Here is a 144,179-nt window from a genome sequence, read left to right on the forward strand (position 1 = left end):
ACAACTTGCAGGTAGCGTCACACAGAAGTGCCTCCTGTCCTTCAGCAATTGTTTGCCACTTGTGTAACCCCAGAGAAGATAGGTGAGGTGATTTGTGAAGTAAAAGTGCTTGCCACCAAATGTCATGATGCAAATTTGATCTCTGGGCCCCACATAGTAGGAATGAACCATTTCCTACAAGTTGCTGACACACACACACAGACACACACAGACACACACAGACACACATAGACACAGACACACACACACAGAGCAATTGTACACATGCTGGATAAATAAAATGTAAAAAAAGAGCCTTTTAAAAAACTTCAAAGAGGGGCTTTGATTTGTCAATTTCTTGTGAATTTCAGAAGCCTTGTAAGCCTCCCACTGCTGTCAGAACAGAATGTTTCCACCCCTAGGAAATGGCTGTACAACATTTACCCCACGGATCATAGCTTGAGCAAAGCCCACTGGACAGTGACAGACTTCCTCCTACAGGGCCACACCCACTTCAACTAAGCCACACCTCCTAATAATGCCACTCCCTTAAAGGGCCATTTTCTTTCAAACCACCACACTCATCCCTGCCTGATCTCTCACAGTGGTTCCTCATGCCGACTCTTGACGTTTTCTTCTAAAATTTCTGAGGTTATAGTTTGATACACCATTTCCTCCTTCCTCTCCTTTCCTCCTCCAATCCCTCCCATATACCATTAGGAACCCTCGCCCAAGGAGGGGCAAGGTAGCCCGCCAAAACCTTGAGCACTCCCCCAGTCTATTTCAACTGCTCCCTGGAAAGCGTCGTCCTTTAATTCGGCTTGTTGTCGTTTGGCTTGATTGGGATTTTTGCGTAGGCAGAGAGAGCTCGCGGTAGGAATATTCCTAACAGCCACCTTTCTCACTCCCAGCTTTTCTCAGTTGCCTGTAGTTCTTTAAGAAAGGGGCGAGGCCTTGTGGACTTTGCTCCACCCAGTTTTGCATCATCCTTGTTAGGCTCACATTTGGGTAGCCATATTAGTGAGACTTTATGGGTGCAGCTTCTGATGTTACCAGGAGATAGACGAGCTCCCAGCAAACTCCCTGATCTGCTGATTCTTACACTCTTTCCACCCTCTTTTCCTTAACATTCCCGGAGCCTTAGGTGTGGGAGTGTTTTGTAGATGTATTCATCGAGATTGGGCTCCACAGCTCTGTATTTTGATTGATTATGGGTTTCTGTAGTGGTCTCCATTTGTTACAAGGAGAAGTTTCCTTGGTGAAGGATGAGGGCTATACTTATCTGCAGGTATAAAGACCAGTGTTTATAGGTTGTTGTTAGTGATTATGCTGTTTTAGTAAATTAGTGGTTGTAGCGTCTCCCCCAATAACCATGATTTACTTCATTAGTATTGAGTAGTTAGCTATAGTTCCAGTACTAGGCATGGTCTCCCTCTTGTTGATTGGGTCTGTCTTAGTCAGTAGTCTATTGCTGTGAAGAGATACCATGATGATAGTAACTCTTATAAAGAAAACATTTAATTGGGACTGACTTGCAGTTTCAGAGGTTTAGTCTATTATTGTCATGGTGGCAAGCATGACAACACGCAGGCACGCAGACATGGTGCTGGAGAGGTAGCTGAGAGTTCTACCGGCAGCAGGAAGAGCGAGACATTGGGCCTGGCTTGAACATTTGAAACCGCAAAGCCCACACCCCAGTGACACACTTTCTCCAACAAGGCACACCTGCTTCAACAAGGTCACACTTCTTAATATTGCCACTCCCTGGTAACCTAGCCTTCAAATATATGAGCCTGTGGAGGCCATTCCTACTCAAACAACCACAAGGTCTTAAGTCCAGTTAGAGAGCTTCTGGTCACTGCCAAGGCACTACTGAATTCTTAGAATTATTGGTCATTAATGGAATAGTATAGAAGACCCGGATTTTAACCCACAAACCTATGAACACCTCATTTTTGATAAAGGAGCCAAAAGTATACAATGGAAGAAAGAAAGCATCTTCAACAAATGGTGCTGGCATAACTGGATGTCAACCTGTAGAAGAATGAAAATAGACCCATATCTATCACCATGCACAAAACTCAAGTCCAAATGGATTAAAGACCTTTCTATCAGTCAGAACACATTGAACCTGATAGAAGAGAAAGTGGGAAGTACCCTACATCAGATGGGCACAGGAGATCGCTTCCTATGTGTAACCCCAACAGCACAGACATTAAGGGCAACATTGAATAAATGGGACCTACTAAAACTGAGAAGCTTCTGTAAAGCAAAGGACACTGTCACCAAGACAAAAAGGCAACCTACTGACTGGGAGAAGATCTTCACCAACCCCGCAACAGACAAAGGTCTGATCTCCAAAATATATAGAGAACTCAGGAAACTAGACTTTAAAATGCTGATTAACCCAATTAAAAAATGGGGCACTGAACTGAACAGAGAATTCTCAGCAGAGGAAGTTCAAATGGCCAAGAGACACTTAAGGTCATGCTCAACCTCCTTAGCGATCAGGGAAATGCAAATCAAAACAACTTTGAGATATCATCTTACACCTGTCAGAATGGCTAAAATAAAAAACTCCAATGATAGCCTTTGCTGGAGAGGCTGTGGAGGAAGGGGTACCCTCATCCATTGCTGGTGGGAATGCAATCTTGTGCAACCACTTTGGAAATCGGTGTTTCGGTTTCTCAGGAAATTCGGGATCAACCTACCCCTGGACCCAGCAATACCACTCCTGGGAATATACCCAAGAGATGCCCGATCATATGACAAGAGCATTTGTTCAACTATGTTCATAGCAGTATTATTTGTAATAGCCAGAACCTGGAAACAACCTAGATGCCCTTCAATGGAAGAATGGATGAAGAAAGTGTGGAATATCTACACATTAGAGTACTATGCTGCGGTAAAAAACAATGACTTCGCGAATTTTGCATGCAAATGGATGGAAATAGAAAACACTATCCTGAGTGAGGTAACCCAGACCCAAAAAGATGAATATGGGATGTACTCACTCATAATTGGTTTCTAGCCATAAACAAGGGTCATGGAGTCTACAATTGGTGATCCCAAAGAAGCTAAGTAAGAAGGTGAACCAAAGGAAAAACATATAGTTGTCCTCTTGGCTATGGGAAGTAGACAAAATGGCCGGGAAGAAAATTGAGATCTTGGGGGTGGGGTGGGATGGGGGTAAGGGGAGATGGGGAAAGAAAAGGGAGAAGGGGAGAATGGGGGGAACTTGGGGAAAAAGGAGGATTGGGATAAAGGAAGGTTGGATAGGGGAGCATGGAAGCACAATTCTTAGTTAAGGGAGCCACCTTAGAGTTGGCAAGAGACTTGAACCTAGAGTGGCTCCCAGATGCCCAAGCCAAGGTCCCCAGTTAGTTCCTTGGGCAGCTGAGGATAGGGAACCTGAAATAACTCTATCCTATAGCAATACTGACGAATATCTTGCATATCATCATAGAACCTTCATCTGGTGATGGATGGAGATAGAGACAGAGACCCACACTGGAGCACTGGACTGAGCTCCCAAGGTCCCAATGAGAAGCAGAAGGAGGGAGAACATGAGCAAAGAAGTCGGGACCACGAGGGGTGCACCCACCCACTGAGACAGTGGAGCTGATCTATTGGGAGCTCACCAAGGCCAGCTGGACTGTGACTGAAAAAGCATGGAATAAAACTGGACTCTCTGAGCATGGCGAACAATGAGGGCTGATGAGAACCCAAGGACAATGGCACGGGGTTTTGAACCTACGTAATGTGCTGGCTTTGTGTGAGCCTAGCCAGTTTGGATGTTCACCTTCCTAGAAATGGACGGAGAGGGGAGGACCTAGGACTTACCACAGGGCAGGGAACCCTGACTGCTCTTTGGACTGGAGAGGGAGAGGGAGAGGAGTGGGGGGAGGGGGAGAAGGGTGGGAGGAGGGGGAGAAGGGTGGGAGGAGGGGTAGGGAAATGGGAGGCTGGGAGGAGGTGGAAACTTGTTTTTTTTTTCTCCTTTTCTCAATAAAAAAATGGAAAAAAAAAGAATTATTGGTCATTGATGTGGCTCATTGGAAGCTTGCATGGCACCTTCTGATATCATAATGGTAAAGGCATCTCTTGCCTAGCCTGAGAATCTGAGTTCCATCCCTAGGTTCCACATTGTGGAAGGAGATAACTGGCTTCTGCAAGTTGTTCTTTGAGCTCTACACTCACACTGTGGCATGTCCAAGTGCCTGCCTGTACACACACACACACACACACACACACACACACACACACACACACACACTCACACACACACACGATGCAATTCTTTTAAAGGATGGGTCCAGGGTCTCTGCCCTTTTGCAACCTCCCTCTTATTCTCCTTTTCTTCATTTATCTGTTTGCCCTTTCATATGACACGATGCAGCCAAATACTCCAGCTGCTGCTGCTATGTTAGTTTCGGCTATCCCACCCTCTAGAATTGTGAGGAAATAAATTTCTGTTTTTATGCATCATTCACTCTCTACTTAAATGGACTGAGATGCAATTTGTTATCTTTTTTCACATCACCCAGGCTAGCTTTGAACTTGATACTATCAAAGGATGATCTTGAACCTCTTTTTTTTTTTTCTTCAAGACAGGGATTCTCTGTAGTTTTGGAGCCTGTCCTGGAACCAGCTCTTGTAGACCAGGCTGGTCTCGAACTCACAGAGATCCTCCTGCCTCTGCCTCCCGAGTGCTGAGATTAAAGGCATGTGCAGTCGCAGCAGCTCCACTGCCTGCCCGCCTGGCCGACCTTGAACCTCTGGCTCCTACCTCTGGAGTACTGGGATTACAGTAAGCGCCACAATGCCTAGTACATGTGGTGCTGTGAGTGGAAGCCAAGGCTGCAATGCATTCTTGCCAAGCACTCTACGAACAGCCCTAGCTGGTCGCACTTTATTCTTTTTAAAATTAGAGTTATTAAATGAACGTTTTCTTATTTTTAGAGTGTGTTTTCTTATTTATGTGTGCTGCTGATTGAGCAACAGGTGAGACAAAAGAGTGCACGTTTTTATTACATTTATGTATTTGTGTGTAGATGTGGGTGTGGGTGGGCGTATGCATATTTGGAGATGAGAGAATACCCTGCGTGGGAGCCAGTTCTCTCCATTGACTCTGTGGGTCCCACTGCACGATTGAACTCAGGTCCCCACATTTGAGAGCAGCTGCTCTTAGTCACTGACTCATCTTACTGGCTCAGGCCACATGCATTTGGAACCTGTAGAACTGTCAAGTTCCCTCTGAGGAGAGAGAAGCGGCCAACACTGCACTATGCCCTATCTTAGTCTCTTTTCACAGTGCTATGATAAAAACACCCTGGCGAAAGCAGCTCGAGGAAGGAGGACTTCGTTTTAGCTTATATTTCAAGGGATCATCCATCATGACAGGGGGACCAAGGCAGCAGGGTCTTAACAGAGCTGACCACGTCACATTGGCAATCATGGAACAACTCACTTTCCCCAGTTGATAGACCCTCCTCCACCCCCAAGACACCCTTCACTTTAGGATGTGTGTTCTCGCCTCAGTTAAGTCACACAACAATCAGCACAACCCCTTATAGGTAGGTATGCCTAGAAGTCTAAATAATCCCCATAGGGGTTCCTGGAGGTTTGTCTCTTAGGCGATCCCAGATCCTGTCACGCTGACAATAAACACTGATCGGGAAAAATGCCTAAGGTGCCTGCTTTGTCACTAACCTATTATTTTCACAATGCTTCCTTTTTGTCTTGCTGGGCCTTGAACCCAGAGTTTTGAGCAAGTTTTGTCACTGAGCCACACTCCTCCCTGCCCCTAATGGAGTTATATTGCTTACTTAAGTAGCTCACAGTATAACGAGATCTGCCAAGAACATTTTTGTCTGTAGCTAGGCCACAGGAATGTCTCAGGAAGGGAAGACCCCAGCTACGAGCGCTTTAGAAATGTATGTCTCGTGGGTCTTCTCCAAGGCCGAATGCCAATGTGGCTTTACAAGGAGCCATGTCATATTGCGACTGTAGCCTTTGCTCCACTGAAATAGCATCCTGAAATGAATTGAATTAATCACTGGCCTTGGGGTGAGGGATCTTATTCCAGATTCCCGATCTCAATATGGCTCAGGGTCAAAGCTAGTATTTCAGGACATCGGGTCTTTCAGCTCTATCGCAGGGGTCACTCCTTTGTGATCTCAACAGAATGCCTTTGCCAAAATTGCCTGTGAGGCTTACTTGATCTAGTCACGAGATCCTAGTAGGTTATTTTGGTGTCTTAGGGTTTTGCTTCTTCTAACCTGGCGTTGGGCTTGTCTTTGGAGGCTATGTGACCCAGGTAGTAAGCAGTGCTGGTGACTTAAAACAATAAAAAAAAAAATCAATGCGTCTGTGGAGAGCAGTGAGAATGTCTCTGGAGGAATCTCACTTCTGTCACCTAGTGTTTGTAACAGTCACAGGAGAACAGGGCTCATGACAGTGTATGTCCCCTAGGGTGTTTCAGGAGGATTAAATGAATCTGAAGAGAGTCTCTAGGGTGGTGCTTGAGCTTCTCGGGGACTACATGATTCTGTCTCCAGGGCGGGGGAGCCTTTCTTCCTTCAGAGAGTTCACTAATACCATAACAGAAGCTCTGAAGGGAGTGGCGGCATGGTAGGTGACGGTGTGTTTGACAGTGCAAGGAGTGCCCCCTCTAACAACACCTACAGAAACCCTGTGTCAGAGCTGGTCCAGACCACTCAGGGAGGCAGGGATAACATTAGCATAACCCTAAACTCTCACACTCACTAACAGCATCGAGCTAGTGTCTACTTCATCTACTCAGGGCAGAGAGGTCATCTTTGTGATGGGGACTACACTGAAACCTTTCTAAAAAAAGACAAAGGTTTCTTTCTTTCTGTGTATGTATGTGTGTCGGTTTGAGTTTATGGACACATGCGTGGTGGTGCCTGGGAGGTCCTCTGGAACTGGAGTTTTAGGCAGTTATGTGACCTGTCAGATAAAGGTGCTGGGACTCAAACCCAGATTGTCCACACGAGCAGCGAGAGCTCTTAACCACTGAATCATCTCTCCAGCCCCCAGCAGAAGCTTTTATCGCAAGGATTTGCTGATGCCAAATCTGGAAGCTGGAGAGAACTGAGTTGAAGCGGGAAAGTGTATTCAAACAGGGTCAGAGTTCCTAGATAGGAAAGACTAAGTGTGTGTGTGTGTGTGTGAACACATGTACATATGTGTATATATGTTCTCGTGTGTATTAGTTAGGGTTTTGATTGCTGTGATAATACACCATGACCAAAAGCAACTTGAGAAGAGTTTATTTCTTCTTCAACTCTCAGGTCGCTTCTATCACTGAGAAAAATCAGGACAGAAATTCAGGGCAGGAACCTGGAGGCAGGAGCTGATGTAGAGGCCGTGGATGAACGCCGCTTACTGGCTTGCTCCTCACGGCTTGCTCAGTTTGCTTTTTTGTTTGTTTGCTTGTTTTCCTTTTTTTCATCTTACACCTTTTTTTCCCGTTTATTTATTTATTAAAGGTTTCTGTCTCTTCCCCGCCACCACCTCCCATTTCCCTCCCCCTCCCCCTATCAAGTCCCCCTCCCTCGTCAGCCCATAGAGCCACCAGGGTTCCCTGCCCTGTGGGAAGTCCAAGGACCACCCACCTCCATCCAGGTCTAGTAAGGTGAGCATCCAAACTGCCTAGGCTCCCACAAAGCCAGTACGTGCAGTAGGATCAAAACCCATTGCCATTGTTCTTGACTTCTCAGTAGTCCTCATTGTCCGCTATGTTCAGCGAGTCCGGTTTTATCCCAGGTTTTTTTCAGACCCAGGCCAGCTGGCCTTGGTGAGTTCCCGATAGAACATCCCCATTGTCTCAGTGTGTGGGTGCACCCCTCGCGGTCCTGAGTTCCATGCTCGTACTCTCTCTCCTTCTGCTCCTGATTTGGACCTTGAGATTTCTGTCCGGTGCTCCAAAGTGGGTCTCTGTCTCTGTCTCCTTTCATTGCCTGATGAAGGTTAATATTCAGGAGGATGCCTATATGTTTGTCTTTGGGTTCTCCTTATTTAGCTTCTCTAGGATCACTAATTATAGGCTCAATGTCCTTTGTTTATGGCTAGCTAGAAACCAAATATGAGTGAGTACATCCCATGTTCCTCTTTTTGTGTCTGGCTTACCTCACTCAGGATAGTGTTTTCTATTTCCATCCATTTGTATGCAAAATTCAAGAAGTCCTTGGTTTTTACTGCTGAGTAGTACTCTAATATGTATACATTCCATACTTTCTTCATCCATTCTTCCACTGAATGGCATCTAGGTTGTTTCCAGGTTCTGGCTATTACAAACAATGCTGCTATGAACATAGTAGAGCATATACTTTTGTTGTATGATAGGGCCTCTCTTGGGTATATTCCCAAGAGTGGTATTGCTGGGTCCAGGGGTAGGTTGATCCAGAATTTCCTGAGAAACCGCCACACTACTTTCCAAAGTGGTTGCACAAGTTTGCATTCCCACCAGCAATGGATGAGTGTACCCCTTTCTCCACAACCTCTCCAGCAAAGGCTATCATTGGTGTTTTTTATTTTAGCCATTCTGACAGGTGTAAGATGGTATCTTAAAGTTTTCTTCATTTGCATTTTGTTTGTTTGTTTTTCAAGGCAGGGTTTCTCTGTAGCTTTGGAGCCTGTCCTGAAACTAGCTCTTGTAGACCAGGCTGGCCTCGAACTCACAGAGATTTGCCTGCCTCTGCCTCCTGAGTGCTGGGATTAAAGGCATGTACCACCACCGCTAGGCATAGGTGGTTTGCTTTTTTATACAATCCAGAATTACCTTCCCAGGGATGGCACTACCCACAGTGAGTACGGTCCTTCCACATTGATCATTATTAATCAAGAAAATGCCCTACAGACTTGCCTACAGGCCAGGCTTATGGAGGCATTTTCTCAACTAGGATTCCATCTTCTCAGATCTGTCTAGGTTGGTGTCGTTGACAGAAATCTACCAGCACAGTATGCACGGGGATTTTGTGTATAGTTTACATATCTGTCTCTCTTAGCAGCTAGGGGCTCCTATAGGAACTGGCTCTCCCGGGCTTTTGCAGGTGACATGGGACTGAACTCATCTGTTGATGAAACTGGATGGAGTCAAAGTTAAATAGAGCCAGTTGCATACTCTCAGCACTCAGGAGGCTGAGGCAGGAGGACTGCTATGAGTTTCAGGCCAGCCTGGGTGATAGAATGAGTTCCTAGCCAGCCTGAGAGAAAGTGTGTGTGAGACTCTGTTCCAAAAACAAAACAAAACAAAACAACAAAAATAAGCGGGCCAGGAATGTTGTCCAGGATTTTAAAAGGAGCCACAAGCGAAGAGACAGGATAGAGCGGCTGAGGCTTCTGGGAACAGAGCCCCTGAATGTAGCAGAGACAGATGGAAGCACAGATCTGGCAAAAACCCTTGAGAAAAAGACGACAACACATCACCGGAAATGTGGAAAATTATTTTCAATTATATAGCACTAACAACTGCTGTTATTTTTTAAAAAAATTATTTTATTATTATTATTTTATGTTCATTGGTGTGAGGGTCAGATGCCCTGGAACTGGAGCTATAGACAGTTGTGAGCTGCCATGTGGGTGCTGGGAATTGAACTCAGGACCTCTGGAAGAGCAGCCGGTGCTCTTAACCGCTGAGCCATCTCTCCACCCCCTGCTGTTATTTTTGAAAGATTTATTCATTTTTACACTCATTTATGTTTATGCTCAGCACAGCTTGAGTCTGAAGGTCAGAAGGCTACTTGTAGAAGTGGGTTCTCTTTGAAAATGGCGTCGGGATTTCAAGAATCTGGAGTTACAAATGATTGTTAACTGCCATGTGAGTGCTGGGAACCAAACCCAGGTCCTCTGCAAAAGCAGTAATTCTTTTCACCACTGAGTTATCTCTCCAGTCCCCAATTGCTATTTTTCCCTGTTGTTTTTCGTTCAATTCAGTAGCTGCCCCTTAAGCAGCTACTGCCCTAATCAGCGACTGTAGTTTTGCAGCCACCAGTAGCAGTTCCGCTGCACTGACCGTGGAGGGCGCTATTCTGTTCCCCAGGCACCAGCTTTATCACAGCCACCAAAGGGGACTTCTTTATCTAGATCTCCATAGAACTCAGGATTCAAAGGTTAAGGTGAAATTCTGCCCGCTCAGAAAGGCTGAATAAAACAGGGCCTCCTTCTGCTCCGTCCCCAATTAAGAACCATAGCTACAGGGCTGGAGAGATGGTTCAGAGGTTAAGAGCACTGGCTGTTTTTCCAGAGGAGCCAGGTTCAAATCCTATCACCCACATGGCAGCTCACACCTGTCTGTCACTCCAGTTCCAGGGCTTCTGACCCTCACACAGATATACAATCAGGCAAAACACCAGTGCACAAAATGTTAAAGCCCTTCTCGCAGCAGGTTACAGCTCTGCTTCCTTCAAGGCTGCTCTTTATGTGGTTGACATCTAGGCCCTAGCCTTCCCAGGGCTTTCTCCTGTTTCACCCACTCCCCAACAAAGCCACCCAGTCCATGGATCTGCCTTGAAAGCCTGTTGCTGTTCCCTGTATTTAAATGTGGGGAGAGGCTGGGGGTGAGCTTCAGTGACAGTGCGCTTGCCTAGCATGCGCTAAATCTTGGGTTGAGTTCCTGCTGTGGCAGAAGAGAAGAGGGGACCATTTAAACCAGATGTGGTGGCACATCTGTGATCTGAGCATTTGAGAGGCGGAAGCAGGAGGATCTTCCATTCAAAGCAAGACCCAGTTACTTGTAGAGTAACTTTGAGGTCGGAGGTACAGAGTGGAACCCTATCTCAAAAAGGCCTATCTCAAGGCCTGGCGATGCACCTCATCGGTAGAGTGCTAGCCTAGAATGACAAGCTGTTGAGTTCTGTATAGAGCACAATAAAAAAAAAAGTAAAAAATAAAACCTACATATATGGCGAAACGGAAGCTCAGAGACTCAGCTTCATCTGCCACGGATGTACAACTGGTCAGAGTCAGAACATAAGCATACACATTTGTCTGAACATGGAACCTCTGTTATTTCCATTCTGTTACCTGGAAAAGATACTTCTGCTGGTATCTCCTGAGGCATCCCCTGCCTCAACTGGCATCATTAATAGATTTTTGCCAATGCAGGATCACAGTGGTTCTTTACCGCAAACCTTGGCAGAGCCTTTATCATACATATATTCATTCATTTCACTTGGACATTGGAACTTAGGTGTTGGGGATCCAGCACTGAACCAGAGACCCGTGGTCCTTGCTCCCTTGAAGCCTGCATTCCAGTTCGAAGACACAGACAACAGGGCTCCGTGCAAGTAAATACCTCTAGTCGCTCCAGATCCCATCAGGAGGTGTGATAAGGGAAGCTGGCCAGGGAGGTTGCTTCAACGGCAGCTCACAACATGTAGGTCTCGACCCCTTTGGGGGCGGAGTGATCCCTTTACAGGGGTCGCCTAAGACCATCAGAAAACACAGATATTTACATTATGATTCATAACAGTAGCAAAATTACAGTTATGAAGCAGCAATGAAGATAATTTTAAGGTTGGGAGTCACCACAACACAGGATGTTAAAGCGTTGGGAAGGTTGAGAACCCCTGGCTTAGAAGGCCAGATCACAGAACCCCTGGTTTAGAAGGCTAGATCACAAACCTTTCTCAGCAAGCCCAGGAAGCCTAGAGGGAGAATGAATATTCTGGACAGGAGGTGGCAGGTGCAAAGGCTGGAGGAGGGAGAGAGTCCCTTGTTTGCAAGGGACAATAAGAGTAAGAAGGCCAGTGTGGGGTGAAGCAGGGTGGCTATGAGCACGCATTCTGTTCGGCAAGCAGAGGAATCCTCACAGTTTTAGATGGGATCTGGACATGAACTTTTCGTATATTAACCTCAATCTGAATCCTACCTCAGTCTCCAGAGTTCTGGGATTATAGGTGTGAGCCAGCGCGCCTGTCTTTAGAATGCTTTAAAATTTCTAAAACATCACAGAGAAGCCCTGTCTTGAAAACAACAACAGCAAAGTTCTGAAACAGAGGGTCGGTATAGGCTACACAGTGAGACTCATATTTCAAAACAAAGCAAGCGGCTTTTGTAGTAGCTTGCCTAAGAAACAAAACAAAAGAAGACAAAACAAACCCCAACACTATTCTGACTGCTGTGTGGGCAACAGACTTGAGAGAAGCTAGAGTGATGGCGGTGGGAGACCGGTGCTAGAGTGATGGCGGTGGGAGACCGGTGCTGCAGGTGTCCCGGTGGAGAGGGCAGTGGTGTGGGCCAGGATGATAGCTGTTTATTGGGATGTGGGCAATGGCTGGCCTGGGAAGGACCAAGGAATTCGTGACTCTGCTTTAAATATATGAAACCCTCAAGTATTGATGCTAGGTAGACACTGCCCACACCACAGGGTTTAGGGTGAAAAGTGAGCTTTGGGGATCATGTCTAGACTCATTCATATAGCCTCTTCTTTCCTTTACATAGTTTTTCTAGAATAGAATCCCAGAAGTAGGATTATTGAGTAAAAAGATATGAGCATTTAAAATTCCCCAGGGCATACTGCCAGATTCGATTTTCAAGGTTGGTATTTATTTAGCGTTAGCAACCAGTAACCATGCATCAATTTAGTACTCTCCGCAGCCTGACATATTGCCATCTTCTCCACCTCCCGATTCATTTTCACTACAATAATTGGCAAAACACGACCACTGGGTTTTTTGAATTGTGTGCGGATTTGCTCATTAGGGAGCGGAGACAGCTCTCCACATGCTTGCCGCCCAATATGATTGTTTCCTGTCTGTCGCTGTCTCAGCTTATTGTTCCCAGTGTGCAAGAGGATGCTCGCCATGGCCTGGTCCTGCTCTGTGCGGTCTGCAAAACCCATTTCCTGATTTTCTTCTGCCCAGCCCCCCCCCTGGCTGCCCCTCCCCCATCTCTCTTGTAGGGACACGTTTCTTCCCCTGCACTGGACCAAAAAAAAAAAATCAGGGTAACTCAGAAACGTATTCTGATTTGTTAAAAATTCCTAGTTGTAGGCAAGGCATGTGTAGCTTGATTCTAGAGTGCTTGCCTATCGTGCATGAGAGCTCCATTTTATCCCTAATGCTACAAAAAAATGTAATGACATCATATAGAATACAGGTGTAAACGCTACATGCCTAAACCAGCTGGCAGACCTATAAAACTAGTTACAAATGAACATCATGGCCACCCCTTGGGAAATGGAAATTTGCTTGAGAAACCTTCCATGTGTCTCTCTGAAGCCACTAACCTCTGGAGCACTGGGATTATAGGTGTGTGCCATGCTTGGCTTGTTTTTGCAATTGCTCTTTCCTTCCTTCCTTCCTTCCTTCCTTCCTTCCTGTCACACGTTGAATTCACACTTGTTGGGCTGCTATGAAGGAGGAATAACCCCCATAGGCTCAGGTATTTGAACACTAGGCTCCCAGTTTGTGGCACTTGTTTGGGGAGGCTTAGGTGGCACGTCCTTCACCACCATGCCTGGCTTATGTGGTCCTGGAGATCGAATTTAGGGCTTCGTGCACGCCAGGCAAACGATCCATCCACTGAGCTACATCCTGAGTCCTCTCGTGTGTCTTCGTAAATTGTAGTTTACCCCTTCTCGTAGAAGCAGCTACTTTTTAAAAAATTTATTTTTACTTTATTTTGCTTTTACTTTATATATGTTTGTGTGAGAATGTTGGATCCACTGTAACTGGAGTTACAAACAGTTGGAGGCTGCCATGTGGTTGCTGGAAGAGCAGCCAGTGCTCTTAACCGCTGAGCCATCTCTCCAGCCCCCACTTTCTCAACTTTTTAACTTTCTATGTATCCCAGGCTACCTTGAACTTGTGATCTTCCCGCCTCTATCCCCCAAATGCTGGGATTACCGGCATGTGACATCATTCCTGACATCAACTTCTAAAAAATTTTTTTTGAGACAGGGTTTCACTATGTAGCCCCTGCTGTCTTGTAACTCTATCTGTAGACCAGGCTGGCTTGGAACTATCTGTAGACCAGGCTGGCTTGGAATTCAGGGATCTGTTTGCAATTAAAGGCGTGAGCCTTATAGTTGTATCTTTTTTTTTTTTTTTTTTTTTTTTTTTTTGGTTTTTCGAGACAGGGTTTCTCTGTGGTTTTGGAGCCTGTCCTGGAACTAGCTCTTGTAGACCAGGCTGGTCTCGAACTCACAGAGATCCGCCTGCCTCTGCCTCCCGAGTGCTGGGATTAAAGGCGTGCGCCACCACCGCCCGGCTATAGTTGTATCTTCATGTACACAATGCTTTTAGTTTTGTTTGGTTTTGGACCTTATGCAAATGGAATCATAGCCTGTGTATTCCTTTGTGTCCTGCTTCTTCTGTGCATGTGCACATGCATGCACATACATGCACGCACACACATGCATGCACACACATGCATGCACATACATGCATGCACATACACACCAATTTGCTGTTTTTTGAGACAGGATCTCCCATACTCTAGGATGGCCTAAAATTCCTTACACAGCTGAGGATGACCTGAATTTCTGATCCTCCTGCCTCCACCTCCTGGGTGCTAGGATTACAGGCATGTACCAATTTGTCTGATTTTATACAGTGTTAGGGATGGAACCCAGGGCTTCATGCACGACAGGCAAGCATTCTACTAAACTGAGCCACATCCTGAGCCTGCTCAGCTTTAGATTCACATGATTCAGATATGCTGCTGTGTGTTGTTGTAGTTGTGGTGATTTTGCTGTGTGTTGTAGTTGTGGCTATTTTTGTATAGTAGTTCATAATTTTTCCATTCTATTTTTTTGTTCTTTTGTTTTGAGAGCCTTAATATATAGCTCAGACTGGATTTGAACTCCTCAGCTTCAGGAATCCTCCTCAGCCTCCAGAGTTGCTGGGACTCCTGCAGCCCTTCGCCATATCCACCTTACCCATTATAGACGACAAGAACAATAACAAAATTGAGGGTTTCACTCTCCAGTCTAGGCTGGCCTAAGTTTCCTCCCCCACCACTACCTTTCAAGTTCTGTGGTTGCAGGGATGTGTCACGATGGCTAGCTCCACTCTGCTCTGGATGGACATTGTACAATGTGAGTCATTGCACGCAATGCGGCTGTCGACAGTTCCTCTGGGAGCCACATGCGTATTCCCCCAGGATGGATATGTGCGGGTGGTACTGCTAGATCTTCAAGATGTGGATCCTGTCAGCATTCAACAGCTGGAAGGGCCGTGGAGTTGGGCAGGGGATGTTCCATCCCCACACACAGAGAATCACAGGAGGGCAGGATGCCCTGGAGAGGCCTACAAAAGGAGTGGGTTCCTTGGGAGCCTGCCAGGCAGGCAGTCATAAAAGGTATTGAGGGAAGCTCTCAGTTGCCAGAACTGAAGTTCCAATGGGCACTGATGAAAAAAGGGGGGGCAGGATGTTTGCTTAGAACATTGTAGAATGAACGCTGGGAGAGGAGAGGTAACCACGGGAGCACGGAGCTGGAGTGGTGGCTCTGCAATAACGGGAATGTGGGCTTGTTGGTTCCAGGCCCAGAGACGGCCCAGCTGATGGCAAGCTCCATGAGAGCGGGCATAGAGTCAGCACTGGGCACGACACCTAGTGCTGTGCCTGGTGTGTAAGTAGGAGCTCATCACACAGGTGCTGAAGAAAGAGTAAAAGAAGGCAATGGAGGGGCAAGTGGGGCCTGGAGCATCCCGGGCGCTTGGTAGATATTAGCACTATTTTCCTCATGGCTCTCTATAATAGGTAGACTAGCCATCTGCTTGTGTTCCATGCCATTCCCTTGGCAAGGATTTCCTAGTGGATATTAGTGGGGTGTGGGACATACCAAGTCCAGTGAAGGTTGCTGGTATGTGTGTGTCCTGAGAAGTCGACGACAACTTTAAAAAGTTGTAAACATAATCAAATGAACTTTAACTGACATGGAGTGTCAACGGGATGAGATCTGTGAAGAGGAGACTCCAATAATAGGAATTGGTTATTATGTGATGTGTGGTATTCTGGGGAGAAAGATGCCTGTGATGAATGTATAATGTGTCACCTGGATCCCCCTCTGCAGTGCTCAGAATGAGAACGGCCCCCACGGACTAATGTATTTGAATGTTTGGTTTCGAAGGGTGGACTCTTTGGGAAAGACTAAATGTGGCCTTGTGGAGAAGATGTGTCACTGGGGGGCAGCCTTCAATGGTTCAAAAAGCCACCAGGCACAGTCTCATAATCTCTTTCTCTCTCTCTTTCTCTCTTCTCTTCCTCCCTCCCTCCCTCCCTCCCTCCCTCCCTCCCTCCCTCCCTCCCTCCCTCCCTCCCTCCCTCCCTCCTTCCCTCCCTCCCTCCTGCTGTAGAGAAGATGTAAGCTCTCGGCTACTACTCCACTGCCCCACTTACCTGCCTGCTGCCATGCTCCCCACCATGATGGGCTTGCACTCACCCTCTGAAACTGCAAGCAAGGTTCCAATGAAATGCTTATAAGTCCATTTAGTCTGGAAGTGCACACATGCCTTGTGCCCAGGGGATTCTTTCTCTTCCCTAATTACTCTGCCAGGACTTGCCTTCGGTGAGATTGCTCAGTAAGGTGAATCCCTAAAAGCATCACTAACTCCTGATGCGGTGGCCACAGGAGTTGTGAGGCTACCACAGCGAAAGCCAGATGCTGAACTGAACTGCAAGGTCCCACTAAGGAAGTACCTGTCATGAGTCCAGCCTCCTCGTCTGTATCACCTCAATTCTATAAAGCTTTTATTTTAAATTAGATTTTATTTAGTGTGTGTTGTACATATGTGAAGAGCAGAGAAAGTCCTGAAAGAATGAAGTCCTCCAAAATCAGTGTTTCTTTTTTCTTTCTTTCTTTCTTTCTTTCTTTCTTTCTTTCTTTCTTTCTTTCTTTCTTCCTTCCTTCCTTCCTTCCTTCCTTCCTTCCTTCCTTCCTTCCTTCCTTCCTTCTTTCTTTCTTTCTTTCTTTCTTTTTTTGGTTTTTTGAGACAGGGTTTAACTGCGCTGGCTGTCCTGGAACTAGCTCTTGTAGACCAGGCTGGCCTTGAACCCAGAGAGATCTGCCTGCCTCTGCCTCCCGAGTGCTGGAATTAAAGGGTGTGCATCACCACTGCCTGGCAAAATCAGGGTTTCTTGTTTGTTTGTTTATTTTCTCCTTCGGATTAATCCCAGGGTTTAGCACATACTAGGCAAGCACTCTTGTCAACTCTGTGTAATGTCATCATGGGGACAGACAGCCATGCCAAGGACTCCAAGGCCTCAGCCCCATGACAGTGGCAAAGCCTTTCCTGTTTGGTTTACTGCGATGGCGAAGCTTCCTTTGTACTCCGAGTATGAGTGTTTATGAATGATAGATCAGTGTGTGCAAAGACTAGCAACTCCAGCTTCCTTCTTAGGGATGTTTAAAGCCTGAAACTGTTTGCAGAGACTTCCTACCAAGACTAGGCAACCCATCCCCTGTGTTGTGTGTAATAAAAGCTTTAAAGTCCGGTTGAGGTGGTAGCAGAATCCCGTGCGGCTCTATCCTCTGTGTACTTGTTTTTATGTCTCAGTCCTTTCCTCAGGCCCTTGATACCTTCGTCAGGACTCCAGGACCCAAACCGCACAGGCCTCAGTCCATATGCTTGGGGTGTACAAGCTACAGGGCACACACAGCTATCAGGGGACAACTTGCAAGGGGAAGTTCTTTCCTTTCACTATGTAGGTCCCAGGGATCAAATTCACATCCATGAGGCTTGGTGGTAGGCCTTTACCCATAGAGCCATCTTGCTGGCCCTTCTAGCCTCAAGCCGAGGGTAGCCCTACCCCTTCCCTTGCCATGTTGGCTTTGTAAGTGGTTTGTAGTTCTGGTGTATCTTGTAGGAAGAGCAAATTGGTGGCATCAGGCGACATAAGCTCGCACTGGGTTCTGGAAAAGACAGAGATGTGGAGCTGCAAGGGCCGCAGCCTTCAAAGACAAAGAACAAATTTATATTAGCACTTGGGGGCAAAGGCAGGTTGTTGGATCTCTGTGAATTTGAGGCCAGCTTCATCTACCCAGTATGTTTCAAGCCAAGCCAGCCACAGCTACATAGTGAGATCATAACTCAAAAGAAGAAAAAGAAAAAAAAAAAAGAAAGATAAAGATAAGCCAGGTAATAAAAATTCCTTTACTTTTCTTCTTTTCTTTCTTTCTTTCTTTCTTTCTTTCTTTCTTTCTTTCTTTTTTCTTTTTTTTTTTTGCTGTTTGGAGACAAGATCTCTCTATGCAATCTGGCCTTGAACCTGGGACCCTCCTACCTCAGCCTCCCAAATGATGGGTCTCCAAGCCTGTGCCACCATGTCTGGCTTTAATGTTCATTTCAGGTGGGACTTGATTGTTCCTACACAGTTGCATGGTGGGACCACATTCTTTGAGAAGCAGAAGTGACTTGGGTCACATGTGGTCTGGGTATTTGGCTCTTGGTTAGTCACTGTAGTCCCCCTTGCTGCGTGGCCCTATTGAGCCAGAGAACAAAGCAGGGACAATGTGGCCCAATCCCCAGTGCTGTACACATCTATGGCTCTTGCCATCTCTGTGAGTGCCTGGACTTGCGTCCTTCAGAGCAAGTCTCGGAACATGAACCACCCACCCAGATACCCTTAGGCCTAAGGTATATCCATCTGGGCATGCTTCTGAAGATATTGTGGGTCATTTGTTTGTTGGGTGTTCTCAGGGTTTGTGAGCACCGACTGCAATGTATGCGAGCCCCTCATGAAACTGAGGGAAGACGTGAGTAAACTTTCGAGCTTATGGCTTTAGTAGAACATAACAATCACTGTTTTAGGTCTGGAACTCGAGCCTAGCGGTAAAGTCCTTGCCTAGCCTATGTAAAGCCCTGGGATTGATCGGAAGCAGAAAACGAACAAGAAACCCTGATTTTGGAGGCCTTGCAGCTGAGCCGAGCGTTTAGTCTCTACCAGCTCTGCTATGGCTAATCCCTTAGCTGTGTGCGTATGATGATAACGGTCTTTCCAGCACTGAAGGGCTGCTTCTGTTGACTCCCTGCTTGTGCCAGATGCCCAATGAATGGCCCCTTGACATCCGAGGACATCTGCCCTCCTTTCCTGCTTCTTGAGTACATTCTGCTTCACAAAACTTGTCTCCATAGTTGACATGTTGTGAACGGGTCGAACGGGTTGGTTCAGTGCCATTTGTGTGGCGAGTAAAACCAAAGCATGAACTGGACCTGCTCCTGAATTGGGGCTTTGATCTGTGCAGCACAAGCAAGGGAGGAAGCAGAAGGTGGTTTTAACAGAAAAAGTTTATTCCAAGAAGACACAAACAGCTCTAGCTCTAGAAAGAACACAGTTCAATTGCTGGCAGCAAGCCAGTAAGGAATCTTGAAAGAAACAAAACAAAACAACCAAAGAAAAGAAACACAAGAAACCACCTTTGTAATATCACCCCACAGAGGACTCCCTTCTAGTTTGCGATGGAATTCTCCAAAGACAAGGTTTGCCATCTCTCCTAGTTACTGCTTCTCCTGGAGTTGGAATTCAAGACGTAGTCCCATCCCTGGGGGTGGGCATTAGCCCTACCTTTCAGTGTAGCCCATCACTCTGCACATTCCCACCTGGAATTGTCTTCAGGGCACAGCGGACCCGGGAGCACGGACTGCAGCACTAACTCTACCCAACTCTATGGGGTCTGCTGCACAATAGGTTGTTCCTTGTCCTTGCTCTGCTTCTGGGTCCAAGGCACAGCCCTCCTTTCCTTCCCTTCCTAACTCTGCAAACCCTAAAGAAAAGGCAGAAATGAACCACTTCATGGGAACTCTGAAAAAGGAAACCCTGAAAATTACTCGAGTCTGATGTTTGAAAATTTAGGTTTCAGGAAATGAGTGGATCCCTGGGCTCAAATGACAGAAGTTAAGCTAAAGGGCCAGAGACGTGCATCTGTTGAGCTAGAAAAGATGACACTTCTGTCCCAGTAACTGAGTCCACATGCAATAATCTCCTGGCTCTGTGGATGCTGCCTGCCCAGGAATGACATAGAGGAGTTCTTTAAAGGGCTCCATGCGAGAGGAGCCAGCCCAAGCCAATGCGAAGAAGCTCTCAGAGGACAGGAAGAGAGATGCCTCAGGATCCCCCGCTATTTCCTTCCTTGACCAGTTTCGTTAGATCTGGTCCTGGACCAGAGGACCAGTGAGAGCGCTGTATATATGGTGCATGTGCTCAGGTGTGATTCACAGCCAGGTGCAGAAAACACGCACACAGGTGCACGCTTTCGCAGTACACCGCAATTCACACACGGTAAGTGTGAGAACTGTGAATCTGAACTCCAGTTTCTGAAAGCGTGAGAGAGTGGGATGAGAGCAGGGTAGCCGGAGAAGTGAAGGAAACAGGATGTGATGTGTCGGATGCCCATCGGTTGGAGGGATGCAATGAAGCACTTTAGCCGATGGGGATTCAGGAGGCTGGAGACACTGTGGCACAGATACTTCCTGTACCCCATAGGTTCCTTGCTGGGGTTCCATGCTGTCTAGTGCTAGGTCTCAATTGTATTAGGACAGAGATATGTGTGTATTATGGGTTTTAAAACCAGGCTGTGGAACCAGGAAGTTGGTGGTTTTTCCAGGAAATTGTAAACTGAACTGGACTCTTAGGGTGTATGCTATCAGACTTTTGAATGACAGCACCCTAAACTGGTGACAGCAGTGTGGGATATGACCAGATGGCCCAAGACAGGGAGAGCAAGGACAGGACAAAAGACCTAAGGAAACATTCCTACCACCTTACCCCAACCTTGGGCAAATAGAGGCACAATGAATGGGCTAGAAATAAGGTGTTCTCTATCAAAATAATTAGTGACAGTGGGACATAGAGAAAGACTGTCACATGCAGCCCCCCCGCCACCTCTTCGCGTCCTGATGTGAGCAGACCGGTTTCATGGTACAGCGTATGTGAGGCAGTGAGCGACAGCCTCTGGTACAAGACTCAACCTAAAAAACCTTCTTAGAAGCCTGGCAGTGGTGGCTTCTAGCACTCTGGAGGCAGAGGCAGGCAGATCTCTGTGAGTTCAAGGCCAGCCTGGTCTACAAGAGCTAGTTCCAGGACAAGCCTCAAAGCTACAGAGGAAGCCCTGTCTCGAAAAACAAAAACAAAAACAAAACAAAACAAAACAAAAACCCGTCTTCTAGTATTATATTTATCTATTTGTGTGTGTGTGTGTGTGTGTGTGTGTGTGTGTGTGTGTATCATGCTTACAGAGGTCAGAGGATAATTTGCAGGGGTTCTCTCCTTTCACTACGTGGGTTCCACTCAAACTTAGATCCCATTGATCATCAGGCTTGGTGGCAGACACCTTTACGTGCTGATTTTTCATGCCAGCCCTCGTCCACTTTTCACAATGGGGACGGTCAAAAAATGGTAGTGTGGATCGGGGGTCAGCCTTGCATGGTCTGTGAGCTGAGAATGGTTTTCAGATGTTCCAAAGGTGTAAAACGAGTGAATGAACAATCAGCCACAAGAAAGAATCTGCCACAAAAACCATAGATGACCCACAAAGACTAAAACAATTTCTCTCAGGCCCTTTGAAGGGGAAGTTCATTGATTTCCTGAAACGATGGGAAAATCCCAGCAGTCTCTGGTGAGAGAAGCCTTTGAGTCTAGGAAGGGAAACCAGAAGAGATCCAAGAGAAATGGGCACATGGAAGTAACTGGAGATATTGCTCAGGATGACTAGCCCGGCCCTCAAGGTGTAGTGCCCAAAAGTGCACAGGACAGTGAGGTATGTGTGATTTAGGAAAGAGGCCTGAGATGGCTAAAGTAAGAGCACAGGAAGGAATACTGGGCAAAGAATGTTCTGGAAAAGAAATCATATGTAGAGATAAGTACTGATTAGGGAACTCTTGTTCTTATCTGATCAGATAGAGATGGAATTTGAGCCCAGGGATTGGCAAAATGTCAGGTCAGGTGAAGTTTCTAGAATACAATTGAATAGCTCATAAGCATATAACAGTCTAAAGATTTCTCAAAAAGATTAGGAAGGTAAGGTTCTAGTAAATTCTAGGAAAGCTAACACTGGTTTGCCCTACTTTAAATAAAAGCAAGTACAAAAAAAAATCACACTAATAAGTAATTAAAGACCTAAAGGAGCAAACGACAAGAGGGGTCTGTTTAGTTTTGTTTCTCCAAAAAAGCCCCTAGAAGATTCCCTTACACAGGGAAGCTTTCCTACTAAAAAAGGAAATTTGCTCTATATAAATTCATCCTCCCACAGCTTTTAGGGGAAACATCCACTGTACAAAGTAGGGCACAGATAGCAAACATGGAGGGAAATGATTTTCTAAACTAAAAACCAGATTTTCTTTGGATTCATTAACTGAAGAACAAGCGTTCCTTTTAAAGCATATAGATTTTTTTTCTCTGAAATACCTGGGAAATTAATGAGCCAGACAAGTAGAAGCCAGTCATGGGTCCTTCATAAATATAATGATTTAAATGATAAAACATTCATCCCAGAGGCAGGCAACCTAGAATTGAGGCTGGGCCCTGCCTCAGACTCATTGTGTGACCTGCGGCAAGCCGTTTGACCCATCTGGGCCTTAATTTCCTCTATGAAATGAGGGAGATTGGTCCCTTTCAGCTCTTACACTCTGTGATTATAGGTAAATATAGAAATAAGAGAGATACAACAATCTAGAAATAAGAAATTCTCTTCCCAAAGTAAGCCTTGGAGTCAGTAGAAAAAAGTAGCAATGAAAGATAAGAAAAAGAATAAAATTTTAACTGCTAGCCAGAGTAAATATATCTCATTTAAAAATTAATGAAAATGTAATTTACAGTTGATCAGAAAACATCAGAACATACATGTTGGTATTTCTTCACCAGCACACACACGGAGGAGGAATGGCTTTGACGTGACCACAATGCTGTATTGGCATGCAGAACATTTTATAAAACTGGACATAGAAAATCTCAAGACCACATACGGAATAAATTTCTATAAAGCTTAGCATTACAAAGAGGCTGAGAGGGGTTAACTGGTTGTTCTGGTTTAGGTGTTTGTTTCCCTGTAGGGGGGATCACTACTATCAAATGCCACACTTTAGCCTTCGGGCAGAGCCTCAGAAGCAAATCCATTTCTGCAAGAGCCCTCCTAGAGAACAATCACGGCGGTGAGGACGTTCATTTAAGGACTGGTCCTACCAAATGCAACCATCACCACCACCACCACAGGTTTTGTTGTTGTTGTTACTATTTTAAAATCCCAAACCAGGCCAGATGGGCCTGATTCAATCTGGCACTTTCTTAATGCCAGACAAATGTGTAGCGGAGCAAGAAGATGCTAGACATGCTTCTTTGCCAGAGATTGGACTGCTAACTGTAACTAACGGTCAGAAAGGTAACCTGTTGCAGAGAGGCGTGGCTCTGGCGATTCAGAGGACTTAAAAGGTGTGACACCTCTCTCTCTGTCTCTCCCCCTCCTTCTCTCATATGTTGCTCTTGGTGATTCCAAGACCATCCTTTGAGAACCAGTGGCCTAGATTTGGGCCTTTACCAAACAAAGGTATATATTTATTTCACACAGTCTTCATTAGGCAAATTTCTTTTTTGCTAAACTTATTAAAGTGCCTCCAACATGTGTTCAAAAACCACTCGCAACCATAGTCCTTTACAAACTGATTTCAAAGTGTTTTAAAATAGTTGACTTGCTTGTTTCAAGTCACGTGAAAGTCATCACACTGTCTGCTGACTTATGACAAAGGCACTGTTTTGTACCTCTTTCCTACTCGCTTGTCCTCTTAAATCCTTCCTATCTTGGTCACTTAGAGCTGAATACATGCAAAGGCATTAGGGACTGGGGCTCTGCTTTAGAAAAGGTCTCATTCTCACACCAAGCTGGAGTCATAGCACACCACAGAGACGAACGGCAGGAGGGGTAGTGGAGGCCTGTGCTTAGTAACTAGGCCTCCACGCAATTTAATAATCACCACTGATACTGGACGACTGACATCGGTAAGAAGTGGACTCGGTAGAGTCACCTTGCACAAACAGGACACACTTCACAAACTTGTTAAATCTTTGTGTCTTTTACCTAAGTGGTAAGTAGTATTAATACCGTTTACACAAACATGTTAATGTACAATAGGAGTGCTTGATCTAGGCCTTCTCAGAGGCTTGTAAGTAGCTTTTTCTCAGAATCCCTTGGTAGGAAAATAGCACAGGGTTATCTAGATAATTGACCAGCAGCTACTAACTCCAATGATTCCAGGAGAAGACCAGAGGTTCTATACTCTGGAGTCAGCTGTCAGGGAGTCTGGTCTTTCCACGGTGAAAAAGAACTTGTACAACTAGGTGACGCCTAACATTCTGCAAGGACTTCATTCCTTTGGCTTAAGGCTGTTCCCCTGTTAAAATGCAAGCAACCCTCGAAAAAGGTAGCATGAAGCCTCCCAGTCTCAGAGTCAATGAATTCATCCCTTTCCTGAGAGCATGTTTTTCTTAGGAGGAGAACGAAGTAGGAGGCACTGAGGAGAATCGGTGCTGGGCCACAAGGACTACAAGGGAGAAGGGAGCAGAAAGAGCAAACAGAAGGCCACACGGGCAGACCTCAACTTCCTGTTGAAGTTCTCTGGCCCTCGTGCTCCTCCTGAACGGGGCGCTAACTTGCCAGCTGAAATGTTTGTGATAATACTGAAGATTCTTTAACGCATACAAAGGCTGCTGGCAACCAATGGAAAAACAGCAAGAAAACATTTGGCGCAAAACCTGCCCCCAAATCAGAACTACACTCAGAGGAAGAAAGAGCAACTCATACTACTTTACAGAGCGCAAATCACAGGGCCGTGGCAAGGGTAAGGCACTGGCGGGGGCCTTGAGAGTGGGCGTCTCCCCAATCGCCTCACCCTAATCCTGGCCCTGGCAAATCATAGCAAAGGAAAAGCTCACCATTGTGCCACAGACTTGGCAAACACAGAGGGCGGAAGTAGTGAGCAACAGAGCACTGAGTGGTACCGAGTCTTTTTCCTGACTGGTTCGGAGGTGAGGAGGGGGTCGGGTGCCTGGGGAGATCTGCTCAGAGTGACAGGTACACAGAGATGACAACTGGATCTCTGTTGTCTTGATGACGTAGATGCCAGGCAGAATGCTTGTTGGGGGAACCCTGGAGATTTGCCCGTCTTTGTACATTCAAGGTCATTTTTTTCCAGATCAACCTTGTGGTCGTGAGGCTACTGTGAATGAACTGGCTGCCTGAGGCCTTGACTCCTTTGTGGCTGAGCTGCTGGTCTCCTCGGTGCAGTTCCTGGGTGTTAGGACTGAAAGACAAGCTGGAGCCAGGAGGGAGAGAGAGGCCCAGGCAGGCCAATAGTACAGGCAATGGGGAGGATCCACAAGCAAAGCCAGCCTTTGTATTAAGACCAACATGCTCTCTGGCACTCACATCTGAACCACAAATACATAGCCACCAAATGCAAAGCACGTAGGTACACATTAACTGCCTCTGGGGGGTCTCCCCCCACCCTTGACTGGACCAAAGCTCTTCTAACAGGGCCACCTGCCACTGAGGGCTGGAGCTGGAGGAAAACAAGGGGATAGGAAGAGCCTGAAGCAGAGGCTGACCACCTGAACCCCCTTTCATTTCCCCCCGACTCACTGTGTGTGCCATCCTTAGAGGTCCCTCTCTTTCTTTCCGTGTGCCGTGTGTCACAGCAGCCTCAGCAACCTCCCTGAGACTTTCCTGAAAGGGGTCCCCCTCCCAATCCAGCCTCCTGGGCAGCACACATTGTCCTCAGGGGAGAGAGATTATGATAATAGGGACAGGAGAGCGGTTAAGTATTCAGAAAGATGCTTGGTGCTGTGCTAATCAATGACTGTTTTTAGTTACTATTATTATTTAACAATCAGGTTGTTTGCGTAGGACTAGGTCTACTCCCTGCCAAGCCTGGAGGGACAGAACGACTACTCCCAGTCCAAAGTGTTTCCTCTGACTGTAAAGTCTCTGCCCCAAATCTCTTGTGCTAGTTGGGCTTCTGGGGGTCATAGTGACGAGGAAATGTTCTAAACATTCCAGGCATACAGAGTCGTATAGAGGAGAGCAGGGGTTCAGGTCACTGAAACAACCTCAAGCAGTCTAAGCATTCAGTTTAGAATCTTTTGGGGGGAACCTCCAGAGGTAGCAAGATGAGGGGAGAGGCCAAACCCATGAGAAGGAACAAACAAGACACTTCAAATAAATCATCAGCAAAAGTAGCAAGCCCTATACAGTTTCATATGCTCAAACTTTAGAATTCAGTGATTGATTCATAACGGTTCTGTGGAGCAGACCCAGGGAACTTTTTCTCCTGATAGGCAGAAGCAAGGGCACTCCACTCCTTCATTTTCCTACAGAGGAGAACGCCTCTGTCTTTTGGAATTTTGAGTTAAGTCAGGTGTGGTAGTTATGTATAAACCAAGGCCAAGACTGAAGTCAGGGTCTCAATATGGAGCCTTGGCTTCCTGGAACTACCTATGTAGATCAGGCTGGCTTCAAACTCACAGAAGTCTGCCTGTCTCCATCTCCCAGGTGCGGTGGTTCAAAGTGTATATCCCGCATTCCCGTCTGACTCATGAAACTTGGCTTAGAAGATCTTCATGTTAAATGGTTTAAGCGCTTTCAGAGTTCCCCTAACTGTTGATTATTTAAGTGGCTTCTTTCTAGACCCGAGAGGGAAGTGCTAGCTGGAAGAGAGCTGGCGAGCTTGAGCTCTTTCCATTTGTCTAGAATTAGACCAATCGGAACTAGAGCCACCCAAGCAAGGACCTCAGCCTAGGATTTCTACGCCAGAGACCCGAGTCCTCTCAGTACTCGGGGTAGTTTTGCAGCCACTTTGCCTTGCTGGAGTGTGGGCAGTAGAGCTAACAGTTTGCTTCTCATTGGTGAGGAGTGTGACCTATCAAAATGGAGATATGCTTGTCCCTGGACTCCTTACTGCTTCCTCCGGGAGACTGAGCAAGGAATCTTTTAGGGCAGGGAGTGCGGGCGATGAGTCAAAGCCCATTTTTGTTTGTTTGTTTTTGCAAAGCACACTACAAGTTCAGTTCCTTTGGGCCCTTTGGGGGCAGAAGACAAAGAACTTCCCAACACTGGCCAGCAGGTTCTCTGTTCAGTGCTTTGCTCAGCTTGTCCTCAGCTCTCGGAGAGCAGGTGCTCTTGCAATACTTACAAAGTCGAGTTGACAAGAACAGCCTGTGCCTGTTGCCTTTGGAAGGGAAGGGGTAATTGTGATTGTTTTGGAACTCTTTCAGTATCCTCTTTATCCTAGCTGCTCCCCCCGCCCCCCTGCCGCGGCAAGCTGAAAGTTGGCCAAACAGCAGTACCTAAATGGCAAAACGTAGCCTTCTTGAATTATGGGCTGTCTTTTTGATTTCACGTAGATCTTTTTCAGTCTACAGGTTCTTGATCTTTGAAACAGAGTCAGATTTCCTTGACACAAAACCCAAAGAACCACAAAAAGCACACTCTGAATCGAACGGTGTGGGGCAAGGTACATTTCCGTTCTACTTCTGGAGCCTCGGATGATGCCAGTCCTTCGCCTAATTACTTCCTGTAATGAATGTTACATGCGAGTGAAATGAGAGTTCTTGGAGTCTACAACATGAGCTTGGCACAGATCCTGGCTACCCACATTGACAGACACTCGAAAGACCTCAAGGCGTGCATGCGAGTTACCTTGGCTAGATGCAAGCGAACAAATGTCCCGTTCGTTTGCAGAGCTTGGCTCAGCCAAAGCCACCCAGTCCCATCTTTTCTAGCTAATGGGGGAGGGGGGAAATCCTAGAAGTTTATTGAAACTCATCACCCTGATCTCCGCATAGACAATCAAACTGAAAAAGGCATGGAGTTTTAGACAGTCACACTCATGTTTGCACCACAGAAGCCATCTAATCAACCCCATGCTGAAATTAGTGCACGCCTCCTGCAGAGTTCTCTCTGGGGTTGAGGAGGCCTCGGTGTCTGTCTGGGTCTTCACATAGGGCCATCAAAGCCACCCCAGGAGAGGAGATAATCAGCAGTGGGATTGGTGCCTCTGTCCCCAGCCCTGGTTTGGAAGGTCCCCGATCTATTCTCCCACCGTGCCTTTCAGCAACAGGAGCCAATGGACAAAACAGCCAGGACATTGAAAAAGGTGGCATACGGGCTCTCAAATCTGAGGATCTCTTCTTAATGGACAACGCTGGGAGAATCTAAGAAGAACACCGATGTTCAGCCATGGTAAGCATGGAAACGCAGATGGCCTGAAGCCTATCAGAGTGCCTGGGGAACGCAGGTGTGTTGTGTTGGCCTCTCTGCTGTCCAGAGTGTGAGTTAATGTCAAAGACAGAATGTTTTGTCATTCCTGTGGTTGGTCCCTTTCTGAAGCCCTCTATCTTTCCCCTGCTCTCCTCAGACCTAGTGAATAAGAAGCAGGGCTTAGGTACTGGGGCTTTCAGTGGGTTCATAGTCTTTTGAGAACTGCGCAATGATTCTTCGAGCCAGAGGGTTCGTGGTCTTGAGCAGCTCAGCCGCTGAGGGGCGGGTCCTAGGAGTTGCCTTACTTCCCTTCTTCTGGAGCAGGGCCTTGAAATCATCATTTCTGCCAGCGTCTAGGCAGGCACTGCCACTTGCCCCTGTGGCAGCAGCAGACTCAGTGGTGGGAGAATCAGCTGTGTTCTTCACTGGTGAGTGGGAGCTGGGTCTGCTGCCTGGGAAGCCCTCCCCAGGCTCTTTCCAGCCCAGGAGCTTTCTTTTGGACCTAAACGAAGGAAAGACTGGTCTGAGCGAAGTCAGGGAATTCAGGGAGCAGACAGCTAGCAAAGCTCTGAAGAACTGACAACCAGGGATGTGCTCAAGATCATGCATATGACAGCCCCGTGCTCCCAAGCCCCTTGGGGGCCCCTCTGTTCCCCACATGCTTTTCAATGGCCACAACTAGAGTCACTTGCCCTATGCTACAGGTTCAGTCCTTCTCAGATCTGAGATCAAGAACAAACGTAAAGGGTCAAGACCAGGAGCTCAGTGACTGAATCAAGACAGCTAGGGATGTGGAACTGATTTGAGCTGCTGCTCCAGCTCCAGTAACTGGGCTCGTGGATCCAGGTACCTCATTACAAGCCCCTGCCTCATGTCCCAATGCCCACCTCTGTTCCCCCTCTGCCTGAGTCCCTGCTCTCATATGTTGTCCGGTGCTCTGTATCACCTAGTGACAGAATTCTGTGGTACAAGAAGTTCCATGAAGGGTTAAATGTCTCTCTCTGCAGATAGAGCTGTGAGGCAGCAGATGGAGACACAATAGGCCAAGCAGTTGCTAGGAGACGAGGGGCCTCTCTCAGCACCTGGTCCTCCCCTCCTCCCCCGCTTCAACCAAAGATATCAGTGAATTTGAGATGTGAGGCCCCAGACTGTGCTCACATACGTAGGTAGGTACTGAACTGAATCTCCAGTTGCAATTCCAGCGGCTGCTCAGAGGCAGCAGTTTTTCTTTAAGCAGAAAATGGGAAAGCAATTGCAATTATAATGAAGGAAAAGGATCCTGACCTGTGTATCACAGTAAATAAATCTTCAGTCGTGCGCGAAGCCACAAACACGTCATCGTCCTCCTCCGAGATCCATTCGGCTGTCTTATCACTGATTAAACTTTTCTCTTCGGCCACAGTCTTCCCTAGGTATAAGAACCAAAAGGCATGACTTTGGCCATGAGAGTTAGGACAGGGCACATGCTCTCTTGCCATTCCCCTCAATGTTCAAAGCAACTCTAGCTAGACAGCAGGACAGAGCCTTTTGATATCTCCATTTTGCTAGGAGGAACATGAAGTTCAGAAGGTTAATGATTTACCCTCAGGCCTTTCAATGCTCCCATGGTGAAGACTGGCCCAAATCCCTGTTCTCATGCTTGCTTTTCGTTAATACAGGTCATCTGAACATGCTCGTTTTCTTATTTATTAAAAAAAAAACAGTGCTGGGGATGGAACACACTAGATAAGCTCTTTTGGCACTGAGTTATATCCCCAGCCCCCTTGTTATAAATACATAATTAAAAACTCAAGATACTGAGAGAAGGGTAAAGCAATTATCCTCGCCCAGTGGGGGATGAGACTTGCTTGAATCGGAGGGAGCCTGTGGAGTTGGAGGAAGCATATTTGGAAATAACCTGTGGCTTTGACATGCTCACTTGCTTTCGTCACAGTGATTAACTTATGCTGAAAGTCTAAACTAGTTTAAAGAAGGTCATGAGATTTTAATGTTTAACATTAAGGGTTCAAAAATGATGCGAGACAGAGTTGAGCCTTGAGGACATTAATAAAAAATAAGAAAGTCATAAAAAAGACAACAAATCTATGACTCCACTCGGCATCCAGAACAGTCAGAGCCATAAACCTGTGGTTAGCAGGTAGGGAGGAAAGGGGGAGGGAAGGAGGAGGAAAGAGGGGATGAAGTGGAGGAAAGGGGGAGTTGTTTCAAGGGTATAGACTTTCATTTTCCCAAGATAAAAGACATTCTAGAGATGGGTCTCTCAACATGAATGTTCTTAAACACTAACGAACTGCATGGCTCAAGATGGCTAAAATTAAGCCCAGGATGGCGGCACATATCTACAATTTTAACATTCGGGGGTGAAGTGCTGAGACAGGAGAATTGTGACTTTCAGGCCAACCTAGGTAACACAGTGAAATTCTGTCTCAAAAAAGGAGTTGGTAGCCGGGCGGTGGTGGTGCACGCCTTTAATACCAGCACTTGAGAGGCAGAGGCAGGCGGATCTCTGTGAGTTCGAGACCAGCCTCGTCTACAAGAGCTAGTTCCAAGACAGGCTCCAAAAACCATAGAGAAACCCTGTCTCGAAAAAACAAAAACAAAAAAAAAAAAAAAAAAAAAAAGGAGTTGGTGCCAGGAAGGTAGTTCGGTTGGTAAAGCACCTTCCATACAAGCATGGAGTTCGGATCTCTGGTACTCACACTCTTGTGTATGCCTATAACCCTAATAATCCAGATCTTGGGGGACGGAGACAGATGGATGCCCAGGGCTTGCTGGCCAGCCAGTCTAGCCAATAAAAAGCTCTGATTCCTGTAGAGACTCTGTCTCAAAAGACAGGGTAAAGGTTGAGAGCCAAAGACACTCAACACAACCTGTGCCCCACCCACCGCCGGCCACATAGGCAAGTGGTTAAAATATAAGTGTCATGTGTATCTTACAATTAAAACAAAAAGCCACAGAAACAACACCAACCAAAGTGAAGAATCATTAACTAGCCTATTCTTATGGGTCCAGGAAGAGTTAGAATCAAACCTTCCAAGGAAGACTGTGTCCTTTCTTGTGGAAAACACTGGAAAAGTGTGCAGGCCATCATTTCAGAGTCCCACGAGCCTTCCAGAACTCTTGGACGAGGACTTCCGGAATACTGAGTCCCGAGTGTTAGTCTAAATTAGTCTGACTAATGAAAACTATTGTCGGCTGAGTGGGAGTCCCAGGGCAAGGGCTGCATGCCTGACTGGCCAGATGCGGTCGGGAAGTCCCAGTGTGCTAAGGCTTTGTTTGATTTGTTATCGTGGTGCCTGTGCCAAGGGTAGATTGTCCAGACTTAGCCTTGGGGATCTGTCCTGGGTCAGTCCTGATCTCCTGGACAGTAAGGCCAACTGGCAGTTCCTTTACAGAGTTAACTCACGCCCTCTAGATGTGCTCCCTACAGCTTTGGTCATGCTGGGGCAATTGCTCTGTCTTTCCAGAGTTAACTCCAACTTCACCCTCATCCCTCCTGCAACTGAAGGGCAAAGCCAAGACAGTTTACTAACCTGGAGAGACGGCCTCCTTTTCACCGTCAACAGGAAGAGCAGAAGTCATCCTTTTACCAGGTGCCTTCGGGTCCTCCTCAGCGGAGGGACACTTGGTATCTTCCTCTAAGGTGATGATGGGGCTGAAAGGCAGCCTTGGCTCGGCCATACAGGCATCCATTTGAGCTACAGGGGGGGTGAGAGGCAGGTAGAGCACACTGGGCTTTTTTGGTACAGGAGGTGGAATCTTGCTCATCTTTTTCTCAGCTTCTTCCTGGCTCTGGAGGCTGATTCTTTCTGGTAGGGCTCTCACTTTGGGGACCCCATCTTCTACACTGGCCTGGGGAGGTTGCTGTGTTCCTGAGAAGAAAGCACCAGAGGAACTGGCAAGAGGTGTGAAGACAAGGGTGGAGGGTGCTGTAGACTCCCCAGGGCTCCTGCCACTGGGGAAGCTAGGTGACTTTGGTTTCCGCAACACTGTGTAGCTGTCTTGGGGGAGCTGCTTCACGTGTGGAACGGAGCTCCTGGGTGTCATAGCCATAGTAGGAGACGTTAGCTGATACTCCCCAGGGAGCGAGGGTGGCCTGTGACCCAAGCTTGGAGGCCTTCGGGCCAGTGGTGGTTTCTCAGCTATGGGAGGTTTCACTTTTCTCTCTGGCAAGGTGAAGACTTCTTCTGCTCCAGGTTCCTCGGTGTAATCTGGGCTCTCAATGTCATCTTCTGGCTCAGACTTGCTGACTGACCTCAGGCGAACAGAACGGAGGTCAGACTGAGTAACCATGGGCATGATTGGCTGGTTTGGACTAGTTTTCTGTGCCAGTTTGGCTCCAAAATTGGTATCAGAGTGATGGCGGCTCACCTTGGTCTTGCTGCGGATGGAGATACTCATCCCCGACAGATCCAGGGTGGTTGAAGAGCTCAATGGTAGGTCAAATGATAACCGTGACTTGCAGATTTTTTCCATTGGTGACATCGGGGGCAGTGATGACTTCCTTTCTGGTACCACCGGACGTACTCGGACACTGGTGCTTGGAGGTGGTAAGTGGCCCAGGGTCAAGGACATGGAGACAGTGGGTGTGGGTGTCTCTGACTGGCTCGAGTAGCCACTGGAAGGGGACATCAGTCCAGTGGGCCTTCCAGGAGAGGCTACTTCCCTGGCTTCCACCTCAATGGAGAGCTGGGAGGGTGTTGTTGCTCTGGAGGTGGAAGGGGAGGCCAGAGACTCCGAGCTTCCCCGAACTTGAGTGCATTCAATGACTGTGGTGCCAGTGGCTGTGCTGGAGCTGGACAAGGATTGGTAGGTGTCACCAGACTTCCAGTCAGTAAGATACCAGTGGTGAGAGAACTGTGAACCTTCTGGATCTTTGAGAGTTGGCCCAGATGGATGACCTTGAGGATCTGGGTGAGATGAATGGTGCCCTTGGTGTTCCAAGGAGAGGCAAAGGCTCCTGGGCCTCTGGTCCTTGGGCAGTGCCAATTCACCTTCTGGTGGGAGGACTGGCTCATCTTTGACTAGTGAGACGCTTCTCATGGGTGGAGAGGGCTTCTTTTTGGCCTTCTTGAGTGAAATACTTTTGGATCTTTGCCTCCTGTGCTGCGCCTCTTGCTCAGTGCTGAGGGCTGCAATGTTGTCAGTACTGTTACTTCCTTCAGAGTTTGCACTGGCATAAGGCAGGATGCAGGCCTCACCAGCCTTCTGCTCTTCACCATAGTCCACTGAGGTGACACCTGAGTCCGTGGGCACAGAAAGTGACCGCTCCCGGAATCTGTTAGTTCCACCTGGGCCTGTTTCCAGTCTTGAGGTACCACGGGCCAGGAGGCCAATCTTGGGAGGTCTTTCTGGTATTTGCCTTCGTTGAGTGGGGTGCTCAGAGTAGCTGGGTAGCCCAGTGCATCCTGCTGGGTTATCACGGGTGACAAAGAGGGTAGCCGCCTCTTTAGGAACCAGAGGTGGGAGTGTGTTCAGAGAGACCCAAGAATTCCCAGAGGAAGGATTTTTTCCATTTTCACTGACTTGATTGCCCTGGCTGCTGGCACTTGGAGTCATGTACGTGAAAGCATCTCCCTTCCAGGAGGTGGAGAACGTTGACTCTGTTGGTCCATTGCAAGAACTGGGGACACTGTACAGCATTGCCATGCTCTCCGTGCCAGGAGGGTCTGGGCCACCACGTGCCTGGTGAGGGTCTGCAGGCTCACTCGATGAGTGCCTCAGTCCCGGCGAGGTGAGACTTGGAAACCGAGCTTCCTGCCCAATAGCAACTCTTCCCTGAACAACTTGTGGAGCCGAGTGGCCAGGCCTGATGTCTGAGGCCAGGCTGCCTACCGGGCTGGTGCTGTGCCCTGGAGATAGAAAACACATGTTACTGCTATAGCAAGGGATCCCCCGTCAGCTGTTTATAACCAGAACACCAGCTTTGTGCCAAGCAGCATTGCCAACAGCTTTGTCAGAATTCCTTGGTTCTTCCTTTTCACAGATGAGGATACTGGGGGAAGTTGGGATCTTGCCCATCGCCACACAGTGAGTCACGGGGTACCCTTGGATTGGCCAGATGGCTGCCAAAGACTTCCCAGCTTTGACGACTTTTTTCCAGAGTACACGTATCACGTGTGGCTACCTCGGGTTTCCCCCATACTTTCTTTCTCCCTGGGTTCACAGAACCAGCAGATCTCAGGGGTCGTCAGGCCTGAGGTGAGAGCAGAAATTTCTAAACTGACTAAAGCCCACAGCAGCATGTGGCTCACAGCCCCAGCTATGAATCTGGACTTTGCCTGAATGCTATATTTCTGGCATCTGCCACCTTTTGCCTTTGAACATAAAAGACTTAGAGTAATTCACAGATGTGATACCATTCAGATGTTCCAATCTCCAGAAGTGTTCTCACATCCACAGCTATTCTAACATTACTGTTACTGCTACCTTACTGACATGGTAATTCATAATAGCCAGAATTTGTTGAATATTGACTATATCCCAGGCACATGGCAGGCAGTCTACACAGATATCTTTAGTTACTACAGTGACTGTATTGGGTCAATACAAGATTACAATTCGGGGGATGATTCCCCACTTCTATTTGCATAAATTTGGCATATATGGTAACATTACTTTTTTTTTTGAGATAAGACCTCATTATGTAGTCTTTGGCTGGGCTAGAATTCATGGAGACCAAGCTGGCCTTAAACTGGAGATAATCTTCCTGCTTCTGCTACTGAGTGCTGGGTTTAAAGGTGTGTACTTCATATCTAATTTACAGTACATTTGTAATGGAAAACAAGGATGTGGTGGATTTATTAGCCCGAGATCCCTGCCCTCCAGACTCAATCGCTGGTTTTGCCAAGGGCCCCTGGTTGACATTAATCACACATTGGCTTTCTCAGGATAGTCAAAGCCCCTCTACCCAGAATTATTTCAGGTCCCCACTGCCACAATGGCACTTGCATGACAGGAGTAGTGGGAGATGGGGAAAGGGTTTGAGGGAATCAACTGTATTGGGGTCACCTGGGTCTCGCTGAGAAAAGTTAGAGAATCCAATAATGGTCCGCCTCCGCCTCAGGGTGGACTTGGGGTTCACGGCTGTCTCTGTGTTAAACAACGAGTGTCGAAAACTTGCATGTCTATCAAACTGCTGCCCTGTAGCCAAAATAAAGACACTTGGGTGCATCCTGGTTTCTGTTTAAAGCACAGTGAAAACTGGCCTGAGGTAGAGAGAAAGGATGACGGCAGTAGCGATGAGCATGAACAGCAGCATCCAGGAAGGTGGTACTTCTTCCCGCATCCCTCCCTCTCCCCCCAGGTTGGTGCTGGGCACACACTCTTGGTTTTACAGGCCACACCCAGCTCATTTGCACTTCTTAGGTGCACTGGGCAGTATTTTTCAGCCCCACACTGAAATAAACTGGGTAGCTTTTGAAACTCCACAATCTGAACTCCAGAACATTCAACTTTCTGGGAGGAGGGCCTAGGTAGAAGCATTGCCTAGGAGTCCTTGGGTGGTTTTTCAGATGCATAGCCAGGGGTGAGCATCACTGCTTGTGGAGAGATGGGCTGGGGCTAGCATTATTTGATTATGATTATAGGGTTTCTCCTGTGGTGCTGGGGACAGAATCTGGAGCCTTTTATATTCAAGGCAAGTACTCGACCACTGAGATGCACCCTGTACTCCTGGGTGTGGTTTTTTGTGAGTGAAGGACTCATTTGGTTATCCAGGCTGGACTTGCCCTCATCACCCTGCTTCTGCCTCCAGAGTGCTGCGATTACAGATTTGTGCCATAATGCCCAGACTGACTTCACAGGGACCAGGTGAAAATGGCATCTCTAAGAAGCGCTCCTACTGATCCCATCGTTTAGGAAGCAGTTGGATAGTCTGACCTACAGCTACCTGGCCACATTACCAAAACTGGCAGTTGGTGTTGACTGGACCCTGTCTAATTCTCTTAAGGTGCTGGGTCAGCTTTTAGTTCTGGGAATCTGTAGGGGGCAAAGTCAGGATGAGGAGATCCATGGGGCTAAACAGGCAGTTCCCCCGCCCTGTCTCTAGCTTAGTGGCTGGTTAAGCAGGACCCGTCCCCCACCAGTCACAGCACTCACTGCAGCCCCATCCCAGCAAATGGTTCCACAGGACAGAGTCAAGAGCAGCCCGAAAGTGAGACAGCCATTTAGACAGAGCACATCAGTGTTGCTTTGCGAATCTCCCAGCACAGTTTTTCCTCCCTTGGCAAATGAGCTCTACTTCCTGCCTCTCTTCCTCAAGATGACTCTAGGGGCGGTGGATCAAGCCAGATCCGGGGAGCATGGTCACGCGAGACAGAGCTACCCTCACTGCTCTCACCGACCTTTTCCACCACAGCAGGGCCCATGCTAGTCAAGGCCTCCTCCAGTCCCTTCAGATTACTGGCGTCTTGCTTCCATCAGGGCCCTGCAGGGGTTCCTGATAGGACTGGCCCTGTTCCTTTCCTTCCACTGGAGTGGGAAGTAGAAATGCCACACGACCCCAACCCGGAGACTGTGATTGTGCTGTCAACTTGACAGAACCTAGAATCACCCAGGAGATGTGCTTCTGGGCATTAACTGATATGAGGAGACCCAGCTTTAATTGTGGATGGCACCATTCCTCGGGCAGGGGAATCCTGGACCCTAGAGACGAAGAAAGGGAACTGAGCAGCAGCAAGTAGCCACTGTATTCTGCTTCTTGTCTGCGGAGACAATGAGACTCGCTGCTTCCAAGTTCCTGCTGCCTTTGACAAGCTGTACCTTGAACTGTGAACCGGTCTATACTCTTACTCCCTGCCCCCTTAAGTCGCTTCTGTCAGGGTTCCTAATTGCAGCAATGGAGAATGAAAAAAAGAGAGATGCAAGTATCCCCCCCACCACTACTCTCAAGGTCATCCTGGGCCTCCTGTGGCTCTTTCTTTTTTCCCCCCCGTGTGCCCTTTCTGTGCCCTTCCCTTGTCACACTACCGTTAAAGCACATGTGCTCGGATTCTCATCTCCTTCTGGCTGTTATTTGTATATTCCAAACCCAGAACTTTGGGTTTCTAACATTATCTTTACCTGAAACAAACAAAATTCTCAAACTTTGTTTTCATTTAAACTCAAAAGAAAACCCACGTTCAGAAAACTTTTGGCACATTCTGCAAAGAAACTTTTTGTTCGCTATTCCATGGTATCAGTTACAGTGACTGCAGATAGGGAATGAGGGAAGAGGAGCCATTGCCCCCTCTTCAGCTGGCTCTCGAAGTCCCCTCCACTCCCGGGGGAGTCATGACCTTGTCAGCAGCAGATAGAGTGGCCCTCCCTCCCCAGTACCCAGAGCATTCGGAGAGGATGGGCCTTTGGCATGAGGGAAACAAACAGGCGGTGCTAAGCAACTCTACCAGAGATGTTGATGGGCACAAGGTCGGACTGCGTGGAGCAGGGTTGAAGCCAGCGCTTCTCCTTTAGGATGGGTAGAGGGAAGGGGCCATTCCAGACAGTTTGCTTGTCGGCTGTAGGCAGGCTCAGGCAGGCCTCGGGGGCCCTCACACCCTGGGTCGTGGTCTCATCCTCGCTCAGCTGCCGTTTTGCAGGCTGTTGGGAGAGAGGGTGTGATGGAAAGGTGCGCTTCTGACTGGAGGAGCTGATGCCCATAGGATGACTGCTTAGGCAGAGCGGTTGGAGGCGTCCTCTTGAAGACGGGAAAGCACTGTACAGGGTGCCTGGCTAGGCACCTGCTGTGCGGGGCCCTTCCCAGGGGGACCTCGCAGTAGCCCTGCTTGTGAGCAGTGATGAACAGTAGCTTCCAGGGGATCACATAAGAAGTTCAAGATGCCCTGCCGGTGGGTGCACGCTGGCTCTCCCAGGTTGGGGAAGAGACAACTCACCATCAATACAAACTCCAGACGCTTGGTAGACTGGGGCCTTTGGCTGGCAGTAGGCTCAGGGGCCTCATCAGAAGAGCGGAAGGTCTGCCCCAGAAGTCTGGCCTCCGAATACTGTTCCTCATATTCTTCTGAAAAATAGCATAGTGGAGACACACTCTAGGGAGCCAGGTGCCAGGCTGGGGGAGAACAATGAGCCAGGCTCCTGCACTAAGCTGCCCAGCCTGACTCATATTGCTTCTTTGAGCTATTTCCTGGCCACTGGGTTCAGAAATGGAAAAGTGCTTGGTTCCCAGGACCATGAGGGCAGAAGAGGAAAGGAAGTCAGTAAATCCAAGCCGTGCTGCTTTGGGGCCCATGCCCTCTATAGTGGTCCCCACCTTAAGCACTCAGCCCGGAGAGCCAAGACTCGGGATGTAGACACCCTTTGCTAACGGTTCCATTTTCTGAGGCGCTGCAGCTCTTCGGGTGTTCTGCAGTGCTACCAAGGAACAATGTGCATGAAGCAAGAAGAGACCCACACTGAGAAGTCCAGTCTGGAACTCTGTCTTGGATCGCAAGAACTTTACGGTTTCTTGGTTTTCTGTGAGACAAAATCTTGCATGTAGCCCAGGCAGGCCTCAGAACTCAAGATCCTCCTGCCTCAGTCTCTTGAGTGCTGGAATTACATGCTTGTGCCACCATACCTGGATGCAAGAACTCATACTTGATGGCTTTTAGGTCTGGTTCCACTGTGGATGGGATCAGGTCTAGGCAGGCGAAAAGTAAGGGAACCGAAGGTGGTGGCAGAGAAGACAGCGAAGTTCACGAGCCAACGAGAGGAGGTAAGTATGTGTAAGATGGAGTAGGGTTGGCCAAAGCGATGGCTTAGATGAAATGGCGAGGAAAGCAAGAGCTCAACAGACTCTTGACTCTGGTCCTGGGGCTTGTTTTGCTCTCACGGCTCATTCTTTGCACCAGTGTTCCTAGTCTATGCCCCTCTTCAGGAGCCCTCTCAGGTGCCTTTTCAGTCTCAGGGCAGACACCTGAAGACCACTCCTTCCTTTGGACTGTGGCTACTGGGCATGTGAGAAAAACCCATCTCTGTCAGGAGGTGGAATGCGCTCTCCCTGAGCTCCTGCTCACTAGTCCTACTGGATTCTGGATTCTGCCTGTGGTCAGAACAGTGCAGTCACCCCCCTCCACCCTGCACTCTACCTCTTCCTTGCTGGACACAGGGCTCATGGTTAGCACTCAGCATCTCGCTTCTCTAAGGTCACCACTGCCCTTTGCAGAGATTAGGAGTTTTAGCTGCACCCCACTTGGGAGGCCCATCAGGGATTTTCTAGTCTGCACCCGACTTAGGAAAATTTTTTTTGCTGGTATGGAGAAATAAGAACTGAGAAGACCTTTTGTCCATTTAGTATTCATTAGACACCTCTGGGGGGGGGGGGTCCAGCTCTGTGTCCAGTGTGCCTGAAAAACTCAAGAGTAGTAAGAGAAACTCAAAAGTAGCGAGAGATGGCCTTTTTTAGTGGTGCTGGACATACAGTCTCGGGCCTTGCACATGCTACCACAGAGCTACACCTCCAGCTTGGGGACGTGATTTCTACGGAGAACCTCATTGCGATTGGGAGGTTATTACAGGTACAGAGTGTGTGGAGTCCGGATTAGGAGACCCTATAGATGACCCTTTGTTTTCTAGTGCCAGAATTCCAAGGCATGGGAGATATGACGACAGGAGTGCTGGAGGGAATATGTGTCTCCTTTGAGGGAATCTTCTATTCCCCTCTCTGTGACTTGCCTGGCCTCAGCCTGTATGCTTTCCACTTAGGGACTACTGAATCAAAAAGGGAGGGAGAGAGCAACAGCCCCAGAAACAGAGTCTTAGCATCATCAGTCTGGAAGGTGAAAAGAGAGATGCTTTGGAACTGTTTTCTTTCTTTCTCGCTGTTCCCGGTTTCTTCTTTGCCCCCCTCCTGCTGCGCAGCCGCCTCTGGGCAGCCCCCCTCCCTCGCAGTACCTTGCAACAGGCTCTGGAGATTGAGCTGCGCCTCACGAAGCAGTTCCTCTACACTCGGGGGCCTGCCCGAGGAGAGGAACACGTTCACTGGCTGTCGCCATGACGACCTCGAGTGGGCAGTCGCTGTCGCATTTTCCCGACCCGAGTTAGCTGCAGCTAGGGAAGGAGAGAGTGAGTGAGAGCGCAGCCGCGGGAGCCAGTGGGCTCGCTCAGTTCCCGAAGGCCCGCCCCTGCTGGGGGCGCTCTTTGGCGGCGCTTAAAAGGCGAGGGCTCGCTGTCCGCAAGATTATTCCTCGACAGATCCTGCCGCAGTCCGTTCCCTCCCGCTCTGCCTGCTTCAGACCGCACCACCGCTGCCAGCGTCTCACTTGTGCCCTGCGCCTGCTGCCTCCAGGACCCGCGCAGCCGCCCGCCTTCTCCGACCCCTGCAGCAAGGTAAGGCGTCCCGGGCCCGAGTCCCCCGGGTGGGTGTGGCTCGGGCTCGCTTGGCCCCGTCGCCTTCTGGCCGCACTTCGGTAGCTTCCCGCGCCCACCTCCTCATTTCTGCTTCCTCCCGCAGACCCTGTAACTCCCTGCCCCCAACTGCGGGACACTCAAAGCCCCAAGAACTAGTGACGATGTCAGAGGCGGCGGGAAATCTCAATAGCCTCCGCTTGGCGAATGAGGCCCTGCAAGAGGAGTTAAATGCCCTTCGAGGAGAGAATGCCCATCTGGGCCTGCAGCTCGGGAGAGCCTTGGCCGAGGTTAATTCCTTGAGGGGCCACATCCACCGGCCGGTGCCCATAGTGCCCGTCCTTGCCGGGGAGAACTTTGAGTACCCGCCCAGTGAGAACGAGCCCGCTCCTGAGGAGGAGGAGGAGGAGGAGGAGGAGGAGGGGGAGGAGGCGGAGGTGCCTTTCCTGTGCTGGCCTCCTCCGCGCACAGATCCCGAGGATGTCTCAGATGATCTTTTGATTAACGTGGTCCAGGACTATTCCAACCCCGATGAGTCCACTGACCCCCCTCTGTCACCCAACCTGTCCCAGTCGGAGCTGCACTCCCCCGCGCCAAAAGAGCTGGCCCTACAGGTCTTTCTGCCACCGCTTGAGCGGCCAGACATAGAACCATTTGCAGGCGACCCCGTCTACCTGGCTGAATTTCTGATGCAGCTAGAGACTTTCATAGCAGATCATGAAGATTACTTCCCTGGGGGCGAGGAACGGGTGGCCTTTCTGGTTTCTTTTTTCATAGGGGAAGCGAGAGACTGGGCTATCTCAGTCACTCAGGAAGGAAGCTCCCTGAATTCCAACTTCCCGCTCTTCCTGGATGAAATGCGTAAGGTATTCTGTGGCCCCATCCCCTCACGCGTGGCTAAAAAGGCCATCCGTAGGCTCAAGCAGGGAGATTGTACCCTAAGCAGCTACGCAGATGCTTTTCAGTTCTTGGCCCAGTTCTTGTCTTGGGATGACAATCGCCTCCAAAAGCAGTTCCTTAAAGGCTTGTCAGAATGTGTCCGAAGGGAGCTCTTTTGGTCAACTGAAATTGCAGATCTGGATGAGCTGATTCTCGAGTGTGCGGAGATAGAAAAGAAAGTGCGGGTCCCCAAGCCAACCCCACTCCCTGAAGTTCAAAGCAGCTTCTACCCTTTGGCTCCAGTTCTTAATGAGAATGGAAATGAAGCTGTGGTGGCGTGCCACATTGAGAATGAGGATGAGGGTGAACAGGCATGCGGGCACAGGCTTTATCTGGTGGATCAGGGAAGGCCCTTCTCACAGGAGCTGAGGGAGGAGGAGGAGGAGATGAGGAAAGAGGAAGAAGAGATGGAGGATGAGGAAGATGAGGATGAGGAGGAAGATGAGGATGAGGAGGAAGAGGAGGATGAGGAAGAGGAGGATGATGATGAAGAAGACGAGGAGGAGGAGATGAAGAAGAATGAGGACGGCGGTGAAGATAAATACGAGGAGGAAGCTGAAGTTGAGGTTAGGGTCCTGCTTCCAGAACAGGAGCAAGTGATAGAGGAGGTCCAGCATGAGCACGATCATGTGTATGTGCACGACTGCATTCACTTACACATGCATGCGCTTGCTGCCCATCATTATGGCCTACATGGAGAGGTGTTGGAGATAGAAGAACCTGTCCTTGTGGACACGTCGACCCAGACCGTGAGCTCTGCGACAGGCTACCATGCCGAGAATTACCTGAGCGTGGCACCTTCCATAATGCAACCGAGCAGACAGGGGAGCCAAAATCGCGTCCCACTTCTGGAGGGCCTTCCAGATACCAATTCTCCCTTCTACAGCTCACCACCACTGATTCACCATGCAGGTCACGTGGAGCAAGACCAAGTGCAAAGGCATCCCTCCGTGCTGTTCTGCCTCACTCCTAGACAGGGGGGGCACCGAGCTCAAGGCCGAATTCGCGTGTGAATCCTTTGGTGAGCTGGCCACAGGGAACACACCCTTCTATCGCATCCCTTGCTCTTGCTATTGCTGCTGTACCTGCCACATCTACTGACCAGTCCTTGAGAAAGCTCCAGACCCCACCTAAGAAGGGAGAGGTCAGTCGTCACTGTCCTCTTGCCATGTACTGTGCTCAATCCTTGCACAAGTTGGAGAGCAAGTTTCTGGGCCTGTTCTTGTAAATGCACTGGTCACCTTTGTCCTCTCCTCTAGTTGTCCCCAGCCTTTGCCTCTCTGTGTGTTCTTTGCCCTGTGTTCTTACGGTTTCACTCTGACTAGTCAGGACTTCACCCAATGCCTCACTGATCTTCCCCAATGACTTAAAGGACAGGCTACATTAACCTCCTGATGCCACTGAGGCCACTTCCTGGACAATGAGCAGGATGGCACCAAGAAGTATATACTTGTCATGTTTGCAGCAGAAGAGCCTGAAAAAGGAAAACTGACTTACACCCGGTGCAGCGAGAACACGAAGTCACACGTGCAGTGGACAGTCACTGAGGCTTGCTCTCTTGGCCTGATGGTGGCAACCTGATTCCACTTTGAGTGCTGGAGTCACCTTCCCTCAGACTCCTGCACCATGACCCTTGAAAAGAGGCCAACGCCTCTTTTCCCTTAAAGGGTTGGTGTTAGGGATGCGGGGGGTGGGGCAGCCGAGGTGGCAGCAGCGTTACGACTCAGTTTGACATCCTAAGGAGTGACTCTTGCTTTAGGTACATGGCCTTTTTCACCCAGCTAAGCTCTGGTCTGCAGACTTTGTCGTCAAGGTGGTGGAGGTGGCCTTGCTGCCCTGCTCTTCAAGCCCCTCTGACTCTAAGGAGTCTTTGGTTCTGAGAGAAGAGACCAGGGCTAGCTCACTAGAGACTGCACCCGTGCAGTGCAGCTGCCCAACACCCCCACGGCTCTCTCAGGAGGGACAATCTCTCTCAGGCCTGTTGCCGAACTTCAGTTAGCCAGCTTCAGGGGTAACTGCCTCCTTCACACTCCAGGGGCTTCTGGGGCACAAATTCAGGTGCCCTTAGAAAGACATCTGCTGTTCAGTTGGGTCCAGAAAATACTGCTTTTGCGGTGAAAGCCACAGATGCGTTATTATCAGCTCTGGCCACAAAATGGCAGCCCGATTCACTGCTGGCCACACTTGTCCCCATGGACACTGAACTTGCTGCACAGTGCCTAGCAGCTGGGCAAGTGCAGCCCAAGTGTCTGTGGCCAGCAGGAGGGAAATTCCATGAGAGCTCAGCCCTAGAATTTGAACCTAAGACCCGAGGAAGGAACCTGAGGAAGAGGAATCGGAAACAGACCCAGTCCTCAGACTGGTTTAGGGTGAGATCTCTGTTCATCTGCAAGAGGTAAGATGCCTGTTTGCTTATTACTTTTGTTTCTTAGCCTGAAGATCAGTGGAACTGGGTTCCTATAATCTGTTGCTACCTTTTACAGTGGTTTCCCCCAAGAGAAGGGTTAACATATAGTCATTATGGGAAATTTGGGAAGCAGAGAACACTCTAAGGACAAAAAGCCACGTGTAAACATGCAGAATCGCATAGCGCAGAAGCAGCAGTCGCTCATTTCCTTCTAGTGGGTTCTCACTGCCCTTTCTTAAAGCGGAGGTCATCCTGCTAGAGGGCCAACAGTGGGACTGAAATGGCTGTCACCTGTGTGCCATGGAATCATTTCACCCTCCCGAGCTGTTAGACACTTCAGTTGTTTGGCTTCCCCATTCTCACAGGGGCAGGAGTAAAAAACACCACGTGAAGATTTTGTTCTGTGTCTGTTTTTCAGCTTATTTCCTCAGGCGAGAGTTCCAGAAGGGAAAACACCGTTCTTCGAAGCTCTGGACCCTGTCTGTTGATGTCAGCATGCTGGTCATGCTGACCCTGTGCTTGTGGAGAAGTGCAAAGGGCAGGTGTCCTGTACCTCAAATTTCGGAACCCTCCTTGGTACAGGCCTTGTCGGACCCCGCTGGCTCTTCTTACTCTGAACACGTGCAGCCTCAGCCAGGGAGAGTGCGCACGAGCAGTAAACTGGTTTGTAGGCCTCTGGGGGGCTTGGACTTCCTTTGACCTTTTCCCTTCTTTCCCAGATCTTCAATATATTTTGTGTGTGATGTGACAGCTACAGGAGCTGTCTGAAGCTCTGAGTGCCTCCTTGGGTTGGGGATGGGGGTGGGTGTGAGGGGTGGGGGAGGGAGAGGGGTGGGGGGTGGGGGAAGGGAAGGGGTGGGGGTGGGGTAGGGGATGCATGCAGGGTATAAGGGTAGCCCAAGGACTCCCTGAAGCCTGGGAGAAACAAATACGTTACTGTTGTGACTATTGCTGTTGTATTACATTGTGTTGTGAAGAGCAATTGTTCTGTACGCTAACGCTTTTTCTCCCCAATAAAAAGCCAAAAAGGGTGTGTAAACCTTGTGTCTGTCTGTGTTACTGGACGAACAGAGACAGGGACCTGCGGTTACTTAACTTCCCAGGCAGCTTAGCTGATCTGTGCTAGCCCGAAGCCTTGAAATCTTCTAGGCAAAGCAGTGCTGGGAGGAGAGAGAATGGAGAGGTGGAGAAAGGGCGCCTTTCCACTTTGGGACACTAGATGGTGCTATGGGACTCCATTGAGCTAGCTGGAAACAAATTCCCAGAGCAGGCCAGCCAGAGGCAGCAAGACCTCTCTGTTTCTTGCTCCAAGACAGACCGTGGAATCAGAAAAAAACTACAGCCCATTCTGGTACTTGCTCAGCTCGCTCAGAAATGAGTTAAGACATTTTCCCCCAGAAGCCCTGCTACTTGTGTGTGCTGGGGTGGGCACTTAGGGGAGACCATTACCCTTCATCCCCATAACCACCCTGGACAGTGGGTTATTTATTATTCTCATGCTCTTCAAGTTAAGGATACAGGCTTAGAAGTCACTGCCCTGTAGGTGAAAGTGGGTGGCCTCTTCACAACCCTGGAGCTGTTGGTTTTCATACCAGAACAGCTCCTCCCATCCAACTGTCTAACAAGCCAGGTCTGTCTCCCGATTCTGACCTGCTCTCCTTCCTCACGGGTTTCTGGAGAACCAGTCCTAGTTACAGCGACATTTGACTTGACCCTTTGAGAGGAATAAAGGGAGAACCATTTCATTGCTACAATCCAGGAAGACAATGGTCAGTCGGTCTTTCCTTTAGAACTGAGGAACCCAAGTCTCAGGAATCTAAGGTCCGATGGGAGACTCTGGGTCCAGCGTACTGTATCTGGGGGCTCCAAGGGAATCAGCCAGGCGGTGGTTCTAGAATTCAGCAGAAAAGGCCAGCAAGGCTGGACCAGTGGCAGTGATAAGTACGTGGCTGATGGCCCATTCTGAGGAAGGACTAGGCTATACAGGCTGTGAGCGGTCCCCATGCTTTCTAGGACGGTAGGAGGTCAGACAGGGTACCCAGCAGCCCTGAGATTTTTCATGATGTAGCAGGCCGGGACAGGTGGGGTCAGTTTGTATAAAGACTCACGAAAGCAGGTGAAGGACAATAGGAAAAAGGACCAACTGTGTGCCAGCCCTGCGGGCTCCCAGGGCTGCCAGCAACCTCTTGCTGGCCACACCCTCTTTGCTTGTTTATACCTTTGCATTCACAGAACCAGCTCATGGCATGCATGGGACACACAGGAAAGTAGCAGCAGCAGCAGTTTGGTCCGTAACTTAAAAGGTGGGTGTCTAAACAAGCCTCTGCATGGGGAACTAGAAGTGACTACTAAGGATACCTGTAGATATCAAGATGCTTCGAGGACTAAAGGATGCCAGCTTCTAGAATGAAAACGCAGTCATGATTTACAGAGAGAGGAAAAAAAAAAAAACCAAACAACCCATCAAGTCTCACAGATGCCTGAGTGTAGGAGAGGTGACTTGAAGAAGCTAGCGAGAAGGCACACAAGAATGGGAACGGACGGCACTCAGTGCATACAGGCAAGTAGGCAGGGCAGCCAAAGACACCACTACATTTCTGGGTTGTTGCTGCCACCCAAAGGTAGACAGGCCCTTCCCGGGATCCTGGGCCCTGAACCTGAGGGACCTTTGCACCTCACAGTAGCAGCCCTTTGGTATGCCAAGAAAAATGCCAGAACAGAAGAAAGGAAGGAGGATGTGGGGGTGGAGGGCGAAAAGGATCTTGAGGGTTCCCAAAACCCTCTTCCCAAGAGATGGAGGAAGACAGAGATTCTGCTGCCTATGACACTGGTCCAACCGTTCATTGTTTACGCCCTCTGATGTTTAAATGATCTTTTAGCGAGGAAACAGATCTGAAAGTTCACACAGTTGGCTCTGGGTCACCCCCAGAGTGTGACATCCAGGACCTGTGCTCTTGATCTCTACCTACACCACCGATAGAATCAATCTCCATGATTCCTATTTCTGAAAAACTTCCTAGGCAATTCTAATGCCAGTCTAGCTGTGGGGACTAAGAAGCCTAGATGACATTTACTGGCCAGTTTCCCCCGTGCCCTCCCATACAGCTCCCAATGCAGGCATGAGGCCAGAGACATGGTTCTAATATAGAGTACATGACTGAGAAACACACGGAACAGCGATTCCTCAGCATATACCATGGTCTGGTGTAAACTCACCCCTCCCTGACACCTGCCCCAGCTTTTAGGAGGGTTGGTCCATAGGGTGGGTGCAGACATTTGTTCTGGAGAAGCTGGGCCTATCAGTGTGAAGCCTGTGCTCTCCATGGCCAAAACTGGCTTCTGGGGCTGAGGAAGGGGTGGCGTGGGCTCCTCCTAGGGATAAGCACCTAAAGAATGAAGTGAGAGACTGCCCCCACAAAAGGACTTCCAGCTAGCATGTCCTGCATCTTGCCCAGACTCGGGAAAGCTCAGCAGGCCATTTCTCCCCAGGGACCCTAGGCAGAAACACAAAGCCCAGAGTTCTCAAGTTGCCTTGGTAACAGGGAATCTACTTGGAAGAAAACAGTTTCTTAAAGGCTTAAAAGGGTGGTTATTTCCTTTGACAATGAGCAGGCCCTGACCTGTTCCCTGCACCCCCTCCCCTTCCTGCCTGCCACACACAGATGCAGAATAGGGGCCCCTTACCTCAGCAGCCCTCCTGATGGGGGATGGAGTGGGGTGAGGACTGGGAATTGGGCCCTGGCTGTTAATATGAGAATGTTAAAATGGAATGTGTGAAGTGCTGGCCATGGTTTGGGGGAGGAGCTTATCTCACAGGACCCACACAAGTCAAAACAAGGAGGGCCAGTTTCCTTGTAATTCCTTTCTCCCCCATTTAGGGCACAAGAACGAAATCTGGCTGGGGTATGGACTAAGTCAGACAATCTGGCCAGCCCAGACTCCCCATCCCCTTCGCTGAGTCCCGATCATCTCTCCCCTAGACTATTGTAGCTCCTTGCTGTCCTAAACAGCTCCTAATCTCTGCTCCTACCAATCAAGTCACTTTCCATGTATCTGAGGTGGTGTTCCAGGTATCTGAGATGGTGTTCCTCTGTGTGTGTGTGTGTGTGTGTGTGTGTGTGTGTGTGTGCGCGCGCGCGCGCGCGCGTGCACATGTGCACAGACACACATGCCTCCTTGAGCTTACAAATCTCATTCTCAATGGCACTCTTTCTGGAGAGGAAGCCTTCCGGACCTGATTCTGACATTCTTCACAATCTGATCAGGGGAGGCATGCCCACTCATCCTTCCTTCTTCTAGTCTATCTTCAGATATGTCGAATCACTTCCTTTTTCTACTTACACACCAGACCTTTTCATGCCCTGGGCCTTTGCACATCCCATTCTTCTGCTTTAAAAACTCATAAACATTCAGGATGTGATGACATGACCCTACTGTCTACTTTATATGGGAGACTGAAGCTGGATGATTGTTTGAGCCCAGGAGTTCAATACCAACCTGCACACTATAAAGAGAACCTTCTGAAGAGGAGAGTAGGGAAGGAAATGAGGAAAGAGAAAAAACGGAAAAGGAGAAGGGGAAAGGGGTGGAATTTACAAACATTCTTGGCTCTACTCCAGTGGCAATCCGCTCAGCTCCAAGATCACTTCACGAAACCATCTCAGATCCCAACAGCCCCTGCTCTTCTAAGCAACCCCCCCCCCCCCCCCCGTCCTCCTGGCTCCACTGAACCATGTGGCCAGAGCTCCACTTAGGAACAAGGGTGTTCTGGAGTGTAATATGAGCTCATTGCTGCAGGGCCTGTGCAGCATGAGAATGCGGACTTTCCCCCGTGGAATATGGATGCTCCTTTGGAAGGAGGACTGGACCCTTAGACCTGGCTGCTGCTGGGCATATGAAGCTGGGAGGTCCCTGAAAACACAGGGAGAGGAGACAATAGGGACCATAACCATCTGAGCAGGAGAGGAGGCTCATGCCCCTCCCTTCTGCCATCAGACTTCTGAAACAGTGGACCCCAAAGAATAAAAAATTTCTCCGGAATCCCAGAAGGGAAGGGCTGAAGCCCTGGTGTCAGCCAGAAGAGGAACCTGCCTCTCAGGAAGAGTTCTGACAACTTATGAGACCAATGTGCAGGACAGACCAGAGCCCAGACTATAATGGCTCAATGATTACCCGCCATGTCTGTAACCCCAAATATTGACTTGGACTCACTGTTCCTCTTCTCAGTGTGGCCACACTGAAAACCACTTTTATCTGGTTTTCATTATTACTTCTCTTTACTTCCTCCTTAATCTTAGTTCTTCTTTAATTGGTATATTGAGGATAGGCGGCGAAGCCGAGCTTATTCAGCCTGCCAGGCAGCTAGTTGCTCCTTCTCGGCTCAGCTCCTCGGCAACACCCATCATCTCTCAGAGGGCCATGACCTCCTCTCACTCTGTAGTGAAAAGCGACCTCCACGGGGTTTACACAAACTTAGCCTTGCCCTCGGCCTCTGCCATTCTTGTGATCACTTGATGTGATGCCCTTGAGTTGATCACTGCGCTTCTCTAAGTCTTGCTTTCCTTTTTTTCTAAAAATGGAGGTCATAGGAGAACATATTATTGAGCTCGTTGCTATGAACCAGCACTGACGATAATAGCCAATACCTAGCTGGCACTGACCATGGGTCCAGTCCAAATGCTTCGCATTCATTAATCATCACAACATTCCTATGAGCAGTGCTCCTAGTCCTACTTTGGTAGACTAAGACACCTGGCACAGAGGTGAAGCTGACCAATGTCATTAACATTAAGCACGCAGATAGGCAAACTTTTGTGCTTCAGAAATGAAGCCCAAGAGAGCTGGGCATGGTGACATACACCTGTAATCCAAGCACTGAGGCAGGAGGATGGCAAGTTGTAGGCCAGATTTATCTATAAGACCATTTTGACTGTAAAACCCAGTCTCAAGGAAAACAAAGCAATGACACACTAGGACTCAAGCATGGCACCTGGTAAGCTGAGGCAGGATGACCTCGGGTTCAAGGCCAGCCTTGGCTATATAGTGAGACACCCCTCCCTATCTCAACAAATAGGGAAAAACACACAAACAAAACAACAGAACGAGGCCCAAGGAACGTAAGTGGTCTAAGATCTAGGGTAGGTTCTCAGCTTTGGCAAGTAATGTGTGGACTCCTCTGGCAGTTTGGTAAACCTGGATCCTTTCTTAAAATAACATTTTTTTAAAGATACATTCTTTTGGGCTGGAGAGATGGCTCAGCAGTTAAGAGCATTGCCTGCTCTTCCCAAGGTCCTGAGTTCAATTCCTAGTAACCACATGGTGGCTCACAACCATCTGTAATGAGATCTGGTGCCCTCTTCTGGCCTGCAGGCATACATGCGGGCAGAACACTGTGTACATAATAAATATTTTAAAAAGATACATTCTTGTCTTACATGCATAAAATAAAATGAAATATATAGTATAACAAAGGAGATCAGTCATATGAGGTTCATTTTTTAAAAATCATTTCATAGTCCAGTTTTATCTCTAATAACAAAAGATTTGATGGCAAGTCTAGAGATTAGAGTCTGGTGATTTCTGAGATGTAACAACTGTATCACAATATGAAAATAGTTGTGATTTCTGTTGGAGAGAAAATCCTGATTTGGCTTATACTATTGTTGCCTACATTCAGACTTCAAGGAAATGCTAAAATTCTGTTCATGGTTCGTAGAGAAAAGATCAAATTGTTTTTCTACCCCAGTTCTCAGATCTCCTAAATTCTAGCTGTAGACTCACTAGAGATCCATGGAGTTCAAACTAAGGAGTCCTGCCAGAGGGCATCAGAGGAAAGACAATGACTGCCCTGTCAGCTGTGGGGACAAGCTGTGGCTGGCAGAGGGGCAAGTGTGTGGTTTCTCTTTCAAGAACTGTTTACAGAAATCATGAATTCTGGCAGCTCCCTCTTCCTCTTGGTCCTGAATCAGCAACCCTGGGTGGGGCTGTTGCTGTCATAGTTCGTTTGCATTTCTGGCTCTCTGCAAACCCATCCCAGAGAGTTGATTTTTTTTTTCACTTTTCTCACCAAGGAAATGTTGGTGGTGTTTATTTTGTTTTAAAATGAAGACCTGCCTGAAAAAGCCTGGGATAAAACCAGACTTGCTGAACATAGCGGACAATGAGGACTACTGAGAACTCAAGAACACTGGCAATGGGTTTTTGATCCTACTGCACGTACTGGCTTTGTGGGAGCCTAGGCAGTTTGGATGCTCACCTTACTAGACCTGGATGGAGGTGGGTGGTCCTTGGACTTCCCACAGGGCAGGGAACCTGATTGCTCTTTGGGCTGATGAGGGAGGGGGACTTGACCCGGGGAGGGGGAGGGAAATGGGAGGCGGTGGCGGGGAAGAGACAGAAATCTTAAATAAACAAATAAATAAATAAATAAATAAATAAATAAATAAAACATAAAAATAAAATGAAGACCTGTTTGCGAGAGACACAGATGTCTCATTAGTCTGGAAATAAGTAGACGTGTTATCAACCCTAGCACATTTTTTGAACTAATGAATGCCTTACCCTAGGACTTGGGCCAGACTTGGGGCATGCTGAGAAAAGGGGGAAAACTACCAACTGGGTCAGTCACCCCAGATCATCAGATAGAATCAGGCCTTGCCCCGTATCTCAAATGCCTTTTCCTGCCTTCCGGAGTCTCCCACCTGTCATTGGAGTCCCTGTTAAGCAGGACAGCACAGTACTGGTCACTGGGACCAAAGAGAGTATGGTCAGAACAGTAGGAGGCCTTCCTTGCCTCAGTTCCTATTCAGAACACAACGTAGACAATGCTCCAGATGATCAAGCCCCGGGCCTATCTACAATGCCTGGCTTGAGGGTCCCTGCTGTTAGAACCTGATGCCTTCGGCTCTGTTCCAGGCCCTCATACTTAGAAATGAGCCACTTTGGCTGAGGGCCATGTACTAAAAAGTTGCAGCTTAATTCCCACAGTGAGAGGTAGGACTGTGACAGCCCTGTGCACCAGGGCCGCTGGGCACTAAAGACGCTGATAGTTGAGGATAAATCTGCCTCAACACGAGGAACAGAAAAGTATGCTTTCTGAGACTCAGGCCGAAAGCTACATACACAGGAATGAGGAGAGTTACTTTCTTGCCTGTAAAGCACATGCACACGCATTCGTAGATGTTCAAACACAATGGGATTTCCAAAACTCTTGGTCAGACTGACCAAGAATAAGAAGAGACAGAAGGCTGTCAGTGAATAAACCTCGGAAGCAAACATGGCGATATTATAACTGACCTTATAGAAGCAAAAGGAATAGAAAGGAAGAACCTGAGAGCAATTGTATGCCCAAAAGACAACCTAGGTGAAATGACTAAATTTCTAGAAAGACACAAACTGTCAAAAATGCCTGGCAATGAGGCCAGCAACATGGCCCAGCAGATCAGTGTTTGCTGGGCAAGCCTGGTGCTCTGGCTCCTGTCCTTGGATTCCACCGGAGAAGGGGAGAATTGACTCTAGAAAGTTGTTCTCTGACCACCACACATTGTGGTGGTTTAGTAAGAATGGCCCCCAGAGGATCACGTATTTAAATGTCACTGGGGAGTGGAACTCTTCGAAAGGATCAAGAGGTGTGGTCCTGGTGGAGGAAGAGTGTCACTAGAGGTGAGCTTTGAGAATTTGAAAGTCCATGTCAGGTGCAGTCTGTCTGTCTGTCTCTGTCTCTCTACTGCCTCCAGATCAGGATGTAAAGCTCTCAGCTATTGCTCCGGAGCTGTTTGTGCTGCCATGCTTTCTGCCATGATGATAATGGACCAATCCTCAGAAACTATAAGCAAGCTTCCAACTAAATGCTTTCTTTTATAATCTTGTCATGGTGCCTCTTTATAGCAATAGAACGTGACTAAGACACACATGCTCTGTGGCATGCTCATGCCTGCACTTACACACACACACACACACACACACACACACACACACACACACACTATTGAAAAATAAAAAATTTGAAGTAGCAAAGAAGTTTAGAAACTTCAAATAATCTTATAACAACTAAAGAGACTAAGCTACCTACAAAGAAAAGCTCAGAGGGCCTGGGAAAATAGCGCATTGCTACTCTTATAGAGGACCTAGGTTCAGTTCCTGGCACTCACTTGGCAGCTTAGGTGCAGGGACTCTGATACCCTTTTCTCCCTTTCATGAACACTGCATGCATGTGGTGCACAGACTTACTTACATGCAGGAAAAGCATTAATACCAATAAAGTACAAATAAATAAATCTTTTAAAAATGAATGGATAAATAAAATATAATATATATATACACAATGGAATTTTTTAAAAAGAAAAGGCCAGAAACATATGGATTCACTGGTGAAGTCTACCAAATACTTAAAGAAAACATCAATTCTTTATATATAAACTCTTTCAAAATATTGAGGAAAATGTAACACTTTTCAGGTCATTCCATTAGGCCACCACTACACTGACACTAACACCGACAACAAACAATACAAATACAGACCATTATCCCTTATCAATATGAATGCAAAAATTCTCAATGAAATACTAGCATACCAAATCCAGTAATATAAAAAAGTAATCATATACCACTACCAAGGATAATTTATTTTAAGAATGAAAGATTGTTTTAACATCTGAAAATCAATATAATGCATCATATTGATAGAATGAAAAAAATCATGATCGATTTCAGAAGGCACAAAAAGGCTTTGGTATTTAAAAAATTCAATATCCTTTCATGATAAAAGCATGCAAACAAACTAAGAATAGACAAAGAGAAACTCACAATAGCATCACATTTAATGTGTTGAAACACTGAATATATTCCCCAAAGATCAGAAACAAGAGCAGGGTGTCTACGTTCTACTACTTCCATTCAACATTATACTGAGTGTGAATGAGAGATCCTCCTCACAGGCTCATGTGTATAAACACTCGGTCCCCAGTTGGGGATGCTGTCTGGGGAAGTTATGGAACCTTTTGGAGATGGAGCCTTCCTGGAAGAAGTGCATCACTGGGGGTGTGCTTTAAGGGCTCACCCACTTCCTGTTCCAGCTGTCTGCTTCCTTTAAACAGATGAAATGTGATCTCTCTACTTCCTGCTTCTGTTGCCATGCCTTCCCCATACGATGAACTTGATCGATCCCTCTGGAGCCAGAAGTTCAAATAAATCCTTTCTTCCTTGAGTTGCTTTTTGATCATGGCATTTTATCATGGCATCAGAAAAGTAACTAATATATACAGGTTGTAACCAGAATGATTAAATTAAAAAATTAAATAAAAGGGGTTGGAGAGAGTTCAGCAGTTAAGAGCACTGGCAGCTCTTCCTGAGGACCCAGGTTCAATTCCCAGCACCCACATGGCAGCTCACACCTGTCTGTAACTCCAAGATCTGACACCCTCACACAGACATACATGTAGGCAAAATGCCAATGCACAAAAATAAAAATAAACATATTTTTTAGTTTTCTAAGACAAGATTTCTATATACAACAGTCCTGGCTGTCCTGGAACTCACTCTGTAGACCAGGCTGGCCTTGAGCTCACAGAGATCCACCTATTTCTGCCTCCTGAGTGCTGGAATTAAAGACATGCACCACCATTGCCTGGTTAAATAAATTACCATTAAAAATCAAATAAAATACATACAGATTCGAAAGGAAGAAGTAAATTAAATTTCAAAGATGACACGATCTCATACATGAAAGATTCTAAGAAATCCACTAGAAATCTATTAAAAATAATATGTTTGATGAGGTTGTAGCCTATGAATTATTTAAAAATGTAGTATTATATACTTGTAATAAAATCTGAAATGAAAAATAAGGCAGGAGTGATGGATAGTGCAAGTTATTCAAAAGGCATCAACAGGAAGATATCAAGCTGGTGGTTAGCCTGGGTGACTTCGTGAGACCATGTCTCCAAATAAAAATTCAAAAAAGAGAGTTAGGTCGGTAGCCCTGATTGGCATATACAAGGTTCATTTGCTATCCAATGCTGACCACTAATAAAAAAGAAACCAAGTCTATTTAGGACATCATCATGGAAAAATAAAGCAATGTGGGCTAGAGAGATGACTTAAAGGGCAAAATACTACCCATACGAGCCCAGTGACCTGACTTTCTGCCTGGAATACATGTAGAAAGCAGATGTGGTGGTAAACATCTGTAATGCCAGTACTCGTGAGAAGACATGGGAGGCAGAGACAGAAGAATCACCTGGACACTTGTGGGCCAGCTATCTTGGAATTCACTGCTCAGCAACAGAAGCAAAAACATGAAAGGAGAGAACTGACTCCCAAAAACTGTTGTCCTCATGTCCACATGTGCACCGCAATATGCATGCACCTACCTAAACACACACACACACACACACACACACACACACACACACACACACACACGCGCGCGCGCGCACATGCGCACACACACACGCACATGCGCACACACACACGGGCACACGTACACACACACACCACACACTTGGAGGGCATTGAGGCAGAGATACATAAGACTTTTCCTTTTAAAAATTAAAATAAAGCTGGGCATGGTGGCACATGCCTTTAATTGCAGCCTGGTCTACAGAGGATCAAAATAAAACAGAGGGCTGAGAATATTGCTCAGTGGTAGCACACTTCATTTGCATGCATAAGACCCTAGGTTCAATCTGTAGTACCAACACCTCTTCTCCAAAGAGAATAAAACACACAGAAACAAAGTTAACAAAAGAGATACAGAATTTGTATTTTAAAAACCATGAAACATGGAAAAGATAACTATGAAAGTAAGCAGAAAGATATACCATGTTTATGGATTAGAATACTTAATATTATTAAAATAGCACCCATATTGATATATAGACACAACACAATTCTTGTAACACTTTCCTTTGTAGAAACTGACAAAGTCTACATGGAAATTCAGACGGCCCAAAATTGCCAAAGCAACCTTGAAAAAGAACAAAGTTGAAGGAATTACTTGCTGATTTTAAAGTTTCACACAAGTTTTTTGATTATTAAAATCTTAATTATCAGACTTAAAATTAAATATAGAAAGCAATATAACAGAATCGAGAGTCCAGAGGCAAGCCCGCTCATCTATTGCCAACTGACTTTGGACACAGATGCCAATTCAATGGCAAAGTCTTTTCAAAAAGTGGTGTTGGGGCAACTGTCTAGGTAAATGCAAAAAAGTAGAACTGTAATCCACTCTTATGTACACACGAAAGTAAACCTAAGTGTATCAAATACCTATATGTAGTAGCTACAACTACAAAACTTAAAAGGAAACATAGGTATAAATCTTTGAGCCCTTGGATTAGATCGCGGTTTCTTAGATATGACAATAAAAGAAAAATACAGGTTCCCATAGCCTGCCCGCAGCGAGCGGGGTGGGCCCTTTGTTCGCGAGCTAACCAAGCAGCGCAGAGTTTCGATCTGGGCACCGAGTGAAACATCATTGTGGTGAGTGAGTGCTGCAGCAGCTGGGATCATACCTCAGCCCGCCCACACTTCCTGGCCATCCTACAGGGGCTATACTGCCCCAACCCCCTCTCTCTTCCTATCCCACTCAGCTTACATCCAGATCCCCACACTCCCTGTCTCCCTCCCTCCTTTGGGGCATAGCGCCTCCCTGCCCAGCCTGCTAGGGCGCTGGGACCGAATCTGAACCGGGAGGACATAGGGGTGGCCAGTAGCTCCTTTGTTTCTATAGCCTGCCCGCAGCGAGCGGGGTGGGCCCTTTGTTCGCGAGCTAACCAAGCAGTGCAGAGTTTCGATCTGGGCACCCAGTGAAACATCATTGTGGTGAGTGAGTGCTGAGGCAGCTGGGATCATACCTCAGCCCGCCCACACTTCCTGGCCATCCTACAGGGGCTATACTGCCCAAACCCCCTCTCTCTTCCTATCCCACTCAGCTTACATCCAGATCCCCACACCCCCTGTCTCCCTCCCTCCTTTGGGGCATAGCGCCTCCCTGCCCAGCCTGCTAGGGCGCTGGGACCGAATCTGAACCGGGAGGACATAGGGGTGGCCGGTAGCTCCTTTGTTCCCATAGCCTGCCCGCAGCGAGCGGGGTGGGCCCTTTGTTCGCGAGCTAACCAAGCAGCGTGGAGTTTCGTTCTGGGCACCGAGTGAAACATCATTGTGGAGTAACATCTCTGGGGAGTGACATCACTGGGAAGGTACATCAGTGGGCAAGAAGACCTGATCCTATAAAAGAAGATCCAAAGGGGAGTATTGGGAGGAAGAGATGGGCAGACGCCAATGCAGGAATTCTCCCAACAATCTGAAAAACAACACGAAACCACCAGAAGCCAGTGACCCCACAACAGGAGGACATGAACACCTTAATCAAGAAGAAGTAGAAAAAACTGACTTCATGAAAGTGATTGACACCCTTAAACAGCATATAAAAAACGCCCTTATAGAAATGGATGAGAAGTATAATAGAAAGTTCGAGGAATTGAGTAAATCAGTGAATGATACCCTAGGAAACCAAGGAAAAACAATCAAGCAGATAAAGGAAACAGTTCATGACTTGAAAACTGAAATGGAGGCAAAGAAGAAAACACAAACAGAGGGCCGACTGGACATGGAAAATCTAGGTAAACGAATAGAGACTACAGAATCAAGTATAACCAGCAGAATACAAGAGATAGAAGAAAGAATCTCAGATTCTGAGGATAACATAGAGAAAATAAACACTCTGATCAAAGAAAACAGCAAGTCCAACAAACTCTCATCACAAAACATTCAGGAAATATGGGACACAATAAAAAGACCAAACCTAAGAATAATTGGAGTAGAAGAAGGAGAAGAAGTGCAGCTCAACGGTACAGAAAATATACTTAATAAAATTATAGAAGAAAACTTTCCCAACCTGAAGACAGATGTACCTATGAAGGTTCAAGAAGCATACAGAACACCAAATAGGCTGGATCAAAAGAAAACATCCCCTCGCCATATAATAATCAAAACACAAAATATACAGAATAAAGAAAGAATATTAAGAGCCGCAAAGGAAAAAGGCCAAGTTACTTATAAAGGTAAACCTATCAGACTTACACCTGACTTCTCTATGGAAACCATGAAAGCCAGAAGGTCCTGGATAGATGTTCTCCAAAAACTAAGAGACCACGGATGCAAGCCCAGACTACTATATCCAGCCAAACTTTCATTCACTATAAATGGAGAAAACAAAATTTTCCAGGATAAAAACAAATTTAAACAATACGTAGCCACAAATCCAGCCTTACAGAAAATAATAGAAGGAAAATCACTAACCAAGGAGTCCAACAATGACCACAATAACTCAGACATCTAGAGACTCTTCACCAGCGCAAATCAAAGAAGGAAAACACACAAACCCTACTACTTAAAAAGTGACCGGAGTTAACAACCACTGGTCATTAATATCACTTAATATCAATGGGCTCAACTCACCTATAAAAAGGCACAGGCTAAGAGATTGGATAAGAAAACAGGATCCAACATTCTGCTGTCTACAAGAAACACACCTCAACCACAAAGACAGGCACCTACTCAGAGTAAAGGGCTGGGAAAAGGCTTATCAAGCAAATGGACCTAAGAAACAAGCAGGTGTGGCCATACTAATTTCTAACAAAGTTGACTTCAAACTTAAATCAATCAGAAGAGATGGAGAGGGACATTTTATACTCATAACAGGAACAATTCATCAGGAAGAAGTCTCAATCCTGAATATCTATGCCCCTAATATAAAAGCACCCACGTACGTAAAAGAAACATTACTAAAACTCAAGGCAGCCATCAAACCGCACACACTAATAGTAGGAGACTTCAACACTCCTCTCTCACCAATGGACAGGTCAATCAGACAGAAACCTAACAGAGAAATTAGAGAATTAATGGAGGTAATGAAGCAAATGGACTTAACAGACATCTATAGATTATTCCACCCAAAGAGGAAAGAATATACCTTCTTCTCTGCAGCTCATGGAACCTTCTCGAAAATTGACCACATACTTGGTAACAAAGCGAACTTACACAGTTACAAAAAAATATTAGTAACCACCTGTGTCTTATCAGATCACCATGGATTAAAGTTAGAATTCAACAACAATGCTACCCCCAGAAAGCCTACAAACTCATGGAAACTGAACAGTCATCTACTGAACCATACCTGGATTAAGGAAGAAATAAAGAAAGAAATTAAAGTCTTCCTTGAATTCAATGAAAATAAAGAAACAACATACTCGAACTTATGGGACACTATGAAAGCAGTCCTGAGAGGAAAGTTCATAGCACTAAGTGCCCACCTAAAGAAAACAGAGAAAGCACATATTGGAGACTTAACAGCCCACTTGAAAGCTCTAGAAAAAAAAGAAGCAGACTCACCTAGGAGGAGTAGAAGGCTGGAAATAATCAAATTGAGGGCTGAAATCAACAAAATAGAAACACAGAAAACAATCCAAAGAATCAATGAAACAAAAAGCTGGTTCCTGGAGAAAATCAACAAGATAGATAAACCCCTATCCAAACTAATCAAACGAAAGAGAGAGAACACGCAAATTAATAAGATCAGAAATGAAAAGGGGGACATAACCACAGACACAGAGGAAATTCAGAGAGTCATTAGATCTTACTACAAAAGCCTATATGCCACAAAACTAGAAAATGTAAAAGAAATGGACGCTTTTTTAGATAAATACCATTTACCAAAACTAAACCAGGACCAGGTGAACAATCTAAACAGACCTGTAAGTCGCGAAGAATTAGAAGCTGTTATCAAAAACCTCCCTACCAAAAAAAGCCCAGGACCAGATGGTTTCAATGCAGAATTCTACCAGAACTTCCAAGAAGACCTAATACCTATACTCCTTAATGTATTCCACAATATAGAATCAGAAGGGTCATTACCAAATTCCTTTTATGAAGCCACAATTACTCTGATACCAAAACCACTCAAAGACTCAACCAGGAAAGAGAACTACAGGCCAATCTCACTCATGAATATCGACGCAAAAATCCTCAACAAAATACTGGCAAATCGAATCCAAGAACACATCCGAAAAATTATCCATTATGATCAAGTAGGCTTCATTCCTCAGATGCAGGGCTGGTTCAACATACGAAAATCTATCAATGTAATCCAGCATATAAATAAACTGAAAGAAAAAAACCATATGATCATTTCATTAGATGCTGAAAAAGCATTTGACAAAATTCAACATCCATTTATGTTAAAAGTCTTGGAGAGATTAGGGATACAAGGGTCATACCTAAATATAATAAAAGCTATATACAGCAAGCCGACAGCTAACATCAAATTAAATGGAGAGAAACTCAAAGCCATCCCGCTTAACTCAGGAACACGGCAAGGCTGTCCACTCTCACCATACCTCTTCAATATAGTGCTTGAAGTTCTAGCAATAGCAATAAGACAACATAATGGGATCAAGGGGATTCGAATTGGAAAGGAAGAAGTTAAACTTTCGTTATTTGCAGATGATATGATAGTGTACATAAGCGACCCCCAAAACTCCACCAAAGAACTTATACAGCTGATAAACAGCTTTAGTAATGTGGCAGGATACAAGATCAACTCCAAAAAATCAGTTGCCCTCTTATACACAAAGGATAGGGAAGCAGAGAGGGAAATCAGAGAAGCTTCACCATTCACGATAGCCACAAACAGCATAAAATATCTGGGGGTAAATCTAACCAAGGAAGTGAAAGATCTATTTGACAAGAACTTTAAGGCATTGAAGAAAGAAATTGAAGAGGATACCAAAAAATGGATGGACCTCCCTTGCTCTTGGATTGGGAGGATCAACATAGTAAAAACGGCAATTCTACCAAAGGCAATTTATAGATTCAATGCAATCCCCATCAAGATCCCATCAAAATTCTTCACAGATCTGGAGAAGACAATAATCAACTTTATATGGAAAAACAAAAAACCCAGGATAGCCAAAACAATCCTATACAATAAAGGATCTTCTGGAGGCATTACCATCCCTGACTTCAAACTCTATTACAGAGCTACAGTAATGAAAACAGTGTGGTACTGGCATAAAAACAGAGAAGTCGACCAATGGAATCGTATAGAAGACCCGGATTTTATCCCACAAACCTATGAACACCTCATTTTCGATAAAGGAGCTAAAAGTATGCAATGGAAGAAAGAAAGCATCTTCAACAAATGGTGCTGGCACAACTGGATGTCAACCTGTAGAAGAATGAAAATAGACCCATATCTCTCACCGTGCACAAAACTCAAGTCCAAATGGATTAAAGACCTCAATATCAGTCCGAACACACTGAACCTGATAGAAGAGAAAGTGGGAAATACCCTACAACAGATGGGCACAGGAGATCGCTTCCTATGTATAACCCCAGAAGCACAGACATTAAGGGCAACATTGAATAAATGGGACCTACTTAAACTGAGAAGCTTCTGTAAAGCAAAGGACACTGTCACTAAGACACAAAGGCAACCTACTGACTGGGAGAAGATCTTCACCAACCCCGCAACAGACAAAGGTCTGATCTCCAAAATATATAGAGAACTCAAGAAACTAGACTTTAAAATGCTAATTAACCCAATTAAAAAATGGGGCACTGAACTGAACAGAGAATTCTCAACAGAAGAAGTTCAAATGGCCAAAAGACACTTAAGGTCGTGCTCAACTTCCTTAGCAATCAGGGAAATGCAAATCAAAACAACTTTGAGATATCATCTTACACCTGTCAGAATGGCTAAACTCAAAAACACCAAGGATAACCTTTGCTGGAGAGGCTGTGGAAGAACGGGTACCCTCATCCATTGCTGGTGGGAATGCAATCTTGTGCAACCACTGTGGAAGTCAGTGTTTCGGTTTCTCAGGAAATTCGGGATCAACTTACCCCTGGACCCAGCAATACCACTCTTGGGAATATACCCAAGAGATGCTCTATCAAATGACAAAAGCATTTGTTCTACTATGTTCATAGCAGTATTATTTGTAATAGCCAGAACCTGGAAACAACCTAGATGCCCTTCAATGGAAGAATGGATGAAGAAAGTATGGAATATATACACGCTAGAGTACTATGCTGCGGTAAAAAACAATGACTTCTCGAATTTTGCATGCAAATGGATGGAAATAGAAAACACTATCCTGAGTGAGGTGTCCCAGACCCAAAAAGATGAATATGGGATGTACTCACTCATAATTGGTTTCTAGCCATAAATAAGGACCACGGAGTCTACAATAGGTGAACCTAAAGAAGCTAAGGAAGAAGGTGAACCGAAGGAAAAACATATAGTTGTCCTCTTCGCTAAGGGAAGTAGACCAAATTTCCGGGGAGAAAATGGGATCTTGGGGGTGGTTGGGATGGGGGTAAGGGGAGATGGGGAGAGAAAAGGTAGAAGGGAAGGAGGGGGGACCTGGGAAACGGGAGAATTGGGATAAAGGAAAGGTGGATAGGGGAGCACGGAACCACAATTCTTAGTTAAGGGAGCCACTTTAGGGTGGGCAAGCGACTTGACCCTAGAGGGGCTCCCTAGTGCCCAAGATGAGGTTCCCAGTTAGTTCCTTGGGCAGCTGAGGATTGGGAACCTGAAATGACCCTATCCTAGAGCAATACTGACGAATATCTTGCATATCATCATAGAATCTTCATCTGGTGATGGATAGAGATCGAGACAGTGACCCACACAGGAGCACTGGACTGAGCTCCCAAGGTCCCAAGGAGGAGCAGAAGGAGGGAGAACATGAGCAAAGAATTGGGGACCACGAGACGTGCATCCACCCACTGAGACAGAGGAGCTGATCTACGGGGAGCTCACCAAGGCCAGCTGGACTGTGACCGAAAAAAGCATGGGATAAAACCGGACTCTCTGAACATGGCGAACAATGAGGGCTGATGAGACACCAAGGACAATGGCAGGGGGTTTTGATCCTACTTAATGTGCTGGCTTTGTGGGAGCCTAGCCAGTTTGGATGTTCACCTTCCTAGATATGGACGGAGAGGACCTAGGACTTAACACAGGGCAGGGAACCCGGACTGCTCTGTGGACTGGAGAGGGAGGGGGAGAGGAGTGGGGGGAGGGGGAGAAGGGTGGGAGGAGGGGGAGAAGGGTGGGAGGAGGGGGAGAAGGGTGGGAGGAGGGGGAGAAGGGTGGGAGGAGGGGAAGGGAAATGGGAGGCTGGGAGGAGGTGGAAACTTGTTTTTTGTTTATGTTTTTTTTTCTTCTTTTCGCAATAAAAAAAAAAAAGAATATGTTTCATAGCTAAGACTCATGAGCCCCACTCTAGAAGCTGCTCAGGTTAATGTCTGAAAGGAAAGCTCCTGAGTCAGGAGCCCGGCTGTCTCTAATTCTCTTAATGCTGAAAAGTGGTGGTCATGTACAATTAGCTAAAACAAAGCCTCAATATAACTTCAGGTTAGACCAGATGCCTTGCTAGTAGTTTTAAAATAAATAACCCCAGAAAACAATCTAAGGTTTACAAAGACACATAGCTGGGCTGTTTGTTTCATTAGGTTAGGGTCAAAAATACAAAACAGCCTAATTGTTACTAGCTTCTCTTGCTAAACCTGGTTAATAAACAAAGGTGAGGATTAATTTTTTGCATCAATTCCTGACCTCAGCTTTCTGTTATTGGTAAATGGGTGTGCACCCTGAGAACTAGTGTTTATCTGTCTTTTATGTATAAAAGTTTACTTTGTAACTCCCTCTAAATCACCTTTCATAATTAAGTAATTTATTCTTTTTTTTAAACCACAATTTGCAGCCTGCCAACAAAAAAAAAAAAAAATAAAAGTTGACTGAGAAAAAAAAAAAAAAAGAAAAATACAGACAAGTTGAAATTGAAAACTTTTTGCTATAAATAGAGGTCAGCAAGGAACTCAGGACCACGATGGGTGCACCCACACACTGAGACAATGGGGATGTTCTATCGGGAACTCACCAAGGCCAGCTGGCCTAGGTCTGAAAAAGCATGGGATAAATCCAGACTAGCTGAACATAGCGGACAATGAGGAATACTGAGAACTCAAGAACAATCGCAGTGGGTTTTTGATCCTACTGCACGTACTGGCTTTGTGGGAGCCTAGGCAGTTTGGATGCTCACCTTATGAGACCTGGATAGAGGTGGGCAGTCCTTGGGCTTCCCACAGGTCAGGGAACCCTGATTGCTCTTCGAGCAGATGAGGGAGGGGGACTTGATCGGGGGAGGGGGAGGGAAATGGGAAGCGGTTGCGGGGAGGAGGCAGAAATCCTTAATAAATAAATAAATTAAAAAATAAAAAATAGCCGGGCGGCGGTGGCGCACGCCTTTAATCCCAGCACTCGGGAGGCAGAGGCAGGCGGATCTCTGTGAGTTCGAGACCAGCCTGGTCTACAAGAGCTAGTTCCAGGACAGGCTCCAAAACCACAGAGAAACCCTGTCTCGAAAAACCAAAAAAAATAAAATAAAATAAAATAAAATAAAATAAAATAAAAGATAAAAAAAATAGAGGTCAGCACCTAGTGGTGAAAGTAGCCATGAAACTCAGGTGGTTTCAGGTGGATCCTTAGTTTTTTCCCATTCTCCCTTGGCTCCAAGACAACCTCCAGAAAGTGTTTCAGACTCCCCTGTGGTCCAGAGACGGTGTCCCCAGGAGAAGTCAGACCCTAAGGACCAGAGCTCTGTGTAGCCCAGACTGGCCTCAAACTCGTGATCCTCCTAGCTCCTCCTCCTTCATCAAATCCTACCAGTAATTTCATGCAGAAAGTGAAGATACCCTGCAGAATACGAGAGCATATTTGCAAACTGTGTATATGATAAGAGGCTTGCATCTAAAATGTATAAGCATCTCTTATAAATCAATGAGATAAATAATCCAGGACAAAAGTTGGCAAGGGATCTTAAAAGATGTTTTTCCAAAGAAGATACACAAAAATACACCAGAAGATGTTCAACATGCAATCACTAGGGAAACAACTAAAAAAAAATACTACTTGACATCCACTAGTATATCTATAATAATGATGATGATAATGATATAATTAGATACATGGTAGTTGGGATGTGGAGAAACTAGTACCTTCATACACTGCTGAGGCATCCACTTTGGAAAACAGCTTTGCAGTCTTCCAAAACGTTAAACACAGAGTTACCGCATGATGCAATGCTTTTGTTCCTAGAGATATACCCGAGAAAAATGAAAACATATGTCCACATAAAAACTTATACATGGATGTCCGTAGCTGAACTATTTATTCTCTCACCAAAGTAGAATAATCCAAATGTTCACCAACGGGAGACTACATAAACCAATCATACAACGAAAAGTTCCTCGTCAGCAGAAAGGAAGTACTGATACATCCTATGCTATGGACAGACGTTGAAAGCATCACACTATGTGAGAGAAGATGGCTGCAAAAGGCCACATAATGAATGATCCCATTTCATGACATCCAGAACAGGCAAATTCACAAAATCAGAAACTCCAGCAATGCTTGCCTGAGGCTGGAGAGAGGCTGCTAATGGGCACATTAGGGGATGCTCTGAAATTGGTAATGGTGATGGCTGCATACTCTCTGAAGTTACTTTAGTGCAGCATAAACCCACTGGATTGCACAACTGGAAATGGCTGGATTTTATGGTGTCTACAGGCTTTTGTCTCAATGAAGCTGTTCTGAAACAACAACAGAAGAAGCAAACAAAAAACCCAACCAAACAACAAGCCTTATAAAGTAGAAGTATACCACAAACCATATGGAAGCATCGACACAAGGGGGGAAAATTTGACTGGGGAACTATGTGACAAGCTGCAAAATCCCAGTGCATTGCAGTAGAGCCCAGACAGTGATCAGATATAAGTAGGCATTAGGCCCACTAAGAATTAAAGTGTTTATTGGGATGCAGAGAAATATGCTTTAGAGGCAAGCGCTATACTAAACTCTTACTGTGGTCTGTATTCTGGGGACCATAGTTTAAAAGGAACAAGTGGGGCTGGAATAGCATGGTTGGAGCTTCAAACTTACCCCATTCACTCCCACCCCAATAACCTAAGCTGGATCCTGGTCTTGTAATCAGATTATCCGACCCTATACCAGATTTCACAGCCCAGTCAGGATGCTAGAACTTGTGAAAAAGGAGATGGCAATGAGTAGAGAGCCGACTGACCAGCTTTGAAAATCAAAATCTACTTGGACCCACATCGGGTAATCCAGACATCTCCACAGCAATCAATGAGCGCAGACAGCTTCCAAGACTTCCCTGCATCTTAGAGGGATGCTCTCTCCTTTTCTGTTGTGTCCAGCCCTTAGCCTCACATCCATTCCCCAGCTGAACTCCCCAGGCCAGCCACTCTCAATACCGTGGCTAGGCTTCCTTCGGTGTAACAGACACCTGGTCACACCTTTCCACTTCTAGACTTCTGGAACCTCAAGCTCCATTTTACTGCAATGTCACCCGAGGAGCAGAGATCCACTCTCCCACCCTTAGGTGAGGAGGAGCTCCGTGGATAGAAGCCACACCACCCCATGTCCCCTACAGCAGCCTTGACGTTCACTCTGCCCATTGTTTGCTCATGAAGCATTGTGCTTCTTTACTTCACCAGAGTAGACTCATTGGATTCTAACGATGTATTATCTCAAATTATATTATAAAAGTTTGTAACAGTAGAAAGCAATCACTCATAAGTCCACTTTGTATACACACACATATTTATACATAAATACCATTACAATAATAATAAAATTCTACTTAGTAAACCACAGGAATTTATGATCCTTTTAGAATCACTGTTGTTCTGAAGGAAAAAAAATATACACATACATATGTATGTATCTATATGTATTCACAAATACACACCAATGTCCCAGACATTGTTCTAGGCACAAACTTAATCTCCACAAGAATCCCGTGAACCACATACTATTATTTCCCTCATGTTACAGATAAAGATGTGGAGACACTGAGAGGTCAGAGAGCTTGTCCAAGGTCACACAGATCAAGGCTGCCTAGCACCACAGTTTGTGCTCACAACTCTTTGGGGAAATTAAAGCAGAATATTTAGTTATTTATTTATTATTCAGCACTTCCAGATACTCCAGCTGAGGGAAGGAACCCAGAAATCTGCATGCCTAATGGGATCCCATGGGATGCTGATGCTGTTGGTGCAAGGACCACTAGTTTTACTTACACTATGCTGCCTTAGACAGTAACACACAGCTCAGGGCTACTACCCAGAACCCAAACAGGAGTGGCCAGGAAGGTGGCCTACCTTCCTAGCCACCCTCTCCTCTCATTCCCTCGTGCATGCAGGAGAGCCATATGACAAGGAGGTCATCTTATTCGTGCTGGCCTCAGACACAATTAGCTAAATGTGATCCCATCCATTAAAGGGATTGATAAATCAGTCCCTGGCTGCGAGGCCACTCCAACTGCTGCTGAATTAATGCCCATGCTGTCACTTGCATGGTGCCCGCAGCCAATTGATCTCACAGGCAAATAAAATTAGCTCAAGATTAACTCAGCTGGATTGCCCACAGCCTCCTCTGTCCCCCAAATTTAAGGAAATTCTGGCTTGTTTATGGTAGGAAAAAAAAAGCTGTCTTTATAAAGGGGAAAAGTAAGGGCTTTACTAAGTCAAGATCAGCTTTGGGACCTACTGATGGAACCCAGCTCAGCAAATGCTGATTGGTGAACACGGGAAACCAACTGGCTCAGCACTAACCAGAGGAAGACTCATCTTTCTAACCAAGAAACATATAGTTGGCAAGTTGGGGAAGTTATGTTTCCAGAGAGAGATGATGGAGCCTTGGAGTTGGATACCGCTAGCGTTGAGACTGCCTCTACCTAACCCAGCTGTGTGAACTCCCTGAGCTTAGATTTCCTTGTTGATAACTTCCAGAGAAGTTAAAGAACCATAGGTCCAAGGTAGTTCCTGGATCCTGGGAAAACTAAGGACTGACCCAGGCAGACCTGCAATGACCACTCCCTCATGGATGTGAGTCTGTGCTCGGAGTGGTAGAAGCAGTCAGGACTCGTTGTTAAACAATGTTTTTTTTTTCCTTTTTCAAAAGTCCCTAGGTGCAGTTGTAGCTTAGTAGCGGAGAGATGACCTAGTATGCGTGAGGACCTAGGTTCAAGCCTCAGCACACATATGCGCAAGAAAGGAGGGACGGATGGAAAGAGAGGAAAAAGAGAGAAAAAGCAAGCAAGCTCATAATATCTACTGTCATGACTGCTAGGCAGTGGGTGCTTTGAAAAGCTGCTCAGCTCTTGCCTGGGGATAAATGATTAGTCTCCCAATGGTGGAGTTGCCCAGGGAAAGCATTGTATTATCTACCTGCTTTGAGGATTGCTTTGTGTGATGTCACACCTCCTCCAGCAGCGAGGGACCTCATCCCAACTTAGGGAAACTCCAAGAATCCAGCTCAGCTTCAGAGCTTCCCCTGGCATTGAGAGGGTATAGGAGAAGGGGCTTGTTCTGACGGCACTGAGTTTATGGCAGCCCCTTGGTACACCCCCTTTTCACAGTCCAGGACCCCAAGAGCCTCCCCAACAGCCCTCTTGCACTAATGTCAGCCTCACAGCTGACCTGCCAGGGAGGGAGGTTCGTGGGTTTGAGGTGCCTTCCGCTGACGGATGAGGTAGCCTTCTGCCACCTTCCCACTCCCTTTGCCTGCTAATCATTTCTAGACAACTTCTCTTTGAAAAATTTGTCAGCTTTAAAATTTTATCTGTCATGCTTTTCTTGTTCTTACAAAAACAAGTTTATCACGGTTAGAGATCAAAGCAAACAGATCGAAGTAGGAAACCCCAACCTGACTCCAGAGGCGAGCACTGCCGATACACACCTTGGGTGCATCTTTCTGGAAGGTCTCCTGTGTCAAACAAAGATGTGACCATACTGTAAACATCACTCTGCGGTTTGCGTGGCCTCTCCCTTGCTACCTTGATAAATATTTATTGCTTAGTTACCTTGGGAGAACTGAGAGAAGCCTGTGGGAAGTCAGAGGCCTTATACAGCTCCCACAAGCAGCAGACATGGAGACTGAGGTCCAGAAAGGGGAAGGGCTCTTTTTGGGTTTCACACTGAGTGACTATGACAGAGGCTCCTCTGCAGAGACACAGGAGATCACCCAGACTGCCTTCTGACCTGGACCTGAGCCCGCATCCTTTCAAATGTCTGACTTGCCCAACAAGGGTCAAAGCAGGAAAGAAGCAGGAAGTGGCATGGATATAAAAATAGTCCAAGAAAATGAGGCCAGCCCACCAGTGTGCCCGGGTTCAGATCACCTCAAAGCCTTCAGGGCTCCACCCTCCGCCAGGAACCCAAGGCTATGTGTGGAACTCTCACAGGAGTCCGAAAGCTGTGGACAGAGGGTCCCTCTCTGCTGTGGCTATCCCTTCTCTTGTAGCTCTGACCCCTCTGTTCCTTGTGTACCAAGCAAAGAAATTTTCTTCTTGAAATTCACTCACGGATGAGGCTGTGGATTATTTGGTAGTCAAGCATGAGCAACACAAGGAAAAAGTAGGCGAACTGGACTGCATCGATGTTACAAACTCTTGAATTTCAAAGTTGACCATCAAGAAAGCGAAATGGCTCACAGTATCTGGGACAGCAGGCAAAGCGATGATGGCACAAGATCAAAGTAGCCAAAATCCAGCATGTATGGGGAGCAGGGGCTCGTGAAGTCCCACCTCTAGTTGAGGAGCTACAGGAAAGTGTTGACTGTTACCAGAGGGCCAGGCAGTTTATGTGGGATGCAGCTCCTGGTAGGCTGCCCGTGCTCCAGAGGACGTTCCTGCTCCGCTGTACATCCTGGCAACACTAAGTGGACCCAGTGGGTTTTAAAGAGAGTACATAAAGATGGAGGGAAAAATGGTGGGGGATAGAGGAGGAATTGGAGGTGAAAATGGGGGTTGGATTTGGTAAAAATGAATTTTCTGTGTGTATGAAATTCTCCAACAATAAATAGAAAGAGGGAAAAAAGAAAATCAAGGGCAACTCAAACAATGAAGAAAATATTTGCCAATCATGTATTTGATAAGGGATTTGTGTCTAGAGTACTGTTTTGACAATTCAGTAATAAAAATAAAAAGGGCTGGAGTGATGGCTCAGAAGTTAAGAGTACTGGCCACTCTTTCAGAGGACCCGGGGTCAATTCCCAGCATCCACATGGCAGCTCACAACCATTAGTAACTCTAGTTCCAGGGATCCAATGCCCTCTTCTGGCCTCTTCTGACACCAGATTCATGTGTTGCACAGACATAGAGGCATGCGAGACACCCATAAACATAAATTTTTTTAAAAAAAATAATAAAGGGGGGGGGTTGGAGAGATGGCTCAGTGGTTAAGAGCATTGCTTGCTCTTCCAAAGGTCCTGAGTTCATTTCCCGGCAAACCACATGGTGGCTCACAACCATCTGTAATGAGGTCTGGTGCCCTCTTCTGGCCTGCAGACATATAGACAGAATATTGTATGCATAATAAATAAATGAATATTAAAAATAATAATAAAGGAACTCGATATGGTGATGCAAATCTATAATCCCAGTTCTTGGGTTGCAGGGATGGGAGCATCATGCGTTTAAGGCCAACCTGGGTATATGTAGAGAGTACCAGGGCACCCTGAGCTACAAAATGAAACCTTATCTCAAATGATCGGTAAACACATGCCAGGAATTCCAAATTAATGGGGAAATGCGAACAAATCACAATGGGAACTGCTTCATAGACATTAGGACTGCCAGCAAGAAGAAACAGCTGATAGCGAGTGCTGGGGAAGGCGAACAGTACAGCCGCTATGGAGAACAGCCCAGCAGTTCCTCAGATGACTAACCAGAGAGCTCACCCATAGAGTCTCCATAGAACCCAGCAGCCTACGCCGAGCATCCACCCAAAAGAGAGAAAACATTGGCAAGCGTTTTTGAGTTACGTTATGTGTAATAGGCAAAACTAACAAACCTCTCGTAGTGGTGTGAATGAGGTGTTCCCCATAGTCTCAGATGTTTAAATTTTGAATGCCTTGTCCCCAGTTAATGACACTGAGAGGTGTGGGAAGTGTGGCCTTACTAGAGGAAGCATGTCACGGAGGCAGGCTTTGAGGGCTTAAAGACTCACACCAGCTACCTCTATTCAACATCACGGACTCTAACCCTCTGGAACCATAAGCCCAGATAAACCTTTTCTTCCCTAAGTTGCCTTGGTCATTGTGTTTTGCCACAGCAACAGAAAAGTAAGTAATACAGCACCCAAATGCTCATCAAATGGCAATGGAAAAGGAAAAACCGTGGGGTTTTATTCCGCCATGAAAAGAACCAAGCGCTGCCCTAGGGCACAACACATGGGAAGCTTGAAAACACTGTGCTAAGTAGCAGAAGTCAGTTGCAAAAGGTCCCACATTGTATGATTCTGTTTAGATGACGTGTCCAGAATAGCCAAATTTACAGAGACAGAAAATAGATGGGGGGGGGGAGGGCTGGAGAGATGGCTCAGAGGTTAAGAGCACTGACTGCTCTTCCAGAGGTCCTGAGTTCAATTCCCAGCAACCACATGATGGCTCACAACCATCTGTAATGAGATCTGGCACCCTCTTCTGGTGTGTGGGAAGCAGAATGTTGTACACATAATAAATAAATTTTAAAAAAAAGAAAAGAAAATAGATGGGAGGTTGCCTTAAGGTAGGGGTGGGTGAAAGAGTTGCTAGAAGTGAGAAGCGACTGCTCATGAGTAAAATATGTCCTTTTAGGGATAATAAAAGTCTTTGTCTCAAATGTGGTGACCGCAGCATATATCTGGGAACCACATACTAAGAACTTGTATGTCTTAGATAGGTGAGTTGTATGGCGAGTTAGATCCATTTCAAGCTGTTAGTAAAGAAAAAGGCAAATCACATCCCACTGTTCCCCTCCCTGTATCTCATCACTGTATACTAAGAGGCAAGTTCTTAGTACAATCCAGGGTCTGAGTGAGCTTGCCTCTGCTCCCCGGCCTCAATCTGACGTCATTGCTTGGCTCTTTCTCATTACAAAGGCCTTCTTGTTGCTCCTCAAATACGACAGGCCAATTCCAGTGTTAAGACTTTTGCATACAAGCCGGGCGGTGGTGGCACACGCCTTTAATCCCAGCACTCTGGAGGCAGAGGCAGGCGAATCTCTGTGAGTTGGAGGCCAACCTGGTCTAGAAGAGCTAGTTCCAGGACAGGAACCAAAAGCTACGAAGAAACACTGTCTCGAAAATCCAAAAAAAAAAAAAAAAAAAAAAAAACCAACCAACCAACCAAACAAACAAAAAACTTTTGCATACCTATCCACTCTGCCAGAGACGCTATTTGAATGTGCTCACATACCCCATTGGGGAAGGCTCTCTGGGCTTTTGCTATGGTGTCTCCATCTTAGTCACTCGAGCCATGCCCCTCTGCTTTTCGTCACAGCACTCACCACCATCTAAAACTTTTCTGGTTTTTTGGTCTCACTATTAAACCAGTTGCCTTACCCTGAGGCCAGGGGCCTTGTCTGCCTTGATTGCCAGCATGCCCATAGTCTGAGGCACGTAATAGATGCCCAGCAAATGCATGTTAGCTGAACAAATACCCACCCCTTCTTCTGAGGAAGATAGACTGACTGACTGACCAGAGTGCCTGCATCGCTTCCCTGCCACTAAAATGCTACCAGGAAATGGCTGCTATGATTTTTTCCTCTTTTTTTTCCCCCAGGAAGAGTCTTGCTGTATATAGCTCAGGCTGGCCTTCAACCCCTCAATCTTCCTGCCTTCAGCCTCCCTAACCATGAGATGATAGGTGTGCACCACTGTGCTTAGTCCTGTAATTCTTCCAGTCGGTTCTTCATAGAGTTTACTACTTGACATCCCCGGCACACACCCAGCACCCTGGCTGCAGGCTTGATCATAAATACTGTGGCTACTTACTAGCCTTTATCCTTTCTACTGCCTGCTTAAGACCCTCCTGAGGGGAAGAAGCCATAATCACCATTTCTGGAACCCCACAGTATGACCCAGTGATAGATATCTGTGTGCTGGCTTTTGTATGCTTGAGTATTCAGTAGTGTTTCCTCTGGAAGCTTGTTTATTTTTCTGCCCAAATTGGAGCCAAGGGTGGGCATACACCTGCCTGAAGGTGCGGGTTGCCAACCCTGTCTGAACTTTAGGGCCATCCAGGGCCATCCAAATAATCATTCTGAACTTCACATTTGACTTATTTGCTCTGAGTGGGGTTCAACATGAACTGTTTTTAAAAGCTCCCTAATCAAGTCTTCAAAAACATTTATTGGATCTCTATTGTGTGTCAGGCACCAGACAAGCCCTGTGCATGCATTATCTCTAATTCCCACAACACATTCCCATTGTAAAAATGAGACCGAGAGAGGCTCTATAAATTGCGCAGGTCACAGGTGGTAAACAATAGATCCACACTGAAATTCAGGTCCCTCCAGCAGTTAATTTCCCAGCCCGCTCAGCAAAAGCAGATACAGTTTCTAGATATGCAATTGAAGAGCTGGCTGTTGACATGACTTAAACATCACCTAATATATATACATTCATGGAAGCATTACCCCGCTGATACACGCAATTTTTTATGTTTTTATTTATTGGCTAAGATGAATTTTAAAAGCTCTCCTTGAGAATCTTTTAGTCATGATTTTTTTACTATGTGTAAGTATGTATATCATTATATATATACATATAATGTAAATTAAAAGCTTTAAAGCCTTGTGAAAAACAGATAAGGTTTCCATTTTTCAGAATAGTGATGCTTAGGATGGAATCCAGGGCCTTGCATGTGATAGGCAAGCACTCTAACACCGAACTACATTCCCAGTCATTAAAAAAAAAACACTTCTTTACTGTTTGAAACTGAGCCAGGGGCTCACTCTGTAGTCCAGGCTAGCCTACAACTCATGATCCTTCTGCCTGGGCCTCCTGAGTGCTGCAATTATAGCCATATACCACCACATTAGGCTCAGCTAGGATTTCTTTATATTTTTTTTTCTAAAGTTACATTTATAGTCAGTGTGGTGGCACATACCTATTCCCAGCAGGGAGGCAGAGGCAGGTGGATCTCTGTGAGTTTGAGGCCAGCCTGATCTACAAAGAGAGTTTCAGGACAGCCAGGGCTGTTATATACAGAAACCCCGTCTTAAAAAAAAAAAGACAGTAAAAAATCAGGTATTGCTAATTTTCTTTTTCAGGTCTAGCTGACCTTCTTCTAGTTCCAGGAAGCTGGGATACTCACTCTGCTGCTGAGTGGAGGTGCTGATTTGCATACTGGGTGGTGCCGGACACCCCTCAATTAGCTTTAGCTTATATCATGCTTCCCACATTGGTGCATTCCACTGACAAGACCCTGTTGAGTGAACTATCCAGATGGGGCAGTGGGATCTCTAAACTGACCTTTCCCGTCATTTCCTGGCCTAGACACAAAGGCCAGGGGAAACATGGGCACAAATTGTTTTCCACTATTTGAAAACCCCCTGTCCCAAACATGGCACCTAACCCCCACGGCCAAGTTACTTTCCTAATTCTGGTTTCTATAACAACATGACTTAATGAAGGAGTAATTTTTTTTCTTAAAATAATTTGACCCGTTTCCATATCAACAGGGGTTTATTTTGGTTCTGTGTGCAGTGAGGGCTTGGTAGCCAGCACTTGGCAACACCTTCTGCACTTTGTGTAGGACTGGAATTTCCAGGGGGCATTTGAGAACTGGCATAGAGACCTCAGTGGCCAGGAAAACTGAGAAGGTCATGACAAGGAGAGCAACAGTGTAGACACCCTAGAAGTTCCTTCTTGGGGCTTTTGGGGAAGAGGAAAGGCACAAGGCCATTCAACGACTTTCTGAAGTCTGGGGCTTACATATACAAATGTCTAATTGCTGGACCTCCCTCATGGGACCACAGGCCAGGAGGGGTGACAGAAAGGGACAGAACCGCAGAGTGTGCATAGTAAATTATTTTATCTGTGGCTGGCTATCGGTGGCCATATTCAGCAAGCAATACTGAGAAGCAAGTTGGGATCAGGCCTGCACAGAGGTCCTGGTGATCAATATCAAGATCCTTCCCTGCCCTTGGGGAACCCCAGTCCAGTACTCAGAGGCTACCCTTCAAGGACACTGCTTCTCAAAACGTTCTGTGTTCCGGAGTCACTAAATCGCTGGAGATCTCACTGAAATGCCGGCTGGAAAGCAGTAGGCGAAAAAGCGGCACACAGAGACTCTGCATTCTGCTTGCCTTCCCAAGTTCTCATCTCTTACTTTGAGGTAGGCAAGGAGCTAGGCAAATTGGAAGTTGGAAGAGAAGACATTTCAGGTCCAGCGGGAAGCATCTTACTCCTCTATTCCCAGCATCCTCCAGAGGCTGCTCAGTCCTACGGGTCTCAGCTGCATTTCCCACTGGAGTGGGGCTACTTTTCATTTGAGTGGGTGGGGAATTCTGTTTTGCTTTCTGAGGTACTTCTGGGGTCTTTCATAAATAAGAACGAAAATGTGGTACAATCCCGGTGGTTAAACAGCTCCAGCTAGTGACCGCCTGAATTGCCTCAGTTCCTTCCTGAGGAAGTTCAAGTCAGTCAACTGGCATGTTATGGGGAAGATAGAGTCCAGAATCTTCTTAAGACTTCACTTAGTGGGGCTGGAGAGATGGGCCAGCAATGAAAAGCATTTGTTACTCTGGCAGAAGATCTGGGTTCAGTTCCCAGTACCCACATGATGCTCACAACCACCTATAACTCCAGTTCCAGGTAATCTGATGCCTACTTCTGACTCCCTGGGCACCAGGAACACATCTGCTGCAGTACACCTATACACATAAATAAATCCAAAAAAAAACGTTTTTTTTTTTTAAAAAAAGATCACGTTTGAATGCCTCCTTTGGAGTGATGTGTTACAGGGGAGCATTCGTCACATCGCCTCTGTGCCCTACTACACAATGGGAACAATCACAGCTAACTTAGAGGGGCGTTTTCAAAGATTAAAAAAGGACATTTGTAAAGGGCCTAAGACATAGCTGGTGCCATGATAATGAGAACTCTTTCTGTGTACTGGGCACATCGACCCTGGGGGATATAACAGTGAAGAGGATGGAGTTCCCACTTCAGCAAAGGAACTACATAGGACCACAAGAAAGCAGCCATACAAAAGAGGGGGAAAGAGCATGCCTGGCAAGGGCAATGCAAGTACAAAGGCCCTGGAGTGGGGAAAAATGACTGTAGGGACAAATGTATGTTTGGGTGTAACTGAGGGCGAGTATAGTTGAAAAATAAAGACATTGCTGATGTGATCAAGAGCCACATTGCCACAAGGTCTTGCAGGCCATTGGTCGGGAAGTTAGATTTGATGCCTAGCACAATCAAAAACTACTAGAAGGGCTGATTCGGGGCAGGAATGGCATGCACTATGACCAAACAGGCTGCTTCACGGCCTGCACTGCTGGTGACCTGTGCTCAGCCTTTCTCTCCTCTCTACCTTGATATAGCATGGTCCCCTGAGCTCACAGGGCCACCAGCAGACTCAAGGTTTGGGGTGCAGAAGCGGCATGTAGCCTGCATGTGCCCCTAGCCAGCTACAGTAGGCATAGACTAGTCAACAGGGACTGAGTGTTGGGCAATTCTGTTCTGTAGCACACTTCACAGGTTCAAATTCTTGCTCTGTCACTTAGCTATGCAGCCCTGGGAAAATCACATTGACCCTATGTGCCTCAGTTTCCTCACATGGTAAGGATGTAGACTAAGGCATAAAGTATTAAGTTAGCCAAAGCTATCTGAAGGGGTGTCTGGGTATCTATTCCCAAGGGAGGTGTGAAGATTGGGTTTCCCTCTGGCTGGTGCCTACCAAGTATCCTGCTGGCCAGACAGTAGATGGGTGAGCTTCGGTGACTGAATGGATGGGTAAGTGCCGTCAGTGTCACAGAGCCCAGAAAACACAACAGCTAATTTGTGGCTGGGATCACAGACAGCATTCATGTGCCAGAGTGTGCAAATTTTCCTCCTGCTTTGAGGAGTCACTGAGACCAATTAGTGTGATTCCTAAATCCTCTATCCCTTCCTTCATCTAACGCCCTGGCACCTCCCCAAGTCAAAGCTGGATTTCTTCTACCTGCAGCTCTTCCTTCTCGGATCAGCTCTCGCTCGCTTACAGTCCAACCCACATGGCGCCCCATGCTCATCTTCTAGACACACAGATCAGCTCACCCTTTTGCCTCAAAATCCCCAGGGTCAAAAACTCCTCATGCCAGCAGGTGGGTTCCCCCAGACCCGGCCCCCACCTTCTCTCAGTCTGACAGGCACCTCTTCCTTAGAAGCATCATTCTCCCGCTCCTAATTCTTCCTTTGCTCTGAACTGACCCCCCCCCCCCACTCCCTCTTACAGCCAGCAGCAGTTCTGCCAGCCTTCTAGAATCTCGGTGATGTTTTCCCAACTCCACATGACTGTGCCCATCATTCCTTCTCCCCAAACTCTACCAGAGTCTGTCTCCTGCCCTTTGGTGATTACCGAGGCAGGAGGGGAGAGACAGCCCCTTGACAGAGTGACGGTGCAGGGCAACATCACGGCCTTGGCAAGCAGCTCAGCTGACAGGACCCAGGTAGACAGTGCTGAGGAGAGATGCATGCTCAATGGGGCCTGAATCTACCTGGGGGGCTACCTGCCCACACAGAAGGGGGCAGCACTCCTTAGTTCTAGCTGATGCTTCCACGACAGCCACACCTTAAAATTTTAAAGAGTGCATCGGTAGCCTGATGTTTTGGCTCAGGTCTCTAATCCCCAGAACTCAAGAGGATGAGGGAGAAAGATTGGTATGAGTTCAAGGCCAGCCTGGGCTTCAGAACCACTCAAAAAAGAAAAACAAAACAAGTACATTGGCAACCCAGTTATGTTGGTGCTGGGAATAAAATCCAAGGCCTTGCACATGGGAGACACACCTTCAATCACTGAGCTACACTTCAGATATTAATTTTTTGGGGGGAGGGCTGACTCTTACTATGTAGTCTAGGCTGCCCTTGGACTTAAGATCCTTCTGCCTCAACCTCCCAAGTCTCAGGATTATAGGCTTTTGCCAAAAGTTCTGGTCCTTAAATTATTTAAAGTCTGTGTAGAATGAGAAACAATTGTCAGGTTACAGTGGATCTTTTAGCCTATCAATTGTCAAATGCCAATCTCTCTCTCTTTGTCTGTCTCTCTCTATCTCTCTCTCATTCTCTCTTTGTGTTCTCCCAAGTCTCCTACAGCTATTCTAAATTTCAAGTGTTGGGAAGAATTTGTGCCTTGTCAGTTGGTATAAGGACATGAAAGTCAAAATCAAAAGCCAACTTTTTTGATTTCTGTCTTTTAATATCAAGTTCAGCTTTTTTCCCCCTTGGCAGCTCTAACAATATCAGGTTTCCCAGGCAACCCACAGGCCTTAGAATAGGCCTGTAACCTCAATGTGATGACACCCTCTCTTTGAGATATGGGTCACCCCAGAAGGAAGGAAGGGGCACGGAGACCACAGAACCAGCTTCTGTGGCATTGACTTGCTTAATTTGGTAAGCTTTCAAGCGCACAGTGTGCTGAGAATGGCACTGGCTCCATTCTCTCCAGCTTCCTGAACCTTATGCTCTCTAGCATGGCTTTAAATGGGAGCAGTTGGAAGAAATCCTCAGGACCTAGTATTGAACCAGATTGAAAAGTACTCTCGTTCCTTTCAGAATCAGGCTCTTTGGTCCTACCATTGCAATGATGACTCTGGGAGTTTACACGAGGCTCACCCGGATTCCTGTATAGGGAAGTTGCATTTTCTACAGCACACAGACTTTGAGCTGCGCCTGGACATGGTTCAGGACCAAGGCACACATGCCTAAGCTGGCAATGCTCATAGCTCACATTTGAGTCTGTCCAAGGCAACAACCTTGTCTGCACCCAGAGTCTAGACAATACCTTGTCAAGTGAATAAAAAAGAGGCCAGGCTGCCTGGTTTCTGTTAGGACCACACGCTGGACGAAAGTCTCTCATGAAGTATGAAAGAGATCAACTCTTTTGTTTTGTTTTTTCAAGGCAGGGTTTCTCTGTAACTTTGGAGCCTGTGCTGGAACTAACTCTGTAAACCAGGCTGACCTCGAACTCACAAAGATCCTCCTGTCTCTGCCTTCTGCATGCTGGGATTAAAGGCATGAGGGGCCACCACCCAGCTAAAAATTCAACTCTTGTCTTTGGCTCCAGACACTGTCCCTCATTAAAGGGGTAGTTCCAGTCCCCAGCAGGGTGGACAAGAGGTTGAGCTGGAGTTGGGAGATTTCTGTGAATTCAAGGCTAATCTGAGCTACACAGCAAGCAACAGGCCAGTCAGGGCTATGTAGTAAGACCCCTCCACAAAACTAAACAGAAACAAACAATTCTCCCAATTCCCTCCCACTTCAAAAAGCAATCAGTCACCAGCATACCTCCTGCATACCAATCTCTTTGGAAAGCTGGGCCCCGAGAAGCCGATCCCTTGTCTTGGCCTCGTTTCTCTCACTGCCCTTTCTCCGCTGGTGACTTCAATTACTCCAGGGCTTCCTTGATCAGCGCAAATGAAGGATGACTCCCAAATCTTTCTGTTGCCATGGCTGCATTCCCTGCCTGCCCACTTGCATTTCTCAGAGCCCGAGAGACATCTTCACCTGCGTATCTAAGATTTTTGTCTCAAATTCAACCTACTGGAGGCAGAGCCCTCTTCCACTGCCCTACTCTACTCCTCCACAAGTCTATCGCTCACGCGGCTGCGCCTCTGCAGCTCCACACTGGAGACAGACTTCAGAATCATTGTGCACAGCCTCTTGCTCAGAACCCTTCAGCATCAGGTGCCACTTCCCATCTTTGCATTCAAGGCCATCCCAATTGACCCCAATCAGTTGGTTTCCTGCGAAGCCTCTAATACCTTTTCTTAATATTTTCAATTTTTAAAAACTTTATGTATGTGGGTGTTTTGCCCGTGTATATGTGTATACTCACTGTGCACGCCTGGTGCCCATGAGAGTCAGAAGTGGGTGTTGGAGACTCGGGAACTGAAGTTATTATACATGGTTGTTAGTAGTCATATGGGCGCTGGGACTTGAACCTGGGACCTCCGGAATAGTAGTCAGTGCTCTTTACTACTGAGTCTTCTCTCTAATCTCTTTTTAAGGAAAAAAATCTTTCTTTGTACGTGTGTTCTGCTTGCAAATATATCTGTGCAGCGTGTATGAGCCTGGTTCCTGAGGAGGCCAGAAGAGTCCATCGGGTCCCCCAGGAAGGGAGTTACAGACAGTTGTGAACTGCCATGTGGGTGCTGGGAATCAAATCAAGTCCTCTGGAAGAGCAGCCAGTGCTTTTAACCTCTGAACCATCTCTCCAGCCCTGATCTCTTAATATGTTTATAACTTGGGTTCCTTTGAGAGTCTAACAATACTTATAGATATTTTTTTTCCAGAACGTTTTCACAAGCATAAAATAAAACACACGATTGCAAAGGAAGCTAGCTGGATTTAAAGTTATCTCTACAGATTCTGAATTTGTGACAGGTAACCCGTGCTTTATTATTAACACATTAACTAACAGCATTTAACTGTGGCTATGGTGACTATCATGCCTTTGACGGAGTCATTGAGTGGAAGAAATTTTAATGATCTCTGCAGCAGCTTCAATGACACAGAAACATGTCTGTGGTTTCTTTCGAGAGAAAGTTGTGGGTACTGTTAGTGCTACTGGAATGCACTGTGTGGAAAACAGGCTAAGTTCCAATTACAGGTCTGTGGTCATCTGGCTGAGCACACCTGGGCTACAGGGCCTCTAACCATAGCTTTGGTTGGATATTAGCGCTTTCTGGAGTGAATGTCATGTGGCTTATGTCCATCTCGGTGGAACCACTACCCTTCGTGTTCTGCCAAGACTGCCAGGGCTCCGAGCCCAGAGCAGCACAGCTCACTGCCTGTTCAGCACAGAGCCCACTTGGGCAATTGCCAGGGTGTATCTTCATTGCCCTCCCCTCTTCTGAGACAGGGTTTCTCTGGGTAGCCCTGGGTGTCCTGGAGACCAGGTTGGCTTCAAACTTAGATATCCACCTGCTTCTGTCTCCAAGTGCTAGGATTAAAGGCATGCACCACCACCCCCTGGCTTCATTAGCCTTCTTACTCTCTGGTTCTGAACTTACTTCAGCGACTTTACTCACCTCCACCGGCCCAATCAAGAAAGCCCTATGGGGTTGAAGTCCCCAGTGCCCACATGGTGGCTTACTACTGTCTATAACTCATCAGTTCCAGAGAATCTGGCATCCTCTTCTAACTTTAGAGGGCACCAGGCACACATGTGATGCATACATATATGCAGGCAAAAATCCATACACATAAAATAAATAATTGTTAAAAATAGTTTTTGAAAAAAAGAGTATCCAGGCACCAAGTTCCCAGGATTGGCCATGGCCACTAGGCTGATTATTAGAGCACCTGTCTGACAAAGTCATTCTAAGATGCCACTGGGTACACTGGAGAGGCTACTGCTCTGGCCAGCGACCATGAGACTCCCGGGCTTCCAGTGCTTCCCATCCTTGTCTTGCTATCACACTCAAAATGTCCCGCAGAGAGCATAGGACAGTCCTGTACAATGAGGAATCCGAACTGACGACTGTGCCCTCCATAGGAAACACCGAGCAGTCACCCTGACGAAGCTTGCTTAGTGCCACAGTGGTCCTGGTTTGGGTGCTGGCATTTGGGGCAGAACCAACTGGTGCACATTTCTCAAGGCCCCTCGCAGTCTCCTCTGGCCTAGAAGGTAGGTCCTTCTTACAGCCTGCCTTGGAACTGAGTCACAGATGCTAAGAGAAGCCTCTCCCTGGCTCTGCCCACTGGAGTTCAAATGCAAGTTTTGTCAGGACTACAAAAAAAAATCAAGAGGGTCTACCTAGGCCTGATCATCTCTATTAGGGAGGCCAAGGTTGGGTGGGCTCCACTTTCAGTTTCTGCTAGGTCTCTGGTACTCGGGACCCTGTGGTTCTGCACCATGGGAAGGAAAGCCTGTCTTCAGTAGCCTCCGAATTGCAACTGGATCCAGGGAGGGAGCACTCCCACCCAGAGCAAGAGGATGCTTCTGTGAAACAATTATTCATAGGCAAGAGTTAAAAGTTACCCTTCTGCCATCTCCTTGACTTTCCATGAACCAGTCTTAAAAAATACCCGGTCCCCTCTTCCCAAGCACAAACACTTCAGAGCATGCCCACAAACCCGTGTTAGTAGAGAAGGGGCGTCTGTCAGTATAACTCTGATGTTTGATGCATAACTCTGATGAACAAAAAAGGATTAGTTACTTCTTCAAAAAGCGATATGTTCTGTGACTTTGAAATAATATCTCTTAAGAATAAAAATATTTATTTAGGGCCATTTGTTACAGTGTTTTCTCCTTTCTAAAGCACTTTGCACGGCATATGAAACCACAGGAAATTGCACTGGGCTATATCATAGGGTTCAATCTATCCCATGTTCTCTTTGTTTCTCAGTGCTCTCCTGGATAGGTGTTCTTAGCCCGATTTTACAGAGGGGAAAAGGAAGGACTTTTGATTAAGGATACATAGAAGACAACAGGCTTAAGACAAACTACATTTGCTAAATGCCAACCCTCATGTTCTTGATTCTCAAGGTGGGTGTTTCAGCCTGGAAGAGCCCCAAAGTAATAACGTGGGGAGACATAGGGTCACACGACTATTTACTGAGCCTATTCTCAAGTGTCCCCAGTTGGTCTTTACCTTGGGACCTTTTCTTAATGGAGGTGCCCAGGTGTCTACATACAGTGTTCCAAAGTGACATAGTGACCAGTTTAAATTTTGGAACTTTGAGGGTGAGAGGTACAACCAAAACTATATCGAGGCCGTGTGACTCCTTGGAAGCAATGCATCCATTCACCTGAGGCAGCGGCTGGGCAGTTCCCACAGACATGCCAAGCTCTCCACCAGCCTCTGCGCTACAGACATTTGGGACAGAGGTATATTCGACAGGGCTTCTGGTTCTTGGCCAGCCGGTGAAGGGGTAGGAATATTGGAAAGCAGAATTCTAGCACGGCTGCATTTTGAGTTTCTGTGCAACTGTCCAGTTTTACTGGTCCAGCCCGGTCTGCTGGGAGGCTCCAGCTTGTGTGATCAGGCAGAAAGATGTTAGCTTGCCGCCGGGCTCTTCCGGAGCCTGCTGCCACTGAGAGTTTCTGGCATGAGGGCTGGCAGAGAGAGCAGTGGCACTCCACCCTGAGCTCTTCGAAGGCAATGGGGAGACTGCAGGCAGGGCTGGTAACCGAGTGCTCCCTCCCAGGCTGCTACGGGAGGAAATTCGTTTCTCCTGCAGCAAAGCTGCTCTGAACCTTGGCTAGCCCCAGGCTCTGTTCAGCTAGCTGGCCAGTTAGGGGGGCAGGCAAAGGAGGGGCGGCTGGCTCAGAAATCACCAAGAAGTGGGCACTAGGCCACCACCTTTGCCCAGTGAAAGGATGTAGTCCTGCAAGGGATAATCCCATTTCTCAGCATCCTGCCAACCTCAGAGGGGGGCAGCCCTCAAGGCTACTGTAGAGTCCAAATGCTTCCCCAAACTGGTCCGACGGACTCAGACTGAGCCAAAGCTGGATGCCCCATCTCCTGGGCTCTCCAGATACTACTAGTCTCCATCCACATTGCCAGCATCCATCAGCATCAAAGCCCCAAACTCAGAACCCTTTACAGTCAGCAACTGTACCCTTGCTCACCAGTCCATGCTCCAGTCTGCGATGCCATGGCTGTCACCGCTGCTGCACAGGACCACAGTAGCTGCAGGCCACCCGAGTTAAGATCTCACAGTTGAGTAAGCCACAATGTGGGTTCCTCCCACCACACCCTCCCTGACCTCAGAGCCAGGGCTTTCCTCAAAGCCCGGTTGCCACACAACTCAAGCTTTTGAAAAAGGAAATGGACACTGGGTCTTGAATACAATGAAACTTGTAAGAGTGCTGGGCCTCAGAACACCCCTAGGTAGCAGGACTTTTCCTCACCTCTGACTGGCAGAACAGGAGCTCATGGAGAAGAGGAGGACCCTTGGCGTCTGTGGCACCTTTGCTCACTCAACTCAAGGCCAGAGAGGGCCCAGAAGGCACAACATCTAGCTTCCTAATCCATTCCTAACAACCACAGAGGCTCCCACAGAGGTAACATTTTAGATTTCCCTGCTGCTCAACCTCCAGTGCCCTTTACCATTGCCACCAGCCATGCGCACCTCTTAAGCATTCAAAATTGGATAGAATCATAACACACACACACACACACACACACACACACACACACACACACACACACGATTTCAAAATCCAACTAAGAAAGAACAATATCTTAATGATCCTAATATTGCTTACATGTGATCTTATTTTTTATATATTGGATTAAATAAAATATAATCATTAATCTTTTGCTCTTTTGTGGTCCTGGGGGTATAACTCAGGGCTTCACACACGCGAGTCAGGTGCTCTACTGCTGAGCTATGCCTCCAGTCTTTTTCCTTCCTAAATGTGACTACTGGAAATGGACACTACTGCTGCCAAAACTGCTAAATAGATGAATGGACTAAAATAGATCATCTAAAGTGAAATCCTGTACACAGGGGAATTCAGGGTACAACAAGGTGGCATTGCACATCTGTTTGTGTAATGTGTGAGCATCGCTGGGAAATCCCAAGTTCCTTATGTGGCTTGTTCCTGTGGTTCGCATAGCAGTTCTCTTTGTTAGAATGGTGCGGGTGCTTGAAGCAAATGTACAGCAATAGGGATGGCTCCATACTTCACACCGCATTCCCACAATGGCATGAGGGCTAGGGTTATAGGTCGGCGGCAGAGCACTTTCCTAGCACACGCAAGGCCCTGGGTCCCTAGCACAGAAAAAATAAAGAGGGGGAAGTGGGAAAATGTCCAAGGTAAAGGCAAATTTAAAAACAGGGGTTGAGGCGGAGTGGAGGGAGGGAGAGGAAGAATAGGGCATGGTGGCACATGCCTGTAATCCTAGCTACTCAGGAAACGGAAGAGGATCAAAAAATTCCAGGCTAGCCTGAGCTACAGAGTGAATTTGAGACCAGTTGGGTAACTCAGTGAGTTCCTGTCTCAAAATAAATAAATAAATAAAATAAAATAAAAATAAAATAAAAATAGAGGGCTGGAGATACACCTTAGCAGTGGGGTACATGGTGCTTGCCTAGCATGTGTGAGGCCCCAGTGGAGGAGGGGGAAGTAGAGGGTGTGGTAGGTGTACATCTGTAACCCTAGCATTCTAGAGGCTGAAGCAGAAGGAACACGAGCTGGCATACAGCCTTGGCCACACAGCAAGGTGGTGTCTCATAAACAACACCCTGAGCAACAACGAAGAAGCGGGACAAGGAATGGGCCAGTATGCATAATGCCATCCTTGATGCACACGCAAAGCACGAACAGGATTATACATGCAGGGAACAAGTCTGTAATGCCGCACAAATTACTGTTCCCGTTGCTGGGCTCTGCGAAGCGTGTGGAGGATGTGAGAGTGCGGGGAACAACTGCGACCTGTCCTTTTCCTTTGAGATCTTCCAGTACTATTTGAAATGTTAACAAATGGGAGGTTTTCCAATGGAAACTACCAGAACAAAAATAGATAAAATGCATTATTATTTCATACATTAAGATAATGTACTAGAATAGTTTCTATAATCAGACTATTAAAGGAAAAATCAACCACTTTCTATTTTAAGAGCTCTTTCTTTCTGTGCATCTGTAAACAGCCCTCTTCTTTCTTCTTTCTTATTCCTCCTTTGCTGTCCTTTTTCTTCTTCTCCTGCACTTTCAAAACCCATGAGAATCTGAATGAAGAGCCAGTCCCCTTTAGTTGGGCCCCGGCTCCACTCAAGTGGGGCTTTTGGCATGTCCAGCTAGCTCTTTGTTAGGGGGGCTGGGGCAGAGCCCCATGCCCTTGTTAATACCATAGTCAGTTCTATGTAGAGGGGGCAGCAGGATCTATCTAGAGAAAAAGCATCCTGCCTCGTGACTATGGCACATTTATATTTACTAGGCCTGCTTAGGGAGAGAAAAAAATAGCGGCCCAGAAAATAGTTTTTTTTTTTTCTGGTTCAAGGGTCGCCTGGGAAGGGGTAAATGCAGGGGGCAAGATGGCTTGATCCAACTTTGGGAAACCAATTTAATTGCCACCTGCAGTTAAAAATTGCTAAGAGGGTCAAGCATTCTGAAAAGGAGAACTATAGAGGTTGGAGAAAGGAGGAAAGCTCTCCGGCTTCTGGGAAGTAGATGTAACAAGAGATTTGTTTGCTCGGAGGCAAATAGGAATCTCAGTCCTTAGAGTTTAATTGAGAGAGGCAGAAAAGACAAGAGATTCCCACCAATTGTTGGCAGATAATAGCTTCTGAAGGGTGGGCCTGCACGGATTGAGAAATGAAAGCCCGGTTGAGGAGAGTGGGGGACAAGTGGTGTGGGAAAAGAGCACCTTTTTTATTGCATTCATTCTCAATGCACATGAAACAAACTGTTTCGAATAAAGAGGGGCCTTGGGTGCCTATGTGGAACCCACTCCCTCCCTGCATAAAAGAAAGGTTTCAGGCGCTGCGCAGTGAGGAGCAAAAGCCTGCAAAATATGACAATAAATCATTTGGACGACGACCCCTTGGGAACTCGAATACATGTTTACCTGCAGTTATGAGACTCAAGTTTGTCCTTGGCCCTTACCATCTCTTCCCCTTTCAGACCCTCTTGTCTTCCGGCCTCTCAGAACAAAAGCTCCTGGGCTAAAGGTTTGAAAGGAATCCAATTCAAAGAACATCCACTGGCCCCCAGGAGATCTTAGACTCAAGAATGTTTTCCACAGCCTCCCTTAATGAAAACTATGCTATTTTTAAAGTAATATTCCATTCAGACCTTGGAAGTGAAAGATTTACCTTTAAAGGGAAATCTGCATCCAACACAAAGCCATGAATATCTGGCTTTATTATTCTTCACAACGGCAAATTTTTAAAATGCTAACTGGTCCTTGACAATGCAGTCCAGCATCTGATTTCTGGACTGAAGGACTAGCATCACACTGCTCTAAAGAAGGGACATGGAACCTTAAAACAAATCCTCAGCATCTTTGGGACTGGCTGCTATCCCAAGTGACCCAAGTTGTGTATGTGCAGGCAGCCAAAATACCTACTGTCTGTTCCTCACCCCACCCCCAACCCAACCAATCCCCCCCTCACTCCCATTGATTCCGCTTCTAAAATTGACACATAGCTGATCATTTCTTACACTGGCAGTACCACCACTTAATGTAAGCTGCCATCACAGGCAGAAGTCCCTCAAAGTTCTCTCTTCCTGTCTTCTGATTCTACCCAGCAGCCACAATCATTTGTCTGTCTGTCTGTCTGTCTGTTTATAGGAACCCACTGCTATTCTCCCACTAGACAAGTATTCTACCATTGAGCCACGGCCCCAGCAAAAACAGTCAATTTAGGGAACCAGCTGGAGATGGGCAGGAACCATCAGGGGAGGGCACTAGGGAAGGGAATGACCGAGAACAAAGGATAATGACACACACGAATATTTCATGACCTAACAATTTTTTTTTGTATGTTAACCTAAAAATCAAGAATAAAATGAACGCAAAAGAATTCAGGCTGACCATACTGGTGCACACCTTTAATCTTAGCAGCACTGTACAGGCAGAGGCAGGCAGGACCTCTAAGCCTATAGAGAGAGTTAGTAACGGGCCATCCATGGCTACATAGTGAGATGCTGTCTCAAAATGTAAATAAGAAGAAAATGATTTTTCTGCCATATCTCTCTTCTGCTTGGACCTTGCATGAGATAAGTTTTTAACCAAAATCTGCCTAACCCTCTGGTTTGAAATTGTCATACCAGCAAGGACCCTGTCTGATTTTTGCTCACATTTGTGTCCCCTAGGTCTGGCCTCAGGTCTGGCATAGAGAACACATTTATTTGTTCAGTGAAGGACTGCATTTTTTCTTTTCTTTTCTTTTTTCCTTCTTTTTGAGGCAAGGTATTACTCTGCAGCTCAGACTGACCTGGAACTGACTCTAGAGGCTAGCATAGACTTGAACTCTTGTCAATCCTCCTGCCTCAGCTCCTGGGTCCAGGAATTACAGACATGAGCTGTCTAGCCTGATTCAAGTGGTGAATGTTAAGAGCTAACATGCTCACTGCTTTTTAAAGGTAGCCAAAGCTCAGCTGGCTCAGGGTGACCCCAACACAGCCCTTACTGTTCTCCTTTCACAGGTGAGGAAAGCAAGGCTGAGTATTGCCTACACTGAGAGTTAACGCAGCTCCGAGGGGTCATAATGCCATGCCTTCCCCGCTCCGCATCCTTGGAGAACTAGAGAGCTGAGGAAAGTGGTGTGAAGTCATAGCACTTTGATATTTCTTGGTTAAATAAGAGGCCTCTTCACTCAGGCCTTTCGGGCCCGGAGGCCGGTCCTGTGGGGGACTCCCTGCCAGCCAGGCAGCGGAGAGATTCTAAATCAGGCTTTCCTGGATGACTTAGAGAGCCACTGTAACTACAGTGACCTTATTTTCTGAATCAAAAATCAGGATTCTTGGTCCGACAAAGAGAATGGAATACTGAAAACTAGGACTTTTTCTGGAAATCCAGGTCATGGAGTTGCTGCACCTGTGCCACATGGTCGCTACATAACGGGGACATCTCAGCAAATTGTGACCCCGCCACTTCAGTTCATTCCGTCTCAAAAAGATTAAAAATAAAAAAACCCAAACTGTTTCTGGGCTTCACTCCAAATTCCTACCACCTCCACTTTCTCCGTGTTTGCTAATTACTTCCCGTGCTCGCTCATCTTTGCCGTTATCGGCTTTCTTCCTGGTCTGCGCAAACGGGTTTCTAGGTCCCGTTACTGATGGATGCCATAAGCAAGTGGTTGAGGGAAACCATAAGTGAAACTGCTTGGGAACCATGGCAACAGGGGCCATGGCAACGAGGGCCAAGCATTGAGAGACAAGCCTTCCCCACCCATCCTGCTTTCTGCTTTAGACCAAGTGGTACTGATAAGGCCTGATGGCTTCACCCTGTCATTTCATTAGGCAACACTGTTTGTAAGAGGCACCGTGGCCAAATTCTGCTCCTAGAAAGTGTTAGAATGCTCCTGCTTCACGGTGCCATGTTGGAGAGGTAAACTCACAGCAAAAGATGCGGCCACATGGATGGCTGGGTCGGACGCTTGCCCCAAGCACTCCTTCACTTTTGGTTCAATACGCTCAGAGTCCTCTAACAGACTGACAGGCTCCACTATGAGGGTGATAGTAGTATAACTCGGGAGCCATCATCCTTGTGGACAAGGAAGGTAAGAATCATGCATCCAAACGATCCATCCCAAGGGCTTATTCCGGTGTCCGCGGAGAAGAGGCTTTCAGAGAATCAGAGTAAGGCCTCTTTCCGTGAAAACTATCTACCTCTCCAAAGCAGCAGAAGCCAGCGACCCCATGCCTCAGTTTCCGAATCAAGAAAGAAAAAAAAAGGAGCAGCAGAAACACCCTCTGCCTTGCTTTTCTTGTCCTCTCGTTTTAGATACTGAGCTATTTGAAGCCGTTTAAAAGTCTCAGAAGCAAATTCGCTTCCCCACATTGGCCCCAGCAGAAGCTTCTGTACCTCCCAGGCTGTACAGAGGAGCTGCTGTCCCGAACTGCGTGTCTCTGTCCCACTCGCATACTTAAAAAGGTGCCGTGTGCGCGCGCTCACAAATGATAAGCTCTTCCATATTGCTTTGTATATTCTGAACCACGGCCAATTGTACATTATCCTACTGCAGCTTGCTTTCTCTGCTTCATGGTGTGTTTGTGAGAGCGATCCATGCTGATAGGGGTTTGTCCTTGTTCAGACGGGCTGCTGGTGTGCAGCCCCCCCACTATTGGAACATACAATTTTGTCTATTCTTCTGTTCTCTCTCTCCCCCTTCCTCCCCCTCCCCTCTCTATTCTCAAAACAACATTGGGGGCTGGGGAGATGGCTTTGTTGGTAATGTGCCTCGTGTGCGAGCATAAGGACCTGACTTGGAATCCCCAGGTGCTGTGGCAAGTCTCTCTTCCCTCCCGGTGCTGAAGAAAGGCTAGCCATCCACAACTAGACAAAGGCTGGGCTCTAGGCTCAGTAAGATACTCTTTCTCAAAAAATAATATAGGGAGCAATAGAGGAGGACATTCAATATCAACTTCTGGCCCCCATATGTGTTTGTGCACACTCTCGAGCACACACCTACACACACACCTTCATGCACATATGCACACATGTACACACCCCTACATTACATACATACATGTTTGTGCACACTCTCGAGCACACACACACACAGCTACACACACACCTACATGCACATATGCACACATGTACACACCCCTACATTACATACATACATATGTGTTTGTGCACACTCTCGAGCACACACACACAGCTACACACACACCTACATGCACATATGCACACATGTATATACCCCTACATTACATACATACAAAGCAGTCAGAATCAATGCCGTCATAGCTGGGCATTGTGGTACATACTTGTAACCCCAGCACTTGAGAGGCTAAGACAGGAGGATTGCTATGAGTTCAAGGACAGTCTGGGATATATAACAAAACTCTATCTTAAAAAAACCAAAACAACAACAAAAGGTGCACAATTACCACTGTGAATTTTCATAGTGTATTTGATACAGCTCATGCATATGAGAGCTGCTGTAGCATGAATATGTGGGTAGGGGTGAGAGTGTAACTTTGATTTTGTCACTCTGGTGACTAAACACAGGGCCTTGTGCATGGTAGGCTGGCATCTATCACCAAGCTGCACCTCCGGCCCCTTTCTGAGGGCATTATTTTAGTGCTGAGTCACCGCAGTTACTCATGCCCTATTTGATCTAATAGCTGAACTTTCATAAAGTTACACTAGGAGAATAATTACATGGGGGCAAGATAAATGCACAAAAATGCACACGGCCCACTGCTAGGAGTAGGGTGACTTTGTTGTCACCCGGTATCCATCAAAGGGTGCTGGGGCAGATAAATAACCATTGAACCACCCACCTCACAGAATGTCGTGGACTTTGGGCGAACAAGGACTAAGCAAGCTTTTTTAAGCTGCCTATCCTATTCCCCTGGGCAGAAGAAATAAAGCTGCCTATATCACAGGGCCAGGAACCCTGGAGGTGATCTGCAAATGTCTTTGTGTTATATGGAGAAAGACTTGCTACTCATAGGAGGGGAGCACGCCAGAGTCCCACATCTGCAGGTAAGAAACCTTGCCCAGCAATAAGTCTAAGGAAACGGAGAAATGGTCCAAAGAATATGCTAGAACTGAGGCTGAAGGAACATTGGAGGGAGAGCAAATTCACAAGTATTTGAAAGAACATTGGCAAACAAATAAGATGCCTTCTCTTGTCTCCATGCTAAATCAACTAGTGGGGTGGGGGTGGGGGGGAATCTTCCATTTTACTTTTGAAACAAAGTAAGTAGAAATGGTTGGGGAGCTAAGAACTTAGCTGCAAACTTAGCTCAAGACTCACAAGAAGGGGCCGGAGAGATAGCTCAGTATTTGAGAGCTCTTGTTGCTCTTGTAGAGGACCTAGGTACAGTTCCCAGATGGATGTTTAACAACCACCTATAACACCAGTTCTAAGGGATCTTATTCCCTCTTCTGACCTCTATGAACACCAGCATGCATGGGGTGCAGACATACATAGAGGCAAAACACTCAGGCACATAAAATACATCGCTGCTAACACCCATCTGTAACTCCAGCCCCAGAGTTCAATGCCTTCTTCTGGCCTCTGCCAGCACTGAACACATGTAGTGCACAGACATACATGCAGGCAAAAAAAAAAAAAAAAAAAAAAAGACCATGCACATAAAAGAAAAAAAACCCTAAAAATACTTATGGCAAATGGGATTATTGTCAAATAAAAAAAGAATCTGCATAACAAAGGAGGTAACAAAGAGAAAAGAGACAAAACGAAGTGGGAGAAAATGTTCACAAACCATGTCTCTCACTAGAAGTTAATGTCCTAAACTTACCAGTAAAACAAGGCAAACCCCCAACTCACACAATTTTTTTTTTTTTTTTTTTGGTTTTTCAAGACAGGGTTTCTCTGTGGCTTTGGAGCCTGTCCTGGAACTAGCTCTTGTAGACCAGGCTGGTCTCGAACTCACAGAGATCTCTGCCTCCTGAGTGTTGGGATTAAAGGCGTGCGCCATCATCGCCCGGTTAACTCACACAATTTAAACATGGACAAAAATTGGGGCTGCGGAGGTTAAGAGCATGCGCTGCTCTTGCCCAGGACCTGGGTTGAGTTCCCATCCTTACTGTGATGGAGTGTGTAAGAAGACAGTCCCGAAGCTGAGTGCTAGAATTACCCAAAGACCGCCACTGGCTTCAGGTGAGGCCAAAGGCTCCAAATGGTTCTGACACAGGGACGGGTTCGCGACAGTTCTGACATAGGGATGGGCTCACGAAGTCCTACTTCTCACTGAGGGCCTGTGGGATGCCCTGCTTCTCATTGAGGGACTGTGGAGCTGCCATTTTCCTCAGTGCTGGTGGGGGAATAGGAGAGGGTAATGGGGAATGAAAATGCTCAAAACTCAGTATCTACACATATATGAAATTGTCAAAGAATAATAATTTTTAAAAAGGAGTCAACAGGAAATGGAGGTGGCTTTGTGGTACTCTAATGAACTTTTTCTTTAGCATATTAACTCTGCAGAATATTAGCTGCACTTTTGAGAAGTTAGAACTTTTTTTAAAAAAGAAAGAGGTTTGTTTTGAAGTTAGAGAATAGTACGGCTATGTGTGGTGTAATGGCATATGGCTACAATTCCAGACTTTGAAAGCTAGGGCAGGAGAGCGGGGAGTTTAAGGCAGTTTGGTCTACATAGTGAGCTCTAGAACAGTCAGGGATATTTTATAGAAAGACACTATTTCAAGGGGGTGGGGGACGCAAAACAAAAACAGAAAAAGAAAACAATACAAATAGTAAATGAAAGGTGTGGCTCCTGAGCATGCATGACTGAATTCAGGAGCCTCTGCCATGGGCCAGGAGCTGAAAGAGTGGACTGCCAGCAGCATTCAGCGTAAGATTCTGTAAGCACAATGGTGTGCAGGCAGGGTGGGCTCAGCCCCAGGGGGAGAGACCCATTCTGGCTGGCACGGAGGACAGGGATACTTGAGAAGACTTTTTCCAAACTCTAGCCAGATTCCAGATGCTTCTGGAAGATGTACTAGGAAATGTGATGCTCTCAAGCCGAGAGCATCAAAAGGCACATTTTGAAAAGGCAGCCTGGTTGCCATGGTTGGTATGGACCCAAATGGGTATGAAATATGGTGCCAGAAGATGTCACCATGATGTTCATAGCCATGAGAGTCAGGCCTGAAGCTAAAGTAAAAAGGCTCTTCCGTGAAGGCTCCCATGGAAATTGCTCTTTGCCAGATGTTATTTAAGGTATTGAGAAAAGCAATGTAAGCTAGGCATGTAGCTTGTGGGCAGAGAGCCTGCCTACTGCGCAGGGAGCCCTCGGTTGGCTCCTTACTACTCTACAAACTGGGTGTGGTGCTGCACGTCTGTAATGCCAGCACTGTAGAGTTCAGGGTCATCCCTGGCTACAAATAAAGTTGGGGCTAGCCTGGAATATGGGGAAGCCTGGCAGGAAGGAAGGAAGGAAGAAAGGAAGGAAGGAAGGAAGGAAAGAAGGAAGGGAAAAGAAAGAAGTAAAAACCGTGTAAAGTTTCAGGGAAAGACGGGAACACCATCCGCGGGACACCAGACTATTAGTCGTCATTGCTTAAGGCTCAGAAGCTCTACATTAACTTGTGGGTGAATGATAAGATGCAAATGACTTTTGTCTGATAGCAATTAAAATTAATTCTGTTCATCACAAAAAGTAGTCCCCCCAAATTATAGTTGCCACACCTCATAGAACACTCCATTTTAATCTTACTTCATATCTCTCTTTTTGATGTTTTGTTTTGTTTGAGAGAGGGTTTCTCTGTGAACAGCCCTGGCTGTCCTGGAACTAGCTCTTGTAGACCTTGGTGGCCTCGAGCTTACAGAGATTTACCCGCTTCTGCCTTCCGAGTACTGGGATTAAAGGTGTGCGTCACCACTGTCCAGCTACTTCTAAAAATATTTTGTGTTGAGGTGCTAGGCATGACTTCTACCACCTAGCTACATCCTAGCTCTTTTTTAAAAAAATATTAGATGTATTAATTTTCTTCTTTTTAAAAAATATGAGTGTTTTGCCTACATGTGCATATGTGCACCACCTGTGTGTTTGTTGCCTGAAGCAGTCAAAAGAGGGTATTGGATTCCCTGGAACTAGATTTAAGGGTAGTTGCGAACCACCACGTGGGCTCTTTATGTGTGTGTGTATGTGTGTCCGTCTGTGCATGTGAGTGTTGGTGCCCATGGAGGCCAGAGGTGTCATAGCCCTCTGGAACTGGTGTAATAATTCTGAGCGGGAGGGACCTTGGTGGCAGGTGAGTCCAAAGCACAGCGGGTCAGAGCCCGCGGCTGGCGAGAGACAAATAAGCCATACAGACAGAGCTTAAGTGGGGAGTTTTATTGAGATAAAGGGAGAGGATGAAGGAAAGGAAGAGAGAAAGAGAGACAGAGAGATGCAGATAAAGGGGAAGAGGAAGAAGAGAGAGAAGGAGGCAGAGTTTCACCTTTTAAAGAGACAGGGTCTGACCTGTGTGCAAGCGAAGCAGAGGGCATGACACACTCTGTCAGGTCCTCAAAGGGCGGGGCCCAATTCATCTGAATGCTAACAGCTGGAATTGTGGGCCTTTGTGGGAGCTGGGAACCAATTCAGGTCCTCTGCAAGAGCAGTATGCTCTCTTAACTGTGGAGCCATCTCTCTAGGCCCCCTTTTTAAAAGAAGTATTTCCAAGTGCAGAATGCAATGTTATTAATTAGATGCACAATGCTGTAAAATGATAAGTACTATCTATATTTATTTTTTCATCATCTCAAACTGAAATTATATATCTATCAAGCAGTAATTTCCATGCCTGGGAGTTTACTCAGCAGGCTAAGGCTCGTGTTCCAAGCCTTATGATCTCCATTTGTTCCTAGAACCCACAGCAGAGGAAGGAGAAAGCTGATCCCCATAAATTGTTCTCAGACTTCCACATGTGTGTGCCCCCCACTACACGCTAAATACACAAATATCTGCCTTTTAAAAGAGCAGTAATTTCCCATTCTTACCTTCTCCTAGGCCCAGGTAATTTCTCATCTACTCCCCTATGAATCTGCCTATTCAAGATACTTCATATAAATGGGATTACACAAAATTTGTTCTTTGTGTCTTGCTTCTATGAGTTAGGGCAATGTCGAAACTTATCCATATAATATCGTGTGTTAGAACTTCATTTTTATGGCCAAATAATATTCCGTTTTATGCATATAGCACATTATTTTATCTCTTCAAACCCTGAAAGACAGTTGGGTTGTTCTGACCTTTCCATCATGAACACTGCTGCCACGAACATTTGCGCACAGATACCTGCTCAAGTGTCTTTAATTCTTTGGGGCTGGTACCTGCATGTGGCACTTCTAGGTTACGTGGTCGTTCTGCATTAACTCTTGGGGAACTGCAAAGTCCCATTATTTTCAACAAGGCTACACTCCATCTGCTCCATCCATGGGTACAGCTTGCACCTAAGAAATTGGCCCTAGATCTTCTGCAAGAACAGCCAGTGCTCTTTAACCACTGAACCATCCCTCCAGTCACCTTTGGGGGTAATTCTATGTTTAACTCTCATGTCTTTTTCACGTGCATATGGGTGTGCATGTTCACGTGTGTGTGTAGGAGTATATATGCATGCATGTGTGTGGAAGCCAGTGGTTGAATTTGGGTGTCTTCCTTGATCTCTCTCCACTTTGTATATCGAGGCAGGATCTCTAAGTGAACCTAGAGCTTGACGATTTTGCTAGTCAAGAGTCAGCTTGCTATGGTATTTATAGATAGGCGGCCACACCAACTTGCCCTTTACCTGGCTGCTGGGGAGTCTAACTTGGGTCCTCACACTAGCACGGTAATTGCGCCCTCTGCATCAGCTCCACAGTCTCTATGCAGTTTTTCCAAACCAGCTTTACCATGATACTGGCTCCTTCATCAGTAAGCTAAACAAATCTCTGACATCTGATCACAACAGATTTTTGAACGAGTTCATGTTTTAACTCTTTGGAAGTTACACTTCAATAAGGATCATTTATTTTCTTTGCTAGTCTTTAAAGCCCAACGCTGACCCTTGATCTCCGCCTGGGCCCCCATTACTTACCGCAGGCTCCCTACAAGGAAGTAAAGGAAATGAGCCCTCCACCCTGCTTAACCAAAACGGCAGCAGAGTATCTTGGTAGTTCCAAAGAGAAAGGAAATTTAAATCAGGGTCCTGTGACAGTGTGGGAAATGAAGTCATGTGAAATTCAGGCAGAGCCATGGAACGCGTGCATTTGCTTCTGCCGGGAACACAGGGGGAAGACTTTTCCTCCTGTGAACATAGACCGGGGCTCGTGGGCCTGTCTGTTATGGGAACTCTAGAGAAAAGCTTCGCTTTAGATAAACCCGGAGACCAGGCACACAACCATAAAACAAACTGGACGACATGGATCAATTCTCTTTGTTCCACCTCAAGACTTATGCTCACTGGCATTTGAGGGGAGGAGATCAACAGTCTGAGGAATTTGTCAAGCACGGAATGAAAAGAAAGACACAGGCTTGGCCTGGGGTCTGAAGAGGGGGCTGGACGCAAGAGGGAAAAAAGCACAGACAAGGGGCAGTGGGGAAGGAACTGAGAGAGCTCAGCTCCTCGGTGGCCTCTAAGTGTAAATATCCCTTCAACAAGAAAGTTCTCCTGGGCAGGTGAGATGCTTCAGCCAGTAAGGGCACTTGCAACCAAGCCTGATGACCTGAGTTTGATCCTCAGAGCCCACATCATGGACAGAGAGAAATGACACCCACAATTTGCCCTCTGTCGTTTAAGTGTGCATCATGGTATCTCCAAAACCCATAAAAAATGAAAAAAAAATTAAGAAAAAAGAGAAAGTGTTCACAGAGTACTAATCACACATAAAATCAGATGTATTCTTGAGCTCATATATTTTTCATGTTTCAAACCAAGAACATCTGCTTTTGGGGAAGGCTGAAAAATTAAAAAACCTCCATTTCTCCCCTCACAGCTTAAAAGGAAGTAACTGGATTTTGATGACAATTTTCTCACTTTTGAGACAAGATATGGAAGAACAGATGAATGCAACGGGAGAATTTCACAGGTGGTTAAGAATGTGTAGGAAAAAGAAAAGCAGAATAAAAAAAGAATGTCACTGATAGAAATATGATCTGAATATATCTATTTCTGAGCTGTGTATCAGGCAGGTTAAGAAAACAAAGGTGGAAACCGGCTTTCTTCGACACCGCTTTTTTGCTACCTTGCAGGCTCGTGCCAAGATGAAATATACGTAATGAGCACTTTGCAAACTGCCGAGGACTGCATGTGCCTTTGAGGGGGCAGGAGGTGCTGGGGAGAGGGCACAGGCTGTGACAGCACACGGAGCTGGAGGCGTCCCAGCTTGGGGGAAATCTGACCTGCAGTGAGGACTGAAGCAAACCTCTGGATCTCACTCTTCACCTGTGTAGACTGAGGCCAACAACCAAGCTTCAAGGGAAGACCCAGATAATAAGGTCTCCAGGAGAGAAGCAGGAGCAAAGTGTTACGATAAGGCAGCCAGATCTTTTGGCACACAGCACAGGGGGAGCACATAGCACACTGCTTTCAATAGTTCCTTCTAACGATTTTTTTTTTTTGCCCCAGTTATACCAGAAACTCCTGTGACTTTCTTGTCTCCACGTCCTCTCAGCACAGGGGCAGGAATATCATACCCAGGGCTATTAGGTCCTGCCACCACGTGGTTTTATGGTTGTTGCTGGGGAGGTGGTTTTAGTATTGGGTTGACCTCATGGCCTCATGCCATGTACTGTAGGCAAGTGCTCTACCACTGATACCTGGTCATCTTCTAATCATTATGTCTGGGTCAGGGTTTAACTCTTTCGCCCAGGAGGGACTTGAACTATCTCTGTGGGCTCTGACTCTGTCTGTATTTGTACCCTTCTGCCTCAGCCTCCCCAGTAATTGGGATTATGGCCTGCACCACCAGGCTTAGCCATCTACCGATTTTTTATTTATTTATTTATTTTTTTAATTTATTTATTTATTAAAGATTTCTGTCTCTTCCCCGCCACCGCGTCCCATTTCCCTCCCCCTCCCCCAATTAAGTCCCCCTGCCCCTCAGCCCAAAAAGCAATCAGGGTTCCCTGTCCTGTGGGAAGTCCAAGGAACCCCCACCTCCATCCAGGTCTAGTAAGTTGAGCATCCAAACTGCCTAGGCTCCCAAAAGCCAGAAGGCTATGTCTGTTCTCCAGACCACTGCTATTCTCTTCTGACTGCTTCCCCAGCACTGCAGCCCCCGGGGCCCTGCCCAGAGTTCTGTGGACACCGTGATGTACCTTCCTAACTGAGTCTTATTCCCTTGACCAGCGAGACTGTTACAAGTTGATAGTCGTCCTTGGTAATTGCAAAGTCCCCTCTTCAACAAGGCTACACTCCATCTGCTCCATCCATGGGTACAGTTTGTGCCTAAGGAATGACTCACCCAAACTTAGAACACCTATGACTTCCCAGCACCCGACCCCCAAGTGGTTGGCTGAAGCGGGACATTAAAAAGGTTTTCCCGCCCATCAAAATCCCAGCAAAATTCTTCACAGACCTCGAAAGAATGATTCTCAACTTCATACTGGAAAAGCAAAAAACCCAGGATAGCCAAAACAATCCTGTACAATAAAAGAACATCTGGGGGCATCATTATTCCTGACTTCAAACTCTACTATAGAGCTACAGTACTGAAAACAGCCTGGTATTGGCATAAGAACAGGCAGGAGGACCAATGGAACCGAATCAAAGACCCGAATATCAATCCACACACCTTTGAACACCTGATTTTTGACAAAGAAGCAAAAAAAATCAAATGGAAAAAAGCATATTTAACAAATGGTGCTGAAATAATTGAATATCAACATGTAGAAGAAAGAAAATAGACCCATATCTATCACCATGCACAAAACTCGAGTCCAAATGGATCAAAAACCTCAACATAAAGCCAGCCACACTGAACCTCATAGAAGAGAAAGTGGGAAGTGCACTCGAACGCATTGGCACAGGAGACCACTTCCTAAATAGAACCCCAGCAGCACAGACACTGAGAGAAACAATTAATAAATGGGACCTCCTGAAACTGAGGAGCTTCTATAAAGCAAAGGACATGGTCAATGAGACAAAACGACAGCCTACAGAATGGGAAAAAAATCTTCACTAACCCCACATCAGACAGAGGTCTGATCTCCAAAATATACAAAGAACTCAAGTAATTGATCATCAAAAGAACAAATAATCCAATAAAAAAATGGAGTACAGACCTAAACAGAGAGCTCTCACGAGATGAATTTAAAATGGCTGAAAGACACTTAAGGAAATGCTCAACATCTTTAGTCATCAGAGAAATCAAATCAAAACAACTCGGAGATTCCATCTTACACCTGTAAGAATGGGCACGATCAAAAACACTAATGACAACTTATGCTGGAGAGGATGTGGGGTAAAGGGAACACTTCTGCATTGCTGGTGGGAATACAAGCTGGTACAACCCCTTTGGATGTCAGTGTGGAGATTTCTCAGAAAATTAGGAAACAACCTTCCTCAAGACCCAGCAATACCACTTTTGGGTATATATCCAAAGGATGCTCAATCGTGCCACAAGGATATGTGTTTAACTATGTTGATAGCAGCAGTGTTTGTCATAATCAGAATCTGGAAACAACCTAAATGCCCCTCAACTGAAGAATGGATAAGGAAAATGTGATGCATTTACACAATGGAGTACTGCACAGTGGAAAAAATAATGACATCTTGAATTTTGCAGGCAAATGGATGGAGCTAGAAAACATTATTTTGAGTGAGGTAACCCAGACCCAGAAAGACAATTATCACATGTACTCACTCATAAGTGGTTTTTAAACATAAAGCAAAGAAAACCAGCCTACAAATCACAATCCCAGAGAACCTAGACAATGAGGACCTTAACATAGAGCTAATTGACATGGAAAGTAGAAAAGACAAGATCTCCTGAGTAAATTGGAATCACAGGAACCTTGGGAGAGGGTTGAAGGGAAGGGGAGAGGCAAGAAGGGGAGCAGAGAAAAATGTAGAGCTCAATAAAAATAAAAAAAAATGCTTTCCTAGTCCACCTCTTCCTCAAACCAATTCTGCTTTCCTCCTGCCTTCAGACAGCAAGTCCCAAAGACATCCCAATAATCTTCCTACACGTAACCTGTAACGGAGCCTCAAAAGCAGTCCCTAGACTGGATTTGTGGCCTGTGTGAGCATTGGCTCTGAATCTGGGAAGTCTCCATTACAAATGACCCCAGGAGTCGGACAGTCCCCAGGGCGCAGTCACCTTCACAGAATTCATTTGCAGTTACTTGTGTATCCTTGCCCCACCCTCCAAGTTTTCCTTCGGAAATGTCTTTGGGACCCAAAGGGCAGGATGAGTTCAGTGACAGGAGACAGGCTGTGGCAGAGGTGTGGCATGGCCACACCTCTCAGGAGCAGAACTCAACCTGGGCATTTGGAAGAAGGCTTTCTAGTGGAGGAGCCATTTAAACTGAGTCTTGAAGGATGAGCAGAAGTTTGACAGGATGATAGGGACATGTGAGAGACATTTCAGACAGAAACCAGCATGCCAGGATGCATGAAAGAGTCTAAGATATAAGGTAATGGGGCAGTGAAGTGTAGGACAATAGAGGAAAATCATGCAAGGCCTTCTATAGCATGGTACTCTAGAAATGTCCATGGAATGAGTAGCACATTCCACTATGGGTCAAGCCACAGTCATTTTGTTTCCATTCCCACAAGTTTGAATTTACTATTCACTTTGTCTTTTCCCTCTGTTTTTAATTATTAATTAATTATCTAGGTTTTTTTTTTTTTTGAGTCAGAATCTCTCTATGTAGCCCTGACTGTCCTGGAACTTGCGTTGTAGACCAGGCTGTCCTTGAACTCAAAGAGATCTGTTTGCCTCTGTCTCCTGAGTACTGAAATTAAAGGTGTAAGCCACCAGGCCTGGTTGAAAAATTTTTAATGTTCTTTCTTTTTTCATTTTCATGTGTTTATGCCTCTCTCTCTCTCTCTCTCTCTCTCTCTCTCTCTCTCTCTCTCTCTGTGTGTGTGTGTGTGTGTGTGTGTGTGTGTGTGTGTACATGGAAATTTGAGGTTGCTGTTAGGAATCATCTTAGATCAATTTTTCACCTTATTTGTTGAGGCAGGGTCTCTCAACCAAACCCAGAGCTCATCGATATGGATAGTCTTCCCAACTAGCTTGCTCTGAGGAACCATGCATGTCTCTGCTTTCTGAGGCTAGAATTATAGGTGGGCCACCACACTTCCAACATTTACATGGATTCGAGGATCTGAACTCTAGTCCTCCTGTTGCATGACAATCACTGACACTGAGCAATCTCTCCAGTCCTATGTGTATATATGCATACACATATATACTTATATATGTACAACATATATTTAAATGCATTTATATAAAGTTAGGTATGGCAGTACACAAAATCCTAATACTCAGGAGGTAGAGGCAGGAGGACCAGGAATTCAAGGTCAACCCTGTCCACGTGGCAAGTCTGAAGACAGCCTGGTATACATAAAACTGCCCCAGAACTAAATAGGGTAAGCAGAGTGGGGTGATACACACCTATAATCTTAGCACTCAGGAGGTGGGGCGGGCAGATCTTTCTGAGTTGGAGGCCAGCCTTCTCTACATAGCAAGTTCTAGGCCAGCTAGAGTTACATAATGAGACCCTGTCTCAAAAAACTAAGTAAATAAATAAATAAGGTATTCCTCCTCTGGAATCCCTCCCACGCTTAAAGATGCTTTATGTTTTTCCTTAGTAAATATACATCTTCCCTGCTCAAAAAATTACAAAATAATAATGATATATTTATACTGAAAGAAATGCTACGTGACAACCTCCCCAAACAATGGCAACAACAAAGGATTAGAGAGATATATCAGTGATGGATCTTCGCAGGCACATGTTAGGTCCTGGTTTGACCCCCAGCATTGCCCAAACAAACATAGAAATGAGCAACATAAAAACAGAAAGCAAAGAAGTATCACTTGCCATAATTAGAAAGCAACTGTAAAAAGAAATGCAACAGAAACAGAGCACAGTAATTAAAATTCTGAGTAGATGCTGTCGCCTGTCCCTGTATTTGAGCCTGAGGCAGGTCTAGCTTTGTTAGAGCAGAAGATTAGCAAGCATTAGAGAGGTCAAAGAATAGTACCACACTGAGACTTTCTCCTTAAGGTAATCAGAAAGTGGGAGAGAGAATCATTTTCTCACCATGTAATTCAGTGTTCTTTACAGCAGCACTGTGTACCATGAAAATCGCCTTGGAAGCCCCCACCCCCACCACCCCCACACACACTGCCCACTGCGAGAAGTTGGTAAACAAGAAAAAGGCCTGACCATGTGGTGTCATCGCCGAGCTATGGCTTTGCCAATTGGCTCGGGAGCAATCACTTGGCTCAGCAAAGCTTTCCAAACGTATAGCTGCGGTGACCTTTATCCCAACACCACTAAGAAGGCAGCAGGAGTAGGGCTGCTCAGCGGACAGGACCCTGGGCATCCTAGACTCAGAGAATCAGAAGTGCTTTTAGAGAATCCCCTCCATCCCACATTGCAGCTGGGGAAATTGGGACAAAATGGGGAATATTATTTGTCCCAGGCCACAGAAAGCATTAGTGTTAGCAGTAGGGAGGCAGAAATGGAAAAAAATGGGGTAGAGATTACTACTTTGTTAGTGGTCCGAGTAGATGTTATCAGCAAGGCAGATTGGAACAGTGGAAGAAAAGCCAGCCCCAGGGCAGGAGAGCAGAAAGCTGCCGGGCATGATGTTGTCACACACCTGTAACTCCAGTGCTCCAGAGGCATGGGCAGATCCAGAGGCAGGGGCAGGAGATCCTCAAGTTTGAGGTCAGTTTGGGTTACACAGTGAGATTCTTTCCCAACAAAACAAACAAACAAACAAAACTACAAATCAACAACAAGAAAACCCAACAACCAGGCTCAACTCCTTGGCATGGGGCAGAAATTGAGGTGGGCCTTGGACAAGATGATTGGCAGTGTGGCAAGAGCAACCATAGAGATGCTCCGAAGGCCAGGACAAATTCAATAAGGGATCTGCTGGTCTGGGTAAAGTAACTAGACTTTGGAGTTTGACAGCCGGGGGTTGACCCCTGTTGCCATTTTCTCAATAGAAATGACTTTGAACAAGTCACTTAATTCCTTTTAGTCCAAGCCTCCTTGCTGGAGCGGAATGTGGTGAATGCCAGTACCTAGCTCACAGGATGGGACAGTCACATCAGGCGATGAGGCAGTGCTTCTGGTCCCAAGTCCACCACACCTTACTTAGCATCGCTCTCCTCCCTGTCTAGTGACTCGACCAGACCCCTGACAACACATTTTCTTCTTTCCTGGCTTTGTGTCCCAGCCCAGCTCTAGCCAATACCTCCAGGCTATTTGTTCTAACCCATGTTCACCAGCTGCCCCATTTACATTAGTTAGGGGGTCAAGAAGAGTACCTGCAGCTAAGAAAGTCAAGGTGTACACTTTAGAAAGTGGGACAGGGACCTTCTTCGCCTAGGGGCAGAGGGAATGGTGGATGCTTGAGAATGGAGGGATGGGCATCTCACTGGAAGAGGAGGCTGCTCTGGCCTTCCAGGTTGCTGGCTAGGCTAGCAGAGAATAAAGACAAACCTCGGGTCTCCTGTGGCGTTAGAAGGCAGAGCCTTCAGCAAGTCCCTCCATTAAAAGCTACAAGATGCAAGGTTAAATATAGCCCTTACCAGTTGTCTAGGACATAGATTTATGAAATGTCAGAGCGGTATTAGAGTGAGAAATAATCTTATCTCGATTCTGATTTTAGAGTAGAAAGGAGGCAGTAGAGAAGGAAAAAAAAGAAATGGGGACTTTCACCAGGGGGTAAGGGGAGGTGGCTGGAGGATTTGGAGCAGCAGGGTCTGTTTTTAAAAGACACCCTTGGCTATGGAGTGGGGAAAAGTGGTGGAGAGTGAAAGCGGGGAGCCCAGTGTGAGGGAGGGAATTGAGGGGGCTGCAACCAGAGGAGCAGCTGTGGAGGGAGGAGGAGGAGGCAACTGCAGGGTGGGGCTGGGCCGACATCCCAGGTGACAGCTGCCCCTCCTTCTTCTCCTTCCTGCAGAAGAGGAAAGCCATGCCTGCTTCCCGTCAAGGGCTGCAGCTCTGGCTGGGGAGAAGGCACTCCCCCTGCGAGGGTGCTGAATTTTTCCTCCTGCCTGATGCATCTATGCAGAGCCTGTCAGGAAACTCCTCCTGATCTAGAGGCCCCAATTGGGTCACATGAGACTTTACACGGACCCCATCTAGTTACGTTCCACACCCCACACACCCCCGCGACAACCCCTCAAAGACCTGAAGACGAAACACCACTTTCCTCTGATTTCTCCCCACGCGAGGCTGGGGAGAAATCAACTTCTTTTTGATTGCATCTCTCTGCTTTTCTAATCACTTTAGCTCATAAAGGCTTTCCAAGCCACAGAGGGCTGACTAGAGCCCCAGAGGCACCCCATGGACTTCTGTCCTGCTGGCTGCCTCCACTAAAACAGCAGCTTCCCAGATGTTTCCAGACACAGAGCTGCCATGTTACATTGCCCATTGTGGCCGGTCCTCTTCGCAGAAGCCAGACAAAGCTCCCAGTGTGACCCAGGACCCTGCGCTTATCTTGCTGCCAGGAGGTCTGACTTGAACTGATCTAGACAGCACGAGATGGCCAGGGGAGATGGCCAGAGATGAATACCCTTTACCTGCCTCTCCCAGAGACCATGCTTTGCAAAAGCAAATCCAGCATTTTAGTGTATTTCCAAGAGATAGGGTAAGTCCCCAAATTAAATGCAATTCAACTAAAAGCCTCAGAATCTACATTAAGATGACTTAAGGAAAATAAAAAAATATGCAAACTTGTGTGTGCATGTGCACGCAGGCGTGTATATATATACACACTCACACACGCATGCACGTGCATGCAATTCTTTGGTCACTTTTATAATCCCTTAAGATTCCAAGACGTTAGGGTTGGGATGTGATCGCATCCACCCTCTCCATATCCAGAAGCAGCCCATTTCAGCTCTGCTGTGCAACATCCCTTCCAAGTGTCCCTCCTGCCCTCCCCTGCACACCTCTAAAATTAGAGGTCTCTCTCCATTCTGGGACAGTACAGGCTACCACCACAGCATAAATCCTCCACCAAGAGCCCATAATCCCTTCCCCTCTCCTCTCTCCAAGTTGCCCATCCACCCCTCCCCTCTTCCACAACGACTCACCTCCCCGGCTCCAGAAGAGGGTGAGAGACTCGCCTCTTTCCATCCCAGTGGTGTGGATACGCAAGGATCCACTTTTAGCCAATCGTCACACAACAGAGAAGGGTGTGCCAGGCTCACTCTGGGAGCAGAGAGCCCAAGGGCTCCACGCTGTTCCAAACCTGTCCCTAGATTCCTTGGTAGAGTACCCAGAGTCACGTCCTTAGCCAGTTCCCCGCACTGTGGCTGGGTCAGTTTGGCCCCATCAATCACATTGCCCAGCGAAGTCCAGGTAAAGCAATTCTGGATTCAAAAACGGGAGTTTCGCTTTTCTTTTTTCTCACCTCTGGCTCTCCACCCACAAGCTCAATGGTTCTCTTTCCCCCAGGTCACAGCTGATGGACAGTGAGGGGAGCTGTCTGTGAGTTAGGCTTATCTTTCTCTAGGTAAGGATCTCAGCTCTCAGCCAAAGGCTGAGAACCAGCCTCATGGAGGGCTGACCTCCTGCTCAGCGGTCGTCCTACCGAGAGGGGAAATGAACAGGAACTGGCTGTCTGAGTCAGCGGCCTGGTCTATTGTCACTGTGCAGGCCCCTTCCTTCCCAGAGGAGAGACGTGCACAGAGATAGGCCCTATTTTTTGCAGGTCTCTGGAGCGCACACACTTTCCCTCTTGGCCTGGAATAAGTCTATAAACTATAGCTGGGTGTAACTCAATTCAGTCTCTCCAGCTCTTAGCAAGGACCTACTCCACGGCATCCTCACCACAGACAGAAGAACTAGATGGTAGTCCCATGTAACAGGCGAAGAAAGGGAAGCTCAACAAGAGACAGGGGCTCTCCGAAGGTACATGCGTCAGAAGGCAATGAGACTTGGAGCCCAAGCCCCTGTCTGTGGCATCAGGAGCAGACTCCTAACCTTCCTCTTGCTTCTTTTACCTCTGTCAGACAGTGGATCACAAATTCTAGCAAAGCCTGTTTCCCAGGGCACAAAGCATGAAGGAGTCGCTGGCTTTAAAGTACTGAACGCACAACTTGTTTGCATTTGTTTCTGTAGGTTTAGAAGGACAAGGACACAGAAGCAAGGCGTGTGAGTCAGGAGCCAATTACAAATGGACTCCTTTGTTACCCAGCACTAAATGGCTGGACTGGTGAAATGAGGACGGGCCAAGGACTGAGCCTGTGTCCAAGTAAACCATTTTCTAATCCAAACGGTGCACAGCTGGTTTTTGCCCACAGTGTGGGAGGAGATACCGTGTGAGCTGGGCTCTCATCTGTTCCTGATAGAGACACAGAGATGGGAATGCAGTTTGAGGGTTCTGGTGGTTGGGTGGCAATCACCTACATTAAGATTTTCAACTGCTTTAGCACAGGCTCAGGAGCTTGTTGGGCCTTACCTTCAGGCCCAATTTCTGTAGCACGGTAGAAAAACCATTGGCAAAAAGACTAAGGGACTCCATTTAAGAAAGACATTGCCTAGTGCCCTGGCAGTGATGAGGTGAACTCGGCAAAGGTGGCTTTGTAGAGGCCACATTGCAGCAGGTTAGAGAAGGGAAAGGAAGAGGACTGGGGATACCACTCGGCAAGTCTGGTTGTTGCTAGAGAGGAAAAAGCGACAGCCATAGGTGGAGAGACAAGCAAAGCTGCAGATGGTGTCAGATGCATGTCTGGATGGAATGAGGCATGGCTGTGCAGTCTGCTGGTCAACACTTTCCCCTGCTCCCTATAGGCTGTGCTTTATATGAGACCAATAAGACCAAGCCTTCTCAAGGGTAGAGCCCAGTTAGTTTGTTTGAAATCTCCCTAGGTTGAGAACCATCATGCAACATTCCCCCTGCCCCAGTGTCTTATTATGTAACCCAAGCTTACTTCGAGCTCACAATCCCCCTTCTATGTGTTGGGGTGACAAGCTGTGTCCCCATGTCCAGCTAGGGGAATTCTTGGGAGTTACTGAAATTCAGTGTTAAAGTGTGGCCACTGCAGAGGGGCAAAGCTGGGGTGCCCTCACACGGGCAGGTTTGTATAGGGGCTAAGATGACAGACTTTGGAAGCTCTGCCAACCAGGCTCAAATCTTGGCCTCTTCCTTTACTGCCTGTGTGTTCTTAGACAGGTCACCTAACCTCTCTAGGCCTCCACAGATTAGCTGCATAAAGCATGGTTTTAAACCTATACACTCCCTTTGAGAGGCAATAAAAACACATACACTATGCAGGTGTTGTCTTGACTGAGCTAATATCTGCTAATACTGCCTGGCTCAATGTGAGCTCTACTGGTGCTGGCCTACGGTTCTTGGAGCTCCTCCTAGGGCCTTATCTCAGCTATATTCCAGGCCTCTTTCCAAGGGTCAAGAAGGCTTCCCTTTGAAAATGTTGTTGGCCTTGCTCTTGGCTCAGGGATCTCAGTGGCTGTGACCTTTGGCCTGCCTTCACAGGCCTCAGCTTGTCACCATCCTCCCCAGCTGCAGCTACTTCTCACTTCAGGTCCCCCTGGGTCGGGGCTGGCTGCTGTTGGAGCTGCCATCCCATATAGTCGCTGTAGTTGCTCGAAGGCTCTAAAGATTAAAGTCCCAGTCGATATTAGCATTTTCCCCTACCACACCCCTGCTTAGATTTTGGGTGCTGTCAGGGTCAATGTCCCTGGGGAGGGAAATGGTGTGTGGAAGTTTCTGGAACACAGACTTTGCCTTTGAAGGTTGGAACCCTGGTAATGGTAGGGATAAAGAGCCACCATCATCCCCAGAGCCAGTAGTGTGACTTTTGGGTTCTGTGTATTACAACTGTCACTTGGTTGGCCTCCAGAAGAAATCTCAACTTTGGAAACTTTGCTCCTTTTCCCAGGCAGAGCCCCAGTTCCCCAGGTCAGGTCCCGGAGGAAGCAACACTGTGCAACCATGGGGTGAGATCAGAGGCAGGAGGGAAGGTGCCTAGGAAGTCAGAAATCTCCACGCCAGAGCTCAGAAGCAGAAGCAGGGGCTCCAAAGCCCAAGGGTCTTCAACAAGAATGACAGCCGCTCACATGTCACCCCTGATCACTCACAGGTGAGCCAAAGCACTCAAGGGAGCTGTATTCTGGATGGCGGACATCACTCACCTCCTGAGTGACCGAGGCAGCAGTGTATCTTCTCTGAGACAAGCTTTCAGGGCTGTAAATAGCATTGCTTACCCCTGTCCTAACCCCATAAGGAATTCTCAGAGGTGGCTCTGTGTCACCCTCCCCAATATCAGGAACAGGACTCTAAGTGACAGTGAGCAAGGTACGCCTAGGACCCCACATCCCTCCATCTGTGCTTGTGGAGAATTGAGCACAAGACTAACTTCGGAAACAAGAAATTTGCTGTTGAGAGAAACGAAGGTTGCATCCAAAGCCCATTTACTCCATAGGGACAATGATGGCACTTAGAAAGCTGCAGCAGCCCAAATCATTCAGAGATATTGCCCAAGGGTGACAAAGAGCTGACCCGTCAGCATGGAAGACCTCCTACCAGGGACTTCTTTATCAAATGTCACTGCTTTTCAGTGAGAGAACCTTGTCTAGTTTCTCCCATGTGGACTATGATTACATGCCATAGCCATTGTGTCCAGTGTCCACACAATGGGCCTGAGAAAACTCTAGAGGTCAAAAGGACAACTCGAGCGCAGCACAGGCAGCAGCAGGGAGGGGAGCAGCTGAACTGTTGCCCCTAGTAATCTCTGTAGCCGAGTGACCTTGGCAATATCACCTCAGTTCTGCCGGTCTTTAAATTGAAAGGTTGATGGAAAGTGAGTAGTTTCCAAACACACATCTCATTTTTATTAAAATACCTGGATTTCCCAGCTCTTCAATAAGCACAATAAAATGAAATAAAATGCCTGGGTTTCAACGTGGCAAGAGACAAAATGTCTGCTTTTTCCGTAGAAGACACTTCAATATTGACATGCAAAAATGTGATAATCATGAAGCTGGGGCTGAATGATGACGGATCGCCCAGCATGCCCAGGCCCTGGCTTCCATCGCCAGCACCAAACATATAATTTAAAGCTCTGTATTAGCCCAGCACTGTCTACTGCACCTCTGCTCACGACAGCTGAGTTATGGAACTAACCTAGGTGTTGAAACACAGGAGGGAAGGAAAACGTTGCATATGGAGACAGTGGGGTTGTTCAGCGAGAAAGAAGAACAAAGTGATGTCATTTGCTGGAAAAAATGGATGCAACTGGAGATAATCACATTAAGCAAATTAAGCCAGTCTCAGAAAGACAAATATGCAGCTTTCTCTCATTTGTGGTTCTGACATTTTTTACAGTCACATGAAATCAAGCCCATCTATACTGAATGAAAGCAGAAGGGAAATAGTCTAGGGAATGAGGGATAAACTGGAAGGGAGAAAGGGCTAGAAAAGGAAGGGTAGGTGTGTGGAGGTACTCAACGTATATAATGATACCTGCATGGAAATGTAAAATAAATAAGATGGATATGTCCATACACACACACTGTGCCCATCCAAGACTCCTTTATTGAGCTCAGGTAACTCCTGGAGACGCTTCCTACCCTGGGAGTCTTAAGTGGCTCACATGCATTGCTTACTACACAGTAGGTGTTTCTCATGCAGCACCTTGTCTCCTCCTATGAAGGAGGCACAGACCAAGGAGGCTGTGGACACTCTGAGAACTAAAGTCACTTGCCTAAAGACACACAACTCAGAACTGGTCAAGTCTGTCTGAGGATGTAAGCAACTGAGGACGTCTTCATTGTGTCCTTTACCACTTATTCAAACTTCTTTCCATAGAATTTCAGGAAAGGAGAAAAAAGAACATAACATATTCTAGATTATTCCTCCTCCAAGACTAAAACTAGAAAACTTCACTTGCCCAATCAAACTTCGGGAGCACCCCGTATTCACAGAAGACAAGGCATCCGCCATGTGAAGCCACTAGCAGCGTGGGTCCAGAATGGCCTTGGGGGTCAACAGAAGGGCACAGTAGGAACCAGTACCCGAGTCCGTTTTCTGAAGCTACACAAACTACTGCTGAAAGAAGGCTTCATTTAACTCATGTTTTGGAAGCTGAAAATACAAGCAAGATTAGGTGGTCTTATCTGTTTGGCCTTGTGGAAGCGCCTCTTTAGCTACGTCACAGCATGGCAAAAGGCATCGTGTGTGAGAAGGTTGGAGCACGTGTTGAGACAAGAAGTCTGAGGTCATAGGTCAGGCCTACTCTTATAACCATTTGCTCTTGTGGGGTCTAACCAGGGTCTCAAGAGAACTACCATAGTCTCCAGTAAGCGCACACTCCTGGTGATGTCAGTTCTATCACCTCAGCATTGCCATATTGAAGATCAGGCTTCCAGCACATGAACCTCCAGGGGACACATTTAAAGCATATCCAAACCATGACAGTACCTAACACGTTTTTTTGAGACAGGCCTTGGCTGTCCTAGAACTTGCTTTGTAAGCCAAGCTGGCCTCAAACTCAGAGACCTGCCTGCCTCTCCTCCTGGGTGCTGGGATCAAAGGTGTGCTCCACCATTACCTGGTGTGCCTAACAGTCTTTAAAAAAAGTATATGATAAAGCTTTACACCTGTGGTTCTCAACCTTCCTAATGCTGTGACCCTTCAGTACAGCTCCTCATGCTGTAGTGACCTCCAATCATAAAATTATTTTTATTGTTACTTTGCAACTGTAATTTTGCTACTGTTATGAATCATAAAGTAAATATCTGTATTTTATGATGGTCTTAGGTGACCCTGTGAAACAGTCATTCAACCCCAAAGGGGTCACGAACCACAGGTTGAGAACTGCTGCTTTACACTAGTCGGCATTTTATACCTCCCATGATCCTTTAAAACATCTTTGATAGTTTATTCTTGATCACATCTCTGGAAGGTGGTTAGGTGTTATTCTGTTTTTCTTTTTCAATTACTGGTTTTTCTTGGCAGGGTTTCTGTGTAAACCTGGCTGTCCTGGAACTTACTCTGTAGACCAGGCTGGCCTCAAACTCAGAGATCCACCTGCCTCTGTCTACCGAATGCTGGGATTAAAGGAGTGCAATACCCAGCTCACCTGTGTTATTCTTATCCTCATATCATCAATAAGGAAGCTGAGATTATGAGGCCTGGAATAAACACCTTCGTCTAAAGATGCAACATAAGGATCTGAGTCCATTCAAACATGGGCTACCCCAACTCATTCCAGCACACTCCCTAGCCCCCACTGAAGAAGACACCTGATTTTGTATGATGTCATTGAGGGCTTCTGCTGGGTCAGGAAGATACGATGTGGTTTCTCAGTGTGAGAATGACTTGCCAGTGTAATTGCTCTGTGTGTTAATGGTGTATATTATTCTTTGCACAAACCATGTAACACTGTTAATGGGAATCTAAGCGAAAGAGTCACCCACCCTGTACTTCACAATCAATCAAGTTTGCATTTCTCCACCATCCTGTTCTCACTCTTGACTTCAGGCAGAGATGGTTTTGTCTTGTATATTTTTATGTTCCGTATTTTTTAATTTTTTATTCTTGAGATTATGATCATGGCATTCCCCCTTCCCTTTTCCCCCTAAGTTTTATATTTTATAAGCATTGTCCATGTTGTGCAATAGTTTTCTTAATCTGCTCTCACACAGCTTCACCATATTGTGGTGAAGTTGGATGCTCTCAATTTAGTAATTTCCCTATAATTTGACATTAAGATGGCCACGATGCCTTTGTCACTTTGTTTGCTTTACACCTTCTTTCACTTCCTTCCAGATGTGGGTGTCACAGTTTGACTATGACATGTCCTGCAGCAGGCTTATGTGTTTTGTTCTGTCTATAGTTGGCAGTGCTATTTAGTGAGGCGGAATTTTAGGCTGTGTGGTGACCGGAAGGAGGGTTCTACCTGGTTTCCACCCGGTCCCTTCCCCATGCTCTGCATCCGGCCCCCATAGGTGGAGAACTTGCTCTCCACATGTTTCCATCATGACATCCATGCGCTGAGCCCCCCAAGCTACGAACTAAAGCTGTTCTCTTGGGTGTTTTGGTCACAGATGTGCAAAATAACTAATGCAATTAGTACCACGATGGGCACCGACCTTTAGGGACCACACCTTTGCTATAAGCCTATGTGTCAGTTTTAGGAGGCAAGGATTTCTGGGAAATATTTTTGTTCACTGGCCTAGAATTTTAACCCTTTCCATGTGTTCCAATGGAATCATTAGGAAATATGTCTTTAGGAAGAAGGACCCCAGAGGAAGAGGTGCAAGTAATTTGACTTCCTGCTAAGTCTCTGTCATTTGCCTTCCATTATGATAGCAAGGATGCTGTAAATTCAATAAATTTGTAAAGATGAAAGAGTCAGGTCAACTATAAAAATGCCTTGAAAATGCAACCGAATGATTCCTTCATTTCGTTTCAATATAGAAAAGAGAACAGGGTCACTGTTCTCACAGTATTCACCTGTGGGGAGGGGACGCTGGAAGCCAGCATTGATACCAGGAGTCGTGGGACCTGAAGCCTCTCTCCGGACACCTACTTTAGGCTTAAGAACAAGAATCTCACTTTCTTGATAGTTCGGGCATCCCCTGCTCTAGTTTCTGGACCCAACACAGAGCCTCATGAGTTCAATTATTGCAACAATACAAATGTGCTATCAAACAGACATATGGTAGGACTTCTACCAAGCTGGGCATTGCAGTCTTTGTTGCTATAGAGATTTGCTCATCCTACCAGAACGGAGCCATGGTCTCCTTTTTCCACAGCACCCAGTCTCCAGGGTTACTAACTCCTGTCACAGCTACAAAGATGATGAGAGGCACATGACATGCCATAATAGGTCCCGCTCAAAAGGCAGACAGACATGAGCTCGAGTTTCCCTTCTACATCTTGTATCAGACCGTGTTACAAGACCTTGTTATCAGACCACGGGACCGCCCTTGCCCTTTTCTTCTCATTTTTTCATCTGTAAAAAGGCGTCGATAATCCATCCCTGGTAGCTGTTCGCAGGGTTAAGGAGTGGATGTAAAGTGTTGGCATGTAATAGGTGTGTGATGAATACAAGGTCCCTCTAGCTTCTCAGCAAGGTACTAGTTCAAGTGAATGGCTCCCATGTGGCAAGCCATGCATATGCTAGGGAGTAACAGTGCCACAAGCACACATTAACTACTGCGCCACAAACAGAATAACAGGGTGGTAGAGCCGCATCTGATCAAGAAGTGACAGGCTTGAGGGCTTGTGAGAAATCATTTCCAGATTGTGAAGCTGCCAGAGAAGCTTTCTCCCCTCCAAGCAGCCTACTATGTTCTACGGTCCTGCTGGGATTCCACATGATGCTACTGTCTCTCCACATCCCACCTCTCCTACTAGGCAAATGATTTTTTCCCCATCCAGTGATACCAACTGCTGAGCTTAGTGGCTGCTCCTGGTATTCTCTGAAACACGCAGGGGCCATTTCTGTCTCCAGCTTGAGAGCAACAGCCCACAGTGTTCCCCCTCCTGCGATCATCACTCTTCCCCATTTGGAAAGCTTTCCAACCTAGCTCATACTCCATTCTCACAACTCCCTGCCAGGGCTGCTAAGAGTCCCCTCCAAGGATCCCTGACTGTTTAACAAAAGATAGAAAAAGCCAGGGCAAGTGACTCGCTTAAGATCAGCCTGCAGGTTCATGGGCAAGAAAGCCAGGAGTTCTAGTCATGGGCTCACTCTCATTCCCAGATGTGCAGTTTTGAAATCCGTTTAAGCCCGCGAAGCCAACTCCAGCACGGGGAGCAGAACTCAAGGGTAGAGCTGCTTGCCTAGTCTGCCAAAGGCTGCTATGCTCAACACCCAGTACTGCATTAAGTAAATGAATGAACAGCAAGTACAATACCAAGTGTAGTGGTGTTCACCTGGAATCTCAGCACTGGGGAGGCTAAAGCAGGAAGAGCAGGAGTTCATGACCACTCTTGGCTGCAAAAGGAGCTCGAAGTCAGCACGAAGTACAAAGTAAGACTACATTTCAAAAATAAATAAGGACGCAAATAACAGTTCCACACTGATAGAATTGTGGAAATGTATCGAGTGTATCTAAAGGAAAGAGTGGCGAAGGAGGGAGACTAGAGGAGGAAGGTTTCAGAGAAGAGATGACATTAGACAAGGATGAACAGGGAGTCGCCACAAGACAATAGTGGTTGGAAGCTACACTCCAAGCAGAGGAAAACAATTTCAGCAAATCACAGAAATGGTGAATGGGTGACTTTGGGAATGAAGAAGCCATTCGAAATTACTGCATCATCAAGTGTTGGGTGAGAAGTGACGGCAGGTGAGATTGGGGAAACAGGCAGGCTCCAGGCATGGAGGTCACTAAAATGTGCCAAGCAACATACGCTTTATCTCAGAAACTGTTTTCTGCTCAAAGTTCAAGCATTATTTTTTCAGTTTCTCAACTTTAGCCTTTTCCACACAGCGAGAATTCTATTAATCATTTTATCCAAAGAGACTCACTTTACAAGTGCTTAACCTTACCCTAATAAAAACTATGGGAAACCAGAGTTTGAAACACTATGTAGACTTTTCTAATATGCGTTACAATGCCTACAGAACTGAAAGGTAAGAGCTTTCTTCCCCAGCATCCACGATAATCCTCAGGCCACTTGGGATCTACCTCCACAGCAGGGAAACAGTCTTGATACTCCCACTCCAAAGTTAGCAAGATTCGGACCCACCACAAGAAAGTACTATGGTGGCTATTAGGTTAGCTAAGAGAAGATCAGAGGCAAAGGCCAGGAGTCAGTCCTAGAACAGACAAGAGTGGACACTGGCAGTGCACAAAAGGAACGGGGGCTATGTCTCAGGAAAAGTCTTAGCAACAAATGATTGTCAGGTAGAGGTCTGGGTGGATGCGCAAATAAAACAGTGAGATCAGTAAGAATAGAGCGACGGATAAGTCCTAGGTTCTTAGTTTGCTTTCCTAGAAGGATGCTGATGCCATTAAGAGAAAAACGGGAGAAAGGGAACCAAGAAGGCAAAGGATGGAGCAAGCTGTGCTCAGCGAGTGTGGGTACTCCTGGGACATTAGGTTGGAACTGGAGCAGTGGGTTATGTTAGTCTTGGCAGGAGACGGAGATACAGGGGTCAAGCCTATAGAGTGGTTTCCTCGGGGTAGCCTAGGTTGCTAAGGGAGAGGTGCAGAGTGGGAGGAAAAGCAGGCCTAAGCCACAGCTCTTAGGACAGGACACTTTCTTCTAATGATAGGAGAAAGAAGGAAGGCTTTCCTGGTCACTGCAGGGCTTCCCATAGGCAGGCTCTCAGCTTTTCGCTAAGAGCATGGCTGATTGCACCTTTCTCCCTCTGAGCAGCCTGTGAGGCTCTATGGGCAAGGGATGGGCAACTGAACCCTTACTCTTTAGGTCTGCCCAGTGGGAGGGAGTTTTTCCTGCAGGCTTCTGGGGCTGCCTAGAGACAGCAAGTGAGCAGGCATGGTCCTCTGTCAGGAGGTGGAGGGTACTAGGGAGAGAGAAGGGGCCATGAGGCCACCTCCTCATGCTGCCAGAGGCTGCTCTGGTAGTTACTGCCTAGCAGGATGACCCTGGGCTGGGACAGACACTGAAAACACAAAGCAACTGCTAAGAAATGAAACAACAGCCAGTAACTGCCCACATTTTGAACACTGGCAAGTGGAAAACTCTCCTCCAGTTCCTGGACAAAGCTGCACAAAACATCACCATGTAATGCCTGCAGGTCCTGAGCCTCCAGTTCCATGGCAGAGAAGACAGATGCTACAAGGTGGTGGCTAGGCCATTTACCTGCTAATATAGCCTTAAAAGAGTGTTCTCAGAATATTACAAAGAAAAGCCAATACTCAGAATCTTGTCCTTGACTTAGTCCACCAAAGGAGCCAATTCAGTGTACCCAGAAGTCCAAAACAATAAATACTCTTCTTAGCAGGCTCCAGGAGTGAGGCTCATCAGCATGGCCTCTTGAACTTCTTGTAGCTGCTCCCCGTCCCCCCTGCAAACCTCCTGCAAGCTCCTCCACTTCTAGAGCTGCCACTATAACCAGCCTTAGACAACTGCGGTCACATCCACAGCCAGCAGAGCCCCAGGACCAGATAGAGACATCCTCTGTGCTTGAGAATGGCACTGACCCATCTACGACTTTCTACGCTAAACTTGGGCTACACTTCCCTTTCCTTCCCATTGACCTGGATAGTGGATGAAAGCTTCCCAAATGGGCACAGAGGAAACTCTGGGCTCTTCTGGGACTCTGTGTGAGGGGGAGGGAAAAATGGGGTTCTGCCAAGAGAGCAGGGCTGGGGATGCAGCTCAGTGGTGGTGTACTTTGCTGAATATGTCTGAGGCCCAGGTTCCAAAAGTGGGGGAGGAGGATAAAAGTTAAGTTGTTAGGGGTAGGAATAAAACAGTTTTCTCCACAGTCCTCTTGCAGTGCAAAGGCAAGCTAGCAAAAGTTGTCTCCACGCCCTAATCCCCACACTGTGAGGTTTAGGAAGAAGTTGGGGGAAAACTATGCCAGCACCCTTGAGTCCACCTCTGGAGGGACACAGAGGACAAAGAAGAGCACATTGAAAGTAGGAGGACAACAGACTCCAGACTGTCCAATGCGCCCCTCTGTCCACGCAAGTCCAGTATCTCAGTAAGGGCTGGGGCCAGGAGGTGGGGGGCAGGGCATTACACAGCAAGAAACAGCCTCATTTGGCTCACTCAGAGCAGGCAGCAGCTGAGGTAGAGCCCAGAGAGGTGTAGGTGCACACGTGTGGGGCGGGGCTGGGGGCTGGGAGAGCCGGAGGTTTGAATAACAAAGGAGACTCCTGAAGGGTAAGCCGTGCAAGGCTCCAGGGAGAAAGCACAGTGCTAGCAATAAACTTCAGTCGCTGGCGCTCCAGCCACCTTCCAGAGGCTGCAAGGAGTTGCTGGCTAAGGAGCCAGCTCCTGCCTGCTCAGGGAGCTCAGACTTATGCAATTCAGCCTGGTACTGGAGTAAGGGAGCTGGGAGTTCACCCCGAATCTCCCTCAGGCTCTCTCCCCGCCCCCTGCCAGCCCCTGCAAGTCACGCCAAAGGTCAGGGGCCCTGTGAGCCAGGGAGGCCCTGGCTAGAGAAGCCCGGGGGGAAAAGGAGGGAAGGAAAGAGAGTACCTGTTGCTGAATGCATCCTGCTGCTTTGGCTCTTACTCCTCGGTTGCTTGTGGTGAGAGTTGCCCATCATTCTGTTCTGGACTGGCAGCCACCGCGGCCGCCGCGCCACCGCCTCCTTCTCCTCCTCCTCCTCCTCCTTCTCCTCCTCCTCTTCCTCCTCCTCGACCTGTGCTCCTCCCCAGGTGCTTACATCACCTCAGCTTTGCTTCTTACACACATGTCTCTTCCAAATCCCACTTGTGCCCTTGGCACAGTATTGTCCAGATCTGAACCTCTTACTTGGACTAGAGCCTGCTAGGGCTCTTCTCTCTCTCTCTCTCTCTCTCTCTCTCTCTCTCTCTCTCTCTCTCTCTCTCTCTCTCTCTCTCTCTCTCTCTCTCTCCTCCCTCGCTCCCTTCCTCCCTCTCTATCCCCTCCCCCTTGCTCAGCGCTCCTGTCAGGTCTAGCAGCCCAGGTTCCAAAAAAGAACCCTAGCAAACCCTGAGTGCAAGCCCCACCTCATCCGAATCTGCACATGGGGCCAGCCCCCGCAACCCCCGGGACCCGACTCGTTTGCCCTTACTGTCCCTGGCTGCCTCTGCTCTCAGAGCTGTCATTCCTGCTGCCGCTTGCTCTCTGGATCTGCAGAAGCTTGCAGGAGCGAGGGGCCAATAACAGAGCCTCATCCATGAGTGTGACAAGGACCAGTGAAGGAATGTGCTACCCAGGAATTCTAAGTGACACAGCTCCCTGTTCCACTGGGGGACGGATCCAGTTCTGTGACAGCTGCCAGTGCGTTCTGGGCGCCAGTCCTAAGAGAAACCTGAAGAAATTTGGGCAAAGCATGAGGCTTCCAGGCTGCAGGCTTGGCGCTAGCACACCCAGACGCCTCTGGAATGCCCAATGCGGCCACCAGGGTACCTGCTTCCTAGTCAGACACACCTGAAGCCTCACTCCACTCTCCCCTCCCTTGCCTGCTTTGCCTTCCCATGGGAGGGCAGAGCCAGCAGCCCAGAGATTCACAGACTGGAACTGGGACCCTCGGCAGCCAATGAGAAGGCTCTTTTCATGTCCCACAGAAAATCCATGCGCGCGCCGCATGCGCGCGCTCTCACACACATATGCAGCAGCCTGTCGCGAGTGCTGCAGCCCTGTGGGATAAGTGACAAGGGGCAGGTGGTGCTGGCTCAGCAGCCTGTTCCAGCCCCACAGTCTGGCAGTAAGCTAGGGCCATCGGTCCTGGAATCAAGTCTGCAGGAGACAGACAGCCCTGAGTCACTTAGGCGAGTAGTAAGACTGTTCAGTGCTGATGTCATCAGACACAGAGACAGGGGTCCCGCCTGTCATAATCACAGCCACAGAGCATTGTGGGCGTGGGTCAGAGCTTTCTGATTTGGGGACAAGACATCTAAAACGAGATCCATTCACACATCTGTCCACATTCCCCCTATTCAACTGTTAATTTAGGCGTTCTGAGAACAGTTCCTAGGCATCTGCTCTACCCAAGCCCTATGCTATTAGTAGGGGCAAGGGGCATAAGTCACCTAGGAGGGGCGACTGACACATCAAAAGGCGATGACAATGAAGAGAAGAATTAACGGAGTTAAAGGAGAATCAGAGAAAAAATGCTTCCATCTGGAAGGGCTGAGGTGTACATTAGGCAGGATGAAGAGGTGACTAGAAAAGGAAAGAGCATACTGGTAACCCAGGGACAGCAAGCTCCAGGGACCCAGCTGACAAGGGTCTCTTCAAGCTTCAGCAAATTCACAAACATCCCTCAGACTATTGACCTAGCAAGGAAGAAAGTGCAAAAACAAAAACAAAACACCAAAGTGCAACAAGATGAAACCCCTCCTTGGGCTTTGCAGCTCACTGTGGAATGTGACAAGACGTCTCCAATGTCACCAACAGGAGACCAAAGTAGGCGTTTAAAATAGGGAAAGAGCCCCAGAGCAAGTAGGAAGTACCCAGAGTGAAGCATCTTGGGAAAATAGATTTATGAATGTGATTTTTGCAAATCATGGAGATTAATGAACCTGGTAAAAATCCTGAAGGTGATAAGTGAATAACTGAAATTTGGGAAACATTTGGTTCTTGTTTTTTTTAAATATCTTTATGCAAGGTCTTAAGTACGAGTCTTTGGAGGTTCAAAATTGTAAAAATGGACTAAAATTAAGCTCAGAGAAACCTATAAAGGTGATCATGGCATTGTGAGTTAATTGCAGAGTGTGAGGCACATTCTGAAAGTTGAAACAGAATAAAATTCAACTGAGTCTACACATGGGACTCCAGATTATATCCTCAATGAAGTGAGGGAGCATGAGCAAAAAAAGATGAGGTTTGAAAGTGTTCAGAGAGAAGATGGGCAAGAGGGGATGAGGAATGGATGGATGGATGCATGGACGGATGGATGAACACAAACTGAATACACTTGTGTACTCATTGCCCTGAGCCAGAAGTTGAATACAGGGTTGGAGAATTGGTTCAGTGGTTAAGAGCACTGGCTGCTATTGCAGAGGACCCAGGTTCAATACCTAGCATCCACACGGTGGCTCATAACCATCTGTGACCCCAGTTCCAGGGGAGCTGATGCTCTCTTCTGATCTCCTTGAGTGCCAAACATGCATGCAGTGCAATACATACGTTCAGGCAAAATACACATAAAATAAAATGAACCAATGTTGTACAAATTTTAATTTAAATATGACTAGGGACTCCAGAAGCCGGCCCCAAAGCATTTTTTTTTTTCAGTGCTAGGGATGGAAACCAGGGCCTGGTGAGCAAGGTAAGTGGCTGACCACTGGCTACATCCTCAGCTCTTCAAAGTACAGTTCAAATTCATCATCACAAATCTTTCTCACCACAGCCCTGTTGGACAGGTGTTGCTCAAATTCACTCTACCGAATCCGAATAGAGGCTAAGAGACCGGGACAGCTTGGTCAAGATCTCTATATAAACTGGCTGGAAAGAAGATATTCAAAAGAGACTCATGTGCCCATCCCCTTGGCAATCAGATGATTGAGACAATAATCCCAAGCAACTGGAATTTCCTCAAGAAGACCATGCTATACAGTGGAAAGATGAAGTACTGGTGTCCGCCAAAAGGAAGAATTTGTCTCGCAGCGCAAAATTTCACACACTTCTCACAACTAATCAGACTCCCTTTCTGGATAGAGACTGGACCATTTATGAGTCAGTACTGTGTGGGAGCAGGCCTGGAACAGGACTGGTTAGTTATCGTGTTCGCCATTTTGTCAACTTCACACACATTAGAGTCTCTTGGAAAGAGAATCCTCAGCTGAGAAAGTGCCTCCATTAAATTTGTCTGTAGATAGATCTGCAGGGCCATTTTCTTGATCAGTGATTGATGTGGGAGAGACCTATCAGTGGGGAGGAGTGCCATCCCTGGGCTGGTGGTCCTGGGGTGTATAAGAAAGCAGGCTGACATCCCACTAAAATCAGGAACACGACAAGGATGTCCACTCTCTCCAAACCTCTTCAATATAGTGCTTGAAGTTCTAGCAATAGCAATAAGACAACATAAGGAGATCAAGGGGATTCGTATTGGAAAGGAAGAAGTTAAGCTTTCGTTATTTGCAGATGATATGATAGTATACATAAGCGACCCCAAAAATTCTACCAAAGAACTCCTACAGCTGATAAACACCTTTAGTAATGTGGCAGGATACAAGATCAACTCCAAAAAAATCAGTCGCCTTCCTATACACTAAGGATAAGGAAGCAGAGAGGGAAATCAGAGAAGCATCACCTTTCACGATAGCCACAAATAGCATAAAATATCTTGGGGTAACTCTGACCAAGGAAGTGAACGATCTATTTGACAAGAACTATAAGTCTTTGAAGAAAGAAATTGAAGAAGACACCAGAAAATGGAAGGACCTCCCTTGCTCTTGGATTGGGAGGATCAACATAGTAAAAATGGCAATTCTACCAAAAGCAATCTATAGATTCAATGCAATCCCCATCAAAATCCCATCAAAATTCTTCACAGATCTGGAGAAGACAATAATCAATTTTATATGGAAAAACAAAAAACCCAGGATAGCCAAAACAATCTTATACAATAAAGGATTGTCTGGAGGCATTACCATCCCTGACTTCAAACTCTATTACAGAGCTACAGTATTGAAAACAGCTTGGTATTGGCATAAAAACAGAGAAGTCGACCAATGGAATCGAATAGAAGACCTGACTTTAACCCACAAACCTATGAACACCTGATTTTCGATAAAGGAGCTAAAAGTATACAATGGAAAAAAAAGAGCATCTTCAACAAATTGTGCTGGCAAAACTGGATGTCAATCTGTAGAAGAATGAAAATAGATCCATATCTATCACCATGCACAAAACTCAAGTCCAAATGGATTAAAGACCTCAATATCAGTCCGAACACACTGAACCTGATAGAAGAGAAAGTGGGAAGTACTCTACAGCACATGGGCACAGGAGACCACTTCCTACGTATAACCCCAGCAGCACAGACACTAAGGGCATCATTGAATAAATGGGACCTCCTGAGGCTGAGAAGCTTCTGTAAAGCAAAGGACACTGTCACTAAGACAAAAAGGCAACCCACTTACTGGGAGAAGATTTTCACCAACCCCGCAACTGACAAAGGTCTGATCTCCAAAATATATAAAGAAATCAAGAAACTAGACCGTAAAAGGCTAATCAACCCAATTATAAAATGGGGCACTGAGCTAAACAGAGAATTCTCAACAGAAGAACTTCAAATGGCCAAAAGACACTTAAGGTCATGCTCAACTTCCTTAGCGATCAGGGAAATGCAAATCAAGACAACTTTAAGATACCATCTTACACCTGTCAGAATGGCTAAAATAAAAAACATCAATGATAGCCTTTGCTGGAGAGGTTGTGGAGAAAGGGGTACACTCACCCATTGCTGGTGGGAATGCAAACTTGTGCAACCACTCTGGAAAGCAGTGTTTCGGTTTCTCAGGAAATTCGGGATCAACCTACCCCTGGATCCAGCAATACCACTCTTGGGAATATACCCAAGAGAGGCCCTATCATACAACAAAAGTATGTGCTCAACTATGTTCATGGCAGCATTGTTTGTAATAGCCAGAACCTGGAAACAACCTAGATGCCCTTCAACGGAAGAATGGATGAAGAAAGTATGGAATATATACATATTAGAGTATTACTCAGCAGTAAAAAACAAGGACTTCTTGAATTTTGCATACAAATGGATGGAAATAGAAAACACTATCCTGAGTGAGGTAAGCCAGACCCAAAAAGAGGAACATGGGATGTACTCACTCATATTTGGTTTCTAGCCATAAATAAAGGACATTGAGCTTATAATTCATGTTCCTAGAGAAGCTAAATAAGAAGGTGAATCCAAAAGCAAAACACATAGGCATCCTCATGAATATTAACATTCATCAGGCGATGAAAGGAGACAGAGACAGAGACCCACATGGGAGCACCGGACAGAAATCTCAAGGTCCAAATCAGGAGCAGAAGGAGACGGAGCACAAGCAAGGAACTCAGGACCACGAGGGGTGCACCCACACACTGAGACAATGGGGATGTTCTATCGGGAACTCACCAAGGCCAGCTGGCCTAGGTCTGAAAAAGCATGGGATAAATCCGGACTAGCTGAACATAGCGGACAATGAGGAATACTGAGAACTCAAGAACAATCGCAGTGGGTTTTTGTTCCTACTGCACGTACTGGCTTTGGGGGAGCCTAGACAGTTTGGATGCTCACCTTACTAGACCTGGATGGAGGTGGGTGGTCCTTGGACTTCCCACAGGTCAGGGAACCCTGATTGCTCTTCGAGCAGATGAGGGAGGGGGACTTGATTGGGGGAGGGGGAGGGAAATGGGAAGCGGTTGTGGGGAGGAGGCAGAAATCCTTAATAAATAAATAAATTAAAAAAAAGAAAAAACAATAAAATAAAATGTTTAACTGTAGAAGTGCTATAACTGCGAAGACGGCCTATGCCCAGTCCATGAGCAGGTCATCAGAGCTGGCCAGATAGCTGTGTGTGGTGGTTTGAATGTAATTGACCCCCATAATCTCATAGGGAGCGGCACTATTAGGAGGTGTGGCTTTGTCAGAGTGGGTATGACCTTGCTGGAGGAAGTGTGTCACTGTGGGAGTAGATTTTGAGGCTTCCTATGCTAAGGATACAACCTTGTGTTCCAGCTGACTTCTTGTTGCCGACAAGATGTAAGACTCTCAGCTACTTCTTTTTTTTTTTTTTTTTTTGGAAACATGGTTTCTCTCTGTAACAGTATGGCTCCCTGAAACTCACTCTGTAGACCAGGCAGGCTGGCCTCCGACTCAGAGATCTGCCTGCCTCTGCCTTCAGAGTGCTGGGAGTAGGGCCACTGCTGAAGCTCTTACCTAGTTCTCCAGCACATCTCCAGTACCGCGTCTGCCTGCATGCTGCCATGTTCCCCACCATGATGTTAACAGACAGATGGGGAATCTTTGACGGTCAATTATCTTTAAGAGGTGGGACCAAGTTAAGGCGTGGCTTTCTGGGTACCCAGAGAAAAATGTCCTGTGGCCCAGGTGCGCTCTCTCTGTGGTTCCTGCTCTACACAGCTGTGCTTAGATTTCTCGTTCCTGTTTCATGAGTTTGCCCCCTTATAATAAAGAAAAATATAACTGAAAAAAAAAAGAAAGCAGGCTGAGCAAGTCATGGAGAACAAGCCAGTAAGCAGCACCCCTCCATGGTTCCTGCCTCTCTTCCTGTTTCAGCTCCTGCCCTGACTTCTTAGTGATGGACTGTGACCTTGGATGTGGAAGCCAAATAAAACTGTTCCTCCCCCAGGTTGGGTTTGTTCAATGTTTTAGCATAGCAACAGAAACTAGGACAGTTATATACACCTCTTGCCCTCTATTTAAACCTAAAACCCTGATACTAGGACCCTGCAGATGGACTTGGGGACAGATGATTCCTTTATTTGTCGTTCTTCCCAATGAGGTTATACTGAAATCCTTTCCCTATTTTCAACATTAATATTCTCTCTCTCCCTTCCTCCCTCTCTCCTTCCCCTTTCCTCTTCTCTCTCTCTCTCTCTCTCTCTCTCTCTCTCTCTCTCTCTCTCTCTCTCACCTCTCCTCTGAGACTGAGTCTCACAATATAACCCAGACTGACCTGGGATTCACTATATGGACCAGGCTAGCCTTGAACTCACAGAGTTCTTCCTGCCTCTGCTTCCTGAGTGCTGGGGTTAAAGTTCGGCATTGCCGCACCAGGTTCTATTACTTGTCTCTTTAATCAGTACGAGAACCAGTAGCTGAGCCTAGCTTGTTATGGTTGCCAGGACCCAGGTTGTGACTCTATAAAATCTCTAGCAACACCTAGGAATTTCTTCTTCCTTTGGGTTTTTACATTTACTAAATTTGTTACGAGTTTAGAAAACAACACGAAAAGCAAAGATGTGTAGAGGCTGGACCCCTCCTTTCTCCTTGCATACCTCATCATCCCTCTTAATCCTCATTTCATATGGAGAGCCTACACCCTGTGTCGCCCATGCTCACCTACTTTCTGCAAACCCCACTACATCCCTCTTCACTTTGGGAAGGCAATGAAAATACCTAACCTGTAAGCTATGGTAGTCTCACCTTCTCTAGCCTTGTTTTCTGAAGTCAAAGTCCAAAAACATGAAAGGGGAAATTCCAGAAATAAACAATTAGTTTTGGTTTGTGCCTTGTTCTGAGTAGCATAATATCTGCTTCTTAGCACTCTGGACCACTGGTGACTTACATCAATCTTTTGTCCATACACTGTGTCTTCTGCCCGCTCCTTAATTGCTTAGTGGCTATCTCAGTCCCAGCAACCCTTATTTTACTTAATAATGGCCCCAAATCCCAAAAAGAGTGATGGTCACTTAAATCTGCCCCCTCTCCACTCCTTGGCTCCTTCCTCTGTCCTTGTGATTGCCATCAAAAGAATCTGGATGAGAAGCACACATGTAATATAGAAGACAGATAGCATCTATTACAGAGTAGAGAAAGGCCAGTGACTAAGGGGATTTTTGTAGGACACACTCTCAAGCAGGGAGAGCGACAACAGTAAGAATGACTATCTGCTGAATTACATTTCAGGCAGGCTCTATAATATTTCTAACATTGTCTCTGGAACAGCTTTCCCAAGGGGTGTTTTCCTTTCTAGGTGATTGTCAGGCACGTTGGGTCTCTTCAAGAGGGGGCAATGGTATACCTCTGCTCTTCATCAGAAAGCCTCCTACTCACAATAATTTTATAAGGTTCAGGGATCCTGGAACCAGGTTTAGATAATTTCAATTAATGATCTGAGTGGTTCAGGATGCCACCCCTCCTTCTAGGCCAGAGATAAGAATCAGGTCCTGTTTGGATGATCAGGCTGCAGTTAAAACACTTGGTTTCACAAGCTGCTGGTATTAGACAGCAGTCCAGCCCTAATCCCTCTAAGCCTGCTAATATCTAACCAGCTACCTAACAATTTGGCTGTGCCAAAGAAAATCCACCAAGAGCTTCCGTGAAGCGAAAGTTCTCAAGTTAATGAGGGAAAGAGAGGCGCTGTGTGCCAAGGTTGCTAAAACCATGGTAAGAACAAATCTATCTGCAAAACCGTGAAGGAAGAAGAAATGCACGCAAAAGGAATTAAATTCGTGGGTGGAAGACATGAACAGAAAACGCGTTCCAACTGTTGCTGGCAACGTGTGGCATCAGAGCCATGGAGCCTATGAGAAAACTCCAGCAAGGAAGCTAGGAGGGGAGTGACATCAAGCCATGTTTCCCAAGTAAGGGCTGGTTACACAGATTCAAGAATAGGTTTGGGCTGAAAAAAAATAGAAAAATGTCAGGACAGTCTGTCTACCAACGAAGAAGCTGCTGTCTCATTTCTAGAGGAGCTGAAAAAGTTGATTAAGGAGAGGAGCTACCAGCCACAGCACGTGTGTCTGAGGTGCTGGGGTATCCAGCCCAGGACCCAGTGGATGTCATGCAAGCACTCCAGCATTATGCTAGACCTCCAGCCTCAAAGCAAGCCTTCCACGGACACTTCTGGAAGAACAAACCCAGTAGAACCTACATTTGGCAAAATTGTAACAGAGTTGTTGGGACATGAGACTTGAAGAGAACAATTTCTGATCACAAAATCTTCCAAAAACACTTTGTTTAAAAAACCTTGACCTATGTATGAAATATCCCCAGCCTTTGGCATCATCTCCTGACACCCAATCATTCCCCGCCCAAAAGGTGTGAGTGTGTGTGTGTGTGTGTGTGTGTGTGTGTAAGAGGGGGCAGGGAGTGCCGTCTCGCTATTCACAACCATCAGCCTCCAAGTGCTGGGATTACAGGAGTGAGCCTACACGCCCAGCTCTCTTGACAAATTTCCAGGTCATAAGCAGTTTGACACCGTCAGAGTGTCTTCGTGATTCATGTCACTTGATCTCATTACATGGACTTTGAATTATCTCACCGCATCACAATAAAGGTAATCATGGCACAACGGGATGTGTTGAGAGACAGAGAACCTGTGGTCACAACACTTTATTATTGAATATTGTGTTTTGTTCTGTTAATGGTTATAGCTGTCAACCTCATGCTGAGTCCAATTTATAAATTAAAATGTTTCATAGGCATGTGTGTATTTATGAGGAAAAGAGCATAGTCTATTCATGGTCCAGTCTTAGTGGTATTTTTAAGATCCAGTAATGTACTCACCCTGTATAAGTGGGAACCATTGTACTGTAAGTCTGCTATGACATGATACCAGGCGCAGAGTCAGTACTTGCTAAAATGTGTCCTCCTCTTCCTTTCTTACTGCTCCCCATTAGAGACTCCAAGCCCTATAGGTAGTTCCTCAAATTTTAGCTCAAATGCCACTATGCTCCCCTGAACCCTGCTCTTGCTCTGAGTACTTTTAGCGCTGGCTGTGTTACTTCTCCACAAGTCAGTGAGGTTTCCCTGCCTGCTAGTCCCTACTTCCTGGAGGGTTGTGTGGGAGTAGGGTGGCTTGAGGCTACCCCGTGGGGATGGCCTGGCATAGACTATGCCTCAGTGAGCTTCTGTCAGTGAGAAGAGAGCACCCAGCCAGTAGCTAGTTAGGTCCTAGCCATGGGGCCAGCCACTCTGCCCTACAGCTCTTCCCCATCTTCCTTCCCGGTGGCTCCTCTGAAAGCTTCACACGCTGCTCCCTGTGCCCCACATACTCAAATCTTCCAGCTTCTTGCTCATCAGAAAGGATATCTGGGTGTTGGCGGCTCTTCTGGCTGGTCCCCTGGTCTGAAGTGACGGTCTGTGGAGTGGGACTAGGAAGGTTCACTTCCCTGATCACTATGCAAGTGCTGAGAGAGGAAGGGAAGGAGGGAAGAAAGGGGAGGAGAGAAAGAGAGGGAGAGAGAGAGACTGGGGGGCTGCACTTTTGCGGTGTCTTCATATAGAGTTGGAGTGAGGAATTTCCAGAATAAGCTCAGACTGAGTCAAACCAGGAGCAACCAAGTCTGGAGAGGAAGGTTGGAGGGAGAGGTGGGATACTTTGGCTAGTATCTCCTGCCTCCAGTCCCACCATACTTGATGCTTCTGATACATCAGCAGAAGAGAGACAGAGAAATCTGGGCCTTGAAAGCAACACTGGGGGCCATGTCTCCAAAGTGAAAGAGATTAATGTTCTTTGTTTGCCATCTCATCATCAGAGTCTCGGATCTCCAAGGATGGTGAAGGGAAGGGTGGAGAAGTGGGCAGGAAGGAGGCAGTCTGCTTTCTCCAGACTGCCACCTGGATCCCCAAAACTGGGACAAGAGCCAGCCTGTCGCTGTTTAGTTCTCATTCTGTAATGCCCTGGCTCACGGGGCCCAATTAGAAGATGGAAAAATAGACTAGAGTAAGAGATTGAGCTAGAAAGTGGCCTGGCTGTGTCTTGGACCCAAGTTAACCATCTTTGAGACCAGGTTTTGGTCACACTGTTGGCCACACCTGCCGTGATCTGCACACACTTCACTTTGGTGTGGGGACTCTCAGGAAGTTTCATTGGTGCCACTGAATTCTGAGACACAGCTCAACTGTGACTCCAGTGGTCTACCAGTAGCCCATTCTAGGGCTCATGGGTTGGATGCAAGCTTAATTACCCCTGGTCTGAGAGATTCTGCCCCATGGGGCCACAACCATAGCCCTGAAACGTGAAGCAGAGTATTCTCTCTCAGCCACGACCAAGTTTTCTCCTTTCTAGCACCAGAAGAGCGCTTTCTCTCCCACTTTCAACTGTACTCATGAAAAGACAGCCTCATTTCTCAAGCCCCAACCCAAGCCCTTTCAGGATGTCTTCTCAGAGACTTGCTATCAGAATGGAGGGCACCTCTGCATAGCCACATCTGGGCCACCAAGTTTGGGTTCAATATAGATGTGCCCCAACAGGTTGGATAGCTTTTTGATATTTGCTAGCAGAAACAGACTTCCCCTCACACTAATGCCCCCAGTACGGTGTCTCAGAAAATGTGACACACACTTGGCAAGTGATATGTGTTGATAGCGCAGAGGGTGATTTTAGAAGTATCTGCATGACCTGTAAATTTACATGTACGCTGGTATATAATAGAATCTAATAATAACAAAAATTGACTGTGTCAGAAAGGCCTAATTTGTTGGATATTTGTAGCAAAATTAAATCAGTTGGTTTAAAGACTAATAATGTGTGTTTGTAAACTGGACTAAACTACTTACAGAGTCGTCTGCAATAGTGCAGGGGAGGGCTCTGCAGTCCTGTTCCTGGTCCCATTCAGCATCTCAATCAGGGGAGACGGGACTGAATACAAGATGTGTACTTGGTGATCAAGTGTGCACAGTCAGTGTGCACACTCTTTGGTGTATATGTTAATTGGCCATAAAGAATTTCTAGGGCTGCTGAGATGGCTCAGCAAGCAAAGATGCGTACTCCTCACGCCTGGTATATTAGCTACTTTTCTATTGCTATGTGACAACATCATGACCAAGGCATCTTATGGAAAAAAGGGCTTATTTGGGCTTACAGTACCAGAGGGATAAGAGGCTAACACCAAGCCAAATATGGTGGCGTATGCCTTTAATTCCAGTACTGAGGAGGCAGAAACAGGCAGATTTCTGTGAGTTTGAGGGCAGCCTGGATTATACAGTGAGTGACTATACAGCCAGAGCTACATAGTGAGACCCTGTCTTAAGAAAAAAAAAAAAAAGATCCGTTCACCATCATGAGAGGAAGGCATGGCAGCAAGCACAGATGGGAACTGGAGCAGAAGTTGAGGGCTGACACCTTGAATCCCAAGCACTGGGTGTACTTGGTGATCACCAGCCGGTGAGCACACTCTTTCATGCATATGTTAATCACTCATAAGAAATTTCTAGCACAGAGCACAAAGAACAAACTAGGAATGCTGTGTGGCTTTGAAACCTCAAAGCCCACTCCCAGGGACAAACCTCCTCAAGCAGTGCTATGAACTGGGGAACAAGTATTCAAAATTCTGGCTCCATAGGGGACATTCTCATTCAAGTCACCATACCTGGAGAGTCCTGAGTTTGATCCCTAGATGCCACACAGAGGTAGAAGGAGCGTGGTAACTCCACAACAGAGTCCTCTAACCTCTACATGCATGCTGTTTTCCTCTCTCTCTCTCTCTCTCTCTCTCTCTCTCTCTCTCTCTCTCTCACACACACACACACACACACACACACACACACACACACACACACACACACACTTTAAAAAATTGAAGCATGTTCTATAAAAAAGTGCCTGAGATCTAGTAGCATCTACTCAGTAGAAGTTGAATACTTTAAAATTGAGACCCAATCAGCTAGGAGGGCAGTGACATCATTACTACCCATAGAAAGAGTGGGCAGTTCTGCAGAATGTGGGTTTGGTGAAGGCGGTGGAACTGTAATTTGGAATGTTTCAAGTTTTGGCTCCTGCCCCAGTAAGAAAGCCAGAGAGTTTTGGAGAACGGGCACTGTAAGGAGCAGGCCAAGGATCCCATGGTGGTAAACAAGCACTCCTTACAATGGCTAAGCAGAGAAACAGGCACAAAACAAGGATGGCTGGACGTTCCACAACTTTGGGCTGGCCCCAGCCTCTCTGAGCCCCAGTTAGTTTCTATCTTGGCAGTGAAAAAATGGGCCTGCTTGCTCTCTCAGTGGTCTCTCGACTCAGACACTTGGGGGGGGGTCATGGGTACTGATGCTGATCAACAAGTATGACACCCACCGCACTCAAGGCACCATTCTGCTTACAGAGAACACACCAATGGGAGAAAAACCAGCCTGTGTTCAGGAAGTCCCTGACCCCAGTCTTCCCCATACATGCTTGCCTCTGGGGATGGAAAAAGGCCAAGCTCCAGAGTCAAAGGTTCTCTGGAGACTTGCAAAAGAAACTCTCCTGGAGCCAGGCAGTGGTGGCGCACACCTTTAATCCCAGCATTTGGGAGGAAGAGGCAGGTGGATCTCTGTGAGTTCAAGGCCAGCCTGGTCCACATAGAGAGCTCCAGGACAGCTAGGGCTGCACAGAGAATCCCTGTCTCCAAAAAACAAACAAACAAGCAAAAAACTCCTAGAAGGGGAAAGTTGCAAGTCTCTCTGAAGAACTGAACTAGCAGGGCCATTTGTGAAAAAGGGCAATATATGTGCTGGAAGAATGGCCCCCTCCATCCCTACCTTAATCCCAAGGCATTCAGCCTCTAATACCCTGATCTAGAAATCTGCACTGGCCCAGCCCAGTGGATCTGTATCACATTGCCAACAGTCTGCTTATTTGTTTCCTACCGGTTGTGTTCTCCAAGTATTTTTAAGCCTGTGCTCCAAGATATGTGTATTTATATATAAACTATATATATGTAATATTGTGCTAATTGGGTTTTAAAATGATAAAACATAAGCAAATATGGAAATTAAAATGCTAAAATGAGTGTTAATAGAAACTCCAATATTTTCTTCCCACATTCTAATAGATGAATGCACTCTCGGCTTTGGAGGCCCCAGTTCTAGCAGAAGAGCCCTCTGCCATATAGTCAGATGGTGAAGGCAGCAAAAAGAAAGGGTAAACATGCCAGATGTGGTGGGGCACACCTATAATCACAGTCAGCACTCAGGAGGCAGGGGCATGAGGCTTTCTGTGAGTTCCAGACCAGCCAGGGCTACACAGTGAGACATAGTCTCAAATAAACTTAATATTAAGAAAGAAAGAAAGAAAGAAAGAAAGGAAGAAAGAAAGAAAGGAACAAAGGAAGGAAGGAAGGAAGGAAGAAAGAAGAAAGGAAGGAATAAAGGAAGGAAGAAAGAAAGAAAGAGTGAGGGAGGGAGGGAAGGAAGGAAGGGAAAAAGAAAGATAGATTCCTTTGTGCTCTCTTGCATTTCAGGCCTTGCTTCCACTACTCCGACTGCCCCATTCATCCTCTCATTCAGTCTGTAAACTGCATTGAAGCTATTATAGGGCAGCCATGTGGACACTGGGGACAGAGAGATATTGGGGGCAGATGTACCAAATATGCAAAACAGCAAAACGAGATAACCTCATGGGCAGTGTTGGGAAGAAAACCAGCAAGGGGCTGTGCCCCTGGGTGACTGTGAGGAACCAGTATGGATGCTTGGTGGGGGGAGGCTTCTCAAGTTGAAAACTGGGCACAAGAAGAAACCAGCAAAGGGAACGCGAAGTGCCAAGTCCCTGAGGTGAGGCACTCAATGTCTTTGAGAAATGGAAAGAAGGCTAGTATATCGGACGCGGAAGAAATGAGGGGAGAAGGGTGGGTTTTATCTGAAGTGCACTGAGAAGCCACTAGAGTTTGAAAGCAGTGGGAGAAACAGAGTAGGTGTTGGTGGTGGGGAACTGAGACTCAGTATTGCTATATGGCCTAGGTTATCCTTGAACTTGAAATCTTCCTGTCTTAGCTTCCCAATGATTTTTTTTTCATTTTCATCTTCCTTTCTTTCCTCTGTAGCAGATTTCCTCAGATTGGACTCTAGTTTCTGTGCATGTTAGGCACAAAAGCACTCTTCCCCAGACCTCTTTTTGTTTTAAGACAAGATTAAAAAAAAAAAGACAATATTTCATTATATTGCCCAGGTTGGCCTGAAACTCATCCAGCAGCACATGCAGGCCTTGAACTAGCAATACTCTTGCTTTGGCACCCTAAGTAGCTGGAATTGCAGGCCTGTGCCACCAGAACCAGCTTGATATATACAGTGCCCAGTCACCACCACCCACCATGTGCTAGGGATGGCCAGAGTCTCACACGTTAGACAAGACCTCTACTACTGAGTCACACTCCCACACCCAGAATGCTATTTAAATGTTGGCATGGCCACCAAGTCTAGCTACGCTGGGGGAGATTGCTGTAGAAATGAGGGGGTCAGGAGGCTGATGTACCAATATATTGGATCAAGATGAGAGCAAAGGAAACAGAAGCAAGTAAGTGCAAGATATATTTCCACTTAGAGCATCCCTTCCATAATGCCCATATAAAGCCTAGATTATCCTTCTCCACTGCACAAATGAGGAAACTGAGGCCCAGAAAGATTAAGTAATGTGTGTTCAAGATCACATCCCTTGGACAAAATGAAATTAGGATTTGCCCAGTTGCCTGGCTTCTTTCCAAGTCCACTCAGAATTCAGAGCCTATTTCCTGCTCCAGGGACTCATTCACCAGGATACAACATGGTCTTCCTGCTTCAATCCTGAAAATCCCTGGGCATTCTGAACAAAGGAAAGGGGATTGAGGACTGTTTGACCCAGCAATCAGCCAAAGGGATATAGGCGATTAGAATAGTGCATTCCTTCGGTTTTCGTAAACATGTTGGGCTCTAAGTAAGGGAAAAACCATTCTTTCCTCTGGACGGGGGAGTGGACAGGAGGAGGGTAGTGATGGTATATTTGGAACTAGAGAAAGAAAAAGCTGCCAACTTGTGCCTTCAAGGAAAGCCCAGGGGCGCAGGCCAAGACAGAGGAAGTGACTTGCCAAATCCCTCTTCGCAGCCCCCACAGTTATTTGCTAGGAAAAGAAGGCGGAATTGTCCCTGCCAAAGACATGAAGTCCTTTACAGAGCACTTTGTTAGCAAAACCTAGCATCCCCGTCACTATGCAAAGTGTGCTGGAATGTTGCCATGGCAACAGGCAGCTGGGCCCCTGAATCAGCTCCAGGACTGCCTTGGCAGAAAGGCCCAAGCCTGTGGGGGCATCTCTCTGGAGGCCAGCAGGGAGAGGCCTGGCTTGGATCTGTTGATGAGGAGCCCTGACTTTCCTTCCAGGTCGTCAGGTTTCAGAGACTTGTGCCTTCAGGAAAATCTTTCTAGAGATGGTTAACTTCCATAAACATGGCCCTTCAGGTTAGAATCAGTTGACCTGGTGGTGTCCAGGTTCTCCACCGGCTTGCCTTCCTTCCTTCGCTCGTTCCTTCTGCTTTTGCACAATGTCATGAGAGAGCTCTACAAGTAGGCTACATCTCATTTCATTTTTTGTTTTCTGTCTTGCTTTGAGACAATGTCCGGTATAGAGCAGACTGGCCTCCAACTGTCTATGTAGCTGAGGATGACGACCTTGAGGTTCTTTAATTTTTTTTTATGAGTCAGGTTCTCATGTAGCAAAGCAAGCCTTGAACTCACTATGCAGCTGAGTATGAATTTGAACTTTTGATCCTCCTATCTCCACCCCCTGAGTGCCGGCATCACCACCAAGCCTGAAGTATGTGGTACCTAGGGCTTTGTACATGCTAGGTAAACGCTCTACCAACTCGGTTATACCCCTTTGGTTTTTGAGTGACTGGATAATGAGAAAAAATAGAAACGTCCAACTGCTGTGAAATAGAACTCCCTTATGTTACAAATATAAGAAGAAACCCAAATCCAGAAAGGGAAAGTGATTCAAAGAAGGTCATGTAGCCTTGAAGGTGCCAGAGACAGAGCTCTGTTCCTTGCCTTGTCACATAGCATGAGTTTCACGACCACACCTCTTTCTGTGGGTGCTGAGGAGGGAGGAAAGCGAATCCCTGGCCAAGGCCTCCTGTGGCTGAGCCACAATGCATTCTCTCACACTCTCCATGACTCACCTGCACAGCAAATCTGCAAGGGGACTATTGCTTAGAGAGCTTGGCACGTTGGCTCAAGTTTACATGAGATGCTGCTCGGTTTGTTTTGTTTTGTTTTTTGTTTGTTTGTTTGTTTGTTTGGTTGGTTTGGTTTAGTTAGGTTTGGGTTTGGAGGTGTTATTTTTCCACTGACTTTTAACTTGTAAGATTGCACCCATGCCTCAAGACATGGGCTCAGCTTCTAAGGGTAAACACAGCCCTTTCTCTCTGTGTGAAGGATAGATACAGTTGCAAGGGTTCTAGCTGCTGTTCCTACTCTCCGGATTATGACTAGAAAGTGTTCTGCAGCTGACTGCCAAGGTGCCACTCAGGATAGACTAGGAACCACTCAGGTGGCCAGGTCTTAAATCCCCAAGGCTAGCACAGTGCTGGTTTACAGTGGTTAGAACAATGGAGGGAGAATACATACCAAGTACATACTCCAGGTCGGACAAGGTAAGGCTCACTAAAGGTTACGTTCTTTCCAGATTATTCCCTTTAGGAACTCCTTGAATTTCACAGATACAGGGCCTCCAGCCTTCATCCGATACAATTTGGTTTCATTCCCTTGCCATACATATTCATTGACTGTCACTTACGAACTCCCAATGTTGAGTTTCTATCAATTAGAAGTGAGAAGCATCAAGAAAGATTAAGTCCCACCTCCATTAAGATGGTTCACTGGTTAAGAGTGTTTGCTGTGCAATCATAAAAACTCAGATTTCAGCACCAGGTCGTCCTGCAAAGGTTGTAACTCCAGTTCTGAGGGATTCAGTGCCCATTTTCTTTTGGCCTCTGTGCATGCACACACATGCACTCCTGCATGTACATGCATGCATATCTACATGTACATGTATGTATACACACACACACACACACACACTTAAAAAAGAGGTAAATACAGAACCAAGTTTAGTGATTCATGCCTTTAATGCCAGCACTTTCAAGGCTGAGGCAGAATGATTATCGTAATTTCAACTAAGGCTAGCCTGGGCTGCTTAATGAGATCCAGGCAAGCCTGGTCTGTATAGTCATTTCCAAGTCAGCTTGGGGCTACACAGTGTAACTCTGCCTCCAAACAAGAGAGAGAGAGAGAGAGAGAGAGAGAGAGAGAGAGAGAGAGAGAGAGAGAGAGAGAGAGAGGAGGGAGGGAAGGAGGGGGAGAGGGAGAAGGGAAGGGAAGGGAAGGGGGAAAAGGTGGGGGAGGTAGAAAAAAGAATGAAAGGAAAGAAAGGATAAGACAAGGTGATACAGAATTGTTTCTTGGGGCTGGACATGTCGCTTAGTGGTAAGATGTTTGCCTAGCATATGGGTGGCTCCTAAGCACAGGGAACCCTTAAAAACTAAGATTGGAGAAAAAAAATCCACCATTAAAATGAAGGTTGGTGAGGGAACACTCCTAGGTATAGTTGCAATCGTGTAAAAAGGTGAAGGCCCCTGGGAAGTAAGGAAGGGAGGCAGTCAGGAGGAAGATGAGGCAGATGGAATGAGACCACAGCTGAGCCTGTAGATGTCAGGAGGAGGGGTGTGAATCTCAGGCCAGGATAATAAGAAACAGGGGAGACTTCTGAGTTAGGGAGCGGCCTCCAGCCGCCAGTGGGGGTTTTGTGTGGGAGGCTGATGGGAGAGGGATGGAAAGCAGTCCAGGGGCTGTGGGAGGGGTGGGACGAGAATCAAGGAGGCCAGCTTGTGGCAGAGACTAAGAGAAAAGAAGAAGAACAGAACTTCCTGGTGATGTGGCGCTAGAGTTGATGATGTCTCCAAGTTAGGGAGCCTTGGGAAAGGGGCCGTGTAGGTACAGGAAGGATTAATGTGGGCTTGGGAGCAGGTGGCTGAGAGGCCATGGAGACATTCAGCTGGAGGCTCAGAAGAGGTCAAGGCTGGAGGGAGAGAGCCATCACTAGCTCTGGGAAGACACCTAAAGGCAGATGAGAAGGCTCAGGCTATTGCCTGAAAGAAAGGGAAGCATGGCCATTGGGGTTTTGTGTCATGTCTTGGCATGCCTGAATTGCTCTGTAATGGTAGCCTTCCTGATGCATGAGCCTGACATCTATGATGCTCTCTACTTCGTGGCCAAAATGCGCATGCTCTGCTGAGGGCAAAGACTGTGTGGACAGGTACATGCATGGGACTCTAGCATCCAGAATGAAACCTGGGATTCTCAGCAGGCCATAAAGAACCAAGGAGCAGGAAGGGTGTTCTTAAATATCGACATGGCCCTGGCCATAGAAACATGTCTTTTGAGATGCAGAATCTTCAGGTGAAAGTTTGCATCTTAGCTTTGGTAGCAAATACCCTCGGCTGTTCCTTTGAAGCTACAGGCTCACTTTGTTCATTTCGGAGAATGACTAATGGAGTTGGTCTTTCAACTAAAATTGATGTTCCAAGGAGAAAAGAGGCCTGTTGAGCTCACGCCTCAGCTGCCCCTGGCGCCTGCTGAGGAGTGATCCGTGTCCTCACAGAAGGGCTTTCTCATGCGCTTTGTTTCTTCACACAGGATATTAAAATGGCCTGAGCTCAAGGGTCATGATTTAATAACATGAACATTTTCCATTGCTTTGTCGAAGCTACTCTTCAATTAGCCTGGGAGCTTTCTTAATTGTCTTCCTCGGATAGCGTACAATGGCGGAGAATGCGAGGACTGGCATCAGCGGCCCTCCTTGAGGACCTTCCTGACTTGCACATGTAAACTAGATAAGCACACAATACAGATTAGCTAAACCATAACGGCAGTGAAGGAAGGACACAGGACACAGAGAGGGCATCCTGCTGAGATGGTGGTGTAGCCTGGAAAACTTGGTGGTAAATAGAACTTTTCGTTCTTGTTTCAAGCAGTTAGCTTCTTCTCTTTCTTACGGTGCTGGGAATCAAACCCACGGCCTTGCACATAGTAGGCAAACACTTTGCCACACATCCCTCATCCCCTTTCAGCAGCTACCCTGTCCTTTCCATATGGATGGACCCCAATTTGCTCATCCCTTTGGAGGGCATGCAGCACAGTCTCCCTTTGAGTCATAACCAGTTACCTTAAAAACTACATTTAAAATTTGTCTGGGGAGAGAAGAGAGCCACAGCATATGTGTGGTGGTCAGAGGTCCTGGGAATCAAACTCAGGTGGACGGGTTAAAGAAATCCTACAAATTCTCCTCTGACTTACACACACACACACACACACACACACACACACACACACACACACACACACACACACACAATGTAGATTTGTTTGTTTGTTTGTTTGTTAGACAGGGTTTCTCTGTTTAACAATCCTGGCTGTCCTGGAAGTCACTTTGTAGACCAGCCTGACCTTGAACTCACTAAGATCCACCTGCCTCTATCACCAAAGTGCTGGAATTAAAGGTGTGTGCCACGATCACCTAGCCTAAATGTAGTTTTTTAAAAAGGATTTATTGCTTTAAGTTATGTGTATACATGTGTGTCTGTAAGGTTAGATACCTGCAGGCAATTGTGAGCCACTCAGTGTAGGTGTGGGGAACTGAACTCAGGTCCTTTGGAAAACCAGTAACTGCTCTTAACTGCTGGACCATCTTTCTAGCTCTCAGTAGTATTATTTTTAAATTAAATTAATTATTTTATGGGTATGTGTGAGTGTCTGCATGTATGTCAGTGTGCTGTGTGCATACCTGGTATATGGAGGCCAGAAGAGGGCATTGAAAACCATGGAATGGGGGGGGCTGGAGAGATGGGTCAGAGGTTAAGAGCATTGCCTGATCTTCCAAAGGTCCTCAGTTCAATTCCCAGCAACCACATGGTGGCTCACAACCATCTTTAATAGAGTCTGGTACTCTCTTTTGGCCTGCAAGAATACATACAGACAGAATATTGTATACACAATAAATAAATAAATGAATATTAAAAAAAGAAAACCATGGAATGGGAGTTATAGATGGTTGTGAGCCATCATGTAGGTGTTAGGAATCGAACCAGGGTCCTCTGGAAGAGTAGCCACTGCTCTTAATTGCTGGGCTATTTCTCCAGCCCCTGTAACCAAAGTTTTGATGTTCAACCTTGTACCTGCATCTTTGGGCATACATTCTGGCAATTTCCTTAGTATGCACTTCTAAAAGCAGAACAGACAGATCAAAGGAAATGCACATTTTAAAGTCTTTTGAAACACACTCCAAAATTGTCCTGCAGAAAGGTTACACTGACTTACATGAGAAATAGGCTCCACAGGCAAGAGCTATAGCTCAGTGGTAGGGCACTTGCTTAGTATGCATGACGTCCTAGATTGCATACCCTGAATGTAGGAAGCCTTCCCTAAAATACTTGGACATGGCAGTACATTCCTCCTCACTTGAGAGGCAAAGGCAAGAGGATCCCTGTGAGTTTGGGGCTAGCCTGGTCTGTACAGCAAGTTCCAGGTCAGCCAGAGTTACAGAATAACAAGCCCTTGTTTTAAAAAAAGAGAAAGAGATTTTCTTTTCTATACTTTTCTAATGTTCTGTTTTAACGTGCTGGTGTGTGTTGTGTCACTCATTTAAAAATTTTGAAGCCAGGGATGTAGCTCAGTGATTGAATGTTTATCTAGGATGAGAGATATTTGGGTGCTACATTTTTTAAATAAAAATATTCTGGGTAAGTGATGTAATGGTGACATCATACTATATACATTTTCTGTACCCCGAGTGTTTCATTTAACATAGTCACATTATTTGTGTGTGTGTGGCTGTGTGTGTGTGTGGGTGCATGTCTATCTACATGCGTTTAGAGGCCAGAGGCCAACCTCAAGTGCTCTCTATTTTTATATGTCTGTGTGTTTAATACGTTTGGGTGTTTTGCTTGCCTATATGGCTTGGCACCGCATGTGTGCCTGGTGCCCTTGGAGGTCAGAAGAAGGTCTTGAGTCCCCTGGGACTAGAGTTACAGTATTTGTGAGCTGTCATGTGGGTGCTGGGGATTTAATATGTGTCGTCTGGAAGCGCAGTCTGTGCTCTAAACTGTTGAGCCATCTCTCCAGCCTTATCCTGTTCTTTCTGAGACAGGCTCTTAAACCGGGACATGTGGCTTTCATGGTTTTGGCTAGGCTGGTTGGCCAGTGAGCCTCAGGGTTGGTCCTGCCTCAGCCTTTCTAGCACTAGGATTACACACATGCACCATTACACACAGATCTCTAAGCAGGAGCTGAGTATCCAGCTGAGGTGCTCATGCTTGCATGTCGAGCACTTTAGCAATGGAGATTTCTCCCCGGACTTGGTCAACTCATTTTAAAGGCTGCATTGTATTCTACTCCTTTGACAGCACCAAACTATTTATATAATCATTTATCAACAACAGTAATAAAAGTGGAGAAGTTTTGAAACAAAGCCATCTACTGAACTTAGTATGCACTTTACATTGGTTTAAGGAATTTGCTGGGCCGGGCAGTGATGGTGCAAGCCTTTAATCCCAGCACTTGGAAGGCAGAGACAGGTGGATCTCTGTGAGTTTGAGGACAGCCTGGTCTACAAGAGCTAGTTCCAGGACAGGCTCCAAAGCTACAGAGAAACCTTGTCTCGAAAAACCAAAAAAAAAAAAAAAAAAAAAAAGTCTACAGGAGAAAAACAAACTTTTAGTTCCAACGTTAGGAACACTTGAGCTTCTGTTAATCAGCTGATTTGTTTTTATTTGTGAATCTTGTAATGATTCTCCTGCCCATTTTTGTTATCTTCCATGAAAGCATAACAACCACATTTGGGACTCTCATTTATCAGGTAGGGACGCCCTGACATCCAGTCTCTTATTATTTTGTTCCAAGTCATCTTTTGTTCACTCTTTGCTTCATTCTCCTTTTGCATCAAATTTTGGCTCTCCAAGTATTGGGAGCATCTTTATAAGCCACTTCAAATCCTTTTTGAAATAAGTCAAGATATAAATAATGTTTTTTAGCAAAATGGAGCCAAATATTCAAGTCTCTGGCACAGACCTCAAGAGGCTTAGGCAAGACAAAACCAGAAAGATGCCTCAAGAAAACAACAGAAACCTAATTGGAGGTCAATCGATTTTTGGGCTATGTGCGTCAAAGCTGAGGTCTTCAGCTTCTACACTCGCAAAGCAATTTAGCACTCATGTTCCCATGGCAACCGTGCCGGCTCGATGGAGAAGATGCAGTGGCCTGGTCTGGCAGTTGCTGGGGGAACTTGGGCTACTGGCCGCGTGACTTTGCTTCAGTCGGAGTGGTTAAATTCAGAGGACTTTCCATTAACTGGAAGCTCTGGGTTGGATCTCACTAAACTTGCTTAGGGGGGCTAAAAAGAGGAACACAGTGTGGCAGCTAGGTAGCCTACAATAGTTGAAGTTACTATGGATTTTTTTCTCCTTTTTTTCCTGCTAACAGGCCACCAGGAGAAGGACCTACCTCAAGCTGTCCTCTTTCAAAGGGCCTGAAATAGTGGGGGTAGAAGGGGAAAGGTTGACCTCGTTAGCATATTTAAGACTGCAGTTTAATTGACTGCTTTGTGCCTCCAAAGAAAGGTTGTCTTAAGCTGGGGGTGAGGGGGGTGCCTGGAGGTTAGAAAAGAAGAGAAGCCTTGAAGAACAGGTCAGTGAAGGTCACCCTCACCACTCTGGGACATTCCAGATGGGTACTTAGCCAATCTGGCAGAAGGCTTAGACTTCTAAGCATAAAAACCACAAAAGAAAATGCTACCATATTTGGCATCATCTTAAAAAAAGAAAAGTTAGCACACCCTAAAGTACAATACCCTGGAAATCAAAGTAGCAAACTGGGAAATAATGCCTGCAGCCGGGCACAGAGAGGATTACTACCTTTACTACACAAAGAGCTTTAAGTAATGATCTCTCCGACAAAGAGTAAAAAGAAACAGGTTTTATTTTTCTACATACAACAAAATAGCTCCGAGAGATCAGAAGAGTACGCTCATTCTTTGAAAGGGAAGCTGTTAGGAACTGCGGGTGATCAGCTCAGACTCCCGCTAAAGTGACTGGGGGCTAGGGCTACAGCTCAGTGGTAGAGCACTTGCCTAGCGCGCAGGAGGTCTTTGCTTCCACTCCCGGTGCCCCCCACCAAGAAAAGGAGCCCCGGGGAGAGAGAATGTGAAAATGTTCTGCTTGTTACATTGGGAAGTTGGGAATTGTGTGTGTGTGGGGGGGCTCCTAAATCTTATTCTACTATTCTAAAAACAATCGCGGTAGAACGAGCTATCAGAATGGCATTGGAAGCTGCCATTGACATGGGTGAGCAGGGAGCTCTGCTTCACACACAACACATAGAGGAATAGTTGTCAAAGAGTGATCCCCGCATCCCAGCATCTCCTTGGGGAGACAGCCACGGAGTTACCCAAACCCTAAGTCCTACACCTACTGCAAAGTCTGAACTAGAGTAAGCAGAGGCTCAATGAGACCAGACCAAAATGTCCTGATGGCCAAGCCATTAGGCGCAGTTTCTGTTCACAAGAAGCCTCCAAGGTGCGTCTTGCCACCCTCTCAGAGGCTCACCAGAAGCACCTTGGGACTGTCTGTCTCAAGCTCTTGTTCTGGCCAGGAGCTGTTGCTCTGTGTTGCTGCAGCTGACAGGAAGGACTATTAAGTTATCTCACAACTATTTGTGGCTCTCAGTGGACAGTGGAGAAGACAACTCCTCAGATAAACAGAGGTACTTATTACAAAGAGATTCCAGGCCTTGCGATAATATGCACATTTTAAAACAAGCAGCTTGGGAATGGGCTCTGAAGGCTGAGTAGGAGTACAGGAATTGGGGTGAACATGGGAATGAGGAGTGAAGGCAGACGGGAGAGGATCTCCCAGGCAGTGTTGCAGCTCCGTTTGGCTATGATTCTCATAGATTTCTTTCTTTTTGAGACAGGGTGTCACTATGTAGCTTAGGTCTGCCAGACCTGGCTCAGAAGGACCAGGCTGGCCTCAACACAGAGATGCACCTGCCTCTCTCTGCCTCTTAAGTGCTAGGACTAACTGCATTCACCACCACAGCCAGCACCGCCTGGGATTCTGAGCTTGTTTTCAGCAATACCTCTGCAAAATCAAAGACTTCACCTGCTTCACACACTTTCCTATCAGGAAAGCTACACGGGCGCTCACATGAAAAGCACTATCTCTTCCTCTTGAGGCTTTTAAAATTTGCCATGATGGGTCCAGATTTGAGGAAATTGCGCTTAGGGTAAGGAAGAGTCAGTGATCTCCCATTCCTAGGATCAGGAGAAATTTGGAGGGGAAGAGAAGGGGACAAGTCAAAGGGCCAAGTTATGAGAGCAGAATCCAGTGAGAGGGTGGGGTCTCAGTCTGAGGAGGCCAGAAGCCCGGAGAAGGCCAGTTGTCTAGACAGTGGGTCCCCTCCAGTCCTCAAGTGGAGGGGTACTTCCCATTCCCCCCCCCCCCCCCCCCGAGAGGACATAGTGCAATGGCTATTTAGACAAGCTACCAAGTGACCCAGTAATAGCGAGAAGCACTCAGAAATAGTGCCATAGCATCCCTGCAGCTTTGGAGTTTGTACATGAAAATCAAGCCCTTCTTCAGAGGCAGGCCCCTTCAACAGGTGCTAATAAGAGAGAAATGCTTCCCTCTCAGAGCTGTCGCCTGTTAGGAGATGTCCTGGGAGGGGGGTCTGTCCGTGCTTGGCCAGCTCAGCGCCGGAACAGGATGGAATGATAGCTTGGAAGAAGCCCTGCCTGTCTTTTCCATTTGCACCTGGAGGGGGGGGTCTCCCCTCTGCACATACAGGAAATAGCGGGTCTGAAAGCCTTTGGGCAGGAGCCTCAGCTGGTTAGGTCAGGTCACAGCATCCTTATTCCCAAGGAAATGGTGAGGGACAGCGGGACAGTGGCTTGGAAAGAGAAGAGTCAGAGAGATGACATGCAGCTAAGACCCTGCCCGTGATCCCCTTCCCTCCTGTCTCCAGGCCATTTCTGGCAGTCAAGACCCTTCTCTTTTCCAGAAATCCTTGGACCTCCCTTGTATTCCCAAGCCGGTTGGCTTAGAGATCACAGACTACCTCCCGTACCCCTGTGACCTAGCTGAGACATGGCTTTCTTTCCTCAGTTTCCCAAGTCTTCCAGTGCTTTGTCTGCCATGCAGCAGGCTCGTTCTCACCTCTACTTGGTACTGGGTACAGGAGACAGAAACTGTGAGGGAATATCCAGCCTGTCTGGTCTCATGTACCTCAGAGGCTCGAAGGAGCCAACCTCCCCAGAGGCTGTTAGCCCTTCATGCTCTCTCCTCCCTTCCCATCCCATGTGCCACGCTGCAGCGCCCTCACCTGGCTGAGCTGCTGGTCAACATCTAGCTGAGTAGGGATGGGACAAGCATTTGTTTCCTTCCTTGGAGGCATGGTCTTCAACAAGGGAAAATGAGACCATTGTTGGCTAACGCTGCTTTCTTTCTGAATGACAGCCAAGAGGCTTCACATCTAGTTTGTAGAAGCTGGAGGACCAGACAAGAGGGAAGAACGCAGAGAGTGCACCGTGGGTGGAGCTTGTCTGGAGGTGTCTCGTGGAGGTTTCAAGACAAAGTATCATTGAAGCAAGGTTTGAGAATCCAGAGTAGGACAGAAAGAATGTGACTAGGTGTGACCAAAGGTGTACTGATAACAGGATACGACCTGTAGTCAGAGGTCCACTGGAGGGACCTGGAACTTCCTGACTGTGTCCCGGAGCAGGGGAGGTGGTGCTGGCAGTTTGCCTGGACCCATCCTGCAGAGGTCTTAACGCCAGCTGGGGAATTAGATCCTGGACATTGCTGTGCTGGGAGAAA

General features: G+C 46.7%; 1 protein-coding gene across 1 annotated transcript; it reads right to left on the bottom strand.

Moving 5' to 3' along the window:
* Positions 1-21,110: 21,110 nt before the first annotated feature.
* Positions 21,111-117,516, bottom strand: LOC121445187 (NHS-like protein 2). The gene is made up of 5 exons (XM_041647192.1): positions 117,404-117,516; positions 35,204-35,335; positions 31,726-34,044; positions 29,477-29,600; positions 21,111-28,694 (listed from the first exon to the last, which is right to left on the bottom strand). Exons 1-5 carry the CDS (start codon positions 117,471-117,473, stop codon positions 28,373-28,375), a joined length of 2,967 nt encoding a protein of 988 aa, XP_041503126.1. The 5' UTR covers positions 117,474-117,516; the 3' UTR covers positions 21,111-28,372.
* Positions 117,517-144,179: the final 26,663 nt, after the last annotated feature.

This window comes from Microtus oregoni, unplaced genomic scaffold (genome assembly GCF_018167655.1).
Source record: "Microtus oregoni isolate MIOR12 unplaced genomic scaffold, Mior012 000163F_ref0000286, whole genome shotgun sequence".
NCBI lineage: Eukaryota > Metazoa > Chordata > Mammalia > Rodentia > Cricetidae > Microtus > Microtus oregoni.

What these genes read in the sequence shown, in the direction of transcription:
- LOC121445187 (XM_041647192.1), bottom strand. Translation starts at nt 117,473, where the DNA reads ATGATGGGCAACTCTCACCACAAGCAACCGAGGAGTAAGAGCCAAAGC. An exon ending in AAAGGAGGCCGTCTCTCCAG is followed by an intron (nt 29,601 to 31,725) that starts GTTAGTAAACTG and finishes TCTTATACCTAG; the next exon opens with GGAAGACTGTGGCCGAAGAG. An exon ending in TTATTTACTGTGATACACAG is followed by an intron (nt 28,695 to 29,476) that starts GTCAGGATCCTT and finishes TCCTTCGTTTAG; the next exon opens with GTCCAAAAGAAAGCTCCTGG.